Below are 126,417 nucleotides of genomic sequence, written 5' to 3'. Positions count from 1 at the left end.
GCAGTTTTAGACAAATTCACGTGCAATCCTTGCTCTATTTAATTCAATACAACACAAAAGCCTGTGGATTATTTGTTTTCATCTGTTTATTCCCCTTTTATTAATTAATTTAATTTTGAGGTTAATTAATTTAGGGTCACATTTAAAATGAGTGATGGGCTTGGTGTGGAGTTTTTATCTCCACAACTAATATTATATTTTAGGCTTTACTTCTTCTACCCAAATGCATTGGTTGTCTCAACCCAAAGAGGAAACAAAGGACTTCAATTACCCTTTTACTTTCTTCACATTTCAGATTGCTTTTGCTGCTTTTTATTATCAAATTGGAGTACATGTTCTTGTTTCACCAATCATTGTTCCCTACACAATTATATGTTCTAGTTTTTTTGCACTCTGAGTTCTTGGCTTCAAATATTGAATTGTCTGAAATATAATCATAATTTACTTATTTTCTCCATGTCAATTAAATCATTTATTTCATCTTCCTAATGTCCAGTGTCTCCTCCATCCTTATCCTCCTATTTGAAATCTAAATTTTACAAGAATTTAATTTAATTTATTTATTTTTATCAATTCTTTTATATAAAATGAAAAAAAAAATTCAATTTTTTTTAAATTTTAAAATAATTTTATTTTTAAATAAATACAAATTAAGAATAATTGTGTGAGAATTTAATTAAATTTTTTTCTTTCCAATATTTTAATACAAGTGAAGCCAGTAAGATACTTTCTTGCCTTACAAACCTCCTTTTGGCTTGCTGAATGCAAAAGGCCCTAAAAAATTGAGCAATTATATTATAAAGTTGTTATTACATGTAGGCATATTATATGGAATAACAAGTTAATAAGGCTTAACACATATACAAATTCAATTACAATTTAAAAAAAAAAAAAACTGGTTGATGATTGTTTGGTAATTATAATTTTATATGGTCCACTTGTATGTACATGTTTATTTTCTATTAATTTTTCATGTGTAAAATATTCTACATGAAATCATTATTGTACCATATAATTACTTTAAAAAATTGGTCATCTCCTTAAAATGTGAACCAACTTTAACAATTTTATATAAAATATCTTCTTAACACAATAAAAATGGTAACAAATTGAGATTTTATCAGTACTAGATCCCATTAAATTCTAATCGGATAGATTTAATTAATATATAATTGAGTTTATGATTGAAATTTAATATTTTTAATTAGTTCAGATTTTTCATGTTAGTTATTTATTATCTAAATTCATTTATATAAATATTTAATTAAATATAAAAATTATATTTTTACAATAATATTTACAAATTTTTATATATTTTATTTTATATAAAATAAAATTAAAATATTTTATGAAATTATTAAATTCCTAAAATATAACTTATTAATAATAAAAATAATTTTTTATATAAATTTTTAATTAAAATATATAAAATTAAATGAGTTCTAATATTTTCTAGATAATAATAATTAGATTTAAAACGAATTCGAATAATTAAAAATATTTAAGATAAATTTGAATTTTAAAAATATTAATTAAATTTAAATTTAAATTTAAATAAAATAATTTCCGCGATATCCCAACCATTGCTTTTGCTAAGATACAGGATGCCATGCCCTGCTTCCCAAATCCCTGTTCAATAATGGGGTTATCAATCACAGGCATAATTTACTTGTTGGCTGATTTGTTTAATTTACTTGCTAATATTTTTTTTTATTTACAAATTGAAATTTTTAATTAATTGTCACTTGTAATTACCATTCTTTTTCAGGCACGGTTTTCATAAATTCTTAAATATATGAAAAATATATATTTTATATAAAATTTATTAATTTATATGTGAAATATATCTTTATTTATTTAATTTGTATAAAATTATATCTAAATAAGAATAAATTTACGCTCCTCTCTTCTCCTTTTTTTTCTCTCTTTTTTTTGTTTTCAGATTTTTTTTAACAATCACCGGTGAATTTTTTATTAATGGCGGCTCTAGATTGATTTCTTTTTTTCTTTTATTACTTTTTTTTTATTTCTTTTTTTAATAATCTTTCATATCTGTATCCGTTTGGAATAGATTTGAATTTTCTATATTTAAATTTGTATCATTTAGAAATTGATTTGAGATTTTCTCTCAATATTAGAGTCCTATTTTTCTTCATTATTGAAGTTTTGTTTTTTCTCCTCTTTATAAGATTTTATTTTTATCCCTTAGTGGGATTTTGTTCATTTTTTTAATATTTAAATAAGCTATTTGAAAATTCAAAATGTAGCGTAGATCATTAATTTTTTTTTAGCAAAATAATAATTTCTTTTGGTTAGAAACTCAAGTATGAGTAATACTCTTCTATCAATAGAGCTTGGTAGTGCGGTTTGTTCCTCAATTGACAATCGGTGGTTTCATATTTTCTATAGATTATAAATATAATAAATTTTCAAAAAGGCAATATTATAAAAGTTTTATTTGGTCGTCCAAAATAAAAAAGGACCAGTTAGTACTTAGAAAGTTATTTTACTCTATTCAGTCATATATGAACAGAATATTTTAATTATATATATTTATATTTTTTTCTCTTGTGAGAACATTATATTTTATTTATCTTATTATTTTTATTAATGAAATGTCAAATTTTCTCCTTAAAAAAAAAACTTATTTTACTTAAGCATATTATTTATCTAGCGGATTTATGTTCTGGGTCCTCATCCAGCCAACTCCTCTATGAGAACTCTATCATCGTAGGAAACTTATCATTGTCATCGACGTGTGAGGGAGGGGAAAAGGATCAAAACCATCGAGTGGAGTTGAAGAAGGCTTGCTTTTAAATAATCGTGGATAGAGCTGGACGTCAAACTAACATGACTCGCTTAAGATTCATATTTTTAATATATATTTTTTTAATTTACATACAGGAATAATTAAAATTAATATTATTATCAAAGATTTTTTTCAATGAATAAGAATATCGTTTATGGGAGTTTCAATTTTTATTAACATTCTTCTGTCATGATTTAAAATTTTTTATTTAAAATTAAGAAAAAATAGTCTCAATTGAATAGAAATTGCCTATTCTGATATAATCTAAAAGGGATGAAAATAATTCTACTTCGGCTCATACTCATAACTATATTTCAATGTCGTTACCACTGCTAATGATTTTTTTTTTTCTCTCTCTCTTTAAAAAAAAGTGATTTTTAAATTTGAGTAGATTGTTCAACTAACCACTAGTTTCAATTCAATTTAACTCAAATGGAGGGTCAGCCATCACACAAGATGGGTCGAATTCAATTTAGCCTTGTAAAATGTTGACTAATTTTGATTTTAGGTTTGATTGTATCAATTCCGATCCAGCTCCGAAACTAGCTTGCATCATACTCAGGTGTAAAATAATCATGACGCTAATCTAGTTCTAGCTTGGAATCAAGCTGGTCTAACTCAAAATCAAAATCAAAATAAACTGACTTGATATAAACCAACTTTGAACCAAATCAAAATTGGCTAATTTAGTCTAATTTTGGATCAAAATAGGACTGATGGCAAAAACTAATTAATAACATACTTTGTCATCAGAACAATTGTCACTTTTATTACTATCAGAAATAAAATAAATATTAAAAGAAAAGTTATCGTTAATTATACTATTTTATAATTAAATATGATAATTATATTGTATTATATTATAATATTAATTCTATTATACTATGTTATATTATATTATATAGTATCAAATCCAACATAGCCCCAATTATTAATTAGGTAAATAATAGCCTGAAATGCAAGTGCAGCGACCACCTGTAAGGTGACGGTCCCTGATTTTGTGTCATCTCTAGCTGATTGATTCTGAAGAAATGTGTATAATATCTACAAATCAAAATGGAATCCAGATTCTTTAATTTATGTATTTGCTTCAACTACCGTGGCTTGATTTAGACGACATCTCTTTCCATCAGAAGCCAAAACCCGTAAATTTCCTCATCTTTGATGAATTAATTTGATATTAATTAAATCATCTTTAAACCACTTGAGCATCACTTGCTTAGTTTTTATAATCCTAAACAATGCAGAGACAAAAGTAAACAGTAGGAAAGTAGAAACCACATCATTTAATTATTTATCTAATCAAGATTACAACTATAATACTATTCTTGGTTAATAAAAACTATATATTCTTTGCCCATTTAGCAGAGGTTGAATCTAAAACTCGGGCAAAATTTCAAGTCTGCTTTATCATTAGAATGTTTAGGTACTTCAATTTTTAATTATAAAAAGTCCTTTTTTTTTTAATATGAAGATAGATGGGTTTCATTGCCAGAAAAGGGCTTCAAGCCCAGTACATGAGAGGCCTTTAGCCTAAAGCTTAGCTCTAGCAAAACAAGGATCCAACCCAGCCAAACATTAAGGCCCCGGCCCAAACATGGATCTTGTCTCGGAAAGTAGAAACTTGTCCCGCCGCGGATCGAAAAAAGGACATTCTGTTCTGCACGAATCATCCAGCCAGACTAAAACCGGGGAAGACGCATTTATCTGAAGCATAGCTGGGTTTCTAGCATGTCTATGACGTCTGAAAGAGTAGGTCCCCAATAACAACAACTCTGGAATCGGGAATAAAGGAACAGCCACCAGCTAGAACTCAGCAAAACCTAGAGGCCACGGTCTAGGAAGCAACAATATAGAGGGTGAAGAGCTATGGCCATAATGCATCTGCTTGGCTTGAAGGGATCGCGAGGCCGCATAAATGGTGCCGTAGCGTCATCTAGATACCTATCCTTACGTTTGTTTGGATGAGATTAAGGAAGAGTCAGTAAAATGAGGTAAGGAAAAGTAAAGAAAAATATGGATGATAAGATAATAATTTTATTTATATTTAAAAAAAAAATAATATAAATAAAAATTTTATAATTTTATTTTGTTTAATTAGATGAGATTAAAAAATAAATTTAAATATAAAAATAATAATTTTATTATTTTTATAAAATTTATTATTTTATAATAAAAAATAATATTTTAAAATTTTTTTAAAATTAATATAAATAATATAAAAAATTAAAAAATAAAAATTTTTTCAACCCTTTCCAACTTACTAAATTAATGGGTTATAAATTGAAAAGGGCCCCTCAATAAAATTTCTTAAAACCATCCCTTACTTTCACTTATCACTGTCACCCCTCAATCCAAGCAAAGGTTTAGTGAGAAAAACGAAGATCACCACAAAAACTCACCATCAAGATCAAGAAATTCTCAACCATGAAGTTCAAAATCTGCAGGCAAACACACCCAACAAGGCAGATCCACAAATAACCTCTTCCTTGTAGCCTGTGATCTACTAACAAAACCAATAACCAAACCTTATTTATGCACACAACCCACCAGCAAGGTGGAGAGGGCAAAACCCATTACCGAGGCACGGAAGACCACTTACCAACAAGAAAAAGAGGTTGAGTGCCTCAAAGGAAAGAACTGAACGAGAGAAAAATTCTGTCTCTACTATTAGAGAGAGAAGCGTTTAGAATACTAGCTAATAAACGGTATCTGGAAATGATAACTACATTTGACAGAGGATTTGAATAATTGAGATTCATTTTCCAAGCTTTGCAGGCAGCCATTATCTTTTAAAGCAATAATACAGGACCCAAGTTATCCAACTGTTCACAATACCATTTTGTGGTTTTGAAGAGCACCAAATGAAATAAAAACACCTATATCGAATATATAGAACGATGGAGGAGGACGTTACAGTTCAACCAGGCTTTGATTTCGTTTCAGCTTATATTATATATATTCTCCACTTTCTGGCCTGACCTTCTTTTGGATTCTGAAATTGGCCCATAAAGATGGAATTATAAAGACCTGTGTACTGTTTGTATGAATAAAGCCAGAGCAAAAAGGGCCTCAAGGGAAGCCCAATATTGATCAGGTGAGAGTGAGGCATCAATCATCAATCCTCAAACTTCCTTTCTTTTTTCATTTTGTCGGAGCTCACTCAAAATAAACTAAAGCTTGGGTTAGATAGAGTAATCATCTTTATGGAACCCCACCCCAGTCCCCAGTTAGGTTCACGCGTCTATGAGCATAACCTTAATTTCAAATGGGTCTTCAAAATTAAGATATCACACTCTTATATAATTAAATATTACATGGAAATTACATATGCAGAAAAGGGAAAATCATGTATAAATTTTAGTTAATTTTTAAATATGAAAAATAATTGTGAAAAAAAAAGCAGTTTTTTAATAAGAAAATAAATAGATTTTTTGGCTTAAGTTTTTCATTAGTTAACGGGGAAGGAGAATCCAAAACCTCTCCTTTTTTTTTTAATTTTATTTTTTCGAGGTGCTGTTACAATTTTCTATTGTTGATGCAGAACGGGAGGAAAGATTTGACTGTTTCCCAATGTGAGTCAGCCCAATTTTTTCTTACAAAAAACTTGGAGACTTCTCTGAATGCGAGATTCAGGACAACCATTTATAGTTTGGACTTTCTAGCATGCTAATTAATAATATATATACATTGCCAGTTTGCAATATTTTACAAAAATTTGCAACTTGAAATTAACTATATTTCAATCATATAAAATTGTTATTAATTAATTGAGTAATCCTTTGTTGAATTTCTCTTTGTTTATTGAAGTTGTAATTTTCTGTAATAGAGGTTATTACTACAATATGGTTTTTTCCTCAAAATCTTTACTTTAAAACAATCTGGCCTTCATGCATTATTATAGGGTAATAAGGGTATGGATATTATAGATTTAAATATGTTGGCCTAATTGCAAAAAAAAACCCCATGAACTTTGACACTTTTTGTGATTTTAGCGCAAAGTTTTAGTTTTAGTAATTGTTACAGAAACTAGTTAATTTTTATAATTCTATTATTAGGTTTGGTTCCGGTCAACGTGGCTATACATCGAGTAAGTCTTATATACACTCGGTGTGTATATTTAAATCAATCTATTACCATGTTACATAAAAACATGGTAGATCCTATATAAAATCATGAAAAAGTCTATTTAAAATTGTGATTTATTAAATTTGTATTAGTTGGGTGTACATACACCTGAGTGCACATAAGAGTTTTTCATGTTTGAAATGGAGAAAATCATATACTACATCCGATATTTCATATAGGTTAGTTTACCCGAAATGGTAAACCAATAATAAAGAAAGAAATTATGTATAGGTGGGTCTAAAAAAACTATAAAGTGTATGGGTTAATTAGTGAATAATTGGCTTGCTATTCTATGTCTACTCCTTCAATCTTTGTTGATTCAGATTCGCACAATGCCATTTCATGGGTTAAGAATCCAAATTCAACACCATGGAGGTTATCTTCAATAGTTAATGCAATTATTGGTTCTATAGATACACTCCCTCGCATCATCTTCAGCCATTCTCCTCGTGAATCAAATTTTGTTGCTAACACACTTGCAATATAAGGTTTAAATCGTCATTTGATTTTGTAGCTTTGCTTTGATGGCTTCTAAATCTTCACTTTATAGCTTCCTATTAGTGTTGTCTAGCCAGCCCTTAAGGGCGTTATACATCTAGATGTCTTTTTGTATTTGCTTGTTCTTTACTTATTGAATCTTGTACCTTCTTTTGTGTACTTAGCTAAAATTTTTTCACTTAATATGTCGTGCTTAAGGTTGAGTATATTGGGAAAAATCTATTGACTTGAGTTAGTAATCACTATCAACTCTCTCTTCTCCTATTAGGAATTGATCCACGGCCTTCTCCCTCTATTAGTATTGCCCATCCCCATTATCCAAACCTACTTTTCTTTCAAACCCTAGACCCACTCCATGAGAGCCGTGAGTAAGGATTGCAAGCAATAATCGGGGAGTGATAGTGGAGTCACGACCAGAAATATATATATATATATATGGAGCTTTACGGGGAGGTTTTTGAGTTTGTAATGATTTTAAATTTTTAGAATTTTCGAGATGTTCATTTTAACTATTTTTCAAATTAAATTGTTACAATTTCCTTTTTTTTTTTCTTAATAAATAATAAATGACAAAGCCAAAGCACACTATTTAATGAAAAAGAAAATTTTCAAATACATCACTCGATTGTTCAAAAATTAAGAAATTATATTTTATAATAAAATCAACTTTATTTTATAGTAAGGTCAATAATATTTTAGTGATACGTGATATTTTATTTTTTGATATTGATCCAGATTTTTTCTTTTAATACTTTAGGTCTTAGATTTGAGTATATTGAAAAAATCTATTAGTCTGATTTTGTTTAGATATAATCCATTAAGTTTTTTCTGAATTTTATTAATAAAATAATTATTTTTTTAAATAAAATTTATAATTTTTTAAATTAAACCAAATATATTTATATATATATCAGAATATAAGTATTTGAAATTAATAAATTATTAATTCAATATAATTAAGCTTACTCTATCTCATAACAATTAAAAGAAAAAAAAATAAAAAAAAACCTATATTGTAACAAAAATGAATAGATAATCGATGGAATCATACATGTGTAAGGCAATATTATATCTTATTTATGTTTTGTATATTTTTATAATTAATTAAATTTAAATAAGGCTGATCTCTTTCCCCCTACTCATGGAAGGAAGAGAAGATATATTCTACTTCTATGTCCTAAGCGTGCACTGTTTTTCCACGTCGTTCTTTTTTTTTAAATTGCAAAAAAAAAAAAAAACCGTCTAAATATAACGTTCGTTACTCTTTAACCGGTTAAGCGGTTTCCTGATTCAACTCATTCCATAAGAAAATTTATCACTGAGTCATAAGCGTCTCAATGAGTCGTAATCACGAATTATCGCAGGCGATTCATTCATCCCATCTGAAAAAGATAATATTTAGTCTTTTAATATTAAGACGGATAGTTGAACAATTTAAAAAATAAAAAAAAATAAATATTTCATAAAAATTTATTCCATATAATAAATTTATTATTAAAAAATTATAATTATTAATTATTTTTCCCATTCATAAATGACTCGACCGTTACTTACATAATTACACTACACGAATAATTTGTAACCTACGAGAATTACAGTTACGCTATTAATTATTATTTAATAAATTCATTACAAAATTAATTACAAATTTAAAAATTAGTTGATAACAACAATAGATTTTTACATTAATTGTTAATTATATATTTAAATTTTTTATAATCTCAATTGATAATAAATTTTAGCAATAAATAAAAATTTTTATTGTTAACAAAAACGAATTTAATATTAGCCCCCACAATTTTATTTTGAAATTGTAACGAAATCATAAATTAATTGCAAATTTTATTGTTAATTACAACAGAAAAAAATCAGTTACAAATTCACTTTTTTTTAATACATGTGACATTACTTGCTTACCTATATATAAATAAGAGAAATTATTAGTTAAACTCGATTAATTATTGGCTTAAAATATAAATATGTAAGACTCATATGTCTATGTAAATAAGTTTTACTATATATTATATCTTGAATTAACGATTAACCAAGTTTGGACAAAAAAACAAAAAATCTCCAAAATAAAAGAATTAATTCTCCTTTTATAGATTTGCATGGTCGGTGAGATCAATGCATTTTTTTATTATTATTATTTTTATTTGCACTTAATTTAAATTCAATAAATCTTCATTTTCAAATTAAATAAAATTAAATTTAACAATTTATAAAAAAAGCTTTTTGAATATTTTTTTTACACTATTAATGTACATATAAAGGAGTGAAAGCTCTGACTATAATTAGCATTACTAAGACGCATGTAGCTTTATTAAAAATCCAAAAATTACATTTTGGTGGTTGTTATCTAGTTAAACTTGACGGTTAAAAGCACGTTAATTTAAGCTCAATCATATCTAACAATGGCCTTCTCTCTCCTTCACCAACTTAGAGAAGATATATAAATAAATATCTACACATTGAAGCATTAAACAAAGACCTATGAGAACATAAAGATGATTATAATATAAGAAAAACAGTACAAAATCATATGCTAAGAAGATCAATTTCTATATCTTTCTTGGACCGTCAAAAAATTATATATATATATATATTCTCATCCTCTTGCTCCTTGCCCACTGGATTTGAAAGAAACTTAAACAAACAAGGTTTCCTCGTGACTTTGAGCACAGTCCTCGCTGTCCATTGGATCCAAGCTCATGTGCTCCGTGATGCACGCTGATCAACCTCTCCATCTTTAATTAAAATTTGCCATATGATATATATATATATAACCTCTGATCATCAATCAATCCTGAATCTTGCTCCTGCATCATGCATACGTGCACATGGAAAAGCCATTGTTAATTCCTTCCATATTTTGATATTTTCAAGAATTAACTCAAACGAAGAACTGTATGTCTTCTAATTATTGATTCTGCGAAACCCCATGATGGGCTATTTCTATGCCTGCAGTTGTCAAGATTTTGGTAGATGAAAATATTATTCATTTAATTTTCTAGTCTCGCTATAAAGCATCTAATGAATCAAAAGACATCTTAATGTTAATTGCACCCCCAATAACTGAATAATGGTGCCCTTAATAATACTTAATTAAGCTGGCTGCCAAGAAATGGCTGTGGAAATTAACAACGGATCCACCTGAAGTCCTAAACAATAATTTATTTTCTTGATATTAATTAAAAAATAATGTTACTAATTAAATAATAATAGACATTAGATAATTAATTAATTGGAAATAAATAAATTTTGTCCACAAATGGGATAGCTAATGAAGAACCATCAATTGGTGAAAATAAGAGAAATTTGTCCACTTTTATAACCATTAATTATTTTATGCCTAACTGCAATTTTGGAGGCTCAAACTTTTGCAAATTACTGTATGCTTTACGGCAGCCAAAGCCATACATAATCAAATAAAGGTTTATATACGTACAGTTTGCAGGGAAATTAATTATTGAAAATGATCTCTATATGTAAATGATCCCATGCATGCAAAAAAAAAAAAAAATCAATAACAGTGTTTGTTTCCTAGCTAAAAAAAAAAATTAATGAGAACATCTATAAATAGCTAGGAATCTTGGTGGTTGGAATTATAGTAGTTGAAGTTATATAATATAATTATAACACAGCACATGCATGCAATATAAAAAAAAGAGCTTGTTGTCCTTTCTCTTGCATTTTTCATATGAGATGCCAGAGGGTTCTTTCACTGAATTTGATGCCACTTCAAATCTTGTTGGACCTCATTTTATGGCGGCTATTAATGGCATGTCCTGCTCTACCTTCAGTTCTTCAATTCTGTTTTTATTACTAGAAAGTAGGGATAGATGGATCATACAGGGAGGAAATCTAGGTATCATATGAATGATTTGATAATGCATAGCACTGTTAAACATGAAGTTAAGTATTTTTTTTAAGTTTAAAGGAGATTAATTTAATGAACCAGTAAATAATTAGTGAACTATATAATGATATAAGCTTCTCTTAAAAAGCTTTCATTATAAAAGCAATAAATTTCAAAATTGTATAAATAAAAAGATTATATTTAAAATGTAGAAAAATTAATAAAATTATTTGTGGTAGCTATTATATATCATTTTAGATTTAATTCACTTCGTCAATATATTATAAATACGTATTAAATTAAAAATAATTAAATTTATCGAGAAGGGTGAATTAATTAAAATGTATATAAAATTAATCTAAATAAATAAATAAACATAACAACTCTCATAAAAATGGAGAATTTGAATTTTTTTTTTTTTATGTGAAGTTGCATTGAAAGCCCACAAAGCAAGCTTACAATTGAGTTTTAATACACTAAAAGAGGAAAAAAAAGGGCACATACAGATACAACAGCAATCAGTCCATTAAAACAAACCCGCCTCCAGCTAAATTAGACCTAACCACTAACTAAACCCATTCCCATTAAGAGACCCTTAGAGAACTAGATAGAAATAAAGCAGACACGCACGTTGATCCCCAAGATTGCTGTCGCCATAGGCACTGTGCAAAGACCGAAGTTAACTGAATAACACTTGCATCGCAAAGGGCTTAAATGCCCTTCACCCCACAATTCCTTAGCTCAACAAGAATACCCCCATCTTCCTCAACAGAAATGAAGAATCTCAACTCAACAACAATGAGGAGTGTCGTTGTAGAGCTCCCTGGCATGCTAAGCCAATAGGATGACCTTCTAACCGTGGTGTAAAGCAGATCTCGGAGATGTTAGTGAGCCAGAGTAATATAAACCCTCTCACTGTATATAGCCAACCCAACGAACAAGAAAATGACAATGACCCTTAACAGAGAAACTTAACATAGTAAATTAAGGGAAACAGAGAGGAAAGTATATCGCAATATTTTAATTATTTTATTGAGCAAAGCTTTTTTAATTAAAAAAAAAAAATCTCTGCCGTAGAACCGGGTCGGTTTAACGCTTGGGCATCCGAGAAACCACGTGCGGTGGTGTGCATCTGCTTCGCACAAGAACATGGTGTGTTGGTTTCGCTTTCTGCGTTTGACCAGTCAGCCACTAAACCTTTTTCTCAAGTACCCCTGATTTGGCTGTTGCTGGAGAATACATAGCCAATCAGTTTAAAGGTACTAACCTGATAAAAATAAATAAATAAATAAAGGTGCCAAAATTAAGCTTCTCCAAAATTAAAAAGAATAATTCTATCGAAATTAAATAATTATATATATATATATATATATATATATATATATATATATATTAATTATTGTAAAGAAATACATATTATATATCGTGAAGGATTTCTTTTATAGAATTTTGATATATTTAATTAGCACATTAATTTCACATTTTCTGCGTTGTTAACCATGACCCTATTTAATAAGTATCAACATTTTCAAAAAAAAAAATCAAATTTTGGACAAAAAAAGAAATGGATTTTAATTACTATTATTTTCTCAATTCCATTTTAAATATTTTTTAAGATTTTTTAATACAAATTAAAAATAATTTATTTTTACAGAAAAATATTAGTACTTTATTAAAGCACTCTTATTATTAAATTAAGATAAAAAATAATAATAAAAAAATAAATACATCTAAGATTACAATACATAAAAATAAAATTAAAAAATAAAATATTTTCTTAATTTAAAAATAAATAAAATAAAATAAAAATTAAAACAACATTTAAAACGAGACGGGGAGAATATTATTTACGTGGCGACTGCGCTTAGCCGTTAGCAATGGGAAGAGCAGTATTAAAACAACATGGTATTGCGTGTACAGCGAGGACTGGCACACACTTGCTAGCCCAAAACCAAGCTCCTCTTCTCTCTCTCCCTCTCATAAAGAAAGACTAACTTGAGATCAAACTTCTACTTGGGAACACAGCAGAGAGCATGGCCTATCTCTAGAAATCTCTCCCTCAAACACACATTGTCTCTCCAAAAGCCCTATTTAAATACTCTTTGCCCGCCTATTTCTCCCATGCAACTCTTCTCTCCACTACCTCTGATATCTACTTCATCTTCAAACCACCCATCATCACTTCTTCCATAATAACCTGTCTCTTCTTCACTTTCTTTCTCCACCTTTTCCCTCCTTTTATACTTCTTCTGAGCCATCACCTTCTTGATACCTCACCAGCTTCAGTGTCCTGCCGGGTTTCTTTCTCTTTTCTAATTAAGCTATATAACAGCTTATACAGTTTTTGACATATAAATTAAGATGTCTAGCCGAAGATCGAGATCAAGACCATCATCAGGGAGTTCAAGAATCACAGATGATCAGATCCTGGATCTTGTTAGTAAGTTGCAACAGCTTCTTCCTGAGATTGGCAATAGGCGTTCGGACAAGGTATATAGCTTTTGTACTTCTCACTACTCTTCTTCCTTTTAGGTCGGCTTCTCCTTTTTTTAGCCTAACTTAAACTCCCTTTTTATGTAGCCTTTATTAATTAGGTATCTCTAAGTTTACAAATCAAAGGTTTTGGACCTCTAATGATTCATACTTATGCTTTCGGCAGTACTCAATAGAATGACTTGAAATAGCCCTTTTTGTTCCATTAGGAAAAAGAAACTTGAGATTTACTCACGGAGTATGCTTTATTAGTTCAAATTTATTTTCCTTACTCAATCTTCAAAGAATCTTTCTCTATTTATCCATCTAAAAGAACCATAACAGGAAACCTAGAACTAGGAAATGGAAAAGTAAGCCCATACAGAAAGCTGGAGGTGCAATTTTGTTACACTCAAGTTTCTTTTCTTTTTTTTTTTTATAAAAAAAAAATCCATACTTTTGTTCAAGGTAATTAATTATGTAATTTTTGCCTTTGAAAGTGTAATCTAGTTTGTAATTAATTCATTTGACTTAATTAATTCATTTCCAAGAGGCATCAACCAAAGAAGGGCATTAATTAATTGGATGGAAGAAATTAATTAGAGCTTTATTAATATTAAAAAAAAAAATTGATTGTTTAATTGCAGGTTTCAGCTGCCAAGGTTTTGCAGGACACATGCAACTGTATCAGAAGCTTGCACAGAGAGGTTGATGATCTTAGCGAGCGGCTTTCTGAGCTATTGGCAACTACAGACACTGCCCAGGCTGCCATAATTAGGAACTTACTTACCCAATAGAGCTAAGAAAATTGCTCGTTTCGCTTTCATCCTCTTTAATTAATTCCTAATTTGTACTTTTCTATATCTTTCTTTCTAGTTTTTTATCATCACTAGCTAAAGTACCTACTGATCATGAATATGTAGTGCTTGTTTAATAATTAGAAAAATCCTTTTCGCAAGCTTTATCAGGCTGAGGAATATACTAAAGAGGGCCTTCCATTTTGCTGACATATGAACTCGAGCCAATTTCTAACTCATTGATAGGATCCACTGGAAGCCATATATATAAAATAGTTCCAACACATAACACGGGCTCGACTTCCAATGAAAAAAAAAATTCTAGCGGCTTGAAGATTCAACGTATCCTTGAGTTTGCATATGCATCTCATGGTTTGGGTTAGAATGTAACTGAATAGTGTATTACTTCTCATAAAAATATAAATTTTCCTTAGATGAAGATAATAAATTCTATATGAACATGAGTGAAAATACATCTACACTATATCGAAATAAATGGGTCTCTTTCTACTAAATCAACATTTTTGTTGACTTAAATATACAATATAGTAATGGTAATTATTTAAAGGTAGGAATCATATTTAATGCATGTTTTAATACTGAGATAGTATACTGATATTAAGATGAAAAGTTGTTTGACATTAGAACTAATGCGTGGAGTTCATGTGATGCTCTCCAACCCAACTTGTGTTCTTATTTTCAAACAATGCACATGCATATACCACACATTTGCTATTTTGAAATTTATGGGCCGGCTCTCATTAATTAGTTGTATTAGTATCATAATTAGTATGCTTAATTAGTTATAAATTTGAGAGTATTACGCAGATTTTCTTTGAAATAAAATATTTATAAAAAAAAATTTAATTAAATTCTTACACAATCATATGCTTATTTTTATTTCTTTTAAAATAATTTTTTTTAAATTAAAAAAAAAATTCTTTCATTTTAAATATATCAACATATATTTTGCAAAATTAGGAATTATACTAATAATTAAAATGCTTCACATAATAAAGTGCTGAGGAATATGTGTGATAGATTTGTTGGGCAAATCTTGGAGTCTGTTGTGCAGTGTGAGTCCCCATCTGAAGGCCAAACCACCAATAATATTGAACTTAACAGTTCCCAAAAAGAGCATCTAGAAAACCATATAAACAAAGAGAAAAGTACAGGGAGTTACTCTCCATCTTTGCTGGGAGTATGGGGTATATATATGTATAGAGAGTTTTTCTGTATAGGGTATATATATAGAGAGAGTTTTTCTGTATAATCTTCTTCTTTGTTGGGAGTATGGGTACTTCTCCTCCTTGCACTATAAAATAAGCACAAAAGCTGCATCCTGATAACCCTTGATTGACTTGTCCTCCACTATAACTTTATAATGCAAAATATACTGTTATTTATTTATTTTTTTATATAAAAAAACCCATAAATATTTGATTTACATAATCACTAAATCGAGTGATATATACTATTATTTATTCATTCCCTTGCTCATAAAAAGTAGAATACATTAAAGAATCAAGAGAGATATAATAATTTCTCTTAAAAAAACACATAATAATAATAATAATAATAATAATAATGGTAAGAGTTTATATTCAAGCAGCATTTGTGTGCAATTGATTAAAGAAATTAATTGGGCATTTATATTTTTTAGAAGGATAAATAAGAATTAAGAAGTCTTTTATTACCAACTGGATTGGTACGAGCGGTGAAAGACTCTGTATTTTAAGTAAAATAGTGAATGAAAAAAATGTTGGTTGAGAGTACTTTACCCCATAATAGGTTTTTCCAATGCGAACAAATCTAATCTAATGAGTTAAGAGATACTTATAATTTACTTAAAAAAAAATCTTCAATTAATTGATTAGCTTGTGAGTTAACAAGCAGTATTATTAAAATAAGGTTTCTATTAGGCTTAACAAATTAAAGCCCTTAATTTTAAGTATCAAGATTTTCTATTGATTATATATATTTAAGCCCATGCTATGATCGGTCTTCACGAGGCCATTAAAAACTTCAATAACTATTTGTTTGGGCCAACTTGAGTGGCATGGATGTGTTCATATTGTCTATTGAAGTATCTTCTTCTCTTACTATTTTTTTTTTTTAAATTAAGAAGAAAATTCAATTCCATGATTTGTTAAAGGTATGCATTATTCCTGTTTTATATGTCCATATTAAGTTTTTTCCTAATTTTTTAATAAAGTGATTTTATTTTTAAAATGAAAATATTTATTTATTAATTCTATTTGCTAAAATATAAAATTAATAAAAGGCGGAATGTTTTTGACCTTTTGGATTATTAATTGATTTCCAAATAAAAGTCCCCACAAGCTACAAAACCTCCCATATACGTCCTCTTCCTTGTCCTTTTATTCTACTTTTCTTTATTTTTTTTTTCAATTTTAATATATTTCATTTTTTACTTTGTTTATTCCCGGCCTGTTTATTCCATGTATTTAATATGGGTTGAGTGAAGACCTCAATTTGCATGAATTTAATGTCTTCATATCATTTGTTAATAATTTGATGTTTGATTGCTTAGCTTCTATAGGGTAATTAAATTAACATATCATCTGAAATTCTTTTGATTAGTTGAAAATAATAATTTTTGTATTTTAATCCTTCATCAATTTAAATCAAGTTGGCCGTTTGGACTAATTATGTTTAGGACTGTTGACAAAAACATGTTAAAAGGAAATTCAATTAAACCAAATTGAAGGAAATTCTAATAAAAAATGAATTTGATTTGGCTATTACCAGTCAATGGTATATATATGTATATATTTGAGTATTCTAAAATAGCAAACCTCCTGATAATATATATGTGCATTGGACTGTGAAAGTGATGATCCAATGGCAAAGCCCAATGACAAGATAAAAAAATATTTGCATCCAATTTATCCATAATCCCATTATTTTCATCCAATTTATCCATAATCCCATTATTTATTATTATTATTATTTTTTAAATAATCGATTCATAATTCCTTGATTTGAACACCTTTTGTCTTACATGAAACGAAGTGCATAGCAGCATAATTCTGACAGCCGAATTGTCAAAACTACCGCCTTAAACTCTTTGCAATCAAGCTTTGTGGGACAAATCCAAAATTGCCATAAAATTACACTTCCATATTAATAAATCAAAGTCCGCTATGTTTGCAGTAAATGATAGGGGTATTTTGATCATAAGGACAATGCTGATGCTTCCCGCTATACGAGTGATCTACGAAAACTTTGGTTAAATTTGTTTTTATTCAAGTAGGTATCGCTCAAGAGCATTCTCTAAATCCTCAGTTGTATCAAAGAAAATTATTAATTTAAGGAAAACCGCATCCTTTTATGTGTCTTCTTGTTCTTCTCTCGCTTCACTGAAGAAGAGAAGAACAGGGAGCAGATCCCACAAAGATGAACCTAACGCAACTTCTTGATCTTTTCGTTCTATGCACCAATACCCACAAGTAATAACGCATTGGGGTTCTTTCTGTTTCTTTCATTTCTTGGTTCTGCAGAGTGCGAGAAGGACTAGTTTCAATGGGGAATTTCTGTGGCGGCGTGGGTACGAACAAAGTGGAGAATTCCTTGTCATATCAGCAGGAAACTTCTGGTGATATTTCTGTGTCCTTTCTTTTCTTGTTTTCTCGTTTGGTTTCCATGCAATCAGTTTCCTTGTTTTTTTTTTCCCTGTTGAAATGAATTTTTTGCTTTGGGGTTGGAAACTTCTTTTGAATGCTACTGGGTTATTGTTGGGAGGTATCAAATATGTATAGAACTAATTAATGATGCTGGGATTTAATGCTATGTATATGAAGTATGGAGGATGATAACTTCTATGACTGAGGCTGTACTACCAGGATCATTTAAAGTTCATTTTTTATCATTTAAAGTTCTGCTAAATGTTGTTATTAAGAAACTGTTGATTCTCATAGACAATTTATACATTGAAACCATGCTTCATTTTGATTGCCTTCTTTACTCTTTAAATATTAGTGGCTTGTACCCCACGAATTTTTCAATTCTGAGAGTATAATGAGGCCTTTTAATGTTCTTGTCTTTTCATATTGATGAAGAAAGTTTTCCTGCCAGCTTTTACAAATTTCGTTACCACCATTGTTTGTAGTAAGGTCGCAAGGGATCTTATATAGAGTGCTACTAAGCTATATTAACTGAAAGATTGAGGCTTGGTGTTAAACGGAGTTTTTCACTCTATGTGTTCTGTTTGCCATTGACAGAGCATAGCTCCATTCTCAATCTGTTCTGTTTGCCATTGACAGAGCATAGCTCCCTTCTCAATCTGCTTGCGCATTGCCATAACTGATTAATCAATGCATCTAAGAGGCTTCAACATTCTGGTGATCTGATCCGTGAAGTTAGAATGTTGTTCCAGTCTGGCATCTAAAACGCTTCATTATTCAACTCTTTCTATTACAGGAATTGCAAACGTTCACAATAGAAATACCTATTATTCAGCTCTTTCAAGTCCAAAACTTCTGGCTAATTTTGAAGAGAAAGTAATTAGAAGTCCCCCTCCTCCAAGATCTGAAGGGGACATATTGTCTTCTCCAAATTTGAAAGCCTTCACACTTACTGATCTTCAGAATGCAACCAGAAATTTCCGTCCTGATAATCTCATTGGCGAAGGAGGATTTGGTGATGTTTACAAGGGATGGATTGATGAGCAAACCCTTGGTGCTGCAAGCTCTAGTCAAGGGATGGTTGTTGCTGTCAAGAAACTTAACCCAGAAGGTTTTCAGGGTCATCAGGAGTGGTTGGTAGGTTTCTTTTTTTAAGTCTGCAAGCCCTTCTTCTTTCATTTAAATATTTGTTCAGCTGTATTTATTGTTGCCTTTTGGTTGCAGTCGGAGGTTAATTATCTTGGTCAGCTTCATCATCCCAATCTAGTAAAGCTTATTGGATACTGTCTGGATGGTGAAAACCGGCTTTTGGTCTATGAGTATATGCCTAAAGGCAGCCTTGAGAATCATCTGTTTAGAAGTAATAACTTCAGAGAAAGATATATATATATTTTTTTTCACAGTTTTCCAATTTTGATTAACAGTGCTCACTAAAATGAATAAGTTGCCACACAATTAAAAGGACATGTTCTAACCCTTAAAATATTATGCATTTAATTCTTAATTATGAAACTGTGTTATTTGCAGGGGGTGCCCAACCATTGTCCTGGGCATTAAGGATCAAAGTTGCCATAGGTGCTGCTCGAGGGCTCTCTTTCCTGCATGACTCTGAGCAGCAAGTTATATATCGTGATTTCAAGGCATCCAATATCCTATTGGATTCGGTATGTTGGCTAAAAACAATTAATACTTCAGTAGCAATTCTTCACTATAGTATGCACAAGTGAACATTTGAAGTTCTCGCATCTTGCCCTTGCTTTTAGGAGTACATCCAGTTTTTACGTACGATGTGAACTTTCCCTGCATTGTGTAGGAATTCAATGCAAAACTTTCAGACTTCGGCTTGGCAAAAGCAGGCCCAACTGGTGATCGTTCTCATGTTTCCACTCGAGTCCTGGGTACTCAAGGCTATGCTGCCCCTGAATACATCGCTACAGGTTGGCCCTACAATTTTCTTTGCCATCCTTTTTGAGTTGGCATCAAATTTGTGACTACTCTAGCACCCATTTGGAAATCCATTAATGCTCATTTGCTTCCCGCGCTTCCCTTGCTTTTCAAAAGAAAATCACATAATTATCTCTCACTTACGATCGCATGACATGTTTTGGCCGGTAGTACACCAGCCATTTTATTTGCAACAGTGCACTAATTAAAGACTGATGCTGGTGAGCAGGTAGGCTAACTGCTAGATGTGATGTATATAGCTTTGGGGTTGTGTTGCTGGAGTTGCTGACTGGACGCCGTGCTCTTGATAAAACAAGAGTTGGGCTAGAGCAGAGCCTTGTGGATTGGGCAAAACCCTACTTGGGTGATAGGCGCAAGTTGTTCCGAATTATGGATACAAAGTTGCAGGGTGAGTACCCCCAGAGGGGAGCTTTCATGGTTGCTCTTCTTGCTTTACATTGCATCAGTGAGGCTAAACTCCGGCCACCAATGGCTGAGGTTTTAGCTACTTTAGAAGAGCTGCCAGCTACTACTAAACTGGGAAACAGCCCTTCTCAGTCAGAGCAACAAATTACGTCTGATCTTACCTTCGGGTCTCCATTTAGAGACAATGAACGTTCACCTACACATGTGACCCCCGTAGGGTCTCCATTTCCATTACATATGAATTCCCCTGCATATATGGATACCAGAGGATCTCCACTGCCATCACATATGAACTCCCCTCATCTGAAAATCCTGGAAGGATGATGAATTGAAGTTTTCCTTTGTCTACACCAATGTAAATAACTTTCTCTGTTACTTTCTTTAGACTTTTTTGAAATGGCTAGTTTTAAGGGTGCTTTGGTTCTGGGCCAAAGCGGGCTAGGTTCTTTCATTATACAGGAGATATCATCAGCTTCAACATCAATTTTGTTGTATCGTATACAGGCATTTTGTCATTGTTAGAATAGCAACAGCAACACTGTCACACATGATTGTTTCAAATACATGAAACTGGGCTTTAGCTATTGTCATAGAAGTACTTTTGGCTTACTAGTCTGATGATTCTTTCTTTAAAAAAACTTGCATATGGTTCACTTGTGATCATGTTCAGCAGCAGTTTGAAGAGTGTGTTTGTTCTTGAAGGCCTAGTATCATTCTTCTGGAATGACGCTCAGCGTTACTTGAGCAGTGAGCTGCCTCTTCATTCATGGGCTTTTTCTACTAAATTACCAAGTGACTGCCAAAATTTATTTCTTTTCTTTAACGCAATTTTATCTTTTATTTAATTACAAATGGGAAAAAGTTTTATTAGTGAATATTTTATTGTTCTTTTTTTAAAAAAAAATGATATTTTTTATGAACTTTAAATAGCCAAAAATAAAAAAAAAAAAATTTTTTTTATCCATACAAGAACTAGTGCCGAGAATGAATCACCCTCTTATTTGATAATGGCCTAATGGGTCTAAGTAATAATCGATAATAACAGTGATAATTAGTTAAAAAAATAATAATAATTTTAGGCAGTCGAGGCGAATTGAAGCAGTAAAAAAAGGGAAAAGCTTCCCACCAGGCTGTTTTGGGCCCTCGTGGCCTCCTGGGCCGTTAAAATCGACGTCATTACATGCTTCCAGCTACCAATCAAACTTTCTCGGTTCTCATTGACAGAAACGCTCTCAAACGCAGAGGCAAGGGACCTAAAAATTCATTAACGTCCTCTTTGTTTGATTGTTTCTGAGCTTTAATAGCGTCGGTTTATGCAAAACTAATCAAATCCATCAGGTAATATAATCTCTTGTTATCGTTACATTTGCATTGACCTTCACGTTTTAAAGTTTCAAGCTTGATCAAAATTTTAACATCTTTGCATTATTTGATCACTTTTAATCTTTGTTCTTGCTAGATTGTAAGTGGGATTTGCTTTTTGGAGGCTTAGGAAATGGTTTTGGTGTTAGCTTTAGGGGATTTACACATACCCCATAGAGCAGCCGATCTGCCTGCCAAGTTTAAGTCAATGCTTGTTCCTGGCAAGATCCAACACATCATTTGCACTGGCAATCTTTGTATCAAAGTACATCTCTATCTGAGGGTAACTGCTTTAGTAGGTTTTTCTTGTTTTGCAGCGTTAGTTTCTATTGGGGCATAAAAATGAGGGAGAAGGGGAAGAGTTACTATTCGGGCTCTATTTTGTCGAAAACAAGTCTTATTTGGGACCTGATGAAATAGAAGAAACAACTTAGCCTAAACGAGATGTTTGACTCAATGAAGCTGAGAGTTTGATTTGTTCAGAGACTAAAAAAGAAATTTAATTCACCGAGTTAAATTGTAAGTTTATTGATGTTAATACTAGGCATTTAAAATGCAGGGAAATTTCAACATTTGGGTTAGAGGCCCTGATCTTATTGTAATGGATTGAAATGAACGTCCTGAAATCTTCTTAATTTGCAACTCTCGGAAGATACGGATATTAATTTTGAACTTTCTGTTTTGTTTCTTCCCTGATCTTTATACTTTGTAATCTGCAATTAAGGAACCTTAGATCACCTAAGTCCCTCTTCTGAGCTGATTTTTCTTGTGTTGGAGGATACTGAAGCACTTCTGTTATTTCAGCATATTCGACTACAGCTTTTGTGTTTTAAGAGTTGGTGTTGAATTTCAACTTATTCCTTTTTGAATTTCTTAGTTGGTGTCTACTTCATGCATGTTAAAGGCATACAAGGGTTTCTTGATCTACCATTTGATGATGCATCCCAACAAGTATCAATAATCATGACGTTAATCCAAGGTTCAACTTGTTTATGACATTAGTTTTGGAAAATCACATTAGTTTTAACTTGTTTCCTGCATTAGATTCTCTTGGTTGGTGGCTTTTCAAAATCTGTGATTCTGCCTTCACTCTTTTTTTTTTTTTGGTAATGAATATTTTGGTCAATTCTAACCCTAAAATTATCTGGGGTGTAAAGAAAGAAAATGGGAGATGGAATTCTGTAAATTTGCTTGTAACATGTAATAATCGATAGATGTGGGGCTAATGCACTTGTACCGCAGACCTTTGTTTTGTTCTCTTACAAAGTCCCAATGGTCACTAATGGGTCAAGAGCATTATTCTGCCAGTTTCATTTTCCTTAAGTTATCTAAAACTATTGCAGAGGTAATGAGAGGCTGATTTAACTAGTTCATTGGTCATGTCTGGCTTGCTTGATATTACAGCATGGTAATAGGATTCTTTCTGGGTAATTGTTCATATCTATTCCTATCTATATGAGATTAGTAACTCTTTTTGGCGGCCATTTTCAATCAAACAGCAGAAATAGGTTTCCATTCCCCCTTTTGTACAGTTTGACTCTTAGTGATGCCTAGCTGATATTATTAGATTGCTTTTAGAATTGAATTTTTCAGACCTGTAACTTTTATTTAATACTTGCTTGCTTACTTAATATACTATCCGTTTCCATGTTTGATGTTTAAGGCATAGACATTTAAATGGTTACTCAGACAGAACAGCTGGTTTGCTGGCCTCTCTTTGGTTTTGTGCTTGAAAGGTATTGTGGAGTTGAGCTGCATTAGGTGTAAATTTGCTTTAGAATGAGGAAAATGTCCACCAATGCTGATGTTATGTTTTCATTTGTTCAAACTATCCTTTGATATAATGCAAATCCACAAGTGCTTCTTAATACATGACTAAAGTACATTACCCTGACTCAGAATCTTCTAATAAGTCTAGGAAGTTCACGACTATTTGAAGACTCTTTGTCCTGACTTGCATATTACTCGAGGTGAATATGATGAAGAAATGCGATATCCAGAAACCAAAACGCTTACTATTGGTCAATTCAAGTTGGGGCTTTGCCATGGTCATCAGGTCTGATTTTCCTTCTCTCTGTCTCTGTTAAATATGACATCTCTTTGAGCTGTCCATTTATTCTAAAATTGACTGTCTGACATGGATAAAGCAATTTGTTGAGGCTTTAGATTAAAAGTTCAATTCCACTAAACTATTAATGCCTGTGATGATTGAATGCATATTCCAATTGAAAATACATGTGTTTGCTCATTATACTATTTACGACTCACTCCCTCATGACTTAAGTTCTCATTAATTGAAAAGAAAAAAATAAGGGTTATATTCTATGTGGAGCAAGCAGTGAGCAAAGCTGGGGGGATAAGGTAAGGAAGAGAGAGGTTTTAGGACATATGAACGGGAAGCAGACAAATGGATTATGGAGTTTTTGTTACTGTTAAGCATAATTCTTCATTGTGGCCATAACTATGTTTTTAGGGATTTAGCTTGCAGAAAGCCGAATTCTCTTTTAGTTTATGTGTTTAATACTTGGTCTCTTTCCAAGGCTGTAAATTCAATACCCTGTTTTGTTGCTTTTGAAGCCAAACTTGTAGTGGAACATTGTTTATAGCCAAGATATCTACAAGCCATTAGAGAGAGAGAGAGAGAGAGAGAGAGAGAGAGAGATGAAGAAGCCAATGGTTCATTTTCTATTTGAAAGAAAAAGTACATTAAGATTCTCGCCAATGATTTGCTCTTCAAGTGCATTGTTTCCTGAGTTTGTTACATTTCATCTATTCCTAATCAGTTTTAATTTGGCTTGATGTTTTAAAGGTTATTCCATGGGGGAACTTAGACTCACTAGCAATGCTCCAGAGACAACTGGATGTAGACATACTTGTGACGGGTCATACACATCAGTTCACAGCTTACAAACATGAAGGAGGAGTCGTTATAAACCCAGGGTCTGCCACAGGTGCCTACAGCAGCATTACCTATGATGTAAATCCTAGCTTTGTGCTCATGGACGTTGATGGCTTGCGGGTCGTAGTGTATGTGTACGAACTCATTGATGGAGAGGTTAAAGTTGACAAGATTGATTTTAAGAAGACGACTACCACTACTCACTCTGCTCATTGAAGCTAAAGCTCAACAGTATTTAGTTTGAATTTCCTCAAAATCTGATCTCAGCGTGTAATCTATGTGTGATCCGCTATTGTGCATGTTTTGAGTGCTGGAATCTTTTGGTTTGTTTGTGATTATTACTGATTAACCATAGGATTTTTTTTTTTTTTTATTTCGTGGACTCCATAGAATTTGATGGGGTTGAAATATAATTTAGTTTTCCTGCCCGTGTATGTGAATTACATTAAAACTGAATACGCATCATATGATATCTTGCACTAACGTTAACCTTTAATCACAGGGAAGAATCTTTTCAATCCCCTGTGGCATGGGTTAATAAAAATTTTGAAAATGGCATGAGCATAAACAAATGCAGAACGGTCCTTACCGGAAATCAAAACCTAAGAGATATAAGAAAATAATAATATTTTGCCTTAAAAAGAAAGAAAGAAAAATCACGGCAGGGCAATCGTTGGGGTCTATCAATCTTTGATCTATACAGCGGCTTTCATGCAAAGTACAGAAGAAAACATAACTATGTAAACAGCAACCGCGCCCAATCACTGATTGTTGGATTGACTTGTATTGGGGAGTTGATAAACCATTATGTCTTGATTCATGAGTTGCATCGGCCAAATCATCTTCACCGATTAATACAACACTACTTGACTAATTAAAACCTGATGAGACAGGCAGATAGGCTTCAAAAGGAGTGGATAGAGGGTTTTAATGTGAAGTTCAGATAGGCTTCAAAAGGAGTGGGTAGAGGGTTTTAATGTGAAGTTAACAGTTATACTTCTTTCATAGGTAATACTACACATAATTAACTGTATTAATTGTTGCACTAATTACTATTTCACCATTAATTGTTAATTATTAACCCTCACTCCATCCACCCTATTACAAACACACCGGATTAAGAAAGTTTTCTTTACATCTGTATCTAAATGTGACAGTCACATCAAAGGTGGAAGAATACCGATTGGCCTAAAATGGTTGTATATTTGAGTCAAAAACTAAATCCAAATCCAATCACGGGGAAGCTAACGGTCTTGATAGCAACTCCCTTTTTCTTAGCTTTAAAGTCACTTCTTTCCTAATGCCGACGTGACTGCACTCTGAAATCCAAATCCAAATCCAAGATACCCTAATAACCTCTTTCCTTATTAAGTATAAATAACTAAAGCTTACCTTTTATTACCTTGTTCTTGATCTTTAAGCATTAGATAGAAGAAAGATTCTCTCTGTGAGCTCGTCTCTTCCTTACTGTTCTTGTTCAAGATGCCCACAGATACAACCTATCAATGCGATGCATGGCTGAGTGAAGGTGAAGACATGGATCATTCTTTGCCAGAAGCAGAATTCTTGATCCAAATATATTCCCACATTATTCCTTTCGATTCAACAGAAGCAGGTACCAGCAGTGCCGATGTTACAATCTTGAAAGAATTTCGAGTGAAAAGGGAACATCTAATACATGACACCACTTCTTGGTACACCATAATGACCATGCTTTCAGAGATGAACATGCCTTTATATGTTCATCCCATAATGATACAGAAAATAGCAGAATGCGCTCAAGAAAGTCGAGACTTGGACCGAAAGGTTATTCCTATGGTTGTGCATCTAAGGACTATACAATATACAGGTACTGATGAGGCTGGTGCTTTCCTGGAGTCTTTCAACTCGCAGGGCTTGAGGTTCGTTGGCGTTAGCAGGTCAGCGATTGAAGCATTAGAGAAGATAAAAATTAATAAAGATTCTTCGAAGCAATGCGTGATATGCTTGGAAGACATTTCGATTGGGATGGAAGCTACCCGCTTGCCTTGTTCGCACATCTATCATGGAAGTTGCGTAAAAAATTGGCTGGAGAATAGTAATCTTTGCCCACTCTGTAGGTTTCTGGTACCCAGTTGAGTCAATTAATTAGTAGTTTAGTACGAATTTGGTTTTGGATAGAACGTCATGAGTAATGTTATTAGTTTCATTCCTTTTGCTCCTTTTCTCCTACTGATTCTTGAGATAACTTGTACTTGGTGAAGAATTTAAACAAGGAATTACCAAAAAAAAAATTTGAGCGTCTTTCAAGCACCCATTGTTCTTAACTAGTTAATCAGGCGTATCATATATGTGTAGCTTAGGGTTCACATCATCCTTTATCAGAACATGCTACTTATTATTTCAGTTGGTATGATGAAGACTCTTTTTTTCAAGTAAAGCAAAGATCAAAATCAATTCACCAAAATGCAAAGTATCACCTAACTTTTGATTTTAAAGTCAGAGCATAATGATTAAACCAGTGTGTTAGTTAGACCCAAAAAAAAATTGGCCCAAGGAACAAATTTCATTCCAGGCTCGATCATAAAATTAAGATGTGTGATTTGGCAAGGTATCTGTACTTAAATATATATAGCTTATTGAAGGCCATTAGAAAGAATTGACCACAACATAACAATGGAACTAAGCATATGTTATACACAAAGGATATTTCGTCAAGCTAACAACTATCAAACAAATTTTAATTGATAGCTAACAGGTGTGAAAATTTATTTCTAACCATACTAAAATTAGTATTAATAAAAACAGCAATTTTTTTTCCTGAAAAAATAACGAATTATTTATTCATCAACATGAATTGAAAAGACCAGTTAACAACACTATTCTTGAAGAGGAGCTCTAGTAGCTACTTTAACGAGTAAGCTGTGAACCTATAAACAATAATGTGCTTGTCTCTCCTGGATTCACAATCTGGGATTGAAAATTTGGGCGATTCACTGAATCAGGAAACCCTTGAGTCTCCAAGCACATTCCAGCGTGCTTCTTATAAACAAATCCATCTTTGCTCTTGACATTGTCCAACATATTACTGGTATAGAACCGCTACATACCCAGGCTTATTAGTCCACAACTCAAGCTACCAGCCTTCCAGATACACTTTCTTTCACCACTGCAGCCTTCGATCTGGTGACCAGGATTCAGGTCCTCTAGCACATAGTTAATGTCGTATCCATCAGGTAGCTCATTGAATCTGCTTCCAATATCTCACGGGGCTCTATGAAATCATAGGTTGAGCCTTTTACAGGGATAATTTTTCCTGTGGGAAGAAGTTCATTATCAACTGGAATGATCTGAGATCCAAAGAGCTGGATAGTGTGAGAGAGGATACAACGATGTCGTGACCACAGCTAGGTTTACAGAAGTAACTTATTGTGAATTTTTATTTGACACAAACGTGGAAACCACCACAATCAACGGTTTTATTGAGGAGTTCGGCTAACATTTTCACAGCTAAATTGTTTGGGCCAATTAGCATATATGTTATGAAAGATCACCAGGAAAACCAATAGAGAATATCTATCAATTTACAAATAAATACAATATTTATTATAAGAATCATCTATTAAATATATGAATCCCACTTGAATTGATAGATTGAGTTTGCAAGAATTTTTCCTGTACGTGACTACCTTAATATTTATGTTTTTTTTTTCTTTTGAGTTTTAAAATTTGGAAGTATTAGAGGATATTTATTTATTTATTCCTGACGGATCACTAGCTCGGGACAATTGAACCCAACCCAGCCGAGTTAAACGTTAATATATTGGTAAAAATTGAAACAAAATTGCTTAATATATGATGGAGTTATTAGACTTTCCATGCAGCTAGGGATGTTCATGGTTTAATATATATTTGCTGTGTATCAAATTAAACTGCTCGATTCAGCTTTAGTTTATTATATCATAAAATAATATCGATCATTAATTAGGAGTTAAATTTAAAACTATTTAGAAGATTTTTTTCAGTCTTACTTTTCATTCAACTTATATATTGGGCTATAATTTTTAATATATATATATATATATATACACGTACATTTGTACCATTTTTATTTTTTTTTAAATTCTTTTTTCCATTTTAATGAAAATTAAAATATTTTTCGATGAAAAAGTAATGGGTGAGACCTGAAACTGTATATTTTTATGGGATATGTTCAAAAGGTAGATTCTAAATTAGTGCTTGAATTTTTAACTTTTGACCCAATCAGACTATTTAAGTTCATTTATTTATTTTACCAAACTCCTCTCAAAGTAAAATTTATAGTTATTTTATTTTGAATTCACTTTATTTTTATTTTACTTTATTTTTTATTACTAAATTAAAATTTATCAATTCATAATTATTAACAAAATAAAATCTCCAATAAAATATAGTAACATGATGATAATTTATGCCTGATTCAAGTTCATATATGATTTTTTTTTTCCAAATCTAATTCATCCTATTGATAATTTTTTTAATTATAATTTGAATTTTTATTTGATAAAATCAATATACATACAATGATTTTATTATAATCATTGATTACGGTGAAACCATTATACGTCAATTTCATTATTAACTGAGATACATGAATATTTTGTAATGGATGATATTGCAATCCTTGCATATATATTCAGTGAGCAAACATAATGATAGAAAAACTCAACGTATATTATGCTTGAAAAATGATTATTAAATTACATGAAGACGTATGTATAATACAATTTTTAAAACTAAAGTAGATTGATATATGGATGTAGTAGTGAATTCCAAATCCTCCTAGCTAGTCTCCTACAGTCACCAGTTGCTCAAGAAACAAACCACCTTTCAAATGACGATAAAAAAGTAGAGAAAATGATGGCATACTTGGATCAAGGCAGAACCTTGTAGGTTCTTAAGCCTGCCATAAAATGGCAAGTGTTCTTATCCTGTAAAGTTTCCCAGAGCAGACTAAAATTTGTCAAGAAAAACCAACGCATGTATTACAAATGGGATGGCTTTGAAGTGGACAAAAATGTATTCTTTGAAGAAAATAACAAGGATTCAAGGTTACTCACACTGAGGGCATACGCTCATACTGGTATAAATCTAATCCATATGATTTGATATGCCCAAACCATGAACATATGCGCTGTCCCTGTCGTTGGCTTTGTAAGTGAACCCAATCATCCCATCAGCAGAATGAAGGTAAACATGTTGTAGGAAAAAAAAAAAAAAAAAGTATGGAGTTCTCCAATTATATATTGTGGAATACATAGTTTTTCCAGAACAGATCTCCCAATTTACAAAGTTGGCTCAGTTAGGTGGTTATATAAATCATTCTGCTACTTTTCTGATATGATTTCATGCAGTTCTATTTGATCACACATTAAATTACTAATACTGATCATGAATTTCAAGATCACGTCTATCATGATGTGAATTAGAAGCAGCTTATATGCTATTTTTTTTTTTTTCGAAGTTAATATGCTTTTTCACAATCACACAAATTCTTCATTCTTCATGATATCTATGTCTCAAACTTGAATGTCTGTGTTCATATCAAAACAAATCCATCAGTACATGTTCACAGCTGAGCGCGTTCGAGAAGCTAACTAGCGCAGCAGAAGAGTATGCGACGTCAATTGCATCTAAAACACTTTTTAAAGCTCACACATAAATAACACGCACAAACTATCTTAATTTAAGCTCATAATTTAGTTAATATAGATGATCAGACATTCATTATCAAAATGATTTTTTGACTTTTTCCGCTTATCTTTAACAATATAATAAGTTAGATAAACATCATTTATTCTCCCCAAAAAGGTCAGGCTGTTGTTCTGTTACATGAGCATGTCTTCCCATCGAGCGTAGCCACCCAGATATGACCATTAGGAATGATAGCCAGAAGAATATCATTATCTTTACGCGTCTCTGAACACCATGCTCGTATATCAAAATTAATTTCATTAGCTTAGAAGCGGAAACACTCTCAACAATTCAAGATCAGGGCAATCAGATGTCTGAAATTTGGAAAAAAACAAATGCATAGATAACTAACGATATATACGAGTAAGCAAATTCAATGTTCAACGTGAACCCAAGTAAACACAAGTACAGTTTAATTACATCATGATCATGAACAGCCACCTACCAAGATGAAAGAGAAGCAAAGAAAATTACATTATTAACAGCTAAATATAACGTCAAAACCAAACACAGTTTAGAATAAATGTATGATTGTAACACAACGTATAATTCAAAACCTATGATGTACATTCAGTCACAAACATCTACTGCAGGATACTCTAGAAAAGACTCTGGGCCCAACACACCTTCCAACTATAGATCACTTTTTTGTTTCACAACATGATCTTACATCACAGACACAAAAACCACAACTGCAGATAAAATCAGAACTCAGCTCCTCAAGCTAACCCCTTGAAACCCAAGGCTCCAAAAGATCACCTCCTCCACTCAGCCTGGGTTGCCTTTGCTGCAAAATCAATCAATATCCAAGTTATGTTAATGCAAAACACAAGGTCCTTAAGTTTGACAGCTAAATAGTTTTCTATTATCAAAAAATAATAGTAATAAAAATAAAAATAGATATAGCTAAGCTGTATATTCAGCTGCCACTAAGAACTATGACGCATTCAAGGCCAATCCAGATAAAGCGAAAATCAGTAATTCTAATGAGAATTTCAAATTTCATACCATTTCCTTCCCTCGTTGATAATAGAGACTTGTCACTTTTGCTCGCCCCTTTGCCACCAGAATGAATGGTTCTTGTCCTTGGTGATTGTGAGCTGATTTTGCTATTTGTTGAAGATGGAAGAGAATGGCGCCGAGCACTATTATTTTTCTCAGCTCCATCTTGGCTAAACCTTGGGGAACCTTGAGCCCTCAGCTTTGCCTTGGCAGATTCAGTAGCTGCCATATAGCTGGGGAGTACTGGACTGCTCTGTAACCCATTCTCTGCATGTTCTTGCTTTGCCAAACTAGAGGTTTTCCTGCTGAATTTATGATTTTCATTGATTGTTGGATGTTCCTTGTGTTCCTTATGGCTTAACTCCCCATTTGTAACAGGAGTATTCTCATCTTTACCACCATTCTCTACTGAAGGCTTTGATTCATCCAAAGTTTGATCACTAAGAAATTCTGGTGCTTCATTTATTCCTAGTGGTTCTGGAGTTGTTCCGACATCAGGCAATTTGGTTGCTACCAAGGTTGATTCATTCTTCACCACAACAGGTAGTTTGGGTGTTGCCGAGGTCGTTTCTTTCCTAATCTTCTCCCCTGAATTATTCATATTCTGTCCCAAAAGATTATCACCAGAATTGCCTGATGCCTTTTCCAAGCTTTGTTTTGGTTTCTCAATTTCTGCCTCTGACTGAACAGAACTTTCAATTATCGGGTTATGAACCTTTCTCAAATTACGTTTTACCTTTTCAAGCTCATTTTGCGGATTTTCCTGCACCATATCAACTGGATGGCTTGAAGCTTTCCTAAGATTGCGCTTGGGTTTCTCAATTTCAGAGGTTGCTTGCACTGAAGTATTGTCAACATTTGCAGCTGGGACCCTCCGAACACTGCGCTTGGGCCTACCAGTTTCTGCTTCTGGCATATGACCATTATTCTGCTTTCTCTGAGTTTTTGGGTGAGAAATCTTCTTTGGCTGGGGAATTGGTTTCCAAAAGCGAGATGCTGACCAACGTTCTAACCAATTTGGAACTGAATTTGGCTCCACAGAGTCATAATAAATGCGCAAAGGCATCACAGTAGGTGATGAAGCCACAAGCTGAAGAAACAAACCCAGCAGATATTAAATGGATAAGAAATGCAAAAAAGTCAATGCATATTTTATAATTGATAGTAATTAATCAAACTACTAAACATCAATACCCCAAAATTGAAGAAAGCTACCAAAAAATCAAAGGTTCTAGTAGAGAGATCTATGTTCATTTAATGTTGATGTGATGAAAGGCACAGGAAGCTCATAGAACCCAGTTATGTGGCAGATGCAACCTTGTCAAATCATTTAACGAGCAAAGAGTAAAATATTTCCCCAGAAAATCTGCAAAAGGTGCTGCTATCATGATAACCGCAACTATCTTTTCATTACAGAAAAAAGTTTGACTAACTGGATGTTTCCTGCTTTGCAAACTTCAGAAGTTTGCATGGTTAGGTCTTACTTGGGTTATTTTTTATGTACTTGTACTTCCATTTGTACCAAACCTCAATACATGAAATCAGATGCTCGCCTGAAATGAGTTGCTCAATAGATTATGTGCAAACGTTCCTTACACAGTATCATTATTATATCACAATCAGATAGAGAGAAGATGCTGAGGCCTTGCTTACTTTCTCTCACCAAAGGGGCTTACTGTTTACACAAATAACCCAGATGTAATATAGAAGAACATAATAATCAATCCATCTAGCGTTAACTTCGTTAATTTCTTATCCAAAAGAAAGAAATATTATGCCCCTTCCCACAGGCATGACAAGCCACCCGTCATACCTTGTGAACAAAAGCATTTGCTGATAGCCTTGCTCTTTGGATAGAAAGATGAGCTCCATCAAGATCCCCAAGCTTGCCCTCCTGATGGAAAGCAAATATCATACAGAAATTAAACCACGGGCAAAGTGAAACAGGAAGAACCCCAGCTACCGTCACCAAGTGGTCAGGACAAGAAGCATTCAACAACAGAAAAGTGATAGTATAGGTTAAACTCTTCTGGCTTTTTTCAAGATCCATACTGAGTCTAAAATAAAAATTTTAAGTTTGATAATGCAATATTCTCATATTCTGGCATCAGACCAGCTCACTAAGGCATCTTTAGACCAATACAATCTAGCAAGAGGCAAACAACAGAACAAAAGAAACTATTAAAAAAAAAATTTTAAAAAGACCTATGGATCTCCTTCCCTCTCTCTCACATACACATGGAATATGATTCACAATATCACTGTACCTTCCAAATAACAATATATACTAAGATAATAATTCTCAGATATGCAATAAGAAAAAACACAAACTTAAACTCATCTAATTTTTAGGACAACCTTGTGAGAAAATAAACCATATTGAACAACCTGATTCTTCTAACATTGAGAAAGGTTCAAACATTACAAGGACAATCTACAAGTCACAGTAGTTTAACGGGCTTATACAATTAATTTGATAATTGGGCTACTACAGTATAATACATAAAAACATCTAATTTTAAGGTCATAGTCCCATACCATTTAGATGCACCCCAAGTCCAACCATAACATAGGAATACAAGTGAAGCATATATTTCATATATTTAACTCAACTATCAAACTATCATTATATTACAGGATTGAATGAGCCATAATGAGAAGATATGTTCCCAATAACATTCATGATGAAAGATGAGGCATGATTAGTAATTGAAAATAGGAGTGATTAATCAAGAGATTACCAGAGGCATCACCACATTGCATTTTTTAAGAAAATCCTGCCTGCTATCTGAATTCCTAACTTTTATTCCTCGAGCAAGTGCCTGCAGCTTGACAATTCCCAGCACACAGCACAAAGTGGCAACAGCTTGTCTCCTGACCAAGTGCCCACGGATAAGCGCCTGAAGCCTTATTATGCCTTTAAGGGCCCGAAATGCCCGACGAGCCTTCACATAATAAGCTTATATCAGTGATTGCCTCTACTGAACCTAATCTGATATGGATATGGTTTGTCATATGCAAAAGCAAACAATAAAATAACTTCGAATTCAGTTGGCTAGAATATCAACCAGGGAACCATTTTGGCAGTTAGGAGATGCCTCCCTCATGCGTGGAATGTAATTTCAGTGCATGTGTAAAAATTTTTCTTCTGATAGGGTGGGATGTCTCAGGCTGGAATGCCAGGAAAAGATTCCATTACCAAATCTTACGAGTCCATAAGAGCAAATAGTAGGATCAGATGGCAAACAAATTAAAGAACAAATTCTTTCACTGTATGAAGAGCCAAAATTGAAGAGGCAAGGAAGGTGATATTTAACATAGAAATAGTGAACACAAATTTGTGTGGATTGCAAGGATTGGACCCCTTCAAATATAAAAACCCTAGTTAATGAGATGGGTGGAAAACTCCTAATAATTTTTTAGCTTTTCTTGTGCAACTGGCAATACTCCTCTCCTACAGAAATACCCAGTGCTTAAGAAACAGACCGCTATCTCACTATTACTAAAGCTTTCAAAAAGATTTGTCTCACTACCAAAACTAAGAGACAATTTTAACAAGTTTGCTTCAAATTAGTCAACTTTCTAGAATAGTACTACTTCCAAGAAGAGAAGATTACCAAGTAACCCCTAAATGCAGCTTGTGCCAATGTTGCAGCTTCCTCTTGCCTTATTTTCTCAGCATCAGATAATGTGGCTTGGGGTGTGTACCCTTGTAAATCTGCATCCTGATTTCCTGGTAACAATATGGCCCCATCAGGTGGTGAGTCTGCAGTCTCCTGGCTCTCAAGTTCTAACTGCCTTTCAGAGCGAACAGTGATAACAGGGGTTGGATGCGAGATTACAAGATCATCAGTTTCTGATGCCTTTGCAGAAACCAATTCTTCTTTCTCATTTGCAGTTCTCTGTACATAATGAGTAAGTTACAAATACAATCTGCACCTACTAATAATACTGATACACATGGAATAAAGTCAATAGTTAAATCATATGGGTATTTGTTGAAACAGTAGCTCCGAGTTAAATTGATGTAAATCAATAACTCAGCAAATTTCTTGGGGAAGAAAAAAGACAACAAAAAGACAACTAATAATTTTGCAAAGCAACAAATTCATATGAATATTTTGTAAGAGGAAAATATTGTTATAAAATATATAATTTCAACCTTTTAATTACCACCAAAACAATTATAAATTCCCAATTATAATTCCAGAATAAACCAGCTTAAAAACCCATAGCCTAGCCAGGTAGCTTAAGGCGCATTTGTATCATCAGAAGTGCCACACTATTATCCACAAGGTCTTCCCTCAATGGTAAGACTGGCACAGGGTTGAGAGTTCATTTCATCAAGATCAAGACAGGAACAAAAATGGAAAAGGCTAAAATGGGATTTGACTTGCTGTGAAGCTAAAGTTCTAGAGATCCAATGCTCCAAAGTTACATCAAATAGAATAATCAATACTTATTTCACAAGCATTTCAGGCGTATGATGTGATAATAGCAACAACTAGGCAAGTGTCACCGCATAATATTAACTAAGTGAGGATAGGGGGAAAAGGAAACAATACCAGCCTCCCTTTTGCAGAATGAGATTTGGAAGGCTTCTTTCCAAACAGTACAGTCTTGATCCATCTACCTGGTGATTTGCCCATGACTGGATAAATGATAATCAGAGAATTCCAAACCCCAATTCCTGCAAATTTCCATGTGATAACAGTTTCAGCATGCATAAATTGCAAATGTTACAACATGAGAAATGCCTGAACCAAATCAGATCACTTAATTCATTACTTCAGTTTTCTACTTGAACCCAATCAATAAAACAAAATTTTCATAACGTCACAATTCAACAATGCAAATGACAAGGAAAAATAAACTTCTTTAGTTCTTTTCCCTTCTAATTGTAATAATTTGATGGCATTGCCAACCCTTGAAACAGCTAATAAAAAAGATAAACTTCTTTAGTTCTTTTCCCCTCTAATTGTAATAATTTGATGGCATTACCAATCCCAATCCCTAATGAAAAATTGATTTAAAAAATCAGGTGAAATGCCCACCAACGAATGAGCTAAAGGACCAGAATCAGAGAAGAACAAGAAGGGCTCAATAATGCAAGTCCAGAAAAGTCAAGTGAAGATCCCTAGAACAAAGATCTAGTCCAATCACGAAAACTACTAAAAATAGAAGCAAACTATATCAAAGACAGAAACAAGCAATCTATAAAAGAAACAAAAGGATTAAAAAGCAAAAACGAGCTGGATTTGGACCAGATCTGCAGCTTACCTAAAAAATGTGTAACTTAAAAATCCCAAATCTACCATTCCTACATCAAAACATCAGCATATAACAACATTAATCAGCAAAATAAAACTTAAATTAAAAAGAAAAAGGAGTTGGAGGTATGCGAAGAAGATAGACAAGCGATTTATAGAGACAGAGAGAGTACCATGATTGAGTGCGCTTGCAAACGAAGGAAATGAGGTGATCTAAAGCGACATCGATTCCCTTTTGCCTTTGCTTAGCTTTGTTCTCTCTGTTACTGGTAGTACTGGCAGAGCAAAAAATACCCCTCAAATTGAAAATACAACAGTTTGTGATCCTCTGTAGTGGAGCTCATTTTAATGCTGCTACAAACCTACTCTCGGACACCGACAGTTGAATTTTGGGCTAATGATAAATATATTATTTAAACATGAAAACTTACGGTGAGGGCGAGCACAGGAGATCAAAGCCAAAATTAAAAGCTGTGGTGCAGGGGAGCAGCAGGGTGCAGTTACTTCGGAAGCAAGTGTCCAGCTTCTTTATTCCGACGCGTTGCCGAAATTACTAGTGTGCCCTCCCTACAGTTACCCTCGTCCTACTCTACAAGAAGCGCGTGCAAAATCTAAGACGTCAAAGAGTCGCCAATGTTAATCGAGAACGATGTGGTGGTGCGTGAAATTGGAGTTGACGTTGGGATGCCGAATAAGGGAGTTGGGGGATTCATGGGCGCCAAGCTGGAGTGGGAATCGCCAGCCTGCTGCGGCAAGAGGCGAGTGATGAGAGCTCTCCAATACGTTAGCCGGTAGGTAAGGTTGGGTTCGATTCTTGGTAAGAACTGTGATCAAACCGACTTGCTTTTAGTTGCGAGTCGAATCCGTGGCAATTGCATGGCGCCAACTAATGACTTAATGAATAATGTAAATAATTTTTTTTTTTAACTGAATAGTTTAAATAATTTATTTTATTAATATATTAACTTAAATTATTTAATTATAATTTTATTTATTTATTTATTTCACTATAAATCTTTAATATATTAAAACTTGCTAAAAGTTTGGTTGGCAGTGGATTCTTAGATGTCTTTGGCATTGCTCTCTGGTAGTGCTGTGGTTAACCTTCGGTTCTCTAATCTGATCTCTCGAGCCCGTCGCCTTCTAAATCGGGCATCGCAGGTCCGGATGACTCATTGTTATCGAGAGGTTAATGGTGCCGCGATAGCTTGGCTAATTTGGTTGTAAATTCGGAGCTGGGTGTTCATGTTAATTCATTTCCGATGATCTTGTTCCTCTTGGGGTTTCCCCCTCCTTTGCATCCAAAAAAAAATAAAATCTAAAGAAATTTATTAAAAATTATATATAAATGTAATTATATATATATATATTGAATTTAATATAATTTATTTAATTAATTATCGATGAGAATCAAAATTATATGAAAATAATAAAGTAATTTGATATGATTTAGTTATATAGTATAAACTATTTTTATTTTATTGTTATAATTTATTTTTTTAATGCAATTTAAGAGAATTAAGAATTGTGACAACCAATTGTCAAGTGTCAACTGCCCACGGTTATGATTGAATCATATGCTGGTATGCCTCCTTAAATATCCAAGAAAAAAATTTTAATTTTTCTTTTAATTCACTTATTAACAAGTAAAAAATTATGATAAATGAATTATATTTTAATGTTATTAAAATTATCTTTAAGAATTGTGAAATTTTAAATGAAATTTTAATTAAAATTAAATGAAAGAAAAAACAATTACATGTTTAATATAATAAATATTATCGGAATCAAATACAAAGTAATAAAATTGTGTATTTAATATAATAAACATTTTTTTAAGTATGTAAATAACTTTTGATGCACATTATTATTATTATTATTATTATTATTATTATTATTATTATTATGTTTGTGATTAGGTATTTGTGCTTATATATAAAACTTGGTAAATCTTCTCCTCTTGAACTAATTTTTATGACGGAGTTAGACTTAATTTATTTTCTCTGCATAATATTAAAATTTACTCTACTTTAATAGTGGGTTACCTACAAATATATTTATTTACAAATTTCATGTTGTTCACACTTGAAATCCATATTAGTCTGGAATAAATTATTTGTGCTAAATTTTAGTAAATCTTCTCTACTCAAACTAGCTTTTAGGTAAAATTAAATCTATATATTTTTCACTGCAACAATCAAATTAGGATTAAAAATAATTGACATTCCCTAAAAATTTCATGTGTTATTAATTACAATATAATTTGTTATTCATTAATAGTAATATCTAATTTCGGTTGGAAGCAAAATTTTTGGTGACAAAATAATATTTCCCAAAAAAAAAAACAATAAAATCAAAGGAAAACGTATATCGTCAGTATTTAATAATGTGTAATTTATCAAGTTAAATCGTATTTTGAAACCCAATGAAATTAGCATAAAATAATTAAATCGTGAAAAGGAAAAAAAAGAAGATAATCAAGCAATGAGCCATAATTGAGAATGTTGCTGCATGGTGTTTAATCGAGCATTTGCTTCCATATTGAGCAACGATCAATACATTTTCTTTGTTTTTTTCTTTAATTTCAATTATGTCTTAGAGATTCCATTTCTTTCTTTTTTATTTTTTTGGGGAATCATATAAAAAATGGTTATCCACTTTTGTCTTTGCTTTTGACAGCTACTAACTCTCTTTTAAATGATAATAATAATAATTATTATTTTTTTTATTATTATTATTTTATAGAGCATCAATTTCACTGGCATTATCACGTTTTTAAAAGCTTTTAAAGTATAAAGAATAAAGAAGTATTAAGTCTGAGTCTCCCTATCCACATATTTTAAATAATTTACCTTTGTAATGATAATTCGTAATATATATAGTTGGTATTCATATTAAAATCAAAACTTCTATGGCATGATAAAATAATGATAGCAACTAAGAAATGGTTGAAGGGGATGACAGAATGTTAGTTCGATAAGCTAAATCCATCCACCAACTCCAGCTACCATTTTCTGCAGCCACTTTAATATCTTCACCATGGAAAATATTACCTTTTATTTATTTATTTGCTATCATATCATCATTGTTTATATATATATATGATTGCATTACATTTATTTGTACATTTCAAAATCATAGTCTTTCTTTCCCTATAGTTTGTTATCTATTCCCACTCCTCATTTGTTGCCATTTTATTATTTTTCATTTTCTTTTCTGAGTTTCTCTCCAAATATAATTTAGGCCACGATTGGGACAAAAAATAAAGACAGACCCATATAATTATAATAAATTCATGAAATTTAAAACTTAGAATTTTCTTTTATTTTGTTTTTTTTTTTTTACATTAATTTCCCAGATTCGAATGATTGATTTATGCTAAATTTTTTTGAAATTCATAGTCCACACATCCAATCGACACATGGCTTTGGAGATCTTCCACCTCTCTCGTAGAGAAAATATTGCTTTCTTCCTTTCAAGAGCTTTTGTTTAGAAATATATGAGTCTCACAAGGAGCCATGATTTGGTATATCCTCTTGCAAGATATTTAATGCGATTTTCTACCAGTTGTAATCAAACCAGTCTACTAATTTTTATATTGAAGCACCAAGATTCAATCCAATGCAAATTGATACACAAATTTCCATTTTACATGAAGCCTAAAGACACGCAATGAGGAAGTCAGATTAAAGCAGAGACAAAATAACCCTAACATTCAATAATTGGGAGGGAAGCCAAGGGTACAGGATAAAAGTCGATAATATCACAAGAACAGTTTTAAAGGACATGATACTTGTCACATGCCATGCCTCCAAACTTCACATTCACTTGGACTGCCCCGCCAAAGCATCAAGATTAGTCTGCCGTCCAGCTCTGCTCCACAATTTCCCTAACTCTTCGGTTGTACTCACGCTTGTTTTCACTAAACATGCGAGCTGCTTCTGAATTTGCAGGAGAATTGGGGTTGGGGTCACAGAGCAATGACTGCAATAATCACATATATAACCTCAGTCATCATGTAGATTGTGCAGTGATAATCAGTCAAAGAAAAGAAATTAGCTCCGTTGGAAAGGGAAAACTAATTTAAAACATTGCTAAAAATAACTTTTTTACTACTTGAACATTTAATTAAGGTGCAAGCCATCATATCATGCAGAAAAATGGGTGGATCATAGACGTCTAGGGACATCACGAGTACAAATTTTTGGTCAGGAAGTTGATCCCTGATCCCTTATGCATTTATTTAAATCATATGTAAAATGACATCAAATCAATTGAAGTCCAATGCAGCAACAAAGTTCCAACATATTATAATAGTCAAATAAACAGAAGTATTCACCTTTCCTTTTACAATATCTACATGCATTTGTGAAAATTGTGTTACTCAAAACTCAAAAGAGATTATGTTTACCCTTCATGCTATCCTGAAACTAGGTTTGATTCTTATGGTTCTATTATTTTACCAAGAGTTTGATGTTCTTAGGCACAATAGAATGCATCCTTTACTAATATTTCACCATCTGGACTTTTAATCAATTTCTAATCACTCTTAGGCCAAAACTTAAAGGTTTGACAATCCTTTTATTCTTTTTCTCTTTACTAAACAACAGATCATAGTAATCTTAGAAAATCTGTGAAAGTACACAACACATACTAGCATAAAGCTGGGACCTGGGAATGACCAATTCATGCACAATGAGAATCAAATTCTCTCTCATAATTTCAACAATCTTGGTGGAATATGGTAAGATTCCCACAAGTTCATTAGGAAGTTGATTGGATTCATTCAACAAGTTTAGCATGAATATGTGAGAAGGAATCAACCATTGCTAAAGAATCCAGGGCAATAGACAACCTACATATGCAGCAGGGCACTACATGTTGTAAAAAAAACGAAGGCACCATCAATTATTTGTGGGAATTACAAGACCTTTCACTTCTCTCAATGCATACATATACACATTGTGCTCAGGAATGAAAACTTAGTAATACAAGCAAAATTAGTGCTCAAATTACAGGTCTTATTCACAAAAAAATCCTCATATCGACCAATAGGAATAAAACATCATCTGTACCTGTATAGATGTAAGTATAGCAGCCACATCATATATAGGACTCCACTGATTTTGTAAAATATCCAAACAGATACTTCCATCTGCGTAAACTGATGATAATCAAAAGGACAAACTCGGTCAGAAATAACAGCCAAAGTAATAATCAAATGTATTGGTGAACACTAAATAGGATAGTTCCCACTCTGACTTACTATTTGGATGGAACATTCGAGATACAAATCGCACTGTTGGTGGTTTGTTTGGATAATCCTCAGTAAACTGTAAAGTCAACTTGAACGTGCCTGAAGGAACTCAAAAAGAAAGCTTTCTTAGATGTGCATTATATTAGTCATAAAAGATATATACAAATAAAAGATTCCAACGAACACACCCCGACAGACAGGCTAATGTAAAAAGATAAAAAGGAGGAAGCAAAAGAATTAAGTTTTTTTGCACATTGCAGAAACTACCCTATTCATTTCAATTGCGCTGAGGATACTACACAAGTAGACAACTTAAGGATCAGTTTCCTTTGACAAATAGCCCCATTGGTGATGTTAGTAAAGAGGAAAAAAAAGAGAGAGAAAAACAAAAAGTACTTTTAGATAGCCCTGAAACAAATGACAAATAATCCAGAAATAAATGACCGAAATAGCATGTTATTTTTTTTTTTTAAAAAAAACGCATTTTCAGGAAATCCTGAAATGAAGGATTCAAATAGTACTGTTAGTGGTGTTTCAAAAAAAAAAAAAAAAGGCAATTTCAGATAACCTAGAAACAGAAGAGTCCAACATCAAGTGAATATAAGAGAGATAATGTGAGAAGATTGAAAACAAGATATGTGAAGAGGGATCAAAGGAGTGTGAGTGTTAAAAATGGAGATATGGGCGATCAGCGATCCCAAGTGTGGTGGTTCAAAGAGATTCTATCGACTTTTCATTGCTAATGACAACAATTCCAACAACTTTTTGGCATATTGATACCGAATTCCAGTAGATCAACAAATTCTAAGTCTAATGATACTATGATAGACTGTTGCCAATGGAAGTTCTTGCATGTGGTGGAAATTAAGAAGGCGTGCCTTTCTAGGGCACTGCGCTTGGAACTAGGTGCTTGCCTAGGGCCATAAGGCAAGTGCCTTTTAAAGGTCACCTGCCTTTCACCAGTAGAGGTGTTATGGTTAGAGACTTAGAGCCCTATGCTACTTTTGCCTGAGGCGCAACTCTCTAACAACATTGATCATCCAACAAAACATATTTTGTGATGTAGATGGTAGTGTGGACAGCCAATATCCAATTCTCAGCCCAATCGAGTTAATTGAAGGGCAATCCAATGAAGTAAATCCACATCCAGTAGAAGTCCAATCCCAAGCCCATTATGTATTGGAGGCTAACGAAGGCAGCCATACCTTGCATAACAACGCGCCCATCAACTTGCACTGGAATATGGGGTGTAACCGAGCAAAGACACAAGCACAAGCAAACTAGTGTGTTGTTTTCATCAAATAATATTGGTGCACCATGCTTAAGTTAGGTTAGCGCAATAACAATAACATGTAAAAAAGACAGATTTGATTTTTATCAAATCTATCTTTTATCTAGACACAATTATCGTGTCCTACTAGAATTATTGTGTCTCCCATACTTGGAGGGATGTTCCAAGCATAAATGAATTGATGCAATTGATATAGGAGATATATTTTGAGTTTGTGAACAATTGAGAGATGCTAGCTCATCCTGAATTCTAATTCACTTTGGTTGGTTGCCATCATGTTGGAAGAATTCATAGACTCTACCTTCAACATGGTGTTGCTGTATCCTTGGAGTGGTGATATCTAAGTGTATCCTTTACTTTCATTTTCCAAAATGGTGAAATCTGTATTTTCCAACCCTACACACCTTCTTACTCCCCAACTCCAAATTGATCCGGTATCATTTTTCACACACAAACTAGACAAAAAGATATTTAAAAAGTCATATTGAGAACAACTTGCAAAGGTTAAATAAGGTTGATCTAGCTATTTATTTATTTATTTATTTTAAATATCCTCCCACATCAGCTGAAGTTGTAAAAGGAAATTTTATCTTTATTATCATCAAACTAGTAAAATCTAGGAGGCAAGACTTGCATATAAAAGCATGCAAGCACAAGCACCACATACATACATAACACTGATAGAAACATTAAAGCCTGAATTTACATCACTTGACCATCATAAAGCTTAAGATTAATAGGTACAATGGCTTATCTGGCTTTCCATTTTCTAACAGTAAGGGCCATCTAAATTCTGTGGATGGACTAATTTTATACTTATATCGCAGAAAAACAAGTCTACAAGAATAACAAAAGACTTCCATGTCAGAAGTTAACATTGGCAGTACAAAATAGCTGCCCTCTTTCTAAATTTAAGGCCTATCTAACTTCCATGCCCTATGGTCATTTGGAAGAAACCAAAGTCTACGTAAGTATGTAAGCATGCATCTGTACCATTCTCATAAACCCTTAACTTCAAATATATGGGGTATTAACAACAAAAGGATGTTTCTAATGTGTTGGACAGAACAAACTATCAATATGGGGTAAAAAGATGGACCATAATTCCACAAAACTAATGATAAAGCCAATTAACTTCGAGATGTGCTAGCAACAACAACTCCTCTCACACTGGGATTTATGCCTTGAGTGGCTGGCTGATCTCAAATAGTCATGTATAAGAAGCCTATTGTCTTTCAATATTCTATGCAGTTACATCATTTCTTACCAACTTCATATGTAAGACTTATATAGGCAAGAAAACAATCCAACTTCATTAAAGAGGGAATTTTTTGTTTTTTAAGACCAGGAAGCTCAATTGTCACTAATAAAATGATAAATCTAAACATGCATGCAAAGCAATATCTTAATGTAATTGAACTTTTCTAATGCTTACGAAAAAGGAAAAAGAATGTTCAAAGTCCAACAACAAAAATAAATTAGACATGTGAAATCCAACAAAAAGGAGCATGAATACAGTACAAATTACACCTGAAGCACAACATGATACTCTAACAAAGCCCAAAAAAATCCAAAATGCAACAATTAAGAACAAGCATGCTGCAAGTCATATGAGTTCACCCTTTTGGAACATCCCTTCCTCAAGCATAAGCTTTAGAGCAAATATTACTCACCTCCATCCCAAGGAGTATCATCAGGACTGCAACCCAAACAGTAGGGAAAAAAATCATAAGTAGTTTAACCAAAAATGAAAAGAATACAACGTAAACATATAAACAAATTAACTTACCCAAAAATCACAGCATTCCAAAGCATTATGTTGTTGTCTTGCGGTGCTCCACTTATCCCAGCAGGCGGATCTTGCTGCAACCTCTTAAAATCTCTCATCAATCGCTTTCTTGCTGGAGTTGACATTGCCACTACCTACAAATCCCAATCCGTTGAACATCTTGAGTCATATTTGTAAATTATTTGGACTACATAAAGCAAAATTCAACCAAGTTGATATCACTCTTGAACTGTCACTGAACATAACAAAAGCAAAAGTAGGAGATGGCCATCTCGTGGCACTTCTCTACCTGCACACCCACAATTATACCCTGTTTGTAGTCTATAGCTGGGGATCATGGAGCAATCTTAAAAGAAGATAGGAACAAGCAGTGATTTTTGGAATCGCCAGATCAAGCGGGCCTAGTATTTTTTAGAGGGTGACTATTAAGTCACCTCTATAACTAGAACTAGCTAATGAAAATTTTCGCTTACCATGCATTGAATAACGCTTTCTGAATTTTAAATTAATTAGCAAACACGTAAATGGACATCGACCAAGTAATTTAGATTTACTTTTTGTTTCAAATGATCATAAAAAATTTACTGCTCCATGTCTACTTAGCATATGCATACATTTTAAAATCAATCTATCATAAACACACAAGAGACCTTAAAATCCAAACGAAAGAGAAACTTCCAATTAAGCCGAATAAGAGTTCTATTTCCGCATAAGCAAATGCATCAATCAACTAGCTATCACCAGGATTTCCGGTTACACAATCCGGGCATCAGATATCGAAGCAAGTAGCGATCAAACAATCCAGAAAAAAAAAAAAAAAGAAAAAAACTAGGGTTAACAATTTTCAGTTAAACCAAACAAATAATAGAGATCCTTCCAATTTGTATGCAGATCTAAATAACACATGAAAATCAGGTAGGAGAAAAGCAAACTAAAAGAATTGAGGCAGATAAATCACAAACCTGTTAAAGTAGATGCGAGGACAGAGAAAGAGAGGCAGGTGCAGCTAGGGTTTTGAATTGAGATGTGATTGAATTACAATTATGAGAATCGATCAAAAACTAGAGTATGAATGGAGGAGAACAAAAGAAGAGAGAATCTAGAGAGAGAAAGAATCTTCCATTCCAGAAAGAGAAAGGGGAGAAAAAAAAAAACTGTATATCGAAAGAAGAGAAGACGAAAAGAGAGCGTGATGGGGAAAGGAATCGGAAGTCGGTTTTGTTATTGGGATGTTGTTGGCTTACTGTTGTGTGACTCGTCTCGACGTCTTGTCCCCACCTCTCTCTCTCTCTCTCTCTGTTACTTCTTTTCCGTGTCATTACCGTATGTATAATTATACCGCGGCATACGTAGCTCGAATTATTAGTTTTGGCTCTTTTAATTATTATTATTATTATTATTATTAGGATTTAATTTCTGTTGCTCCGTTAGCTTAATAATACGTTCAGCGCTCTTATGATCTTCAAAGTGAATCTCATTCAATTATATTTTTTTATAATTTTTAAGATATTAAATATTATGGAGTCTAATTATACGAGGTATAGACTGGATGTAATATTAATGTGAGGGGGGGACCTGTGGAGATGTACAAACGTAACTTTGTCTTTGTATGCTATTCATCATCATCATCATAGAATAAAGCAAATATTCACAAATCCGGAGATCTATCTTCTACTATATTCATATAGTGTATGGCGATTGCTCCACTGCATGTGTCGTAATCTAAAAAATCTAGATTTCAATCCAAATTCAAGAAATCGAGATCTTGAATTCAAATTCATCACCATTTTCATTAAATATTTTTAATATTTATATAAAAATATTGTTAATTTTCAATGTATAAAAAGTTTATCGCGTTATTTTGTTTTTATTGTATAATTTGATTGTGATCGTTAACATGTTTAAAAAAAATATAGGATATAAGATAGTTTAATAATTTTTTTTATTAGATGGTATATTATGATAAAATAAATATAAAAATTATTAAAATATTATTTATTATTGTTTTAAATATAAAAATAATTTAAAAATATTTATTTAAATAAAATATTAATTTATAAATAATATTATTATAATAATTAAAGACATTTTATTTTTCTAATTAATCACTAAATATGCCTTATAAATATATAACATTCAAGTTATATAATTAAAATTTTATATATTATGTAGGAATAGAATGATAAAACAAAAATTTTAAACTATACCAAACTATCAATTTAAAGATTTGAAAAACTATGGTAAAATGATGGTTACAGTACTGTTATTTTTTAAGAACAATCTTTCTAAACATATAGAGTAACCATACCATATAATGTGAAACCATCTTAAACCATGATTCAAACATAATTTTGGTATTTTCAATTAAAAAAATTTACACTTAGGGTCATGCCATGGTTCGATTATATTTTAGAATAGATTTAGGTTAGTTTAGAAGGCCTTTAAGTCAAATTTCTCGTTTCCAATTCGATTGAAAAGGTTCAAGTTCACTTGAGGTCCAAAGTGAATGGTGATTTAATTATAATTTTAAATATTGGACTGATTTTAAGTTTGATTTGATTCAATTTTAAGCCAACTGAAATTGATTTTGTTCTAACCAATTCCATCATTATCTTCCTCAAATATCCTTCTCATGTTAATTAAAATCCAACCCTACATGTAAAAATAAAATAAAATGAAATAAAATAAAAAAAACCAGTCCTATATTGTGCATCCATATTAAAATCAGGGCTTAAAATTTTAACCTTAATTCTCATGCATGTTGAAACTCACAACATTTAAAAAGTACGGGTGAGCATTCGGTTTAAACCGAACCAAACTGAATTAAATTATGAAAATTGAATAACATATTTTAGAAATCAATTCAAACCGAAATAGATGAAAAATAAAATCAAACCAAACTATTCTATTTCAGTTCGGTTTAGTTCAAACCGATCGATTTTGATTTTTTATTATTTTTTAAATTTAGACTTGATTTTCAAGTTATTTGATATAATTTTGACTTTGTTTTGAACCTACAAACCATTAATCAATGACATTAAACAATTTATATATATATAATTAAATATAATTTATAAATTCCCTATAAAAATAAATCAATTCAAAAATCAATTTAATTCGATTTGGTTTGATTTGAGTATATAAAATTACTATTCGGTTCGTTTCAGTTTAACTTATTTTTTTCTCTTTAAAACCGAACAGAACCGAAATAACTGAAATTTTTATAATATAAAATTAAACTGAACCAATTGAATTTTAAAACCAAATCAATTAAACTGAATGATTCGATTTAATTTGATTTTTTAATTTGAACCAAAATCTGCTCACCAAGCAATATTAATCGGAGAGATCGTAACTAGCTAGAGTGCCCTCTTGGTGAGAAAAATAATCCTTATTCAAAATTCCCTTGCTTGCTGTTACCCACGCAAGAAAAAAAAAATCCTCATATATTATTATTACTGGTTATTAACACAAAACAAAATTCAAACAAATTAAAGTATTAACTAGAGTGGTCTCTTTTGTCCCCAGAAGATGCAGACGCACTCTTAGGGGAAGAGAAAGGTAATGAAGATGGCAGAAACATAGTACCAGGTTGAGAATTTGCTGAAGTCGTTTTGTTCAAGTAGCTTGCTGCACATGCAATATCATTGCCTTTAGGTGTTGGTGACGATGAGTAAGAGCAGCCACTAGCCACAGGAAAGTGCTCTCCCCACTTCAACTTCTGGGCTAAGTAATCCACTCCGCTCACATTTGCACCACCACTTCTGCCGCCACTGCCGTTACCAATGATAGATGTGAGAGCAGCTGCTAAAGCTGATTGGAAACTCGGTTCTGCTGTGATTGCCTTGGTTGCGGCGGCTATAGTATCTGGTAATGGCTGCTGATGAGTAGCTGGGGTTTTCTTCTGCACGTAGGGTTGAAAATGGCTACTTTCCATGGGTGATCTACCACCTAGGTTTAAAGTTCCAAGTTGGTTTCTGTTGTAGGGTTGAGACGTACTACCATGTATGAGGAGCCCATTGCCCCAGGGCACCGCATTAGATTCAGAAGAGCTGAAGTTAAGACTAGTGGGAGCGAATTTTGGAATAGGAGCATAGCTTGAAGAAAATCTATTGAATTGAGATGAAGATGGGTTTGAAATTAGGTCAAGAGTGATTGTTGGGTGCAATGGTGAAGCTGAAAGTGAAGAGTTGTGTAGGTAGAATTGCTTTGAATTTGAGTTATCGGATGGATAAAAGTTTAGTCCATGAAGGTCAGCAGCAGTGGTGCTGGAGGTGGCTGATGGGTTGGGGCCGGCTTGAGAACTCGATGATGATGACCCAGACAACAGCATTGAAGCAGCAGCAGAAGTGGTGGAGGCCATAGCCGTGGCTGAAAGAGGAAGTGGGTGGTTGTGCGTTCCTTCATAGGTGGTGTTTAAAATGGACAAATCCTGGGCACATCTTTGAACCTACAATGTACATCCGATATATAATTAAAAAATTATTCAGTAAGAGATAGAAGTTGCATGTTCATTTGCTAGTATAATGCTTACGGAAACCTGATTTATACATAAGTATGTGATTTTTATCTATTTTTATACATAAATTTCATTATATATATATATATATATATATATATATATATATATATATATATATATTTATTTATTTATTTATTTATTTATTTATGATAAATTCAGTGTTATTAAACCTTGTCAAGAAGTTAATTTGGCAAAGAGATTGGAATAATATATTAGTGGTTTAATTGGTGGGTTAATGATTTAATTAATGAATGAGTGATTAAAAATTAATTAAATATAAAATTAATTAAAATAAATTAATTATAACACTTATTAATATAAATAAATAAATAAATATAATTAATTAAAATTTAATTATTTAAAATCAAACTTTTGACATTTATTAAGTTATATTTACACAAATTTTAATAAGTTTTAAACTTTATATGAAAATTTTCTAATAATAAAACACATAAAAAAATTTTTTATAAAATTTATCATATTATTATGAAATAAGGTATATATATTTTGAAATATTAAAAATACAACTACAAAATTAGCTCAATTGATTTTAATTTTAAAAACTTTTTATAAGATTTTGAGTTCAATTATTTGCCAACGCAGAAAAAAAATATATTATTCATATTGATTGATTAAATTGGACAGGTCAATCGAGTCACACCAGCCTAATCACCAAGTCAATTGGATAACACTAATTTAATTATATATTCAAACTGATTTAGGATTTGATTCATTAATCCGACTAATAGATTCAGTTCGATCAGCTTGGGGTTCAATTCACCAATTCACTAATCAATTCAATCTGAATTTAATAACTCTAAATAAATGAGTTTAAAGGAGAATTTTCCATGGCTTAAAATCAAAAGAATTAAAGAGATAATGAATTGCGAATACCTGTTTCCTTACTGGGCAAGATGATCCAACAGTGCAACGATAGTATGCTCGTGGGCATGGGTTTCCTTTTGCAATTTTCTGTCCATATTTCCTCCATTGGCATCCATCATTCATCTGGTAGTATGAACAAAAATACTTAGCTCATGGATGTAGGATCAAACTTGAGCCTTTTTGGATTGATTATTATACTAACCGTTGGGGTATCACATCTAGCTTTCACACAAACCCTAGCTTTCTTTTGAGGGCTCTGTTGCACAACTTCATCGTCTCCTTCACTTGGTACTGTCTTGAGAACCTTTAGTGGCGGCCAAGTCTCTCCAGCTTCTTCCTTTGGTTGATCTTCACTGTTCACAGGGCTTATTGGTTTTGGCAAAGCTTCATTTGCATTATGAAATTTGGACACTTGAAACTTGCAGTCTAGTCCAAGAGATAGATCACCTTCATTATTAGCTTTCTCATCGTCTTCGTCTTTCCCATGGCTGTTAGTTTTGCTCTTTCCATCCCTTTTAGATTCACTTGAAAATCTCCCTAGGCTAAGGGAAACAAGCTCGGGTTCTTCAACTGCTTGATGATTGTTATCAACTGCAGAGGTAGATTTCTTTGTTTCTTCTTGTTGCATAATGTCATGGAATTTCATTTGAAGGGCCTGGTAATCCTTCATCATTTGACCCAAGCACATTTTCAGCCTTTGATTTTCTTCTCTCACCTCTCCCATTTCAGCTCTGGCTGATTCAAGCCAATTATCCTGCGTATTAATATGCAAATGAGGAAACAAAATTACCCCAGCTATCTTATTATAAGAAAATCATTAACAAAGGAAAAAAAGGTAATTAAATATTTGACAATATTAATTCTAAACTTGATCAATCCTCTATTATTGTTAGATTGGAGAAATTATTTCATTAGTCTGTTGTATGTAATTTTGATTGTTAATTATGATAAGATTTAAATGAAACCTACAATAATTAATAATTATAATAGAATAAAACTATTGTACATATAAAAGTTGTATTCTAAAATTTACCCTTTAGATTAATGATTTCATGATGTTTAAAGAAATAAAACCAAATTGAAGAAAAGAAAAATTCCATCAAGATCCAGGATTATCTGGGCTTGGAATATATAAAAAATAAAAACACAAGAAAATTAGCTAGCTTGTTACCTGTTCCTTTTGGCTGGAAGAAGATGCTTTTGAATCAGATTCCATAGTGGATCTTTCCTTCTTATCATTTGCAAGAAGTACCTGTTTAGGCATCAAAGTTCAGAAAATGTTAAGAAGAGAGAAAAGGAAAATAAACAGAACTACATGTATGGAAGACTTAAACAACTATGGTTTGCCAACCCTTTATCCCCCACTCACCTGTCTGTGTATTAGCCAAAAATGCAAACAGTACTATATAAGATGAAAAAATATTTGGATTTGTGCAAATAAACAAAGGATTAATAAACAAAATAATAACAACTAACCAAATTCAATTTGAAAGTCGTCTTTATGATTAGCTGTGTTTAATTAGCACATGAAAAGAGTTAGAAAAATCCAACTAATCAAAGGTTTGGTCCAAAAATTTAACTGTTAGACAGCTAAGTCAACTAATATGACTTTTAGACCAGATAATTCATGATTGTTGTTTTGGAAGAATCCCAACCAGTTATTTTCTTGGGCAAAGGAGAAGACATTTTTGCACATGTTGATGAGCCATGTCCCATCGCATTTACAGTATAGCTATATATTGGCAAATCATATATATTCATATGTTTTCACTGAAATTTCCATGCATTAATCAGTTTCCACGCCTATACACATTAAATGAAAAGCCCTTTATAAGTACTTCCAAGTTCCAACTACTTGAAGATAAGAAATTCATGGTGGTTATAGATCCAATCAATATTAAAGATGATAATGATCTTTTTATGATTTTAAATAGTGTATTGATATCAAAATTCTGCATAAATGTCCAAACATGGCAGTTAGGAAAGTCAAATACTGTTTTAGAGATTAAAAGATCAAGCAAACAGAATAAAGTACCATGGACTGAAATAAAACCGAAAAAAATACCTTCGTTCGCCCAATAAGCTGAACAAAAGATGTACCGAGCAATAATCATGCCAATAATCAAGCAATAATTACACCAACAATTAAGTAAAGAGCGAATTTTATATAGATAATTTCGGAAATTCAGTTAAGATTATCTCCATATGTGAAGCAATTACTATTTTCCTAAAAAGCCTATAAATACCAACAAAGTAATAAGAAACAGGTATGTATATTTTTATTCTCAAAATCACATTGACTTGAACATCAAAGTGACCTCTCAAAAAGCCATCTACTTCATCATCTTTTTGTATTGTAAGTTTATATAACCAGAACTCCAGGTAGCATAATGCATAATACCCAAAATTGATTAAGAGAGCTGCAAAACTCAACATCTATTACCTGCTTGGTCAAGCTTAAATCTTTATCATGTAAACATGATTTCAGATCTTCACTACTCTCATGGTATGCTCTTTTGCTTTCAACCTGAAACGCATGCATACATATAGAGAAAAGATGGGTGAGCTAATGAATATATCTATGTATATTTGGAATAAATAAAAGAACAAGAAGAAGCAATAATATATGTATTATATTGCAATATTAAAACAAGATCTGCTGCAATAAATCTTGAAAATAAACCAAATGAAATCTATTTATTTTACATCTTTTAAAAACTTCTATTTTCTTTTTTCTTCCTATGCAGTCACCAAAATCTTGGTTACTTGACAATAATTTGGTTCTGGCATAAATTTTACGGATCCAAAAAGAATTTTAATTTCCCTCCTTGCTTCCCTCTCCCTTAAAACTCCACAAAACAAGAAGAAGAAGAAGAAGCTCTTGTTATTGGTGTTGTTGTTATTATTATTATTATTATTATTATTATTATTATTATTATTATTATTATTATTTACCTTAGCAAGAACCTCTTCTTTGCAGGCAGCTTCATGATGATCATCACCAGGTGGTTTCTCTTCCTTGGGCAGAGCTCCATGACCAGATCTTCTGAAGGCATCCTCCATATATGACCCTTTATTCTCTTCTTACTTTTTCTTTCACAGCCATCCAAATAACACCTTATATAAAAAGAGCATGCAGTATTTGACTAGTTTTAAAAAAATTCAACTCACAGCCCAATTGCAGTAAGGAAACAGTAGTCCTCAATCCAATTGCAGTAAAGAACAGTCGTATACTTTCTTTTAATATTAAACTAAGAAAGCTAGAAGAAATCAAATTCAACGATTATTATGACAGACACGATAATAATAATAATAATAATAATAATAATAATAATAATAATAATAAATGGAGGGGTTTAAGCCGCAATGCTCGGACCCCACCTAATTCACTGGTGCTAGCAGGTTTGAAGTTTCGTATTCCAAAGTCACAAAGGCATTGGTTGATGGTCAAAGATGTGGCCAGGTTTCTTGTTACCTCGGATGACTGGAGTTTCTTTTCAAACGGCATATGGTTACTTTGTTTTATAAAATAATATAATTTTGTTATGTTATAAATAAAAAATAAATATATATAATTGTAAATGTAATAAAATATTATTTTCATAATATTATCAATTTAAAATAATGTTTTATTACATTAATTTTATGTAAAAATCATATTTGTATGTATTTTTCTTTTCTTTAAGTTTCACTATCTTTACGTTTATTTAATATTTTTTAATGAAATAATTGCTTTATGAAAAAAATATTACTTTATAAAATATAATAGAGTTTAAATTTTTTTATAAAATAAAATAAAATTTTACTTAATACGGTACCCATAGAATTTATCTAAACAGTGAGATAGAGAATGGGTGTTATTTATTAGTCCATGCGATTAAGATCAACCTTTATTAAAGTACTAGTATCATGCTCATACTATTCATGATAATTTATAATTTTTATTTTTTAATTTAAATTTTAATTTCATTTTAAGATAAATTATTATTATTCAATAAATTTTAAATTAAAATTTTTTTCTTATTTAATTTAATTTGAATAAATTTTTACATATAATAATAATAAAAGTTTAATTAATTTATGATATAATTAATTAAATATATATTTAATTCTTTTTATACATATATTAATAGAAGGTTTCATGATTATTTCATTTAAAATGTAATAAAAATACTTTATTCAAAAAATGATATAAATTTCATAAAATATTTATATTTTATCTCATAATATATATAAATCAATATTTATTTTTTATAAATTAAGAAAATACATTATATTGATGAGAAAATAATATTATTTTAAAAATATAAAGATAGAATTTTTTTGTTATTAATATAATAAAAATATTAAATTACTAATAATAAATTGAATTATTTAATTTTAATAAGAGTGAAAATATATAACATTATTATTAGTTAAAAATAACATTCTATTATATATATTTTTTAAATATACTATATCTAAGTGTAATTTTTTTTATTAATTTAATATATTTTTTATAAAATAATTCTTTGACAAAAATGTTATCAATTTACATAAATTTATAATATAAAATAAATACATTTCATAAATATTAAAATTTTAAAATATCATCATTTTTTATTAATATAATAAATATTAAAAATACATATTATTTTTCAAAATATAAATCCTATAATTTTAATATTGTATTTTTATTTTTTTTTAATCATCTTTATTTGTAGTTAAATTTTTTATGCAATCGTATTTGTAATTTATCTTTGAAATTCTACTTCTACATAAAAATATAGTTGAGAGATAATTTATACATAAAAAATAGATATTAAATTAAAATTTAAAAATAATTCTGTTGTAAATTAATGATAATAAAATATAGATAATTAAAATATTAGTTATAATTGCATTTGATATATAATTATAATGAAATAAAATATTTAAAATTTTAAGAAATATTAAATAAGAAATTTATAAAAAAAATTAATAATTAAATAAATATTAATTAAATATATTTAAATAAATAAATTTTGAGAATGATAATTAATAATTTTTGAAAGAAATAATAAAAAAATAGTGCAAATAAAAAAAAATTTGAGAGTATTTAGGTGAAATTAAAATATTTTGTGAGAGAAGAGTTTTTAATATGTATCAAATATCTCACATGATATACTATATATAGACAAATAAATGAAAACTACTTAAATAAAAAATTAATTATTAATTAAATACTATTTAATTAAAAAAAAGTAACAAAAATATTTAATTTAATTTTTATAATAGTAAAATATTTCATATTTACTTAGTTGTTTCAATTAAATGGCCATAAGTTGACCATATTAATAATAATAATAATAAGCATTGATTAATTTTAGGAAAATGAAATAAAAAGAATATTAAAATATTAACATAAAAAATAATACATACTAATTATAAATAAGTCAAATCTTTATATTTTATTTTTATAACTTTATATAAACTACACTTTTTATCTCTAAAATTTTTTAATAAATATTTCATAATAAAAATAATAAAAAATATAACAATATAATAAAATTATTTATTAAATATATAAAATAATTTAATGTTGATTAAATTATATGATATATAGTTGATTATGAGATCACAAATTAATTATTAATTTTCTTTAAACAAATGGCCATTAATGACCTATTATTATTATTATTATTATTATTATTATTATTATTATTATTATTATTATTATTATTATCTTTTAAATTATTTTTTATTTTAAACTGTTATTATTATTATTACTACTATTATTATTATTATGAATTGTAACATATGGCAAATAATATTTTTTCATAAATGAATTTATAAAAAAATAATATAAATAATTTATAAATACTGTATTTAATTACAAAATATCTTAATTTTTAAAAATTAAATTTTAAATAAAATAATTATTTAAATCATAAATATTAAGGTAGTATTGTGAATAACAGAAATAATTAAAAAAGAAATAAAAAATAAATAAATAATAATTAGTATAAAAGATAGCATTTAAGCTGACAAGTGACAAGTTTTTTAAGGAAAGTGTCACGTGTCATCTCTTTGGGAATACCACTCTATTTTATATACATATAATATATAAATTTGCTTGGATTGATTCGTAAAGTGATATACCTATTCATAGAAAATTCTTTGAAAAAAGGTATTATAAGATTATGTAGGTGATAGACATACTTTTTTATTTAAAAAATTTCTTAAATTATTGATTTTTTTTTATTAACATTATTTTTCTTTATGTCCATTTTATGATCACAAGACATTAATTTTTTGTTGGTTTATGATTGCCCCTTCCAATAATATTTTCTCCAAATATCAAATCTGTGTTCTCTTTAGGAATACAGTGAACCTTACTACTACATTCAATAATTACTAGTTTTTAAATTAGAGTCTTCTTTACAAAGACTTGAATCTCTAACTTTTTTTTATTAATTTTTTTAATTAAAAAGTTCTTTATGATTCTCTCCTCCTTTCCTACCCTATCCTCATTTTCTTATCTCCTTCATATCTCTCTGTTGGGCGGCTAATGGTGAAAATTCACCATTAGTTACCTCTAAATTGATTTTCTTTTTTTTCTTAATAAATACTTAGATCTGTAACCGTTTGAGATATATTTGAGTTTTTTTACTCATATTTGTGTCTGTAAGAAGCAAATACAAGATTCTATCCTAGTTTTTGAGGTTAGGTTCTCCCCTAATCTTTAAGGTCTTGTTCTCCCCATTATTTCTCTATTTAGTAGGGTTTTGTTTATCTTTTTACAGCAATTGAATGAGTTATTTGATAGTTCAAAATATATAATATGAAATATCATTGATTTCTTTTAATAAAAAACTTTGAATTTTAAAGTACGGATAATAATCTTCTATCAATAGAGTCTAGTATTACGGCATTTTCATCTATTAATGTTTAGTAATATAATATATTCTACAAGCATCGGAGATAACAAGTTTCGTAAAAAGCAGTATTGCAAAAGGTTCTTTGATTGCCCAAGATGAAAAATAATAAGTTACTATTTGAAAAATTATTCTATTATACTCATATAAGCTCTCAATAGAATATTTTAATTGTTTGTGTTTATATATTTTTTATTATTAAAAAATATATTATATTTATCTTATGATTCTTATTAATAATTAATTATCAAATTTTATTAAAAAAATGTAAATCTTGCACATTTAAATTTGAGGAAGTGATAATTGAATTGGGAAAAAAAAAACTTACCTAATTTTTCAATGTTTGTGTCATTATATTTAATTCTCAGATTGTATATTAAGTCCTATAATCAATAAGCTTTAATTTAGAGAATATATATTAGTGGAATTAATTAATTTTAAAATTATGAATTTCTAAATTCAAATTTTAATTGTAGTCATGCACATGAAAAGAAAAATCATAAAAGACATTAGAAATTTTTCAAAATCACACGTTTTCCCCCTAGTTTGAATTGAATGATTGAAGATCTGAAAGGGCAAAGAATTCATCTTGAGAGAATGCTTCAATTCGCAACCATATATTGTTTGCATTAGGAAAATATATATTTTCGCTATATATAAAACCTAATTATTAGAAATAAAATATAATATAATATAGTCAAATTATTTAGGTAAAATAAAATATAATTTAGTCAAATTAAAAAAAAAAAATTATTTGCATCTTCCTGGCATTAGAAAAAGCATATCACTTGTTTGAAAGGTAAATGGCCATTGAATTCTTGTTCAATAATATTCAACATATGAAGATTATTTATTACATGGAATTAAAAAGTGTGTGAAATTACACACACAAAAATATGAAATTTTTAATTCTATGAAATTAATTAAATTGTTGACGTAAAGAAACACAAAAATACGATTGAATTTAATCAATACAAATGTTCAAACCCTACTAACCATGAATATTGGATGAAAAATAATCAAAGCGTGTGGAATTATTTTGCAAAACTCCAATTCCAATGTATTATTTTCCTAGATCTATATAAAAATGATAGTGACATTGATATTCATTGATTAAATTCATGGTAAAATTACTAATAAGCAACAATTCTAGAAACCAAGACTGATTAGATTGAGTCTTAATTTAATTATGGAAGAAAACTTAAGGGATCAAGTGAATTCGTATTAAATGTGGAATAACTGGAATAGTAAAGTAATTTTTTGTAAAAAAATTAAGTCATTTTACTAAAATATCCTTTAAACTATTTTTATTGGAGAACGTAGAGATTTAAAATTTAAATTTTAAATTATGTCTGTTGTATTTATTATAGCTACAAATTTCAATACAAATTAAAAGTTTCATTTACTTTCTCTCTCTCTCTCCTCTTTTCTTTAATTAATGATTTTCTTTTTTTTTTAAACTAGGTTTACACATTTAGAAAAAAAAAAGTTACTTATGTAAATTAAAAAAGCTTAAAAACAAAAATAAATAATATATATTTGTTTATTTATTTTTATTTTTATGTGTAAATTAATATTAAAAAAGTACAATATTTATTACTTTATTATAATTAAACAAATGATCGATATGAATTTAAATTGATTAAATTAACTCAATTAAACTAACAATGTAAATCGATTAAATTGATTCGATTAATGTATATATAATAATAAATAATGAATTAATATTATAATTTCAAATGAATTCAATTGAATTAATTAAAAAAATTATGTAAATAAATTATATATTTTTACTTAATTGAATCAATTAAATGATTAATTCACTAAAATATATGATCAATCTAATATGTCATATATTTAATTGATTCAGTTGACTGAAATATATATTCAATTGAATCATTTAAATAATAATTATTATAATTGATCCAAATATATATGAATAATGTGATATTTCGCATACTCAATTGATTTAATTAACTAAAATATATATTCAATTAATCATTTAAATAATAATCGTCACAATTGACTCAAAGTATATATGGTTAGTTGATTCTATTGATTAAATTGACTCAAAATATATATGGTCAATTGACATAATGTGACATATTACGTAATTAATTAGTTCAATTTACTCAATTAAGAGCTAATAATAATCATCAAAATTGACTCAAAATATATATGGTTAGTTGATTCAATTGACTCAAAATATATATGGTGAATTAACATAATGTGACGTGTTACATAATCAATTGATTCAATTTACTCAATTAAGGGTTCAGTTGACAAAAATATATGATCAATGTAATATGTCACATACTCAATTAATTCAATTAATTAAAATATATGATCAATATGACATGTCACATACTCAATTGATTCAATTAACTATAATATATATTTCATTGAATCATTTGAATGATAATTGTCACTGTTAACCTAAAATATATATGATTAATATGACATTGTATATAATCAATTGATTCAATTTACTCAATTAAATGTTCAATTGACTAAAGTATATGATTCATGTGATATGTCATATACTCAAAATGATTCAATTGATTTAAATATATATTATATTGAATCAATTAAATGATAATTGTTATAATTGACTCAAATATATATGATCAATGTGATATTACACATAATCAATTGATTCAATTAACTCAAGTAAAAGCGCAATTGACTAAAATAAATTATTGAAGTGATATGTTACATACTCAAATTGATTTAATTGATTTAGATATATATTTAATTGAATCAGTTAATGGTAATTTTCATAATTGACTCAAATATATATGATCAATGTGATATATCACATACTCAAATTGATTCAATTTACTCAAATATATATTCAATTAAATTATAATTTTTATAATTGACTCGGATATATATAATTAGTGTGACATTACACATAATCAATTTGATTTAATTGACTCAATTAAAAACTCAATTGACTAAAATATATTATTAATGTGATATGCAACATACTCAAATTAATTCAATTGACTTCGATATATACATTTAATTGAATCAATATATACATTCAATCGAATCAACTGAATTATAATTTTGCAATTGACTTAAATATATATGATTAATATGATTCAATTGACTTAATTAAAAGCTTAATTGACTAAAATATATAATCAATATGACATGTCAAATACTTAAATTGATTCAGCTGACTTAAATATATATTAAATTAAATCAATTAAATTATAATTTTTGCAATTGATACAATTAATGTGATATGTCATATGCTTAATTTATTTGATTGATTAAAACATACATTGAATTGAATTCATATAGATTTGCTCAAACCAAACAAGCATATTAATTTTTCTGTCACTATCTAATTCAATTTTGTATCATAGATAAAATTTAAATTAATTTTAAATTGAATAATGATTAATTAATTTAATTTAAATTAAAATCATTTTTTTTAAATCAAATAATTAAATTTAAATTAAAGTCAAAAATTAAAATTAAAAGTGAGATGGATAATTTGATTTAATTAAAATTAATCATAACATTAACCGGTCATTTTTTTTAATTAAACTAGCCAGATTAAATGGTAGAAAATTTGACATGCTGTACCTTACATGTTTTTATGTAATATACATAATTTTTGTCAATTGGTGCAGAGTTGAGGAAAACAATAAAAAAGCCTCCAAACGATAAATATTGGTTAAGAGAAAATTATTTCATCATAAATATTGGTTAAAGGAAAAAGTACACGTGAATTGTACTATTTAAAGCTTTAATAAAGTAAAATTAAACTAAATTTTCAAAATTAAAATTTAAATATTAAGCACATGTTATTAAAATTTAGATAATTATATATATTTTCTTCAACGTGTGTAAAGAAAATAAGTATAGAGAATAAGTTTAATTTTTTTTTTCTTAAAAATGAAAATATAATTTATTATTATTTGTTGAAAAAGATGATGTAGTTGGAGAAAAAGTATTGAAAGAGGAAAGAGTAAAGGATGGAGGGAAATTTTACCTCAAAAAATATAAAGTGTAAAAAAGATATTTTATTATTACTGAAAATCCTTTAATCTATATTAATTATGAATCTACTTGATCCTCAATCATGATCCTTTAATTATTCAATTATATGAGATTAAATGTAACTAATAACAATCACCGATAATGATATCAAGAAAAAACAGTTTTCAAAGTCCAATTTAATTAATTGACATATATGCTTAAGTGCAAATATTTTATTTCTACGAGTTAAATCATACAAAAAATTGAGTATAAATATTTTACACAGTAGAAATATTTTCTAAGAGCAAAAAATTATTTTTTTTAGCGAAAAATAGGAAATGAACAATCACTTATGTTTAAGAATTTCACTGCATTTGCATTATCTAATTAGAATAACTATTTTTTTTTATAAAATTTAGTAATTTATTAATAAGAATATATAAAAAGATGAGTATTCTCGTAAGAGAAAAAAAATATATAAATATAGATAATTAAAATCTTTTATATAGAGATAATTTAGATAGAGTAAAATAATCATTCGATAGTAATTAATCATTTTTTATTATTGACTATAAAAAAATCTTCTAAAATACTATCATTTCAAGAACTTGTTAATTTTGTTGCTCACAGAATATATTAAACCACTAAACATCAATGGAGAAACAGGCCACACTAGCAAGTTCCATTAATAAAAGATCATTATTCATATCTGAGTCTCAAACCAAAAGAAATCAACAATTTATGATATATTTTGAATTGCCAAATTGCTTATTTAAATATTGAAAAAAATAAACAAAACCCCGTTAAGGGGAGAAAAACAAACACCAGTAATATGAAAAAATAAGACTCTAATATTGGGAGTAGAATCTCATATATGTTTCTAAGGGATACAAATATGAGGAGAGAAACTTAAATTTGTTATAAACAAACACAGATCTGAGAGTTTATTAGAAAAATAATTAACAAAAAAAATAAAAAAAAGAAAAATTGATATAAGATAGTCATCAGTGAGAAATTCATCATTGGCTGCAAAAAAAGATATGAAAGAGAAAAGAAAAAAAGGGAGAGGGGAGTTTCCTCTCTGCCTCTTTTGTTTAATTAAATTGAATTAATACCTATTAATCGTATAAAAATAAAATTTGCACGTATTTTTAGAGACATGGAGTTGTAATTAAATTAATAAGACATCATACGAGATTAATTGAAACTTAAATATTTACTATTTATTAATATTATATCTCACATTTATTTATTATTTAAATTTAGAATAAGGTTTAATTTGTCCATGTACTTATTTGGGGATTTAATTTAGTCAATTTTTAATTTTTAGTCTAATTTAATCCATAAATTTTGATTTATACTCAAATTAGCCAAATTAACAAAAATATCATTTTTTAATATTAAAATACAATATAAAAATAATTTATTTAATATTTTAATTATACAAATTATATAATATAAAAATAATATTTTAATATATTTTTAAAAATATTTAATTATTTTGTTTAAATAATATTAAAAAATGACTTTTGTTAATATTAAAATATTATTTTTGTATTGTGCAATTAATTAATTAATATGTTTATATATCAAATAATTTATTTAAATAAATTATTTAATATTTAATTATTTTTTAATATTAAAATATTATTTTTTATATTGTATAATTAATTAATAAAAATAAAAATATTATTTTTATTATTCAATATTATTAATTAAACTGAAAATATATATAAAAAATATTTTTATATTTATATTTTCAGTTTAATTAATAATATTGAATAATAAAAATAATATTTTTATTTTTATTAATTAATATACAATATAAAAATAATATTTTAATATTTAAAAAATAATTAAATAATTACACATTTTTATTAATTAGGCTAATTTGAGTATAAATCAAAATTTATGAGTTAAATTAGATTAAAAATTAAAAATGAGCTAAATTGAACCTTCCCAACAACTACAGAGGGTAAATTGAATCTTATTTCATTTATTTTTTTTTCATGGTGATTAAGAAAATAATTAAATCACTTAATTATAATAAAATTTTCAATTAAATTACTATTAAAGAGGTAATAAGATAAGTTATAAAAAATTATAAAAAATAATTATTATACTTAATAAAGATAAAAGTAAAATTAAAAAAAAAATTAATATACTTTAATTTTCTCAAAATGATAATAAATAATTTTAGATAAAATAATTTTTAAAAAATAATAAATAAAAATAAATAATACTATAAAATATGAAGAATTAAATAAAATATCTAGGCAGCAAGTGGAACTTGGAAGCTCGGTCGACCTTGACATTTACTCATGGGTATTCCAAAATTGAATGAATTAGTCTCCTCTCGTGTATCCACCATTTCAAATGCTTGCTAACCTATCATTTAATATGACTACGAGTGTTGATGTACGACATGTTGACCTCATATGCTACACAAAAAATATTGGCAATATATGATATGAGATTTACATATAAAATAAATAAAATTTATATATTTATATATTAAATTTATAATAAATTATATTTAAATAATTTTTTTTAATAAATATATGTGTTCAAAGATTAAATTTATATATAAATAAATGAAAATTAAATAACATATTCCCTGAAATCATACACCTGATAAGGCACCGGCTTCATGAATCTATGTTCAGAGATGATATAGCAGCCATTTTTATGTTTTTAAGAAAGAAAAATAGAGAGAAGAAAAGGAAATGTCGAGAAAGGGTCAAGTAGGGTTTCTATTTTTATATAATAATAATCATAATAATAATTGTAATTAAATTGATTGCATCACGTCTAGATAAGCTTAATCAAGTTTCAACTATTGTGTCGAGTTCAAAGAGAGGGAGCCACTCGATGAATTCACTTCATCATCATTTCGCCATCACGATGCCTTTTAACTAATGCACTTGCAGCATTGGTAGAGATGAGCTTTCGATTACTCTTTAATTATCTTTTATTAATGAAAATATCGTAATTTTATTTTCAATTATAAATTTCATAAAAAAATTTTACCTTATTATAAAACTCAAGAAACATAAATTAATTTTATTTAAAAAAAGATTAATTTGATCTTTATTAATTAGATTCAAATCATATACTATATAACTTATGCAAATATACCTCGTATGCGGTAGGTTTGTTAGCATAATTACAGTAATTAGTATGATTATGAAAGATTTGTGTAACATAATTATAGCAATTAGTATGATTATAAGATATTTATGTAGCATAATTACAGTAATTATTATTCTTGTCTAAATTAGCTCATATTCTCATGTATAAATAGATGTAATATCTCTGTAATTAAGACACAAATAAATGCATAATCTTTTCCTTCATTATTTATATTATTTCTTCTAACATGGTATCAGAGCTATAAAGCTTTTATTTATAGTTTCTGAGGTCTCTTTTATCTCTCTACAACCTATTCTGGTTCATTCTTTCATTCTTGTTATTATATCATTTTTTTTTTCTCCTCATCTTGTTATCAATGGAGAAATATGATATTTCAAAACCTATTGCAATAATTCTGACTGGTTCCAACTATAATCTTTAGGTTCAAGGAATGAAAAGTTTTTTTATAGGTCGCAAGCTTTGGCGTATTATTACCGGAGATATCACTACGCCGACAAGAGAGAACGATGAAACTGATGCAAAATTTGCTAACCGTCTTGAGGATTGGGATAGTAAAAATCATCATATCATCACTTGGTTTCGCAATACCTCTGTCTCGTCCATCCACATCCAATTTGCTAATTATGACTCTGCAAAAGAAATCTGGGATTTTTTGGCTAATTGATATCAGACCACTGGACTTGCCCACTATTATCAGTTGTGGACTACTCTTCATAATTTGAAACAAGAGGCAGGTCAATCTGTGAATGATTTTCTTGCCCAGGTCCAACCCATTTGGAATCAAATATCTCAGGCCAAAATCAATGAAGATCATCTTTATCTCATTCAAGTTCTAATGGCTCTTTAATCAGAATATGAGGTCGTTCGAGTGTCCCTGCTACATCGAAATCCACTCCCATCATTGTCTCTGCTCTTGCAACTACTCAATCCTCACATCAGAAATCTGGCAATCAACTCTGTAAGAATTATAATCAAATTGGTCATACTTTTGCATATTGTCCTACTATAGAATGCAGATACTGTCATGATTATAGTCATATTCTTGAACATTGTCCCACACACCCTCCAAGACCAAAAGGAGAGCATTCTAAATTCAAGAATGTCTCAAAGCCTGGATCTTCCTTTGTCACTGCTGTTGTTGCTACTAAGGGTTCTACTGCCATCACCATGAGTGATCTTGAGGTACTATTCAAACAGGTTATCTCTTCTAATTCTCCTGCTGCCATGTCTGCCCATCCGGGTAATTCTTATTGGCTTTTTGACTCTACATGTTGTAATCATATGACCACTAATCTTAAATTCTTGTCTTATGCAAAACCTGTATCTTCCTTACCACCAATCCATACTGCAAATGATACTAAAATGAACATCACACATATTGGTCATGTGTCTACCTCAAATCTTCATCTCCCTGATGCCTATTATATCCCTAATTTGACATTCAATCTTATTTCTATTTGTCAATTGTGTGAAAAAGGACTAAATGTTATTTTTTTCTCCCCATGGTGTCTAGTTACAGGATCCACAAACGGGACAGATTCTTGGGGAGGGTCACAGAGTGGGTCGATTATTTGAGCTTGCATCTTTACATCTTCCTCAGAGATTTGTGTCAGCAGCTACAATCCCTAATTCTTCCATTCACCAATGGCATCTTCATCTTGGTCATGCTTCTGCCAGTAAAATTCAACCTTTAATTTCTCGTGGATTATTAGGATCTACTAAGTTTGAGTCATTTAATTGTTTAAATTGTCAGCTTGCAAAACAACCTGCATTATCTTTTTCTCATAATAATACTACTTCAGACACTCCTTTTGGTTTAATTTATTCTGACATTTGGGGTCCTTCTCCTATTTCTTCAATAAATGGTTTTCGTTATTTTGTGATATTTATTGATGATTATTCTCGGTTTACTTGGATATATTTTTTGAAACATCGATCTAAGTTCTCACAAATTTACATCACATTTGCAAAAATGATTAAAACTCAGTTCTCTTGTGACATTAAAATTTTCCGAACAGATAATACCATGGAATATCGGGATTCTTTTTTACTTCAGTTTCTTAGTCAATAAGGCACCGTTGTTCAACGTTCTTGTCCTCACACCTCTCAACAGAATGGGCGAGCCTAACGCAAGCATCGCCATATTCTTGATTCTATACGTTTTCTTCTTCTTTCTGCCTCATGTCCAGAAAAATTTTGGGGAGAAGCAGCTCTTCATGCTGTTTATATTATTAACCGTATTCCTACCTTGGTTATTGATAATTTATCTCATTTTTAAAAGTTGTTTGGACAACCTCTTGACTATTCCATCCTTAAACTTTTTGGATGTTTTTATTTTTGTTCTTTTACAACCTCATGAACATACCAAATTAGAACCCGATGCTCGTCTATGTTGTTTTCTTGGTTATGGCATTGAACACAAAGGGTATCGTTGTTGGGATCCTGTTTCTAATAAGTTACGCATTTCTCATCATGTTACCTTTTGGGACAATACTATGTTCTCTTCTCTTTCCAAATTTCATCACTCTGTCAATACTGACTCTCTATTTTTCATTGACTCCTCCAAAGAGCTGTTTCCAAGTCCTGATCCAGGTGATTATGATGTGCTCAATATTAGCCCAACTACACCTACCCCTATTGAATCTGCACCAGTTGTTGATCTAGTACCTGCGCCTGCATCTCCTCCTAGCATTACTCTTCGTCGTTCTACCCGTGTAAGAGAAACTCCTCATTATCTTTCTGATTTTCACTGTTACTCTACTATTGCAACCCTTCATGAGCCTCGTTCTTATCGTGAGGCAAATCGACCCTCTTTGGCGATGGCTATGGTGATGAACTTGGGCTTTAGAGAAAACTCATACTTGAGATTTAGTTGATCTTCCACCAAACAAGACCCCTATTGGTTGCAAATGGATTTACAAAATCAAGACCCGTTCTGATGGAACTATTGAATGCTACAAAGCTCACTTAGTAGCCAAAGGGTACACTCAAGAGTATGGTATCGACTATGAAGAAACTTTTGCTCCAGTGGCCCGATTAACATCTATTCGCAATCTCTTAGCTATTGCTACAGTTCGAAAATGAAAACTTTTCCAGATGGATGTCAAAAATGCTTTTCTTCACGGTGATTTAACAGAAGAGGTTTATATGCATCCTCCTCCTAGTTATCATTCCCCTCATAAGGTTTGCAAACTTCTGCGAGCCTTATATGGATTAAAACAAGCTCCCAGGGCCTGGTTTGCCAAATTTAGTTCCACTCTTACTCAACTTGGTTTTCTCTCTAGTCCACATGATTCTGCATTATTTACTCACCGAACTGACAGTGATATTGTTCTTTTGTTGCTTTATGTTGATGATATGATAATAACAGGAGATGATTCATCTGGTATTTCAGAGTTACAAAATTATCTCAATCAGCATTTTGAAATGAAAGACCTGGGTTCTCTCAGCTATTTTTTGGGTCTTCAAGTTTCTCAAAATTCTGATGGCTATTATCTATCTCAAGCCAAGTATGCATCCGACTTACTTTCTCGAGCAGGCATCACTGATAGCAAAACAGTATCAACCCCATTGGAGCTTAATTGCAAACTTACACCTCTTGATGGCACTCCTCTTGATGATCCTACTTTATATCGATAGCTTGTCGGGAGTCTTATTTATCTTACAGTTACTTGACCTGATATTTCATATGTTGTTCATTTGGTCAGCCAGTTTATGTCTGCTCCTTGCTCAACTCATTTCTCTGCAGTACTTCAAATCCTTCGTTATATCAAAGGTACTCTTTTTCATGGTTTGCACTTTTCCGCTACCTCCTCCCTAGTATTATCTGGCTACTCTGATGCTGATTGGGCTGGTGATTTGACAGATCATCGCTCTACAACTGGTTATTATTTCTTCTTGAGTAATTCTCTTATCTCTTTGCGTAGCAAAAAGCAAACTGTTATTGCACGTTCTAGCACAGAATCTGAATATCGTGCTATTGCTGATACTACATCTAAATTACTTTGGTTACGGTGGTTATTAACTGATTGGGTGTCACTCATTCTTCTGCCACAATGCTTCATGGCGATAATAGAAGTGCCATACAGATTTCTCATAATGATGTATTTCATGAGCGTACCAAACACATCGAAATTAATTGTCATTTTGTACGTCATTATGTTGCTCATGGCACCATATGTTTGATTCTTGTCTCCTCTGTTAGCCAAACCGCTGATATATTCACCAAAACGCATCCTCCCGCTCGCTTTCAGGATCTCTTAAGCAAACTCAAGTTGGCACCTGTGCTACCACCTTGAGTTTGAGGGGGGGTGTTAGCATAATTACAGCAATTAGCATAATTATAGAAGATTTGTGTAGCATAATTATAGCAATTAGCATGATTATAGGAGATTTGTGTAGCATAATTATAGCAATTAACATGATTATAGGAGATTTGTGTAGCATAATTACAACAATTATTATTTTTGTCTAAATTAGCTCATATTCTCATGTATAAATAAATGTAATATCTCTATAAATAAGACACAGATAAATATATAACCATTTCCTTCATTACTTGTATTTTTTGTTCTAACAAGGTCAATGCTTGATATGAGCTTCATTCTCTTTTACTATTTTATAGCATTATATGTAGCTGGTGTGCATATCATAAACAAAAATTAAAGTGTAAATATAAGTGGTTGGATTGCAATATTAACTTAGCTAATAATTTAGATGTATAAAGCAATCTAATCACTTATATAAATCCGAATTAAAATGAATTAAATTATAATTTGATCAACATTCTCTCCAAATTTAATATGTCGGTATGTTGATTTAGTGTATTCAATAAATTAATGATAATTGCACATATTTATTAATTTTTTGTTTTCAAATTAATTAATGATTGAATTGTCGCTATATTTGCTTAATTACATCTAATTTATTTATCAATATTCATATATCATCAAACGCGATATAAAATGCGAAATTCTATTTGTTTTTAATATCCTCGTCAAGATAGATTTTCTATTTGGTAAGTACAAATTTTAAGGAAAAAGCGGTTGGAAAACAATATTATATTTCATGTAAAAATAAAATTATATTGAAAAATAAGAATGATTAATTATTTTTAAATAAATTATATGATTTATTAATATACTTTTTTTTATATATTACGCACGTGAATTTTTTTATTAATCTGATTTATTTTAATAATAATTGAAGGCACATAACACACCGAATAAATCATTTAGTATCAAGTCTTATCCCTTTAATTTTCTGCTTAAGAAAAACTAAGCTATACAAAGCCAGAATTCGAGATCCTTAGCCATGCCGTCATGGGCCTATGATCTGTCAGCCCAGAACCAGCTGCTTTCTTGGGCTTCTTTTCTTTCCTCTCAAAAACTTGGAAACTCGCTCACTTTACATATTTTTCATAAGCAAAATTTTTTTAATATACAAATTTATAAAAATTTAACACTGCGTGCCACGATTAAAATTTAGCCATCGACTTTGCTAAAATACAGAGAACAGAATCTAACTCTTAATTTTGATAGTCGCTATCACAGTGTCAATTCATGATTTAATGATCGGAAATGATAAAATATTTGGATATGGCATTTCAAAGGGTTTGTCGTATTATTTTTAAAATAAATTTAAATTTTCATTTTTAAATTTGTGTCTTTTTTAAATAGATTTAAGATTTTCTCTTTTAGTATTAGGGTTTTTGTCTCTTTTAGTATTTGAATTTTGTTTTTCTTTAACATTATCCATTTAAAATAAAAGAGTATCAATTACTACTGCTATTCAATTATATCTAAATTATCTATATTTTAATTATTTATTATTATATATTTTTCTCTTATAAAAATATTATAATATATTCATTTTATTATTCTTATCAATAAACTGTGAAATTTTATCTAAAATAAAATTCTCCTTCATTATTTTAAAAAGATTTCATTCTTTTTATACGAACATGTCAGTCATTTTTTTTTTCATTTTCTAAAATTTTTCATTTTTAATTTTTTTAAATCTTCAACACTCAAGTATAATTAATATAATCATTTAAATTATTTTTTTTATTTAATTTTCATTTATATTCATTTAATTGTTTGTTTAGCTTATTAATTTAAATATTATCTATTATATTTTCTTATTTTTAAACAATAACTCAGGCTTTTTTTTTTATTTTGTTCTTCTATTTTTTTTTTCATTTTGCTATTTTTATTTTCTTATTTTATTTATTATAATTATTATTAATTTTATTACAATAATTTGAATGACTTTATTTGTTTATATTACCAATGCCATGCTATGTTTTTAAGCCCTAATATTAGCATCAATTTTTTTTTATAATGGTAATTTATATTACTATGATTTGTTATTTTAGTTTTAATTTTTTTTATTTTAAATTTTCTTTAATTTATTTGATTCTAATTATGATTTAAATTTAAAATCTCACAATTTTAAATATTTCAATACCATTGAAATAAATCTCATTAATTTTTTTTTTATTTTAAGATAGTAAAATATTTTACAATTAAATGTATTCAATATTTACATAAAAAGATAATATTATTTAAATATTATTATATAATTTAAATAATATTTAATTAAATTATAAATAAAATATAAAAGATATTTTTATTTTTTAATAAATAAATAGTTTACCATGTTATAAGAAACTAAAAATAAATATGCATATATATTAACATATTTTACATGTGCGATAAAATAAAGAATTAAATATTCTTTTAATAAATAATAAATAAGTAGCTTGCTTATACTATATTTTACCATGTTACTGTTCACTTTTTCTTCTAACAATATCAGATCCAGCACAATCCACGTGTACAAGCATCAGCAGTCCAATAATTCCACCAATCAAATCGGTAAATTATGCATATTACAGGTCACTGCTGAATCTCCTCATTAATTTTCATTATCTTATCACAGACCCAAATTCAGCTTTTTTTCTTCTCAAAAAACAAAAAAGCTCTCTATTACTATGGATGCAAGGTGTATTGTATTCAATACTCACTAGATAAGCGCTTGATGATTTTGATTGCATGAGTAGCATAGCAGCGTATCATTACTCTGGACTAACAACACGTGTACGGTAAAAGAGTTGTTGAGTGGGCAGCCGAATTTAGGGAACAGATAACATCAGAAACTGTCACCATATATGAAAAGTGACAGAGAGGATAGTTTTCTTAATTTATTTTAAGGTTTAGTGAGTGAGCGAGTGATAGTGGTAGAGAATTGAGTGTACCCTTCAATCACCAGTCACTACCATGTATAGATTTGTGGGCTGCAGAGGAATCAGAGCCAGAGCTGCCCAGAAGGGCTTAGGTTGGCTCAGTTCATTCACTCTTTCAAGGTATTTTGCCCCCATCTTGCCGAAGTTACGGTTGTTTTGATTTGATCTGATAATTAATGGAAGTTTTATGTAATAACCTTGTAATTCTCTTATGGGGATTTCTATAAATGAAATTTCCTGATTCAAATTGTGGGTGATTATCTGTGATCTATGTTGTGTCCTGAAGATGTTTGTGTATTATTTTTCTGGTTGAAAAGATTTCCTCGTATTGAAGAGGGGTCGGAAATTATTGTTATGGTGTTTTTGCTAGTTTTGAGGTATCCTCAAAATTGCTTTCCTGTCTAACGGTCTCATCTGAAAATTAAATTTTTAATAGCTTTTTGTTTCTTTGTGTAGCAGATCTGTTCATTCTTTGCCTTTTGCAACAGTAGAAGCTGAGGAGATATCAGGTTCTCAGCCTGCGGAAGTGCAGAACTTGGGTAGGTGCTACTGTAGCTGCATCTGTCGTTAATAATGATTTTTTGTTCCTTGTTGGGTGGTTATATTTATTAATCTCCAGAAATACTGTACAATGAGTGGCTTTTTGATAAGCGTATTGAGTGAAATGAAGATTAACAATCTTCTTCAATTCAATCTCTTTTTTGTTGGAAATTGACTTGACTTTCAGTTTGTAAAGCATACCAAGATTCTGATCATGAGTTTGAGATTGAATTTTGGGTTTTTAAAAAATTGTCTCAATCAACTGAGACTTGAACGTAGGATGTCCTTTTTTTAGTGCAGGGGAAGTGGACAGGATCTTCAAGTTGGAATACAATTGTGGATCCTTTAAATGGAGAACCATTCATTAAGATTGCTGAAGTAGATGAAACAAGAATTCAGGTATATCCTTTTAAGTATAGGATGACCATGTAGCTTTCTCTGTCAGTATACCATGGGTGATACCGCGATAGTACATAGCATGTTGTGGCTAAAAAAAGAAAGATGTTTTGCTCCTTAAGCACTTTAAGCACTTTCAGTCATTTCCTCTTTCCATTTTCCATATTGCAGAATGTAGTTATTTCATGATTTGAGGTTTTTAATTTCTCATGCCAATGCACGTGTACCTGAACTAAACTGTCTGATTGCTGGGCTAATCATGCAGCCATTTGTGGAGAGCTTGTCCAAGTGCCCCAAGCATGGACTGCACAATCCCTTTAAATCACCAGAGAGGTTTGTATTGCCTTTTTACCTGTCTTGTTAACTTTGCTCCCTCTTTTTGCAGTCCTGGTTTTTCTTTTCTTGCTATATCAATGCCATTGGATACTAACAAGATTTGATTCACATTCTGCAGGTATCTTTTATACGGCGATATATCTGCAAAGGCAGCCCACATGCTTTCTGTGCCAAAGGTAATGTGGTTTGAGTGCAGGAATGATTATTTTCTTGTCACTTAAATTTAAAACGTTCAAATTCCCGTTGTTGGTCTATTTAGATTTTTAATACTGCAATGATTTTTTTACCTTTCACAACTTTCAGGTTTCCAATTTCTTCACTAGGTTAATACAAAGGGTTGCTCCAAAGAGTTATCAGCAAGCTCTTGCTGAAGTTCAAGTTACTCAAAAATTTCTGGAGAATTTCTCTGGTGATCAGGTGATCAGTAATTTTCAATTACTTAAAATAGAAAGCTTATGGTTGGCTTTGTTTCTTATAAATGAGTGGATGTGGTATTGATGAAACATTATGGTAATTTTTTTTTCTGTGTATGTCTGGCTCTTCATTTGTTGGAGGAATATGCCCTTGACCTAAATGCTGCACAAGCTAAATCCATTTTCTGTGGACAATTTATGCATTTATTTTCTGACTGATATATTGGACAGGTTCGTTTCTTGGCAAGGTCTTTTGCAGTACCTGGCAATCATCTTGGACAGCAAAGTCATGGTTTCCGATGGCCATATGGTCCTGTAAGTACTAAATATGTGGTGTTTCAATTAATAATAGACCATGAATAGATCCTTCTTTTTTTTTTTTGTGAAGGTTAGCATCTAAATTATTAAAATGGAGAAAAAAGGTGTCTTAAAATTATTTTGGTGGTGTACTATAGACAGGTTCTGAGCAATTTTGAGTTTTTTGGAGCTCTTTGCCTAGCGGAATAGAAATGCAAGATGATTATTTAATGGCTGATTATGAAGCAAAAAGAGAAGAGGAGAAAAATAGGTCTACTATTTGCTTCAGTATGATGTACTGATATGCTGAGTTCTAGTTGGATCAGTTAATATTAGGCTGTTAGTAGTCCAGATAATACTTACCAGTTTTGTAAACCAGTCATTTTGTCATCTCTTCTCAAGTTTCTTAGTGAGCAATTGGATGTTTCAAAACTCTTCTTTAATATAAAACTATATTAGTCATGCTTTTGATTTCATTATTTATGTAAAAATATTTTTTATGCAGGTAGCTATTATTACTCCCTTCAATTTCCCATTAGAGATTCCGGTACTTCAGATGATGGGTGCACTATACATGGGCAACAAACCTGTTCTTAAAGTTGATAGCAAGGTAAGCTAGCGGAAATTGTTTTGGGCAATTGGTAAAATTTCTAGTTCTTTGGCTCTACATGAGATAGTTCAGCAGTATATTAGTATGGTTTAGTGATAGACAAGTGACTTAGCATATTTGTCTAGTTGTGAATGAACTCATGAATTTCTTGAAAAAGCATTCATTGATGTTCAATAGAAACAGGATTACAAAATATAAAGGAGAATTATATGATATGGTTTCGTAAGAAACACCAATGACCTTATGTGTTCTGTGATGATGATCATGCACAATGTGGTGTTCAGGCCAACATATAGACATTTCGCAGATCTGGTGGTTTCTAAATTATTGGACTAATATTGATATGGCCACCACCTTTCAATTTTACTATGTGACCAACCCTGTTTCTCTCTCTGCCCGTCATTTTGAGTTTTCCTTGGGCAGATTGCAACTATTTGATTAAAATGTCTCACAGGTATGCCTTGTTATGGAGCAAATGATGCGGCTTCTTCACTACTGTGGGCTGCCAGTGGAAGATGCAGACTTCATAAATTCTGATGGAAAGACAATGAACAAACTATTATTGGAGGTTGGTTCTGCAGAATTTTGATCCTTTTCAGGGGTTAATATTACTTTGAATTTTATTTTTCTATGTAATTGACCTTTATTTCATTTTCTTTTACTATGGTATGGTGGGATTAAGGAGAGTAGTACAACATGACCTAAAAGCATTACACATTTCTGAGGATTTAACCCAAAATCGTTTAGAGTGGAGAAAGCGAATCCATATAGCTGACCCCAAATTCTTGGAATAAAGGCTTAGTTGAGTTGAGTTGAGTTGAGTTGAGTATGGTGGAATTGTTGGTTTACCCCTTTCCGGTGAATTTATTCTATTTTTTCAAAAATTTCTCCTTTTCTTCTGCCTTTACCCCCAACCTGACTTGTACCATATATAATTATCTATGGAACTTAAGAGTGTGAAGAAGCATGAGTTATTCCATTTGGTTTTTTATCCATAAGGTTACATGGTAGTGGTAATGGTGATGTGATTGTATGGCCACGGAAGTATGGTGCTGATGACGATGGATATGATGATAGTAGTGGTAAACACACAAATAACAGTAGTGATAACTAGGCTAGTATGCTACTAATTGAATGGGCCTAATGGACGTGAATAATTATTTTGATAGCTATTCTTCTTTGATAGGCAAATCCCCGTATGACCCTCTTTACTGGTAGCTCAAGAGTTGCAGATAAGTTGGCTGTTGACCTTAAGGGTCGTATTAAATTGGAAGATGCAGGGTTTGACTGGAAAGTTCTAGGGCCTGATGTAAATGAGGTATCTGTGTTTTCTTGCTGATTATTTTTATCATTCAATTATATTTCTTGAATCAAGGTGGTTGTTGAATCATCTTTCTTTACTTTCTGAATGGCAGGTGGATTATGTTGCATGGGTTTGTGACCAGGATGCATATGCCTGCAGTGGTCAGAAGTGCTCTGCACAGTCAATATTATTCATGCATGAGGTTAGCAGTTTCAGTTGTAGGTTTCTGTTTTTGGTCTAATTACTCTAGTAAACTATTAGTATGAACATTATCACAAGGGTCAAAGACTTAGAGGGGGGACTACTCTCTCTTCTCCCCTCTTTTTTTAATATTTTTATGTTGATCTAGTTGTCATAATACAGTGCTTGTTGATTTGCTTATTTTCTTTCTTGTCATTAATGTACTTATGTTCTACTGCAGAACTGGTCAGGTACGTCACTTATATCCAAAATGAAGGATCTTGCAGAGAGAAGAAAATTAGAAGATCTAACAGTTGGTCCTGTTCTCACAGTAAGTATTGATAGTACCGCAAGGATGCTGTTCTTAGTTTGACCTGAGGCTTTTTGTTGTATATTCCTTTACCCACACAAGATTATTTGATCATTGAGTAAATCTTATTGCTTGTACTGGAAGTGATACATCTTTTAAATCATAGTCCAAAAATCATGATCTTGGTTTTCTGTCTTGTCACTGCAGTTTACAACTGAAGCAATGGTAGAGCACATGAATAAATTACTTCAGATACCAGGTTCAAAGCTACTCTTTGGTGGCAAACCTCTGGAGAATCATTCCATTCCATCCATATATGGTGCAATAAAACCAACAGCCATTTATGTTCCTCTTGAAGAAATTTTGAAAGAGAGCAATTATGAGCTGGTAACAAGAGAGATATTTGGACCGTTCCAGGTAAAGGAGAAAAAGAAAACTTGCTAACTTTCCTTCTTGTTTATATATTTCCTTTTGGTGGATTTTGTCAAACTTCATACTTCTTTTTACATTTAAGTTCTAGCTTGTTTGCTGAGGTTGTACAGGTATCTTAACTAAACCATGACATAGCCTTCAATTTTGAAAGAAGTTTATTTGATTTTATGCTTTAATATTACTATGCTGTCCAGAACTTGATTGGGCCCTGTTGATATATATATATATATATATATTGCTGAATTTGGTAATAAGATAATTGCAGTCATGATAAGTCCATTAGCAACTTTTTCCAACTGGGGAAGCCACTTGTGGGTTACAGGATAGATTATAGGCTGAAAATCATATTTCAGATATGATAATGTGCATTTCACATGACATTGAAGTATAAAACAAGGTTTGGAAAAACCACTGTTTATTGTTTAATACTTGATCCTCATGAAGGTGAGTTATGAATTTATGATCGACTGAACATATGAAGACTTCTCAAATTTCTAAATAATCACATGAAAATATTTTCTAAAGCTTAGGATGTGATGTGGTAAGGAATACAGTAAGTGATTGAGATTTCGTTTTTTTTTATTCTGATATATACTTCATTTTCTTTTGTTGAGTGTTATAACACACTATAAATATGCATTCAGTTGGAACATATACCAAAATTTGCTCTAGAGTTGTGGCTATATATATAAAGTAACGGATACATATCGGAAGGTATCCACAGAGTTTCATTTTCCACTATAAATACATCATCCTAACAGAAATATCTGTACTCCAGGTTAATGAGATTATGCAATTTGATGATTCTTTCCAAACTTTACAGTATCATGTGAATAAATATTGTTAAGAACTGGAAGCTAAATGCTACTAACATAAGCTAATGTATTTGCTTCTAGATTATTACTGATTACAAGATAGATCAACTTCCACTGGTTTTGGAAGCTCTGGAGAGGATGCATGCTCATTTAACAGCTGCAGTCGTTTCAAATGATCCTCTGTTTCTGCAGGCAAGGCTAGAAAACTTCTAAATCTCTCTCTCTTTCTCTTTGACTCTTTCCATGGAGATCTTTGAAGTATTGACTGTATCATTACCATCATTATATTTGCATTTAACATTGTAATTATATTTGAGACTTTAATATCAGATTACTGGGGTTGACAAAGTGCTACCCTCTTAATTTGACACTTTAACATGTGATCTTTCCACCAAGATTATTTGTGGCAACCTTCAGGAACTTTAACCAATGGAGTATTTCCCCAAATGATAATTCTAAATTGGTTTTAATTTTCAATTTGTTTATAATTGAAAGTGAATTTGCAGGAAGTTATTGGAAAAACGGTAAATGGGACTACATATGCTGGAATAAGAGCAAGAACAACTGGGGCTCCTCAGAATCATTGGTATGTGTCAAATCTGACAGTAATATATGTTGCATTGGAAAGTTATCGAATCCTTATTCATGTCAAACACAATACTATAATGCAGGTTTGGACCAGCAGGAGACCCAAGAGGTGCAGGAATTGGAACACCAGAAGCCATAAAACTAGTCTGGTCTTGCCATAGAGAAATAATATATGATGTTGGTCCCCTGCCAGGGCATTGGGAAATTCCACCATCAACGTGATGAGCCAAAATTGACCACAAAGATAGAGGCTTTTGTTATGCTTGAATCTGCAAACAAGCTACTATAGGTGTCTTTAATGCACCGAGTCTCCCCTCTATGTGAGAGTTTGAGGAAATTTTGAATAAGACAATGTAGCATCGAATCATTCAACCTGCTATTACTCCTTAGCTTTTGAAATAAAATGAAAGAAAGTTTGTGTTATTGACCGATATTCTTCTGCAAGTTGCTCAATCAAAGCTAATGGGTTATGATCCATGATAAATGCATAAATGAACTGCAAACATTTTGCCTTCAGAGAAAAGCAATAATGGACAATTATAGGCAAGACGTACTTTGGAAGTTTATGTGAAACAAAGGCCTCAACTCTACATAAGCACCACAATTTTGGGGTATGAAGACTTCTTCTTGACCTCTTTTTCATTGCCAGATTAATTTTTAAGTTTCTGTGCATGAGGGGAATGCGTTTCTGTTGGGTTCAAGTTCAAAGGTTTAGGGGATTGGAGTTGGACCACATGATCTATTTGGTTTTGGTTTGACTCTGGTTGGATCTGATTTTGAATTAATTTAACAGTTTTCTTTTTAAAATTTTTCTTTCTTTAAAAAGTGTGATGTGTTTGTAGGCAATGAGTGAAAAATGAAAGGGGATGTTTAGGATTTATAAATTTTAGATATTGGGGCATATTTAATATCTAAATGGTAAAAAAGGTTTATGTAGTTAATTTAACTAATTTGGAATTGGTGTGGTTTTTATTTTCCTCATTCCTTAAAAGAAGAAAAAATGGTTTTAACATTAAATAATCGAATCGAATCAATTAAATTAATTTTAGTTTGATTCAAAAGAAAGCAAATGATTCAGTTCAAATCAATTTGGGTCTGATTATAAGTTAAACCGGTTGAGTTACTGAGTCCAAATTGGACCATGGCCTGTCTACACAGCAGGCTATAGGAGTGAGCTCATTTCAATAATCGCCATGTGTTATTTTCTGAACAATGGGTATCCATTAAATGTTTATTGGTTAATTATTTTTACTGATTTGAAAAATTATAAATTTATAAAGTGTGATTGAAATTGAAAAATTTTAGAATAATGATTATTTATCAAAATATTAATATCTAATAAATATATTTTTAAATTCTTTTTTTTTTTTTTAATTTTCTTTGATTCATGAACTCAAAGGACCCAAAAGAAGACAAGAAATAAGTCCACTGTATCATGGAGGCCCATCTAACTACAAGGCCCAAAATGTCCTCAAATCCTATTGAGGGTCAAAACTGAACCCGTAGCCAAACATGGTAATAAACCCCTCAACTTAAACCCTGTACGCAAACAACTGCAGCTTCAAGTCTTCAACTCGTCGCTGCGCTTCGCTTTCCTCTTCTCGTTTGGAGCTGCTCTTACAGTTCAGGTTTGCTTGTCATGTTTAGTCCTTTTGTTTGTTTATTTTTTTCTTTAAATCTATTGCTTTTGTTTAATTGATTTTTTTTTCAATCCAGCAGTAGCCTTTCCCCCTTTTGAAGTTTTCTGTTTACCGTCTTCTCGAGCAATCATAATAATCAATTTTGTGGATCCAATTTTATCATTTTTGTAATTTTCTTGGTGAATTGTTTTATTAGCGGAATGACCCACTCATTTGATATGTGTATTGATGATGTTTCTACAGTTCTTTTGCTGTATTTTGCACTCTTTGCCATGTCTTTGCTCGAGGTGATCACAAATGCTGCAGCCAATCCTGAACAAGTTGCATCACAATCTGAATACCCAATAATTCTAAATGCGGATGATATTTTCCTCAATTTGAAGTCACAGCTTGAAAGTGTAGATTCTACATCACTTGCTAATCCTGTTACCGGGTGGCAACTCTCGCAAACTGATGCTCAGCTCATTGAATCAGGCAAGAAATTCTTTACTAAGCTCAAAAGAAAGCTCAAAGACACTATTAATTTCAATAAAGATGAATTTGTTGAAATTTTGAATCTGTTTCTTGAGAAAATTGGGGAGAAGTTTGGGATTTCTGTTGGAGTTGATTCTTCAGATAATGGCTATACTCAGGTCTTGATTGAAAAGGTGGGGTTTTTGATGGGTAGAGATGTGGCAGGATTGGTTTTGGAAGCATGTGTTAGGTTGGAGATTTGGGATTTGGTGGAGACTTTGATTGTTAAAGGCATTGTTGATCATTCATATTATTCAAATTTGGTAACGAGTCTTGTGGTAAAAAAGAGGTCTGATTTGCTTTGTTTGAGTATTAGACATGCTCCGGATCTTGGATTGACCGAGTTGCTTTGCATTTTGAAATACTTTCTTTGTCCATCAAAAGACGCCTATAGTAGCATGGTGAATGTCAGGAAGGAGTGGGAGAGCCAGGCATTGTTAGCTATTGAGAAGGTGAAAGACAAGAAACTCTCAGACAAGAAATCGCGCATAGCTAAGGAGGCTTCAATTCTGCTTATGCTTGCCCATGATGGGTTCTCAACGTCTGAGCTTTGTTTGCATTATTTGCTGGCATCATCGAATGTTGATGAAGTTATATTATCATCTTCAATAGGTAAATTGAATGGTAAAGATATGATGAGTTTAATTAGGTATCTCGGGAAATGGTTAAAAAAATATGAAATGTTTCCTCAGGCAGGTCCATGCCCTAAGGCATCATCTATGCTGGGCTTGAAAGCTTGTGATTGGGTTCCTAAACTTGAAGATATTGTCAGATGTCTGGGGTTGGTGCTGGATGAAAACTTCTCTTCCCTGGTGTTGCATCCAGAGTTTCATGAAGAGCTGAAATCAATCGAGGGATTGGTTGGTTCTCTAGCTTTAGAAGCTAAATTATGTTGCTCTATGGCAAACGTAATTGAGAATTTGAAAACTGAAGCCGAAGGTGAACAGAGTTAGTAGCAATCACTAATGGTTTTCTGATCCATAATTTATGTTCCAATATTTGGCTTAGTCTATAATCTTAGTTTAATGTCATTTTTATGTAATTTTTATTGTCAGAATTTGCATTAATTAGCATAATTAGTGTATTCAAATGTGTCTACACATGTACAATTTTTTGTTAGCATTGAAGATTTTGATATATTGGTTTCCATAACCTGAGTTTTCTAATTCTGTGTTGGGAAAATTTTCTCCCTCCTCACATTCTGAAATCCCTTCATATGAAATCTAATCGAGTTTTCCAACCCAAACATGTTGGATCTTTAGTGAAAATTTGACTGTTGGTGTTTTCTTTTCGTTACAAAGAGCGACCAAAATGGACCAGTATGCGGTATATGAGAAAATTACTCTGGTTTTGGCACTAAGCTATGAAAAGCTTGGAGAATTGCTATAACAAATACCAGGCAGTTCTGGTTTAAAATGACTTGAAGAAAGAGCAGTTTAAACCAGGATGTTTGAACTGGAGGGCAGAGGCCTCTATGAGTCCGTTGAACGGCCCTTCAACTACAGCCGGCAGAGTACCATGCTCGTAGCCAAGTAGAATCACGGGACTCGATCTATATTATTATTTGTTAAAAGTAAGCCTCAGTGGTGTATTTTTGTTTTATATTCTTTTACTTATGAGAATAATCCGACCAACTAAAAGTCACAAGATAACAAGCATATATACAAAGTTCTCCCAATACTAAAACTGTTGGGGCAAAGCGTACCCTGGCTTTATATCATCAATTTAATAAGAAAATTGCTGGCTGCAAGAAACTCCACAAGTATTATTCAACATCATCAGAGTAAAAGAACAAAAGAAAATCCTTGCTTGCTACATACAATTGAGAATATTTACTTGCTTCCAGGCCATATTTTCTTCAACCTTTGACTATCATCTAAAGTGTATAAGCGCAAGTATAAATGAGTTTGATGTTTCTTAATATTGTTTTGTTTTTTGAAAATCTCTTAATTGTTTTGAGTGACAATAGTTGAATGGTTAGCAAATGAAGAAAAACGCCACAATCGGAAAGGCCATCACTACGGTTGTGTAAAAAAGACAATATATGATAACATATTCTCAAACTCCTCATCAAAATCCTTCGGTCAGTGCAAAAACTCGGCCAACTAAAGATGGTGGCAATCTTGATACAGCTTCTTGTATCTCCTGATAAAACAAAAGGTCCAAATAGTTATCTTAGTTAAGACAAAGAAGTCCCAGAGAAATCACATGCTAAAATTGAAAAAGCTTCATATGACCACATTCTCTTAAACAAAACAAGGCTTGGAATCTCATACACTTGGTATATTCAAATGGAAGGGATTGTTGGAATGTGAAAGGAAAATGGCAAACCCAGAGAAAAAGAATGTAAACGCTTCTATGAAAATATGGCATCATATGACAAGAAGTCAAGGCTAGGCAAATAGATCATAATTTCGGCAGATTATGATCAATTATCAAACAATATTCAACAGAGGCATGCCATAAGCTTTCAAACCAATATTTGACAACATCATCTAATCTTTTTCTTCTTTCTTTTAATTTTTTATTCCTTGATACGCAGATAAAGGTACACCAGAATAAGTGCAGGGAACTGTCAGAAATATACCTCTACTGTATAACGAGCTGAGAAATGAATCAGAAGTATTGCTTTGTTCTCAAATTTGTCTGCGCAGTTAGCTATCTGTAAGATCTCATTCATGCACATAGCAAAGAAAAAGTTAGGAGCTTAAAAACGTAACTGTAGGCATGCAACAAAAGAAAGCCTTGTAAAGATATAAACAGATCATTCCGTACTCTGTATGAAGCAGGCTTTCTCTCTCACATGAATGGGGTCTCACATGTAGAGCACTGACTATAATGATCCTACCAATAATTTCTAATAACGATATAAGGATCTTTACCTCAGATAGATGAGTGTGCCCATAATCTCGCGCATGCTCCACTTTCACTGTGTCTTCAACAAAGGTGCTCTGTGCAAAACAGGGGGATGGTGAGTACTGAGTAACACATGAAACAATCATGATGTTTTTAGTCTTAGTTCAACTGCCTTTTGCTGAATGATAAAATCTGAAACAACTTTAAAGATGCCCCCAAAATGTATGATTTTAACAGTGCTATGCTGTTACTGTTCCAAAGTTGTGGACACCAAGGCAATCATGGCTTATATAACGCCCATCACCCCTCCTCTTCTACATTTCTCTTAAAATTTAGAATAGAAAATGAATTGGCTCCTTGTACATGCCAACTTCCTAGAGGATTTTTTCGATCTCAGAAACAGCATTTTACTTCAAACACCAACCATATGGGACACAAAACAGGGAAAGAAATTATTTTAAATTTGAATCCACCAATTCTAAGAGAGAAATAAAGACAGAAAATAAAAAATTCATCTCAATTTTCCAGTGTCAATGCAAATCCAGATATAAGCAAAAGGATGCACCTCCATGACAAGAATTCTTGCCTTCAAAGCATCGCTGTTGTTTTCATCAATTATGAAGTCGGACATTGTATCACCCGTAAAAGCAATTTCAGGTGAAGTTACAGTGTTAGTAATCTGTCAACCAACAAAATGAACCTTAAGGTGTACAAGAAAAATTATTAATTAGGACACAGAAATGAAAATGTTAAAAATATAGAATGTAATATATCCAAGAGGAATGTAAAAAATCTTGGGTGTACATGCATGCACATATGCACATATAAAGCTTTAAGAATATGATATTTTCAACCCCAGCAAACATTCATCAGCCTGAAGCTTTTAGAATGCTTCAATTTCACTTTAGCAATAACGTGCTCTTTTAAAGATCACCTTGGATCATTAAAACAACAAAATCACTTCCAGACACACTTAAAATGTTTCATAGTGATGTGTGTAACTGTGTATATATTGTTACCACCAATAACTAAATCCAGAGGGCATTGTATAATTCACAAAATTTTGTGAATACTCTCTGCCTCAAAATGCAGTGCAATGAGGTTTCCTATTATGAAATACTTGTGTCTTCAAATGGCCTTGCAAGTTGTCAAACGAAAAGCCTATCTCTTCTGCATATCTGTAATCGTCTCATACAATGCAGAATTAAGATTGCACATCTGGAAATGTGGGTTCTCAAAGAACAGCAATTGTAAGGTTACAAACAATAAAAAAGAAATGAACAAACACACTCTAGAGGAGTGATGTTTATGACTGTCAAGACAAACCTCCACACCTGATGCCTTCAAGTTCTTAATCTCATTCCCAGAAAGGCCAAAGTACTCTTGCTTAAGTTTGTGTTTTATAAAGTAAACCACATAACCCTGCAAAATGTCAAGCAGAATGCCAACCAATAACTTAATGCAGTTCACATAGATGTTAACTAAAAGGAGTATTTCATTAGATTAAAAAGGAAAATTGCTTCAATCAATTGAAGTTTACTTGGCTTTGTATTGCATGGTACGTCCTGAATGCTCTTACTTTAAGGTCCCTTCTCACATAAAACTCTTCTCCTGCAATGACAAGTTGATTGAAACTCAGGTGTAAAAATTGTTACGAGGATATAACAATAGAATCCTAAAATGTCAACTAGAGTCGTAAGAAATTACCTACATCCAGACCAATCAGATTATGATTTAGTTCTGATCCATCCAGTTTTCTATGCACTTCAAAGAGTTCTTCCACAGTTTCTTTAATGGAAGTTGGCACAATGATTGTAGGAGGCTTCATGCGGTATAAGCCACGTGTTGCAACATACATGGGCAGTCCTCCCTGAAAAATTATATAAATTTGAACAATGTAAGTGGTAGCCTCGCAACAATGAGAGTGCTAGAGGATATGCTTGCCCAACCCGTGACAGTGGACAGAAAATGGAAACAAAAAACAAAAGTCGAAACAGAACATAAATGTTCTTCTAAGATGCTGAAGAAATGGCGAAATTTTTTAAACAAAGAAAGCCAAAGAGAAAAACTTCTCTTTCGCCCCATTACCTGTCTATTTTTCGTTTTACCAAGCAAATGCAACAGTGGTCAACATACTCAGTACACAAGTTGCTTCTCCAAGTACTTTGAGGACGAGTAATTCAATTTTTATTTGCATCAATAACATAACATTCGCTTAATCATAACCACTCACTTAATGAATACACTAAACTTGGAATCCATTACCTTAATCAGTTATTCAACCAATCCATACAATTGTACGTAGGCAAGCACTAATAAAAGTTATACATTTCCTATTCCATAGAATGAAGAAGTTTAATTTTCAGTAACAAATAACTCATCTCCTTTTTACAGTACTAATTAGAGAGTAAATCAATCAAATTCTCAATCCAACGGAAACTCGTTCTCCAAAGCCAAAATTGATATCTGGGTGTACAAAATAGACAAAATTTATCCCATAAAAATGCTCAAAAACTGGCACGTCCTCACAAACTATAAAGAAATTCTTATTATTCTGTTAGCAAGCGATGCAAAATATAAACGAAGAAAGTAACTAACGATGTGATCCATGTGGGCGTGGGAAATGAAGAGGAAGTCCTGGGAGATAGCGCGTTGTGGGCAACGGCCAATATCGAAAGCCAAATTGAGAGAAGGGAAAATGATGCAAGTTTCATGGCCTCCTATGGACAGTCCCTCAACTGGGTATCCTTCGATTGTCATTATTTTCTTCTCGTCTCTTTTGTCCTTTGGAGCAGAAACTGGGTCTCCTTTCTGTTGTTTCGAACTCATTGAATTGGAGTTTTCTGGGTCTGGCTACTTTGTTGCTTTCGTCCAAGTAAAACAAAGCCTGGATTAAGAAGAAGAGAATGAATAAAGGAGACTGAAGAAGCTAAATCAGACCTGAGGTTAGAGAAGGGGTTTTGGGCCATTCTCGTCTTCTCTCCGGTTGTGACCGTACAGTTATGTTCGACTGAATAAATCAGTATTATTAAACCTGTGGAATGAATTACTAATATTTTAATTAGTTGATCTTTAAATTGTTGGGTTATTAAAATTTAATTAAATATATGTACATTAATTAAATATGATAACTAATAATATAAGTAAATAAATTTAATTAATAAATTTTAATAATAAAAAAAAATTAAATTTTAAACATTTACTAAATTATATTTATATATTTTAATAATTTTTTAAAATTTATAAAATAATATTTAATTTAAATATTATATTTTTTTAATATTTCTGAGTAATATATAAAAAATTTATCTAAACATATTATTTTATAAAATTTATTATATTGTTATGAAATAAAAGATATGTATTTTGAAATAAAAAATATATTATTATTAAGTTAATTTAATTGATTGTGACTTTAAAAACTTTTTTATTAGTTTTTCAGTTTATTTCTTATGGCTAACACTTAAATAAAGTTTGTTCATTGATATTAGATTATATTAGGTCATTTTATTATATGATTAAATTATAAATTTAGACTATTTTAAAGTGAATTTATTAATTCATCTATCCAGTCGATTAATCCTGTTCGATTTTGTTATCAATGATACTGCACATTAAAAAAGCTTTTCCTTTTTAATTAAAAGTGAATTTCTTTTTTACATATTTTCACAAGAAATTGCATTCCACAAATTTTTTTTTCATTTACAATTTATAATTCAAAATATCACTGATTATAAATGACTTAAATATCATTAAGTTAAAGCTGGTTGAGCACTTGGGTAATTAGACTCTCACAGAGCTTGAGCCAAAACTCTCAATTTTTTTTCCTTTCTCCGGTTTTGAAGTAGCACGTCCAAAATATATGTGCCTGTCCACTTGCCTATCAACAGGCAACAGGCGAGTCATGGAGAAGTGTTCGTTTTCAACTGGCCTTCTACTTATTGTTAAAGATATAACTATCATTGAGATCCTTATTTTATAAGTTTAAATTGAATGGTTTTTTGACAAGCTTCTCATACTAAAAAACTTAGAAGACTATCCCTCATTTATTAATTAAACATTTCTTTGCAAGATGTAAAGTCAGTGAAGTGTTAGGTTGAGTTGTGTCTTGAGTTTGATATGCTTCTGTTGTTACACTTTTAGGCAATGTCACTGTATTTGGTTATGAAACTTTGTCTGTTTCATTTGTTCATAATTTAATTCTTTTCCCTTTGGTAGTTCATGGGGACCTAAGATGATAGGGCTAGGAAGATTATATCTTTCTCTAGAGGTCCCAGGAAACTCAGAAAGCTGTCAATTTTAAACTGAATTTCCTAAAATTATAGAAAGAGAAGAAGATTGAGTTGCTTGGAGTAGAAATCCTGTAGCTGTGTGTTTGATTATACATAAGATAGTGTTTTTAAGGTTCTCTTCTCGGTTCCATTGTCCAGTGTCCACCTGATAATTTTACTGCCTTTTTGCCAAAAAAATATTTATTTATTTACTTATATAGAAACCCTACGCAATTTCCCTAATTAGCTAAATCCTAATTTCTCTCTGCATGAACAGCTCCGGATTTGTTAGGGTTTCTTGAAATTAATCTGTAGCGCAATCATGGACCATCAATGGCGGCCCTTGCTTCCTCCGCAAGGTAATATCTGCCCCGTCTAATTCGCTTCTCACTTCGCATTTTGCCCTTCCCAAGCTCTTCCACCTTATCCTCCATACAATCAAAACCCCAGATTCCCACCGCGTCTAGACTATCCGCCACCCGACCCATACCATGCGGGTATGCCCGGCCCGTACATGGCCAATCCAAACGACTGGTGGCACAGAAACCCGAGTTTCGATTACAGGGAAGGATTTGGGCTGCCCGTGTATGATCATAACAATACTAATGGCAATATTGGTGAAGTAGATGGGAGATATAAACGGCCTAGGGTTGATGAGATTGGATCTACTCTATATGGACGCGAGAATAACCAAATCCGGGGAAAATCTTATCTAACGATGAGCGTATATTGAAGCTGATACGCGATCATGGCGGCGCTTTGAGTGGGGATTTGACGAATGTGAGATATAGTTTGGATTTCAATGCAAGTTATGGTAGGATTGTAGACATGAATAATCATTTTGAGTATTCGCGGAACTGGGAGCCTGGTGGTGGTGTTGGACATAATCGTTTGCAGAATGATGGGAGTAACATGTTCTGTCCTTTCCGGCCAAATGCTGGAAAGCAGCAGGCGCGCGGATCTCTCAGTCTGCCTTATCAAGTCCCTGAAGTTCGTAATGAGCCTTATGGTGATCTTAATTTGCCACAGAATCAGTTTAATGATTCAATGTCAGCGGAAGGATCACAGTATTCTCATATGAGGAACTGGCAGGACAATCGGCCATCGCAATCTTATGGAATGCCTAATTATTTGAGACCTGATTATCAATTCCCTGGCCACGTTGTTTCGACCATGAACGAGCCAGGAGGTTACTTGCCTTGCCCTGAAAATAGGGCAATCGGTGGTCAGCCTCTTCCTCCTCCTCCACCTCGTCCTGCTTCACCACCAACTCCTGTTCCAATCGAGTTTAAAGGCTACACTTCACCACTAAAAACTTCCTTGTTTCCTGTTCCTATTAGTTCCTCAGCAACTAATTCCGTCTTGCAAAATAAGCCTCTTTCACATGTTTCAATTGCGTTTTCTTCAGAGGTATTACCGCTTTGCTGCATCTCTTGGTTTTGTATTTGTTCATGTACTGTTTTTTCACCTACATCTTTCATGGGTAGTGAGCTTTTCTTAAACTTCTTTGCTTGATTTTTTTTAAAGCAATTGCAGACGTCGTCTCTTTCAAAGCAGTTATCTCCAGATAAGCAAACAATTTCTCAATTATTTAAGCAGCCTTATTGAGCTTCCCGTCCTGATCATATTGTGATAATCCTTCGAAGGCTTCCAGGTACCTCCTTTTCTTGGGGTACACTCTGTTTGATTCATGTTATATTTGCTATTTTTTTCTTACTTAGGCTGCTTGTCATGTGTTATGAAGCTTTGAAAAATTCATTTCCATATTGCCATGTTAGGTGGGTGTATATAGGCCTGTGGCCCATGACTCAAAACTAAAAAAGTTCCGTTCTTTTTGTTTGGTAAAACTAAAAAATTCGTAATTGGTTAGAACATGTAAAATTTAGCACTGGTTTGGTATTCATGCCGTTTTTTGGTTGTAGTTGTCCGTTGTCAAGGAATTTATCATTATAACATATTTATTTTTCTTACTTGATGTCTTAAAAGAGAAAAACAAGTTGCTTACAAGTGGAAACCACAAAAAGTGGTTTTTTACTTGTTTCATCAAGCTTTTTCCCGAGATACAATTTTTAACACTAGACAACAATAACCCAATATTGTACCAAACATGTTGGGAGGAACTTGATATCATGATAGGGAATGAAGATCCCAATTTTAGTTAAAGATTAACTATTGTTGGATGTACAATTTGAAAATTAGGAGGTAGATTACATAGCCCATGATAACAATTTTAGCAAGCATTTTATCTGATAATTCTTCTGTTCTTGTTAGGTTAGTGGGTGGCGTTTTGGGACTCATAAGAGGTGTGCTGGAGTTACCATGTGAGGATTTGAGTAGTTTGTGAAAAAGATACGCCAAATTTTTGGTCCGTATTGCAAGTTTTGTGTATTATTTGATGGGAAGATGACCTGTTTAGCTGCAGTGTTAGGACCTTATCTTTGCTTATTGACCAAGATTTTTGCATGGAAATGAGTAATTTTATGTGAGCATTTGCATCTGCAGCAATTAAATTTTTTTACGTGTGTTATTATATGCTGCAAGCTGACCCCAAGATTTTTGGGATAAAGGTTTAGTTGAGTTGAGTTATTACATGCTGCAAACTGAAAATGTGAAGATGCCTTTTGCCGGATATGAGTTCATCAATTAATTTGTTATGCTTGTAGGTAGTGGTAAGAGCTACTTGGCAAAGATGATGCGCGAACTTGAGGTGGCAAATGGTGGTAATGCCCCTTGGATTCATTCAATGGATGATTATTTCATGACTGAAGTTGAAAAGGTTTGCCAGTTGGATGTTCATGTTCATGCTCGTGCTCTTTCGTATAGTTCTCATGAATGCACATGGAATTTTTTTTTCCTCCCTTTTAATGTTTGCATATTGTTATCATTTAACGATTGTTGTTTTCTATATCAAAAGGTTGAGGATAGTAACGCTTCAAAATCTTCCAGCTTGGGCAGAAACAAGACAACAACTGTGAAAAAGGTCATGGAGTATTTTTATGAACCTGAAATGGAGGAGGTAATGCTCTAAATTTTTACATAATGATAGAAAATGGTTCAGTTATGGGCAGGGTATGAATCTGCCTTCTTTTGGCTTTGCATTCAAGTACTATCTCCGTCCATTTTTATCTGTCGCATTTGGGTCTTGCATGATGATTAAGAAAATGATTGAATAATCTCGTTTTTATAAAAAAAATACTAGTAATTGATTAAATTTCCCTTTTTCTCAGCTAGAAAATTGTGTAAATATTTATTGTATTTAATAGAGATAAAGGGTAAAATTGGAAAAAAATAGATGATGCTCCTTGGTTTTCTAAATTCAATAGATAATTTTGGACAAAAACCTAAATGCTATAGATAAAAATGGACGGAGGTAGCATTTATCAAGTAGTAAAATTTTATGGTGGAACTTGCAGCGAAAAATATATTGTCTCATTTACTGCATGGCATGTATAGGACAAGAGTAAGTAGATGGTTTAGCATGCACAGGCAGCAGAGCCCATTTTTATCCAGCATGAGAGTTTAAACTTGAACTTGGCCAGGATTAACCTTGTGCCTTGTGGGTTGGGCTGCTTTAGTAGATAATAGAAAGACTGAATATGAATGACATTGCCTTTGTTTCAGCGAACTTGGGCTGAATAAAATTGTTTTGATGAAGATGTCATCACTTGAACTTGACATTTCTTTCGCTTGTATAACTTGATTTAAAAGGCTAATTGAAAAATAAAATGAAGAAATAAATATGTAACAACTAAGAGGGAAGTAAATGGTGAAATATAAAATAGACGGATACGACAGAGAGAGAAATAAAGTGACAGAAGGGGGTGGGGTGGGGTTGGGCATTGGGATACCGAGGATATGGTGTAGTCCTTTGTTTCTGTGAAGGGAAGGATGAAATGAATAAATTTGGAGCATTGTAATGTTTTGAAAAGAGGATACAAGAAGATTGGAATATTGCAGAATGTCTGGTCTTTGGTTTAAATTTATGGTATCACCTTTTTAGTTAGTGCGTACTTTAGTATTGTTCTATGGGTTTCTTTTTCATATCCTGCAGATCTGCTTTTCAGTTTGATCCTTAGATAGATTTTTTTGTAATTTTGGATCAATATATCTGGCCATCTGGCATGCCAACTTTTCTCATATATTTTAATGATTACTTACGGAATTCATAAAAATTTTAATATTTCTGCTCTACTTCTGGATAGTGTGATAATGATCTTTCAGTACTTGCTCTTGTTTGGTGTGTGTTATTTTCTTGTAATGTTTTCAACCTATGTTTTGTTGTATCCTCAAACTAGGCTTATCGAGACAGCATATTGAAAGCATTCAAGAAGACCGTAGAGGAGGGAATTTTCACACTTGTCATTGGTATGAACTTTTAATCCGGAATTGACCTTTAATTGATGATAAAACTAATTAATATTTTTGCTTAATTGCTTTTTTTTTTTAATTTTTTCTTTTCTTGTCATAGTTCCCTTTAGTTTGATAATGCTGTGGTCTTAAGCTATTTGGTTTGATGATATCAGGTTTCTTGAATCTGATCCTAGCAGTAGCACCATATCAATGATCATCTCCTTTGAAAAGCAGGCTTGAACTATTAGTGGAGCAAAAGAAAATGAAAATCTGTCTTTTTTTTTTTTTTTCTTTATCATCATCATTATTGGCAGCATTTTAATGTCTTAAAAGAAAATTTTCAAAATATAAGCTTAAAGATAAAAGTGATTAAAGATCTGGTTATCCTGGCTTGTTAAGGCATTCAACAACTCAAATGATCTAGTCTGGTTATAGATTTAGTGGTGATGCAGTGCTTGTGCACTGCTTTCATTTTCACTAACCACGGATGCAGTTTTGTTCGGCAATTGACCCTTTTGTACTGGTATGTGTGCCTCGTCTTAGTGGATGACCGCAATCTGCGGGTAGCTGATTTTGCTTGGTTTTGGGCAATTGCAAAGGTATACCCTTACTTCTCTCTTCTTCACCACCTCCGCGAGTGATATGTTGTCATTTTCCAGTTTCCTGGGAATGTGCAAGGGTCTGTAGGTCCTCATTCTCATACATGGATCTCTTCATAGTCGGCTACAAATAATGTCCAATATAGTGTGATTTTTCTTCTATCTTTTTTTCTTCTTTGGGTAGGTGACTTACTGTCATTCGTTCAGTGGTCAATATTCAGCCACTTAATGTGCTGTTAACTTTTCTTTCTTCTCTGTATTTTCTAGCAGCCTTTGTGTTATATTTGATATTTTTGCTCTCACAGATTATGATAATAAAATTCAATGGGTCTTCTAGTGCAAATGTTTTTCTTCAATAGAAATATTTGAGTGTGGCTTAATTTTTTTTCGGCAATAAAAAAGATCTCTTTTGCTGCAAATTTTAGGGCGTAGTTCTTTTATTTTGTAGGTTGTGTTCCAACTTCCTAAGGAGTTAATATTTCAAAAAAAAAAAAAATCTTGTATGAGATGTTAAAGTTGATAGACCACAGTCATCCTTTGGAATGGTCATCATTTGTAAGGACTTCCACTTTTCTGCTTCCTAGTTGAACCATCCTTGCCATGTTAGTAAACTGAAGGCCATTAGAGAATTGATATCAAACAAAGCTAATATTAGTTAGGTGTGATAAGTTGTTGGTGGAAGGAGTGAGAAGGGAAAGAAAGAGACCTAAAATGATGTGGAGGTAAGTAGTATCAAAAGATTTATAATTTTTGGATATTGATACGTAATCGGTTACAAATAGAATTTGGTGAAAAATGATCCATGTAGCTGGCCCCATCCAGTGTGGGATTAAGAGTTAGTGGTTGTTGTTTACCAGTTATTTCTTTGTGGAATCACATTACTATTGGAGTTTGTATTTCTGGATGAGCCATAAATCTGCATATTGAGCTCGAGTAAGGAGCTAGGATGGTTAATTTTTAAGTGTCACATGTCTCATGTATATCATTTTTTAAATTCTAAGTTCTTATGCATGTATTTTTGTAAATACTTAGTTCATCATGAACCATAGAAAAGCCACATGTGGATCCCACAAGTGCTTGTTTCTATGTTTCTTGATGTACTGTGTTCACCTAAGAATTTCAATTAAAAAAGCTTTTACTTTCTTTATCGTTAATTTGTTTATGTTTTCTTAAAAGCATACAAGTGAATGGCTATAAACTTTACATGGATGATCGTGATTTTACAATTCTCTATTTGTTCTGTTAGTATACTTTATCTCTTTAACATCAATTTCCTAATATACCATATGAGGGATGATATCTAACTGTGAAATTCAAATAGTGGACTTTCTGTTTCTGGATTTGTTTGTCCAAAATTGATGCTATATTATGGATCTTGGCACTGAATTTTTTGAATTTATTGGCAAATAATCATCATATCTTTGTTTAGTTCCTTAAAAATTGGTGCATCTTTTAATCTGTATTTCACTAGATCCCTCTACTCACACACCCCTTAAATTTCTGAGTTCTTTAGCCACCCCCCAGGCTTAGAATTTGTCAACAGTGGGCAAGATTCTATGATATCAGCTTCCATGTTAGAAATTTTCATTTAATGTATCCTTCTAGAATCCATTGGCCTTTCTTAATTATCTATTAATTTAAAATTGTATAATATTATCTGTCTATTGCCTCACTTTTCTTTTCTTTTTTTTTTTTTTTCACCTCTCTTTTTCAGGGATCTGGTTATGAAGTTTACATATCAGAAGCTACATATAAAGACCCTGTGGTTAGTTCATCTGTTATATTATATTTCATTCATTATGTGGGGCTTTGATATTTTTTTATTTTCCTAATTGGTGATTGATGACACCATCTAAAAAGCATAGTTATTAAAGGCTCAAGGCGTGCTAAGGCGCCAAGGGGTCCTGGAGCCTAGGCGCAATGTGCAAGGCTAAGGCGTACGCCTGAGCGAGATGAGGCAAAAGAAAAAAAAAAAAAAGAATATTTTACCAAACTTCAATAACATAAAACTAAAATTAATAATAACAAATAAACATTCAAGTACTAAATTATTAAAACTTTAATAGTCTTTTAATCTTTCATAACTAAAGTTAAGAAATTATAAAGTAACTATATCTTTTTCATCTTTTTCTACACCTTCATCCTCTTAATATTCATCTTCAAAATCAATATCTTCATCATTTCCCTCACCTTTAAGAACTAAAGGAGTATTAACTTTATTTTTTTTGAAAAAGATAATGAGTGGTAGTGTTGAAAATGAAAATATGAGAGGTTTGTAATCCTGAGTATGTTAGTTTGATGAGATTTTGGTGACTAGTTATCACCAACAATACTAATTTTGAAAATTTTTAGATCAACAAATTTCGAGTTGGGTGGTAATGCTTTTTGTTAGTGGAAGTACTCGCCGAATGTAGAAATAAAAAAAGCGCGCCTTTCTAGCCTTGTGCCTGGAACAAGGCGCACGCCTAGGCGCATAAGGCGGGGGCTTGGTGAATGTTGCCCGCCTTTCTCCTGTAAAGGTGCAAGGACTGGAGCCTGGTGAACTTGGAGCCTGAGGCGCGACTTTAATAACTATGCTAAAAAGACAACATTCATCTATCATAAATTGGATAGAAGTTCCATAGTCTGATCTGGTGGGTTCATGTTGATTATCTGTGGAATTTCAGGGCTGTGCAGCTAGGAATGTACATGGTTTTACCCTAAATCAAATAAAAAAACATGGCTGGTCAGTGGGAAGAAGCTCCAGCATTATATTTGCAACTGTATATCAAGGTTTGGATCTGGTCTCATTTTTTATTTTGGGTTGGAATTCGAAACAGTCTTGGTGGCCAGTTTAAAAGGAATTTACACTTCTATCTTTAAAGCAAAAGCCCTGCGTGTTTAACAGTTCACAAATTTTTAAGTTTAAGGGAATAAGTTCTTATCTTTCATATCATGAAGTTTAATGAAGTTGGGAACCTTCCTTCTTGACTCATAGTGACTTCCATGTTTGAGTCTTAATGCTGCTGTTATTTTGCTGGCGTGACAGTCATTATTCCACAGGGATGACCTGAAGGAAAGTGGAATTCAAGAGGTAACTAAGTGTTATATCATACTAATGTCCGTTATGTATTCATTATTTTGTTTTCTTTACTATCACTTTCTTATGTAAGAATTTTTAGTTTGATTCTTTGTGAACATCATTATTCACCATGGTAATAGTAATGGATGCTCATATTTGATGCTTATTGTTTTATCATAGTATCATGCCATTGCTATGCTTCCTACTTTAACACCGAAGCTTGTCATTAACATAAGTTTCACTACTTATTACATTAGATTATATTATCTTTTGGATAAGAAGTAATAAGATTGTGGATTAACTCCTCCCTGGGGGTGAGCATAATACTATAATTTACTATAATGAAAAGGGAAGCAGATGCATCTCTAGGAAAGGAAATGTTAAATTTGCTCAAAAAGTGTAAAGCTTTTTTTTTTTTAAATGTAATGAGAAATACTCAACTATGATGTTTTGCATGTGTCTGTTTATGCGTATCCCAAGTACATGAAATTTAGAGGAAAGGAAATAATGTGAGAAGTGTGTGTGCATGTTTCTTAAATATAGGATTACAGAAAAAAAAATTGAATGTAAAAAATTTGTTCTGAACTTATTTATATTATCATCATTGTGGATCTGTAATTTGAGCCAAGCCAAACTACACCAAATAGCCTCACTTTGTTCTTCATGTAAAATAGTTTACGCATTAACTTTTGTGTAAGTTTTTGCAGCCATTTTGGTCTAAATTCATTCGTGTCAATTTTCCAGGTTGATATGGATACTGAAGATGGAAGCTTTGATTATATTCCACCTGGACTGCTGGATAGAAAGACTGAGAAAACCGTACCAGTTCCCTTGGAGGCTGATGCACCTCAGGGTACATTTATGTTTTCTTTTCTCATATAAGTTTGATTACAAATTATATGATTTTTTATATTTGTTGTCATCCTAATGACATACACATTTGTGTTAAAGTTACCGTAACTTTTATTTTCTTTTCCCTGCCTGCTGTTAATCAATAGTCACATTGAAGAGTCTTAAACCCCCTTCCTTTCCCAAAGAAAAGGGTGCCTTTGGCATAAATTTGGACCCGCAAGTCAGTTTTGGTAGTCATCAAACAAAGTGACTTGCTAAAATGAAATTGGTAGTTAGTCTTGTAGCACATGTAGAGAAGCAATGCTAGCTAGCATTAAGCATAGTTATTAAAGACGTAAAGGGGTCTTGTGTCCTAGGCTCAAGGCACAGGTCATGCCTGAATGAGCTGAGGCACAACAAAATAAAATTGAATAAAATTAAAATCAAAATCAAATAATCGTAGATACAGAAAAATTCGTAAAATATTTTTGCAATCCAAATAAAATAAAACTAAAGTATTGCGGCTATTAATGTCTTAAAAGTTAAAACCCATCCTATATTCCAAATTCTGGCTATTGAACTAAACTATTATGGATATTATTGTCTCAACATATTTTTTTACATTAAAATTTTTGTTGTCTTTGTCTACAACAAGAGGCAAGATACTTTTATTATCAGATAATAAATAGTTCACTAGCAGGCAGCAGTGGGAAAGCACCAGTTATTGCTCTTCTTCTTCTTCTTCTTTTTTGAACTGCCAACAGTGAGAGGAAGAATAACCCTTGTTTATGTTGTTCTCCCTATTGGAGATATATGATCGAGTGTGGTTGAGAACACATAGGCGCTCCTTGATTCGCCTTGCGCCTGGTGCACCTGGGCAAGGTCGCCTGCCTGTTGCTATTGGAGGCGCTTGCAAAGATGCACCTATAACAACCCTGGCATTAAGGTATTGAACTTTAAGGTAGAAGTTTTATGAAGAATTGTTTCTTCTGTTATCACTAATGCCTGAACTTCTCTACTATAATTCTCCTGCTGAACGAGATTGGGATATAAAAAAAAATGACTGAAATTCACCAGAGGCGCGCCTGGCTGATGTCACCGCCTCTTGCTATTGGAGGCACTTGCACCTAGTGCGCCTTGACAACACTGGCACCATGGTATTGAACTGGCACCAGGGTATTGAACTTTAAGGTAGAAATTTTATTAAGAATTGTTACTTCTGTTATCACTAATGCCTGGACTTTTCTACTATAATTCCCTGCTGAATCAGAAAAGAAACATCTCTATGAAAGTTGTGATTTGTCAATGTCTAGTGTTGCTTGTACAGTGAGAACACAATACATATTCACTAGCAGCTTGCAAGGAATGAATATTGAATATCTGCTATGTTTATGCATATAAAAACTTATTTTCACATTACTTGGAAAAGATTTATTTGTTGCTTCTAATATGCTCATGGTTATGTACTCGTGTCTCTCTGTCTACTAAGAAAAAATGTTACTACTTCAAAACTGGTTTAATTCTCCTATTTACTTCATAATTTTGAACTCCAGTTCCTCCAGAAGATGGGAAGAGATGGGATGTTGAAGAGGAACATCCTACACAAGGAGTAAAAGCATTAAGTAAAAGTAAATGGTCAGATGATTTAGATGAAAATGATACGGAAGGATGTGAAGGCATTAAGGGCAATTTAAATGTGCTTACTTGGTTAATTCAAGCATATGGAAAGCAAGGAAAATCTGTGCATTGGAGTGACCAGGTAACTATTATGTTTTGGGCTTTTGTTCTGTAGTGTTAATGCTATTCCATTCCTGTGTTAAGGTACTTATTAGATGCCAATAAATATAATTGGACTATAATGTATGTCAAAGAAAGATTACCAACTGGATTGTCTTGTGTTGGTATTCTTGAGCATCTACAAGCAAGTTTTATAGGGCATTTTCAAGCATTTGATGCATAGAAGGATGTGACTCACTGACCTATTGAATGAAAGTAAAGAAGCATGGTGCCTTTGATCCTAAACTGTATTCAGAATCTGGATCTTCTATATTTACTTGTAATGCTCAGATTTCTAGCTGTTGCTGCTTTGGGCCCTTCTGTATTGTGGGTTTAGAGCATTTTTCTCTGCCATAAGAGGGTTGTCTCTCCCATCTTCCTTTCCATCTTCTCTTCTCCTTTCCATATTGCATTCATCCTTGTATTTTCCCATAACCAATCATGTCAATTGTATCACAGCATAATAATTTCAAAAAACATTTTTTTTTCCTCCTTTTCTTCTTACAACTATGTTGCTCGTCCAGGTTGGTAACAATGGGTTTTCTATAGGTGCAGCAAAGAAGGCAATTATGCGGTCTTTAGTGATTGGGCCAGGTGCTGGATACAATTTGGTAAGTTAGTGTAGCTAGTTGGTTGTCTTTTTTGTCCGAATTAAGATGATTAAAAATGAATTTGCTCCATGATTATGTTGGCCCTTGTATCATAACTATTGGTCTGCATATTTGCACTCATATGCAGCATATGGTGGTCTTTTTTAGCCTTAGCTGGAAAAGGTTGCCCGCTTTTTTGGCAGGCTAGCTACATTGAAATTTTGTTTTTAGTTTCAACAATAGAACACAAATTGCACAAGTTCAGCCCTCATAATAAATGAAGCTTTTACTACAAGGCTCTAGCTGCCGAGCTGCACACGTTGTCAACTTTGTGATTTCTATCTAATGCTTTAACACCCGCAGAAGTCCAACCCATTACCCGAAGATGAAAGCCCAACATCAACCCAAAGTATGGGCAAGCCGAGGAGATGTAGTACTTTCCAAGAAGACTCCGTGCAGAGCATGAGTCCTTTAAAGCTGTTTTTGATAAGAGGAGACAACGGATTGGTGGACTTGATTTAGAGGAATAATAATACATGTAATTCTATCTTCAAGCAGTTTTTTATGTACGTAATTTGGTCGTATTCTTTACACGGTTCATGCCGTTGTTGTCTGTAATTGTTAGGTTGAGGAAAAAAACAATGCAGTGCAGGATCCTTCCTGCATGCAATTTAAGCAAAAACGAAACTATTCAATTGTTAGAATTTAAACGTTTTATCTACCACCATGTATCAGCGTCTGTTTATCGCCTAGTTTGACAGAAAGTGATGCCAAACTTGAGAATGTGAAGATACGTCATACATGGCGTGGTGAATGTCAGACACATCTGTTAAATAAAGTAGAAAACATTAATCTAAATAGTAATACTAAGCAGTGCAAGAGAAGGAAAGCATGCTATAAAGTCTACGCATGACAGCCAAGTATTCAGAAATATAAATTTTCAAATACAAGCATATCCCAGACCATATCATTTCCTGCTGAAGTGGAATTCAACTCTCTCTCTCTCTCTCTCTCTCTCTCTCTCTCTCTCTCTCTCTCATGGCAACTGCTATTGTATCCAAGCATTTTCTTGCAGGTTTAAAGGATTTAGAATTAGCCAAATGCAGTATCTCCAGCCAAACAATTTCCAGCAGGCAATCGGTACATATTTTCCACCATGTAAGCCTACTTGATTCTTCACTTTCCTACACATTTTGCTTCTATTCCTACTGTCTTAGGAGCTCTGAAAATCTACCATGTTTGGTTATAATTTAATGATGGAACAGAGATATCAATCGTGTTCACTATCCATGAATGGGTGCCAAGGTGACCCCAGAGTCCCTGTTGGTACCATTGAAACTCGAACATTTCCAGCAGTAGCATCTCCTGCATTTGCCACAGACAGCCTCAATTTGGCTATTTCTAATTTGAAAGCCAATCCACCGCCGTTCACTTCCGGGATTATACGTCTCCAGGTAAGTTGCCTGTTGCTATGGAATTTAATCCGTTTCTTATCTGCACTGCACTGGTAGGTAAGTCATGCATTGGCCGAGAGATGTGTTGGTGCCACGTGGTTGGCTGGCATTGAATGGTTTACGTAACGACATCTCTCCCCTTATCCTGGAGCTCTACTCTTTTGTTCAGACATCGTTCCAAATTCCCAATAATGTAGATGGACACTCTAGGATTGGATTGCTGTATCGAAGTCAACATTTTTTTAACTTTTTTTAGAATATAAATGAATTTCATTAAACACTCATCACATTGGTTTATATTTGAGTTAAATTCTATTACGATTTATATAATTTGCAAATAAATTTAAAGTTAATGATACGCTACAAATTTAAAAGAAATTCTGCCAATTTGGAGTAGCATGCTTGGCTTTTATATTCAATAGATAAGTTATAAAGTATGAAAAATTCACTTATTAATAATTTACTTTATGATTTTAAAAATCGAAGGAATTTTATGTTGATTTGTTAATGTTAATAGACTTTGGAATTGATTTGGTTATAAAAGTAAGAATAATGAACTAGTTTCATGTAAAGTTGAATGAAGAAAAAGATTAATACAGCTTGTCCTAATTAATTTATTTGAGATTAAAATTTAACTATTGTTTTGCCAAAATAGAAAGGAGAGCCTATGTCAGATCTCTTCCCCGCAACTGCGATATTAAATTTAAAAAACCTGATTACCCAATATTTGAACCAATTCTTAAAGCTAATATTTGTGTCTACTGTGATGGAAAGGTGCCCATTCAACAGAGAATTGAGGCAATTGATTGGCTCCATGCTCAGCATCAGCTTCTTCCACGCTGCTTCTTCTCCTGTAGAAGCCGAAGAAAGGACGACGGTCACCTTTTCACAGACTTCACCAACGGAAATGGCCATGCCCATGTCCACAATTTGGTCAGCGTGGCCGGTGTGGGCTCTGCTGTTCTCTTTAGGCATATCCATCAATTCTCTTACAGTGACTGGAAGTCCATCAAGAGGTAAAAAATTAAAAAGTAAAAAAAAAAAAAAGAAACCCACCAATTTGATTGCATTAGATTTTGAATTTCATGAATTTATGATAGCTAGGTTTAATTCTATGTTCAACTTTGAAGGTTCCTATCTGCCAAATGTCCTTTGATTCGTGCTTATGGGGCAATTCGATTTGATGCAATGGCCAACATATCATCCGAATGGGAGTCTTTTGGTTCATTTTACTTCATTGTTCCGCAGGTAAAGCAATTGCTTCTTTCTATTTTGGCGTTATGTCCTAGAGTCATGTTTCTTGTCGCTAGTTATAAGACTTGCTGCTTCATGCTATAAATGACAGGTTGAGTTTGATGAGCTTGAAGGAAGTTCGATCCTTGCTGTAACTATTGCCTGGGACAATGCCCTCTCCTGGACATGGGAACAGGCCATTGATGCACTTCAACTCACGATGAATCAGGTCTCTGCATTAATTTTTAGCAGAGTTGCTTGATTCTTCATTTGTTAGTTAAATGCTGAAATAAAATTTAATCTTTTAAGCCATTTTCATTTTTCTATTAAAAAAATGCAGGTTTCTTCTACTATTGTGAAGTTGGGTAAAGAAGTTGCTAGAACATTAATTTTAAGCAATAATCAAATTCCCAATAAGACCTACTGGGATCTTGCCTTGAAGAGAGCGTTGCAGATAATCAAAAGAAGCAGCTCACCACTCATTAAGGTAATATCAAGCTTGCAGTTTCTTTTCTTGGGATAATAATATATTTAGCCTTATTCTTCTTCCTTAATCCTTATTACCATGCGATTTGTCTTTGGTTTATCAATTTTGACTTGAAAATCTAGGTTGTCCTCGCACGTAGCAGCGAAGTTGTAACTGCTACTGACATTGATCCTATAGCATGGTTGGCTTGTCTACAGGTACTTTTGTAATTAATTGTTAACTGAATCATCACTTTACTCGTGATAAGTAACAATTAGAATGCTCAAGATTTACTTACAGGTTGAAGGAGAAAATGCTTATCAATTTTGTCTTCAGCCACCGAATGCTCCAGCATTTATAGGGAACACGGCAAGTCTGACCACTGATCTAAATAAAATTATGCATTCTCTCTATTGAACCTCTCTGTTTTTAATGAATCCTACTTTTTTCTAATGGTCTACTCTGCAAATTTTATCATGATGCAAGGAACTGCTTTTAGAAGTTAAAAGTCTTTACTTTTTGCTCAATTTTTTGGCCTATACATTTATTTAGTTATTCATAAGATGTAAATTTTCATGATCAATGGAGATTAAGTGGCTTTCTAGTTTTGACTTGTATGAACTTTATGAATAGCCAGAGCAACTATTTCACAGAAAATGGCTAGGAGTTAGTAGCGAGGCGCTGGCTGGAACCCGTGCCAGAGGTCAATCAAAGGCTCTAGATCTCCAAATAGAACGCGATTTACTTTCCAGGTTTATTTTGGCACCTTGCGCTTAATCAAATTGTTGATTCATTGTATTGTGATTGATTTCAAATGCTTCTAAGCCAATTCGTATCTCATTATGCGTTATCATTTTTTTGCAGTCCAAAGGACCATCTTGAGTTTACCATAGTACGAGACAGCATAAGAAGAAAATTAGAGGCATGTTCATTATTTTGTGCCCTTATTAAATATGTCCTGGTCATGACAATGGACTATAGCAATCCATGTACTACATAATTATCATGGTGTGATAATTCTATCTGATCATGCTTACTGGGTGACTCTTCTCCTGCCCTAACTGACCAGAGACCTTTCCATGAACACTTGGAGTACACTGTTAAGAAGTTCTATAATTTTTTTATCCAACATGAAGGGAAAAAAGGAAATAAAATAAAATAAAAAGTTGAACTCTTGCTGTATTCAACTTTGCAGGCTATATGTAACAGGGTAGTAATGGAACCAAAGAAAGCAATACGAAAATTCCCAAGAGTTCAACATCTGTATGCCCAATTGGCAGGAACTTTAAGAAGTGAAGATGATGAGGTGAGGGAACACATCCATGTAAAGAAATTCCCTTCAACCACATATAAGATGAATGTCTGGTTTATATTCCACTTGTATGTTGTTGAGGGTGCAGTGTAGGCATCTGAACTTGATTTTTCATGAATGTGCAGTATGTTTCTATCTGATAATTTTGAAGAGAGTTGTTGTTGAAGAGCAATTAACTATATCTGTTTGTTAATTTAACATAGTTACTTCATTGTTTTCTTTTCCAGTTTGACATTTTGTCTTCTCTTCACCCAACTCCAGCAGTTTGTGGATTTCCAACAGAAGAGGCACGGCTTTTAATTGCAGAAACTGGTATTTCCATGAATCATTGTGTTTGTCGTATTTCAATGAAACTGCTTTTTGAATTTTTGCTTTGATTGATAATCCCAGAATCATTATTATACCTATTGAGGTCAATTCATTTGTGTTGAGTTTCTGTGAAACCAATTTTGTAAAAAAATTCTTAGTTATCAAGTAAAAGAAATCAGGGGTTAGGACATGTTACTATGATCATAAAAGAGAGTTTCTTATGTTCTCGAGTTATTTACTAAAGTCTCATCTTATCTTTCCCAACCTGGCTAAATTGATGCTCAAAAATGGTGTTCAAACAAGCAATAAAGTGGGTTAGGAGTTAACCACTGATGAGTTTGTTTTTTTATGGTTGAGGGGCTTCTGTACCACACATGGGAATATATGTGAATGAAATTTGTACCATGCTTTGTTCTTTCTTGACATTTTAGAAAATATTCTGGAACAGTTGTCTCTGTCAAGATGAGAACTGTCAGTACCTGTGCAGGTCCTGTTAATAAATTTTCTTTTCTTGGAATTGGAATGTAGTTACTGTTCTGCTTCAAGGGGTTGTGGCTGTAGGCTGTAGCAACCTGGCGGGATACCCAAAGAAAATAAACTTCAACATTACTCCTGAATATTGAATGGAACCTAACTTTTATGGGCAACTTTTTTAATCTGAATCAAGCATGCAAGTAATAAATTATAGATCTTTCTATTACTTCTCTTGTATAAATGAAAACTATACTCTTGATACGCGAATAAACATCCTCACTATTTTGTTGGCCAGACATACTTCAACCACCCAAATCCTGGTAGTGTATTCTCTGGGTCTCAGTACATTAGGTTTGCTTACCACTGAAGTGAAAACTATTATAATTTCCAATTGTTTTTTGTAGAAGTATTAGATCGAGGAATGTATGCTGGGCCTGTTGGTTGGTTTGGAGGAGGAGAGAGTGAGTTTGCTGTTGGCATCAGGTCAGCATTGGTAGAAAAGGTGAGCTAGGTTCCTCATTGGTTGCCGTTCTTTTCAAGTACGAATTTGTCATCAGAATCTAAAATATTGTATCTGGATTGAAAAGTCTCTACCCCAAATTATGGTTACACCACATGATACTCACCATTGGAATTCTAGGGCCTTGGCGCATTGATCTATGCTGGGACAGGGATAGTAGAAGGAAGTGATCCATCCTTAGAATGGGATGAACTAGAACTGAAGACATCTCAGGTTTATATGCTTTACTACTGACTTCCATCCATCATGCTACTCACAGTATAATGGATAGTTCACAGTAGAAAGCAAAAACAGGTTCTAAATTTTTTTTTCTTTTCTTAATAAATTTGTGTCACAGTTCACCAAGTTCCTTAAACTTGAGGTCCCATCAAGGGAAAAAATTGAAAATTTGGGAAGAATCAACTGACAAGGTACTGTTCCTGACAATGATTAATTGTATGCAGTATCTTTAGAATATTATATTGGTCTGCGTACTTTTTGTTACTGGTTTATACTAGTAAATATTATACTGATGTGTTGATGGGATTGCTGCATTATGGTTTGTTTTCAGAAGAATAGCTTCAACAGATTTCCAAATCTTCCTGAACTGAACTGAGCATAAATTTAGCAGTCACCAGTTTGGCACCCATCCTCCTTCCACAAATCATTCGGGGTACAAAATAGCAATCACTTTTAGACTCTGATTTTCGGTTGTAGCAGTTCACTGGTTTTTGGGCATTGAACGAAGCTCAAAGGCTGATAGCATAAATGAGGAAGCATATACATCTCAAGCAACATTCATTTTTCACAGAGGAATGTCGGCTGCAGATTGTTACTGTTGGGTTCTGTCATTATAAAATTTACTCACACAACCATAGTCTCATTCAACATTTATGGAACTTCTGGAGTTCTAGTAGCGAAAATTTTTCGTTCTTTCATTTGGTTGACAGTGACAGTTAGATATGTAATCCGTTCTATTACTTGATAAGTGCTTTTCAGACTATTTGTCTATAGTTATCATATATTTGTCTTATGTATGCAAATATCTATACCAAGTCGATTTGCACATGGTAGGATATGTTCGTTGCCTTCCAAAGCTTATGGCTTCAACAGTTCCAGAGAAATTACCTGTTATCCTCGATGAGCACATCTATTTTGTACAATAAGTTGGAGCACCATTGCTGATTAAGGTAAAATTATCAGGAGAGATTAAAATTGCAAAGTAATTGTTGTTAAATTAGCGAATGTGATTATTAGAATACAATTAATACTACAAAATGGCAAAACTTCGCTATGTTATATACAAAACAGGGGTTCAACCTGGACCTCTATATAAACAGCAAATAGATTTTTTTAACAGGGTTTGTTTTTAACGCAATTAAGAGCACAAGAGAAGCGTGTGAGCCTGCTGACTTGAGTCCCTGGCCTCGAATGGACCACATCCTTCTTCCCTATTGTCGTGGTAGCTGGACTTCCTGATTCAACAAAGAAAGCTTCTTTGCATCACTGCATCTCCACGGAAGGTCCCGCTTGCACCAATTAATATTACCGCAAAATGCTTCTATAATATAGCATACAGGAGACAATTTTGACGAAATTTAAGGTTTCAGAGTTCTTTTACATTAGTGGTGAAGTGACGATTATATATGGTAATGGCAGTGGACAACATGATAGCATCAATAAGACCATCATCACTTAGACATGGAGACATGATCGATCCAAATATTAGTAGCTCCATACATGGAGATGGCATCCCAGGCGTTCAAATCCCAAAATGATTATCCGAGTCTCTAATGTTTCCACCGTTGCCTTTCTTGATATCATGGATGTGGAGGCCATGGATGATGATATTACTCGCGAACTGCACGGTAATTTGAGCACCAAAGGCAATGTGCACATTGGCTCCACGCCCATCACGGGTCCTATTATCTTATAATTTGGGTGAAATATCAGGTGATTATCTTACTTATAACTTCCTTGTTAAATGGTCGGCGACTTCCTCAGGATTTGGGTGATAGGCTTCTTGGGCAGCCTGCTTGGCTTCTTTGGCTCGCTGCTGGCAGAACTCGTCAAAATCAGCAATATTAACCCTCTAAGTAGGCATTGTCGCAGCAAGTACAAATAAAAGGATCGGTATATGCCTCCCAGCTTCCATTTGGAACCCTCAATAACTAATTTCTTCTCCCTTCCTTGATTTTTCTCTAGTTTTCTTTGCAAACTTTTGCAAATATTAAAATCTAGAATTGAACTTTGACAATAATTTGTAACCGGTAAGTATGGTTTCCTTGGTCTTTTTTAGGGAAGAAACAAAATATGGGTTTTTTATTTTTCCCTTAAAATTTTCCCATGTAAACAAGTTTGCAAGAAAAATCCGAATGAATGAGTAGTGTTCTTTTAAATATCAGCTACAAAATCTATATGGAGAAAGAAAGGTAGTATATGGTTGCTAGATTATTTTTATTTTCCTTAATTTTGGGGAAAAGGGTTTAATAACTTTTACAAAAAGAATATATGATGGATTGAAATCTATGAACTTTATCATTGCATTATATTATTATTATTATTATTATTATTATTATTATTATTATTATTATTATTTAAGTGTAAACGATGAAATAATTTTAAAATTATGAGATATAAAATTTGACCCTTACTCTTTAATAGCATTATCTTTACTAATAAACAACATAAATTGAAATAAACGTTATATTTTATTATTGATGTATATAACTTTTTTGTAAGCCAATTGCCGTAATACTATTAAAGAATTATTAGCATTGCATCACTTAATCCGACATTTCTCCTCAGAGTTGTTTATATACTATTTTTTTTTTTTTTAAAATATTTTTTAATATAATTGATTTTCGACTTAAGTTCAAATTCAGAATCTTATAGCTATAAAAACAATTCTAATGCAATTAAACTCCTTAAAATTAAAATGATTGATCTTTAAATGTTGAATAGAGTAGAAATTTTTACAAAGCCTGGCAAACTTAAAAATAATATATTTTGAACAAATTCAAGGGTTGTCTTTAAATTTTAAAGATTATAATAAAAATATCCCTAAAATTCTTGAATTTTGAAATTTTACATAACAAAATTCTTGAATTTTGAAATTTTACATAATAAAATTCTTCTAATTTTTAATAACTGATTTATAAATAACACGTTAATGTAAATAATTCAAAGTGGTGATAACGTGAATAATGTATTGTTATTGTTTTTTAAAGACAAAGTCCCTTTGATTAGTTGTTATACATCTATGGTTTCATTATTTTGTACGGCTGAAATTTTTTTATGATTGATCTGTAAATAAAATATAGCAACTATGATATAAAGAATAGAGAATTATCCACGTCACTGTTACTTTAGATTGTATAAATTAACCGTTAAGAGTTAGAAATATTTTACCATATAGTTTTATATTATCTTTTTATATTTAAGATAACTCTATTATAACCCGTAAAATTTTTTACGGTTAGTGAAATTTATCCAATATATTTGTCATGCATGAATTCATGTCTACGTATTCCCCTAAGAGAGGGTTTGGACACGGGAAAAGCAAGGAATAATCTCTTTCCCGGTTAGAAACCAAGTACTCTTATATAAGGCACCACCAAACCTTGAACTCTTCAACAGGGAAAAGTTTGGAATAACATATTTCAATAAAAAATTAAAGCAGTATGAACTTTTCAATGTCTTTTTAAAGGATAAAGTAGCAGAAATGCTTTACCAATAATTAACAGCTCTCTCTATATATATATATATGGACGATTCTGCATGTATTTTTCTTGTCAATTATATAGCAACATCAACCTGCAGATATAGAAAACACGTCTCTTTTGTTCATTCGATCTCATACGCTCATCTATGGCTAATATTACTGGAAAGAGAACACGCTCCCAAGATCATGTAGTTGAAGAGTTCGTACCTTCTGCTGCTTGGACAGAGGACTCTCATAGCCATTATCTCCTTGTCGATCTTCCTGGTATTCCATTTTCATCATTTTATAACTATGCTTGGTATTCCACTTCTTTATCTTGAAAGTTTTTTGAATTGGCATAAATTCATTTTTCATTTTTAGATTTTAGGAAGGAGGAAGTGAAGCTTCAAGTTGATACTAGGTCAGGTCAGATAACAGTGAGTGGAGAAAGGCTAGCCAACAACAACAAATATATATATTTCGAGAAGAAATTTAAAGCACCGGAAAATTCAGATATCGACAAGATCACCGGAAAATTTGACGGAGATATTCTCTATGTAAATCTTCCAAAGCAAGTACAGAGGAAAGAACCAAAGAATGAGAGGGAAAATAATAATATTGAGGGTGGCGTTAAGAAAGATAGTGAGCAAGAAAAGCCTTCAGAAGCCCGTGAGAGGTCAAGCGAAAAAATGAATGAAGAAGAAGAGAGAAAAAAGAAGGAAGAGAGCAAGAAAGGTTCCAGCGTAGATGAATTTGGAAGAGAGACTATAGAAAAATGGGGAGCAGATCAGAGTTCGGATTCGGTAGTAGAGAAGGCAATGGGGATTCTCATGAAGAATAAGAGTATTTTGCTGACTGCAGTGCTTGCATTTTCTCTGGGGATTTTAGTATCTCGTAAATTTGATTCAACTCGAGATTGAGCAAATAATTGCCATATTCTACATAGGTTTTCCATATTTATTTCACAGCATATTAAACAATAAAACTTTGGTTATAATGTATAATTTAATATTTATAATTCGAATTTGTCACTAATTTTAATATAATGTTTCAATTTAAATCATCCATCAGTAAATTTATTTAATTTTATTTTTTTTATTAATAAATTAAGTTGATATGGCAGGCTGCATTTTAAAAAATTTTAATTAAAGATAATATATATAAATAAAAAGTTTTTTTTTTAAATAGATTTCATTAATTAGGAGTTATTATAAAAATGGGCTTGTAACAAAAAAGCTTTAGGCCTAGAAAAATAAGAAAAGACTCAAGGCCCATAAAAAGCAGAAGCCCAACCAAATCCAAACCACCCTAAGCCCAACACAGAGGCTAAGCCCAAAAAGAAGAAACTTTAGGACTTGATGGATTTGACCTGTAGAGACCCTGTAAACTTTATTAAAAATATCAGCATAACATTATAAAATAAAATTAAAAGGGGTCCATTTTGGTCATTTCAATTGAATTAAATATTACGTAATAATTATGAAAAAAAATAAAAAAATAAAAAAAATAAAATGAATAACCTAACAATACATATGCAATCCACTAAACTATACATATTGTAAAGAAGATAAGTTTTGCCGTTAATTGAAGTTATCAGACTCATTAGAATTTGAATTGATAAACTATCAATTTAATTAGTGAATTATTAAAAAATAATTAATATATATTAATTAAATACTATACTTATTAATATAAGTAAATAAATTTAATAAAGTAATTTTCAATTTTAAAATTTATTTGGTTACATTTCCATAAATTTTAATGATATTTTTAAATTTTATATAAAAATATTCAAATTTAAATATTAATATTAAATATTTTATATTTTCAACATTTATAAGTAATTGTGTGAAATAAAAAATATTTTTATGAATAAATAATTTTTTTTAATATCTATGAAATATTAATTATATAATAAAAGAAAAATAAATAAATATATTATTTTATAATATTTATTATATTACTATAAATAAAAAGTAATAATAATAATTAAATAATATAATATTTATTGGTTCAATATGAATTTTAATTATTAAAATTTATATTGATATTTTTATAATTTTTTAATTTAAAAATATAAATTTCCCTTAATCAATGAGTTATCGTATCACACGTATGATTTATCTTTCCCTGACTTCTTTCTAAACAAAGAAGGTTATGTCTTTTACTCCACATCCTTTTCTTACCCTTTATTTCTCCGCCTCATCCAAACATAGCATAAAGCTTTACATACAATTTTTTTGGACACATATGCTTTTTATTTTATTCCATTTTTCATCACCATCAAATACATATTCCCCTATTTAAAAATTAAAATTAAAAAAAAAATTAATTCAATTAAATTTTTTTTATCAAATCTCATATTTAAAATAAAATAACTCAATTCGTTTTATTTAAAGAAAATTATTTTCAAATAAATAAAAATTAAACTAATCATGTGAAAATTTAATTAAATTCTTTTTATATATATTCACATGCATATTCATTAATTCTCTTTTATTATTTTTTTTAGGAGATATAGATTTATCAGATCAGTAATATGCCTTCAGCCATTAAATCAAATCAGATTAGGCTTAATTTATTACTTAATACTACAACACTTTTTCATATTAAGTAATATGCATAAGAATAGATTTTCTTGTATGCATATAAAAAAAATTCAGTACAAAAACAGATTAATCCGTAGTTTCTACTCAACAGAATCACAAAAGAAAAAAAAATGGAAATATGAAAAAAAAGTTAATAGAAAAACCTCACACAAACCTTGGGTATTATAAGTTAATCAGCAACTGCAAATCAAGCTTATGAGATCTGAGTTGTTTGAATGTCAAAACCAATTAAAATTGGTCACACAACACAACATAAAATATAATTGACTGCTCAATATAATTAAATTAACATGGCTCAAATCCCACAATATAACAAAGTTAATCATGTATACTCAAGTTATTCCCGTTTATGGGGGCTAGCTATTCCTGTTATATCTAATATTCTTGGGTGTAGAACAAGCTTTTGATCTCATCTATCCCACTCAAAAAATATGCCATATCCAGAACAGCATTAGCATCTGTTCAAATTCTACTTTACGTTAATATAGGATCAGATTCCACCATTTTTTTTTTTTTTTTTGCTTTTAAAGAAAGGCACACGATACCAGCTAACCACAGACACTTGCAGCAAGTAGCTTCTTTGACATGGGGGCTCAAAAGTTGCTGCCAAATTATATGGTGCTCTGGGTGATTCTACCCTTCTGTATTCAAGATAAAATTGCCAAAAAAAAATGTGAGCTATGGTAGTGTATTGAGGATTATGAGTTGGAAGATTTATCTTGAATTTAAATATTTTTATACAAAGTAAATTTTATTTTATAAAAAGTAAAATTATAATAATAACTGTTTTTAATGATTTATTTTATTTAGAATATTAATCTGATGATTTTTATTTAAATTTAATTAAAACTTGAATTTAAGAATTCATAAAATAAATAAAATTACATTATTTTATTAATTTAAAAAAAAATAGGATTCATAAATCCTTCACTGTTAAATTTCTCTATTTTTTTTGTTTCTTCTCTGTCAACAACCACTAGTTAGATAATTTTATTTATAAATTAATTTAAAAATTTTTAATTTTAAGATATAGTAATTTTTATGAAATTAGATTAAAATTTAATAAATTTTATAAAAAAAATTAAAAATTAATAATTTTATAAAAAAAATTAAAATTTAATAATTTTTATAAAAAATACTTAAAAAATTAAGAGACGGAGTGATTAATTATTCAAAAAGTGTTTAAAGCATAAAGAATTAATGATATTTTTGCAAGTTAAACATATAGGTACGAGGTTTTGATGAGTTCAAATCTTAGATACAGTTAATCAAATGAATAAAGAAGTATCGTAAACATATATAAGAGAATAAGATTTTAAGAAATAATAAAATGGGAATTAAAAAAAAGAAAGAAATAAAAAAAAAAGGGTAAATAGCAGCTGCTTGTTAAACACAATTGTGGTTGGGATTGAGAGGCGTAAATTAAAAAAAGGGAAGCATTTGCTCTTTTGAAAGAGTTTTGACAAGAGAATATAGATAAAAAGAGAATAATAAGAAGAGGCCCCACTTGTAAACAAAAGCTTATGCTTTTGCAGAAAAGAAAAAAAACAAGAAAAGTTTATTCAAAATGTGAGTGCTTTTTTTGACAAAAAGGAAGGAATCATGTGCCTTGCACGAGCAGAAGCATATTAACATCCAACGCTCATTTTAAAAGTATTTCACGTGTATATATATATATATATATATATATATATATACAAACAAAGAATTTTTGAACGAATATAAATATTTTTAATTTTTAAATTATTTTTAGTTTTATAAATAATTTATATAAATTAATTTTAAAATTTATATAAATTTAAAATCCGTAATTTTAATTGTGTCCAACTTTTACTTAATTAATTTTTTTAATTAAAAATTAAAATAAAATTTTATAAATAAAAAATCATTAAAATTTTAAATTTATTTTTTCATAAAAATCGTAATTTTCATTTTTTAAAAAATCAATTTTTATAGAAAAAATAAAAGTCATATGTTGTACTTTTCTAAATTTAATATTATAATAAAAAAATTTTAATTTTTTCCTTATTTTTCATATTAATTTCTTAATTAGTTATTCAAATTTATTGCTTTATCATAATAATTTATGAAAAGATAAATAATAAAGAGCATATTTATACATAATTCTATAATTAATTAATAATATATATAAATGTATAAATGAGTAAATACACTTTTAAATAGATTAAAATACCTCTAAATTTTATATTATTTATAATTATATTATTTTTAATTATTTATATTAATTTTAAAGTTTCTAAAAATTTAAAATTTCTAACCTTAGTTATAATTCTACTTAACAAAAATTTCTATTGCAATAAAATCTTATAAAAAAATAATTTATAATTTCATATTTCCTTTAAAAAAATCATGAATTTATTTTTTTTTAAAAATAATCAATTTCAAATTAAATGGCTTTTAATTATATTAATAATTAATATTCTAAATTTTCATTAATAAAATTCTATTTTTCTCAATTTTATTTCAATTTAGAGATGTAAAATTAGCTAAACTAAAATTAAATTTCAGACAAAAAAAATTAAATATTATTCTTATTAAAAATAAAATTTGTGAAATTATAAAAAGGCTTCAGCGATGAAAAAAAATTTCAAAAATCTTTGTTCGCGTTATGCGTAATATAGTAGTTTAAATATATTTATTAAAATATTATATAAATATAACAAAAGTTTTTATATATAATAAAAATTAAATATTCATATAATTATTTTAATTTATAAAAAATTATAAATTAAACTTTTATCAAACAATAATCATATTTTTTATAAATCATATATTTTACTAATTTTAAATAATAAAAAATTACTTAATAAATAAATATTATAAATCATAATCAACATTCATTATAATATTTTTCAATATATAAACCACACAGTATATTTCTTAAACTCTCTATATATAATTTCTATTTATGTAATCACATTTATGCCTAGAGAGTTTGGCTTGTTCTATTTATTGTTGAGGTTCTAAATTCAATAGGGTTTTTTTAAGTATTATATTTTATTTGTTTAAAAAAAATATTATATATATATATATTATATGTTTTTATGTTGAACATAATTTATTATCATATAATTTTTTTTAGTAACATTTCCATTCTAAGTTGGTTTGTAATTAATTATTTAAATTTTGTTATTATTTAGATCATAAACTTGAATAAATTAAAATAATTTTTAAAATGAGAAATTATAATTTAAAAACATATTGCATACCATAGAGTATATATATATTCTCAAGAGATCGAAAAATAGTAAAAAATTTTCAGTTTGGATATCTATCATCACAAATTTATTTTCATCTTCAAAATCATAAAAATTAGGTACATATAATATGTGTAAAGAATAATCAAACTCATAATAAGCCATAAGCATCTCACTCAACCTGCCAATGCCAAATTGAGAAGATTCAAACCATGACCTTGATTGCTACTTGGATAGAGAGTATAGTTTTTCGCTTTAGATGATACGCGTACAGCAGCACAGCAAAATACAAATTAAACCAACAGAATAAAATATAAAGGAAGATGATCAGATGAATAACTACCTTATAATAGGGTAATTATATTGTACAATAATGATTCTGTATAGGATGTTTTTTATGAAATAGTAATTCAACAAAAATTAAACATATATATATATATAAGTAAGCCTTTAAAATTATAACTATCAAATAATTACTTAATAATTTTTTATTTTTAAAATTTAATAATTATTTTTATTTATTTATAATTTATTTACTTATTTATCATTTTATGGAAATTTCCCTACATAAAATCACGGTGGTGACATATAATTTTTCGTAGAAGAGGAGTGGAGAAGCCGAAAAGCGTGTGACCAACAAAAGGAAGCCAAATTCTTCGCGAGAGAGAATGGAATATCTATTTCCCACTACCCCCAACACCGTGATTCCCTCTCAAAAATACCCTAAATAATTATTTTTTTATTATTATTATTAAAAACAACCAAAATAGCCAAAGCAAACACGAATTCAAAAAAGCACACCTCAAAAAAAAAAAAAAAGCATTCTCTGCTCTTTCTCTCCGCTATCATCGCTTCTTTCTCTTCCTAATTCTTATTCTCTCTCACTCACTTTTCTTCATTTCCCATCACACCTCAATCTCTGTTAAACCGTGTTAACCACAAAAATGAGACCATGACGACGCTGTCTCAACCTCCAAGAACCGTTCGCAAGTTGCTGGTCGAAGTTGTCAATGCTCGTGATCTTCTTCCCAAGGATGGCCAGGGGAGCTCCAGTCCTTATGTCATTGCTGACTTCGATGGCCAGAGGAAGCGAACCTCCACCAAGTATCGCGACCTCAATCCAGAATGGAATGAGACGCTTGAGTTTATTGTCTCTGACCCAGATAACATGGACTTTGAGGAGTTGGAAATCGAGGTCTTTAATGATAAGAAGTATGGCAACGGCAGCGGCCGGAAAAACCACTTTTTGGGCAGGGTAAAGTTGTACGGTTCTCAGTTTGTCAAGAGAGGAGAAGAGGGGCTCGTTTATTTCCCTCTCGAAAAGAAGAGCGTTTTTAGCTGGATTAGAGGCGAGCTCGGGTTGAAGATATGTTACTATGATGAGTTGGTCGTTGAGGACCAACAGCCTCCGCCTCCTTCAGACAAGGATGCACCGCCACCACAGGAACAGCCCAAGTCTCCGGCGGTTGTTGTAGTGGAAGAAGGCAGACCTTTAGACGGGCCTGCACATCCTGAGATTTCTCATAGTCATCGTTTTCCCGATGGATCTCACTTGCCTCCTGTTGTCGTTATCGAGGAATCCCCACCTCCTGTGGTGCATGTTCACTCAGAGCCACCTGCTCCGGAACCAGCGATGCCACCTTCAGAGGGTCTTTACATTCCGGACATGAGGAAGATGCAGACTACTAGAGTTGCTGCTGGTGGTGGCGAGAGAGTGAGAGTATCAAGGCGGCCGGATGAAGAATACTCTCCAAAAGTTATTTCTGGAAAATTTACTAGTGAAACTGAGAGAGTCCATCCATACGATCTTGTTGAACCAATGCAGTATTTGTTCATCAGAATAGTCAAGGCACGTGGTCTGTCACACAACGAGAGTCCATACGTGAAGATCAGGATTTCGAATCATTCTTTAAGAACTAAACCCGCCATTTACAGACCCGGTGAGCCAACCGACTCGCCTGAGTGGAATCAGGTGTTTGCACTGGGTTACAACAGACTTGACTTGACCAGTTCGACTTTAGAAGTCTCGGTTTGGGACTCGCCGGAGCAGTACCTGGGTGGCATTTGCCTCGGACTCTCTGATGTTCTTGTGAGGGACCCACCTGACAGTCCATTGGCTCCTCAATGGTACCATCTCGAGAGCAGCCCCGGTCAGAATAGCTGTAGGGTCTCCGGTGACATCCAACTATCGGTCTGGATCGGAACGCAAAATGATGACGCTTTCCCAGAGGCATGTATATCTGATGCGCCATATGTCTCTCACACGCGCTCAAAGGTTTACCAGTCCCCCAAGCTCTGGTATTTAAGAGTCACAGTTCTTGAAGCACAAGATCTACACATTGCTTCGAATCTACCTCCATTAACGGCTCCAGAGATTCGAGTCAAGGCTCATCTAGGATTTCAATCTGTAAGAAGTAGGCGAGCATCCATGAATAATCACAGTGCATCGTTTCACTGGAACGAGGACATGATATTCATTGCCGGCGAGCCGCTGGACGATTGCCTTATCTTGGTAGTGGAAGACCGTACAAACAAGGAAGCAATATCTCTCGGGCACATAATCATTCCATTGGGCTCGATCGAGCAACGGATAGATGAGCGCCACGTGGCGGCCAAATGGTTCCCATTGGAGGGTGGAGCCAGTGCTGGACCAAATTGTGTAGTTGGGTGCTACTATGGGAGAATATATCTCCGTCTCTGTTTGGAGGGAGGGTATCATGTGCTGGATGAAGCGGCCCACGTATGCAGCGACTTTAGACCCACGGCTAAGCAGCTATGGAAGCCAGCTATAGGGATTTTGGAGTTGGGGATTCTAGGCGCTCGTGGCTTGATGCCAATGAAACACAATCCTTACAAAGGAGGCAAGGGATCCACTGATGCTTACTGTGTAGCTAAATACGGAAAAAAGTGGGTCCGTACAAGAACCATCACGGACAGTTTTGATCCACGCTGGAATGAGCAGTACACGTGGCAGGTTTATGACCCTTGCACTGTCTTGACCATTGGTGTCTTTGACAATAGTCGTATTTTTGCTGATCCCTCTGGCGTAGAAGAAAAGTTCGATACTCGTATAGGCAAACTACGGATACGAGTATCGACACTGGAGAGCAACAAGGTGTATACGAATTCCTATCCTCTGTTGGTTTTACAAAGAACGGGTTTGAAGAAAATGGGCGAGATAGAATTAGCGGTTCGTTTCGCCTGCCCGAATTTATTGCCAGATACTTGCGCCGTATACGGTCAACCATTGCTTCCTCGAATGCACTATCTCCGTCCACTTGGAGTGGCCCAGCAAGAGGCACTGCGTGGAGCTGCCACCAAAATGGTTGCTTCTTGGCTTGGACGCGCCGAACCGCCATTGGGCCATGAGGTGGTTCAGTACATGTTGGATGCGGATTCTCACACGTGGAGCATGAGAAAAAGCAAGGCAAATTGGTTTCGGATCGTAGCTGTTCTTGCGTGGGCCGTTGGGTTGGCAAAATGGTTACATAATATCCGGAGATGGAAAAACCCAGTTACGACAGTACTGGTGCATGTTTTGTATTTGGTGCTTGTTTGGTACCCGGATTTGATTGTTCCTACCGGGTTCTTGTATGTGTTTTTGATTGGTGTGTGGTATTATAGGTTCAGGCCCAAGATACCAGCGGGTATGGATATTCGGTTATCTCAAGCGGAGACAGTTGACGCGGATGAGCTGGATGAGGAATTTGATACAATTCCAAGCTCAAAACCACCAGAAATAATCAGGGCCAGATATGACCGATTGCGAATTTTGGCAGCCCGGGTCCAAACAGTCTTGGGCGATATCGCGACCCAAGGGGAGCGGGTTCAAGCTTTGGTGAGTTGGAGGGATCCACGGGCCACAAAGTTGTTTATAGCAGTGTGTTTGGCTATAACAATAATCCTTTACGTGGTGCCACCAAAAATGGTTGCAGTGGCCTTAGGATTTTACTATCTACGACACCCAATGTTCCGGGACCCTATGCCACCGGCCAGCCTGAATTTCTTCCGGCGGCTTCCAAGCTTATCGGATCGGTTAATGTAGATTTGGTAGAGTGGATATATAGTAACAGATAATAGAAATTAAAATTTTTGGGCACCGAATTGTGAAAGGTGAAAGTTGAAACAGCATAATAAAGGACTACTGTTTTTGGTTGAAAAGAGATGTCCCTCTGATGAACAGTGAGGTGTGAAAAAAAAGTAACTCAAGTTGACATAATGTGCCCTTTTTTCCCCCTTTGAATTGATGGATTACAGGCTGAAAACTTGGAATAAGAGAAAGGAGTGGGGCCTGAGGCAGTTTGAAGCATAAAGAAAAGAAAATTTTAGAGCCAGTTAAGTGGGAGGGAAGGAAAGTTTAAGCTTTGAAATGTTACTTTTCTAACTTATAAAAAACCGCAATTATTTTTTTTAACAGTTTCATATTTCTTGTTTCTCAGCTGCTTTAATTTTTGTATGTGAATGAGTTTAATTATAGTGCATTGAGCTCTGCCAGCACTTCTCGCCTGCAATATAAAAATGAATTTCCCCCTCTTTTCTTAACTTTGGTTGCAGTCAGTCATTGGCTTAATGTCGCAACGACGAGTTGGAAATAAGATGTTAGGGCTCGAGGCGTAAGGTTGGCAATCAGTAGCTTTGAGACATGATTTTCAAAAAAGCTGACTTTTGAGGACAATGGTATTTGCAGACAGCTGCATTCCGCTTAGAGACATGAGGCCACATAATAATTCACCTGCACTGCACCTTTTCAATTGGTGCTTATATACAGATTCAGCAACTTAAAAACGACATAGATCTAGATTGCTCCAGGCCACCCAAATGCTAAGGCTTTCACACCTGATTGGTTTTTCTGGAAATTTTCAATTTATTTTGGCTACCACTACAACATAAGCATGTCAGCTTTTCTTTTTTTTTTTAAAAAAAAAAAAATTCATAATTCTACACACATCTTTATTAGAGATGGTAATAAAACAGTTGCTCCCATCTCAAATCATGATTTTAACTAATTATTCCTAGAGATGGTCAAAATCATTACTGTCTTCTCCCTGTTAACTCCATGAAGGAATAGAATCTTCCATTAAAGGCCCACCCCATCATCAAAGTTAATAGTTCTCAAATATATATACATATACATGGTTGATGCTATGACTCAAAACCACACGAGAAAAAAGAGAAGACTAGGTCATTGGGTTGATGAGAACGCTTTAAAATATGTGGTGGGCATTCTTAATTCTCGCAAAAACAAATGCAGCCCATCCTTTAATTATATATGTGGATTACCGTTACATCACCAAAACAAGGTCAAGACTAGGGTATAAATAAGGGCCTCAGACTAAAACCAAGTCCACATGAAAATTCACAATAACCCAATACTTGTGTTATACTCGGACTAAATGGGAGAGACAGCAGAATCGCAGAAAAATGAAGATAAAGTTGAAAAGAAGGAAGACAAACATGAGAAGAAAGAGAAACACGAGGATGGCGATGAAAAGAAAGAGGAAGGAGAAGAGAAATCTAGAGACAAGAAGAAGCAGAAAGATAAGGACAATAAAGATAAGGAGGACAAAGAAGACGGTGGAAAAGAGAAGAAGAAAAAGAATCCTGAAGATAAGAAGGATCCTGCAAAACTAAGGGCTAAGCTTGAAAAGCTTGACACCAAGATTCAAGCACTCAATCAAAAGAAAGAAGAAATTGTCAAACTCCTCCGAGAAGTTGAAAATAATGCTGCTGCCAAACCAAGTGAATGAGCCAGCTGCTTCAGCACCCTGTCTTTCTTTCTTCAAGTTTCCTGAAGAGAAGAAAGAAAGTTTCAAAATTAGAGATTTAATTAATGCAAAAATAAAACTGTACCTGCTGTATAAATATGGCTGCAGCAAGAGTTATTAATTACTGAAAAATCAAACTGTAAATAAAATTGAGATCAATATTCATCTCAAGAACATGTTAGGAACTTGAATAATGAAGAAAAAAAAAACCAGAATTCCATTGAAAAAGATGTTGTTCAATTGAATATAAAAAAAAATAAAAATGAAAATTTGCAGCAAATTCGATAACTTATGTGGGGAATGAAGCTTGGTCCGGGAGCAATGCAGTTGTAGAAGCACAGAGAAATTGTGCATTGGTCGCGGGCCAAGCCTTATTCCAGACATTGCAGTTTTCTTCACTTCAACAACCTAATCCTTGATTAGCTAGTGGAAAACCACTTCATCCATCCAATACAATACTCTCCTTATATAGCACGAATTTTCTGTACTTAAAGCACTCCCATGACAGAAAATATTTAAGCAAAGGTTCTATGCACCACCTGCCAACCTCAATCCACCATCTTTATAATTGGTTTGATGAGAGGCAATTAATTAATTAAGAGACATTAAATATCTTGAATTCCACTTCCATGGAGAGATAGGGTGCAAGATTCATAGACTCTATCTGTACATGTCATACTAATTTAAACGACAGAACATGCATTGCATAACGCACATAGGACCAATTGATAATGATTCACCATTAATGTCACCTTGATTAGAAAAGAGACATGATTGAGATGATGAAATTTTTGGGTTATTAAAAACCCATGATCTAGTTAGTGATATTGGATTACGTAATTTTCTCTTCTAACTTCTTGTTTTTTGAAAATGTTGCCTCTTGAAATAAATCCGATTAATCCTCGGATAGAAGTTGCATTAGCTCAAAACATAAGTTTTTCCTTAGCATTTCTCCTCTCCTTGGCTTCTTCATGATGCTAGTGGAGTTTCACATGGTCTTAGTTTCCTTTTGTACTGTTGTTTGAGCTTTGCTCTTTCCTTTCAACAAATATATATACATATGCATACGCACACGCACATTATTTAGGATGTAATATTGCAATCATTGTGGCATCATCCCCATGTCATAAAAGTGTTTTCTAAGGTATTCCCCAGAAAGATTGTGAGGAGCAAAATACATCTTTTTGCGCAGATTATAAATGAAAGATCGGGATATACTGAGTTCCTTGTTGTTTCTTGGTAATATAGCATTCGCACGGGAGTTATGAAGGAGAGTTGCTGAAAAGAACTTGACAAAGTTGGGAGTTGCCGCATCAAGAAATCGTAGAGGCATTTACTCTGCCCCAATTCTTTATTGTACTTTACCTATTTCCATAAAGTACAAATGCAATTGTTCTTCTCCATTCTGAAACCATACCTTTTTTTTTTTTTCCTACCCAGTTGCCCACTCCAGAGAAATGCAATTGGCCAAATACTTTATGGTACTTGCTACTTATAGGACTGTCTATATTCCCTGTACTGAAATCTTCCGGAGACAAGACAAGAACGGTGTACTGTTAATGTACTATAGTTCTGATTATCAGTTTTTATTATGACATTTCTGTGTTGTCACCATCTTCAAGTGCCATCTTCAATATTTAGGTGCAATGGATGAAATTCCAGGTGAGAAAGCTTAATTTAGTGTAGCTTCAAGGCGCCAACAATCGAAGTTGAAGGGTTCTTGGAAGTTTCCATTTCCACAAATGTTATTTGTTATTATGTGAGGAAATTTCCTCTTTGGCTCTCTTTATCCTTTTTCAATATATTTTCCTTCCAGCAAACCTATAACAGGTCAAAAGAAAATTTTGACGTAGATTGTTTTGAAGATTTAATAAAAGAAATGAGCAATTGTCCAGGTCTATACCATGATATTGGCAAGAAGGCTAGAGGTTATATATTCTTCTCTGATCTTCACATCCCATGTTTTTCTTTCTTCCACATTATCTTTTAGAACATCACTTATCTTGATAAATTAATCATAGGTTTATTTACATTTTGATTAGATCTTCTCTACAGAGATTATGCTCATCAACCAAGAACTCATTTTCATTACCGGGACATCAAGTGGAATTTTGATCTCTCATGTGAAAGTAATGTCTTTCTACTTCATCTTCTATCATATTTTCCTTTTCTTCTTCTTATATTCAGCTATGGGATTGGATAAGTTACGCATGCATCTTGGTTAATTATTGGTATTTCTTGGGATAAAGATGTTGGAAACTGGTGATGGTCCTGATTGAGAGTTTTTGTAGAACATTAATGACTAATGTAGGAATCAGTTCTTTGAAACTCTCTCCCCCAGTTGATTCCTTCCAATCTTTTTCTTTTTTTCATTTACCTAATGATTATTATTTTGGTTTCCATAACTCTTACAGCACCCGAGATTTTGCCTGGAGTCACAACACTTTTCAGATTCACAGTTCCTGATTCTTGCAAGGCAAGAAAATTGAAATTGTGTCAACTCAAGCATCTTACAATCTCCATGTCAATGTTGTAACAATCATAATTTTTAGAATTGCCTTATGAGACCGACGCTCGTTGATTTATTACACTCAGAAAAATATAAACGTCATATTTTCAAGTCCTCTGAAGGCAATGGTGACTGCAATTCACAGGTGGAACTCAGACTCTTGCGTGACTATTTCGGGATAGCTGCAGGCGTTGGAGTGCAGGCAGATGAACAGGGACCGTTCAGAGGATATGGGTATAACCCGGTTGTAAATTTATCAGGTGTAGCAGGAAACACTCTTTTCTCCCTTGGCACTGACATTTCCTTCAACGTAGCAAAAGGGACTTTTGATGAATTCAGTGCTGGTTTGAGCTTCAACAGCCCCTTCCTTATTTCTGCCTTGAACTTGTGAGCAATCCCATTACCAGCCAAGAAAAAAAAATCTCAGAGGATGAGATTTTGGTCTAGAATTTTTTAATCTGTTGATCTTCCATGTAAATGCAGGGATGACAAACTTGATGCTGTAAAAGCTTCCTGCTACTATACATTCAATCCCCTCACCAGGACTGCCATTGCAGCTGAATTGAAGCATAATTTTTCAGAAAATGGAGCAACCATATTTACAGTTGGTGCACAACATTCCTTGTTTCCATTTACATTGATGAAGGCTCGTGTGAACAATGAGGCCAAAATAGGTGGGCTTATTCGGTTTGAAGTGTGGGAAAAGCTCCTGGTAGCAATCACTGGAGAGGTGGATTTTAGGGCCTCAAACAACAAAATTTCTCAGGTTGGAATGTCTATGGCTTTCAGTCTCTAAAGCAGACTCACGTGAGAATAAATACTGTCATTTTGAGATTATATGGCAGCCTCTGTTCCAACAAGATTTTATATATAGGTTATTATTTTCCGTATTCCTCTATTAATACGACAAATAATGGGGAAAGTGATCAGTGGAATACAACATACAGAATACAAATATGAGAAGGGCACCTTGGCTGGCTCTTTTGATGCATAGAACAGTATGATCTTTGATGAGATGTTGGAAATTTTACTTTCCCAGAGACACTGAGGAGAGTTTGTGTTGGAAACAAGAAAATATGCAAAACGCTGTCGGTTCACGCCAGTGCCAACAGATTCGTCTTGTAGAATTCTTATCTGAGTTAAACCAGAAGCTTTGGACTTGAAAATTGAACTGAGATTGGAGCTTCCTACTTAAAACTAGCGATGAGTATTATTTTCCTTTTTATTTAAATGGAATCAATCAGTTTATTACTATTACTAAAATGTTACATAATTGGAAAATACAAATAAAAATAAATTTTTTGTTTCAATATTTTTTTAAGCGAAATTCCGTCCATTATAATATCTTATTTTATGCTTATTTCATAAAAAAAATTAAAAACAAAGAATTAAAATGTTAAAAAAAAAGCTTGCGACTTGCCTTAAAATACAATTTAATCCCATCTTAAATCCTGACAGCTTGGATTTAGTGCTTCCTTATGTAATGCAACACCCACCTTTCTAACATAAAAATTATATAATGAAATCTATATATGTACAACAGTTCCACTATAACAATTGATTATAGTAAATTCCATATAAATCTCAATCTCACCATAAGATAATAAACATTGATCTCACCATAAGATAATAAACATTGATTTCACCAATGGGCCAGAAGTGAAGAAAAAAGTTGAACAAAAAGAAAGACAAAAGATAATCTTACGAGGCTATTATTTATTTGACGCTATAGTTACGAGCTTCTTGCACTAGGAAACCCCGAAAGTTTTTGAGAAGGAGGGAGTGAGCGATAGAGAACCGCTATTCACGCAACTCTGAGATAAGTGAAATGAAAGTCATCACATGACAAGACCTAACATGTGAAACCTTTGCAATAAAATACTAATAATAATAACAAGCAATGCTTATAAAGCTCCTGTCAACACAAACCCATAAAGCTGGAAGTGTAACTCAGTTACTGGTATGGGTAGAAGCCTGGAGAAGTCCATCGCGAATCTGAGAAGCAACATCACGAACAGCACCAGGTCCATGGGGAATAAACACGGCAGATGATTTAGAGGCAGCACCAATTTCCTTCATTGTGTCAAAATATTGAGTGACAAGAACCATGTCCATTATATCTTTTGCAGTGGTCCCGGGTACACTTTCAGAGAAGTCCAGCACACTGTCCCTTAATCCATCCACAATTGCCTGTCTCTGACGAGCAATACCCAGTCCAGCAAGATACTTTGCTTCAGCCTCACCCTCAGCTCGCTTAATTTGGAGAATCTTCTCAGCCTCTGCCTTCTCATTGGCCGCCACCCTCAGTCTTGCAGCTAAGAAAGCAACAATTAATCAGAAAAACATATCAAGATATGATAAAGAGAGACAGTGTTTTCCAATCCAAGATCCAGTGTTCCAACTGAGATAGTTGGACCACAGGCAATGATTAAAGTAAGAGTTGCAATCTTGATTTATTGTGGACACTGCACGAACAACCAATGTGTGTGGCATCCATAGCGAAAGGAAGCACCTTTGAACAACTCTTGGAGCTTTCAAAACCCAGGCTAATAAATTTAAACTTTGTAACTAAATATTGACTGTAGTGAAGACTAATTACTCAAGTTGAAAAACTATAACACCCTTTGACTGGTATATTTCGGAGACTCCTAATAGATTGCCACAAAACAAGACCTCAAACCTATTAAATACAACTCTGATTAAGCAAGCTTTTAAATCAACTGTTCTAGAAATACAATAATCATCCAAATCTCTACGTCCTTGAATCTAATCTTTCCTGATGTATAATGCACCTACACAAAACCACACTTTTCTGCACTATTTGAATTGGGCTAAACCCTACACATGGAATTTTGGTTTTGATGGAAAAGATATTGAGGTCTGTGATAGCTCCTTTCTAGATCTGTATCCATGGGTTTGAATTTTGTCTAGATTCTAGAGAAACCAAAGTTTGACTCTTTACTACTAAAAAGGGTGGGAGAGATTAACTTTCTTAATTTCAATCCTTCTTCTGCTCACCTAAGGAAGAAGAAGGAAAAGATTAAGCATTTCCGCAGGTAAAAGAAACACTTGAAGAGTTTCAAGTAAAGAAATGCAGGGATAAAGAAAAGATTTAAAAAATAGAGGAAGGGGCTAATCAATTGATATAAATGAGTATTTTTTGGAGCAAAAGAGCACTTTCCACTTGCGTGTGAGGGAGATATGATTTACTTTTTCTTTTATAATAACAGATCTGTAAATGACATCGCAATGATAATATTGACATTAACCAAAGGCAGTTTGAAAATAAAATGACCTAAAAGAAGTTCCACAAAAACTCCAGTATTTTTTTTCCCCTGTAAATAGCATTAAAAAAAGATGAGAATCAGGATCTCCATACAAAAAGGCTAATTACAAAACCCAGTTAAAAAAACTTTGCAAACCAGCAGACCCTTGATAATTTGTGTGCATGGTAATGCTGGCAAAACTGTTGTTCAACAGTCCTGCATTATAAGTAGTGGGAGAGTTTTTTAAGGGTGGAGAAGTAATCAACTTGGGATAGAGATACTAAATGTTATACCTGCATTTATTTCATTCATTGCCCGCTTCACATGTTTATCTGGTTCTATATCAACGATGAGTGTTTGCACAATTTCATATCCATAGGCAGACATAGCCTGCCAGAAATTATTTGACATAACATTGTTAAATATTTATGAGACTTAAATTTCTCAAATGACAATTCATTCATCACTTCTCCAAGTTTTTTTTTTTTTTTTTTTTTTAAATTTAATTTTTTTACCTTTTCAAGTTCATCTTCCACAGCTTTGGCAATTTCATTCTTCTGCTCAAAAGCATCATCCAGATTAAGTTTTGGAACAGTTGCCCTGATTACTGAAATAATGGGCCAGAAACAGCTCAGCTTATTATATATACTATAAAATGAATTGGAAATCGAATATCAAAAGAAAAATACAAATTGAAGTATGTATCCATGCCTATGCAAAACATGCATCTAATCATGCGTTATTGACGCAGAATATCATATACCATCAAAAACGTAGGACTGGATTTGGGTTCTTGTGTTGCTGAGTTTGTAGAAAGCATCTCTTGCTTTATCTGCCAAAGCACAGTATTGAATAGATGCAACAACGTTAACAAATACATTGTCCTGTAAATAAATGGAAATAGCGGTTAGTTGGTCTCAGCTAACAACAAAAGGTTATGTGTAACATCAATCAGCAAATGGCACAATTACAAAACTAAAGGCATTACAGATGTGGTTTTGCAGTTGACTTACTCTCCAACAGTCCAATTCCA

General features: G+C 32.0%; 16 protein-coding genes and 2 pseudogenes across 30 annotated transcripts in view; 12 read left to right on the top strand and 6 right to left on the bottom strand.

Moving 5' to 3' along the window:
- Positions 1–13,180: 13,180 nt before the first annotated feature.
- On the top strand, positions 13,181–14,775 carry LOC110662488 (transcription factor PRE3). The gene is made up of 2 exons (XM_021821453.2): positions 13,181–13,784; positions 14,414–14,775. The coding sequence occupies exons 1-2, from the start codon at positions 13,656–13,658 to the stop codon at positions 14,561–14,563; spliced, it is 279 nt and encodes a 92-aa protein (XP_021677145.2). The 5' UTR covers positions 13,181–13,655; the 3' UTR covers positions 14,564–14,775.
- A 2,951-nt stretch (positions 14,776–17,726) lies between these two features.
- On the top strand, positions 17,727–21,175 carry LOC110662489 (probable serine/threonine-protein kinase PBL3). The gene is made up of 6 exons (XM_021821454.2): positions 17,727–18,182; positions 19,007–19,347; positions 19,435–19,570; positions 19,738–19,874; positions 20,024–20,147; positions 20,384–21,175. The coding sequence occupies exons 1-6, from the start codon at positions 18,110–18,112 to the stop codon at positions 20,902–20,904; spliced, it is 1,332 nt and encodes a 443-aa protein (XP_021677146.1). The 5' UTR covers positions 17,727–18,109; the 3' UTR covers positions 20,905–21,175.
- A 584-nt stretch (positions 21,176–21,759) lies between these two features.
- On the top strand, positions 21,760–25,269 carry LOC110662490 (vacuolar protein sorting-associated protein 29). Of its 2 annotated transcripts, none has more exons than XM_021821456.2 (4): positions 21,760–21,918; positions 22,040–22,207; positions 23,861–23,998; positions 24,752–25,269. In XM_021821456.2, the coding sequence occupies exons 2-4, from the start codon at positions 22,076–22,078 to the stop codon at positions 25,055–25,057; spliced, it is 576 nt and encodes a 191-aa protein (XP_021677148.2). In that variant the 5' UTR covers positions 21,760–21,918; positions 22,040–22,075; the 3' UTR covers positions 25,058–25,269. The 2 variants fall into 2 exon arrangements, with proteins under 2 accessions (XP_021677148.2, XP_021677147.2); XM_021821455.2 differs by having other exon boundaries at positions 22,040–22,225.
- A 959-nt stretch (positions 25,270–26,228) lies between these two features.
- LOC110662469 (uncharacterized) lies at positions 26,229–27,201 on the top strand. Its single transcript, XM_021821437.2, has one exon. It carries the CDS (start codon positions 26,324–26,326, stop codon positions 26,957–26,959), a length of 636 nt encoding a protein of 211 aa, XP_021677129.2. The 5' UTR covers positions 26,229–26,323; the 3' UTR covers positions 26,960–27,201.
- A 436-nt stretch (positions 27,202–27,637) lies between these two features.
- Positions 27,638–28,322, bottom strand: LOC110662470 (uncharacterized; annotated as a pseudogene).
- A 2,723-nt stretch (positions 28,323–31,045) lies between these two features.
- LOC110662491 (protein IQ-DOMAIN 30) lies at positions 31,046–37,637 on the bottom strand. 4 transcript variants are annotated; one of them, XM_021821458.2, is made up of 9 exons: positions 37,257–37,633; positions 36,999–37,100; positions 36,836–36,875; positions 36,121–36,245; positions 35,173–35,457; positions 34,297–34,500; positions 33,369–33,449; positions 31,562–32,645; positions 31,046–31,340 (listed from the first exon to the last, which is right to left on the bottom strand). In XM_021821458.2, exons 4-9 carry the CDS (start codon positions 36,202–36,204, stop codon positions 31,309–31,311), a joined length of 1,770 nt encoding a protein of 589 aa, XP_021677150.2. In that variant the 5' UTR covers positions 36,205–36,245; positions 36,836–36,875; positions 36,999–37,100; positions 37,257–37,633; the 3' UTR covers positions 31,046–31,308. The 4 variants fall into 4 exon arrangements, with proteins under 4 accessions (XP_021677150.2, XP_021677149.2, XP_021677152.2 ...); XM_021821457.2 differs by having other exon boundaries at positions 36,999–37,633; XM_021821460.2 differs by lacking the exon at positions 33,369–33,449 and having other exon boundaries at positions 36,999–37,637.
- A 2,755-nt stretch (positions 37,638–40,392) lies between these two features.
- LOC110662493 (ubiquitin-conjugating enzyme E2 2) lies at positions 40,393–46,453 on the bottom strand. Its single transcript, XM_021821461.2, has 6 exons — positions 46,125–46,453; positions 45,163–45,296; positions 45,047–45,072; positions 42,092–42,181; positions 41,901–41,989; positions 40,393–40,809 (listed from the first exon to the last, which is right to left on the bottom strand). Exons 2-6 carry the CDS (start codon positions 45,285–45,287, stop codon positions 40,681–40,683), a joined length of 459 nt encoding a protein of 152 aa, XP_021677153.1. The 5' UTR covers positions 45,288–45,296; positions 46,125–46,453; the 3' UTR covers positions 40,393–40,680.
- Positions 46,454–48,553: 2,100 nt separating this feature from the next.
- On the bottom strand, positions 48,554–53,769 carry LOC110662494 (WRKY transcription factor 72A-like). Its single transcript, XM_021821462.2, has 6 exons — positions 53,525–53,769; positions 53,013–53,096; positions 51,741–51,821; positions 50,772–51,323; positions 50,579–50,692; positions 48,554–49,612 (listed from the first exon to the last, which is right to left on the bottom strand). Exons 1-6 carry the CDS (start codon positions 53,630–53,632, stop codon positions 48,662–48,664), a joined length of 1,890 nt encoding a protein of 629 aa, XP_021677154.2. The 5' UTR covers positions 53,633–53,769; the 3' UTR covers positions 48,554–48,661.
- An 18,058-nt stretch (positions 53,770–71,827) lies between these two features.
- LOC110662495 (probable aldehyde dehydrogenase) lies at positions 71,828–78,509 on the top strand. 3 transcript variants are annotated; one of them, XM_021821465.2, is made up of 16 exons: positions 71,828–71,980; positions 72,320–72,399; positions 72,696–72,799; positions 73,062–73,129; positions 73,251–73,308; positions 73,436–73,549; positions 73,777–73,860; positions 74,348–74,452; positions 74,907–75,020; positions 75,639–75,770; positions 75,868–75,957; positions 76,177–76,266; positions 76,453–76,662; positions 77,574–77,684; positions 77,999–78,078; positions 78,164–78,509. In XM_021821465.2, the coding sequence occupies exons 1-16, from the start codon at positions 71,895–71,897 to the stop codon at positions 78,300–78,302; spliced, it is 1,665 nt and encodes a 554-aa protein (XP_021677157.2). In that variant the 5' UTR covers positions 71,828–71,894; the 3' UTR covers positions 78,303–78,509. The 3 variants fall into 3 exon arrangements, with proteins under 3 accessions (XP_021677157.2, XP_021677156.2, XP_021677158.1); XM_021821464.2 differs by having other exon boundaries at positions 71,846–71,980; positions 72,317–72,399; XM_021821466.2 differs by lacking the exons at positions 71,828–71,980; positions 72,320–72,399 and having other exon boundaries at positions 72,968–73,129.
- A 1,051-nt stretch (positions 78,510–79,560) lies between these two features.
- On the top strand, positions 79,561–81,385 carry LOC110662497 (uncharacterized). Its single transcript, XM_021821467.2, has 2 exons — positions 79,561–79,708; positions 79,964–81,385. The coding sequence occupies exon 2, from the start codon at positions 79,993–79,995 to the stop codon at positions 81,184–81,186; it is 1,194 nt and encodes a 397-aa protein (XP_021677159.2). The 5' UTR covers positions 79,561–79,708; positions 79,964–79,992; the 3' UTR covers positions 81,187–81,385.
- A 593-nt stretch (positions 81,386–81,978) lies between these two features.
- LOC110662500 (tRNase Z TRZ1) lies at positions 81,979–86,114 on the bottom strand. The gene is made up of 8 exons (XM_021821470.2): positions 85,688–86,114; positions 84,797–84,959; positions 84,630–84,700; positions 84,416–84,511; positions 83,655–83,768; positions 83,116–83,184; positions 82,821–82,895; positions 81,979–82,378 (listed from the first exon to the last, which is right to left on the bottom strand). The coding sequence occupies exons 1-8, from the start codon at positions 85,916–85,918 to the stop codon at positions 82,304–82,306; spliced, it is 894 nt and encodes a 297-aa protein (XP_021677162.2). The 5' UTR covers positions 85,919–86,114; the 3' UTR covers positions 81,979–82,303.
- Positions 86,115–88,188: 2,074 nt separating this feature from the next.
- On the top strand, positions 88,189–99,291 carry LOC110662499 (uncharacterized; annotated as a pseudogene).
- On the top strand, positions 99,162–105,317 carry LOC110662498 (isochorismate synthase 2, chloroplastic). Of its 4 annotated transcripts, none has more exons than XM_058140042.1 (16): positions 99,162–99,725; positions 99,833–100,021; positions 100,796–101,037; positions 101,152–101,269; positions 101,367–101,483; positions 101,595–101,741; positions 101,864–101,938; positions 102,009–102,093; positions 102,358–102,472; positions 102,585–102,642; positions 102,916–103,026; positions 103,260–103,344; positions 104,220–104,317; positions 104,456–104,548; positions 104,673–104,745; positions 104,886–105,317. In XM_058140042.1, the coding sequence occupies exons 1-15, from the start codon at positions 99,606–99,608 to the stop codon at positions 104,739–104,741; spliced, it is 1,722 nt and encodes a 573-aa protein (XP_057996025.1). In that variant the 5' UTR covers positions 99,162–99,605; the 3' UTR covers positions 104,742–104,745; positions 104,886–105,317. The 4 variants fall into 4 exon arrangements, with proteins under 4 accessions (XP_057996025.1, XP_021677161.2, XP_057996026.1 ...); XM_021821469.2 differs by having other exon boundaries at positions 99,438–99,725; positions 102,021–102,089; positions 102,354–102,472; XM_058140043.1 differs by having other exon boundaries at positions 99,438–99,725; positions 102,021–102,093.
- A 2,721-nt stretch (positions 105,318–108,038) lies between these two features.
- LOC110662471 (inactive protein RESTRICTED TEV MOVEMENT 2) lies at positions 108,039–109,071 on the top strand. Its single transcript, XM_021821438.2, has 2 exons — positions 108,039–108,302; positions 108,399–109,071. The coding sequence occupies exons 1-2, from the start codon at positions 108,185–108,187 to the stop codon at positions 108,935–108,937; spliced, it is 657 nt and encodes a 218-aa protein (XP_021677130.2). The 5' UTR covers positions 108,039–108,184; the 3' UTR covers positions 108,938–109,071.
- A 5,560-nt stretch (positions 109,072–114,631) lies between these two features.
- LOC110662502 (protein QUIRKY) lies at positions 114,632–118,258 on the top strand. Its single transcript, XM_021821471.2, has one exon. It carries the CDS (start codon positions 114,797–114,799, stop codon positions 117,887–117,889), a length of 3,093 nt encoding a protein of 1,030 aa, XP_021677163.2. The 5' UTR covers positions 114,632–114,796; the 3' UTR covers positions 117,890–118,258.
- Positions 118,259–119,237: 979 nt separating this feature from the next.
- LOC110662466 (protein PXR1) lies at positions 119,238–119,591 on the top strand. The gene has a single exon (XM_021821433.2). The coding sequence runs from the start codon at positions 119,238–119,240 to the stop codon at positions 119,589–119,591; it is 354 nt and encodes a 117-aa protein (XP_021677125.2).
- Positions 119,592–121,225: 1,634 nt separating this feature from the next.
- LOC110662505 (mitochondrial outer membrane protein porin of 36 kDa) lies at positions 121,226–123,428 on the top strand. 2 transcript variants are annotated; one of them, XM_021821477.2, is made up of 5 exons: positions 121,226–121,537; positions 121,652–121,738; positions 122,024–122,085; positions 122,264–122,505; positions 122,602–123,428. In XM_021821477.2, exons 1-5 carry the CDS (start codon positions 121,489–121,491, stop codon positions 122,912–122,914), a joined length of 753 nt encoding a protein of 250 aa, XP_021677169.1. In that variant the 5' UTR covers positions 121,226–121,488; the 3' UTR covers positions 122,915–123,428. The 2 variants fall into 2 exon arrangements, with proteins under 2 accessions (XP_021677169.1, XP_057996170.1); XM_058140187.1 differs by having other exon boundaries at positions 121,232–121,537; positions 121,665–121,738; positions 122,024–122,505.
- A 300-nt stretch (positions 123,429–123,728) lies between these two features.
- The window catches only part of LOC110662504 (hypersensitive-induced response protein-like protein 1), a 5,613-nt gene continuing 2,924 nt past the window's right edge, over positions 123,729–126,417 (bottom strand). For 4 of the 5 annotated variants that reach the window (XM_021821474.2, XM_058139841.1, XM_058139842.1 and 1 more), the window contains exons 3-6: positions 126,148–126,268; positions 125,900–125,991; positions 125,678–125,774; positions 123,729–124,433 (exon numbers count right to left, since the gene is read on the bottom strand). In XM_021821474.2, the coding sequence (XP_021677166.2) occupies positions 124,069–124,433; positions 125,678–125,774; positions 125,900–125,991; positions 126,148–126,268 (675 nt within the window). In that variant the 3' untranslated portion in view covers positions 123,729–124,068. The remainder of the gene's footprint in view (positions 124,434–125,677; positions 125,775–125,899; positions 125,992–126,147; positions 126,269–126,417) is intronic. The other variant, XM_058139843.1, reaches the window with a different exon arrangement.

Source organism: Hevea brasiliensis, chromosome 17 (genome assembly GCF_030052815.1).
Source record: "Hevea brasiliensis isolate MT/VB/25A 57/8 chromosome 17, ASM3005281v1, whole genome shotgun sequence".
NCBI classification, from domain to species: Eukaryota; Viridiplantae; Streptophyta; class Magnoliopsida; order Malpighiales; family Euphorbiaceae; genus Hevea; species Hevea brasiliensis.
This window is presented reverse-complemented; position numbering and strand designations above follow the sequence as displayed.

Coding starts and splice junctions, on each gene's coding strand:
- LOC110662488 (XM_021821453.2), top strand. CDS start 13,656: ATGTCTAGCCGAAGATCGAGATCAAGACCATCATCAGGGAGTTCAAGA. Junction 13,785..14,413: donor GCAATAGGCGTTCGGACAAG/GTATATAGCTTT, acceptor GTTTAATTGCAG/GTTTCAGCTGCCAAGGTTTT.
- LOC110662489 (XM_021821454.2), top strand. CDS start 18,110: ATGGGGAATTTCTGTGGCGGCGTGGGTACGAACAAAGTGGAGAATTCC. Junction 18,183..19,006: donor ATATCAGCAGGAAACTTCTG/GTGATATTTCTG, acceptor TTTCTATTACAG/GAATTGCAAACGTTCACAAT. Junction 19,875..20,023: donor CCAATATCCTATTGGATTCG/GTATGTTGGCTA, acceptor TGCATTGTGTAG/GAATTCAATGCAAAACTTTC.
- LOC110662490 (XM_021821455.2), top strand. CDS start 22,076: ATGGTTTTGGTGTTAGCTTTAGGGGATTTACACATACCCCATAGAGCA. Junction 22,226..23,860: donor AAGTACATCTCTATCTGAGG/GTAACTGCTTTA, acceptor TAATAAGTCTAG/GAAGTTCACGACTATTTGAA. Junction 23,999..24,751: donor GGCTTTGCCATGGTCATCAG/GTCTGATTTTCC, acceptor GATGTTTTAAAG/GTTATTCCATGGGGGAACTT.
- LOC110662469 (XM_021821437.2), top strand. CDS start 26,324: ATGCCCACAGATACAACCTATCAATGCGATGCATGGCTGAGTGAAGGT.
- LOC110662491 (XM_021821459.2), bottom strand. CDS start 36,204: ATGGGCAAATCACCAGGTAGATGGATCAAGACTGTACTGTTTGGAAAG. Junction 35,458..36,120: donor ATTCTGCAAAAGGGAGGCTG/GTATTGTTTCCT, acceptor CATTATGTACAG/AGAACTGCAAATGAGAAAGA. Junction 34,501..35,172: donor CTGCATTTAGGGGTTACTTG/GTAATCTTCTCT, acceptor TATTATGTGAAG/GCTCGTCGGGCATTTCGGGC.
- LOC110662493 (XM_021821461.2), bottom strand. CDS start 45,287: ATGTCAACTCCAGCAAGAAAGCGATTGATGAGAGATTTTAAGAGGTTG. Junction 42,182..45,046: donor TGATACTCCTTGGGATGGAG/GTGAGTAATATT, acceptor GAGTTCCTTCAG/GCACGTTCAAGTTGACTTTA. Junction 41,990..42,091: donor TCGAATGTTCCATCCAAATA/GTAAGTCAGAGT, acceptor GATTATCATCAG/TTTACGCAGATGGAAGTATC.
- LOC110662494 (XM_021821462.2), bottom strand. CDS start 53,632: ATGGAGGATGCCTTCAGAAGATCTGGTCATGGAGCTCTGCCCAAGGAA. Junction 51,324..51,740: donor CTTCCAGCCAAAAGGAACAG/GTAACAAGCTAG, acceptor ATTAATACGCAG/GATAATTGGCTTGAATCAGC. Junction 49,613..50,578: donor CTTGCCCAGTAAGGAAACAG/GTATTCGCAATT, acceptor TGTACATTGTAG/GTTCAAAGATGTGCCCAGGA.
- LOC110662495 (XM_021821464.2), top strand. CDS start 71,895: ATGTATAGATTTGTGGGCTGCAGAGGAATCAGAGCCAGAGCTGCCCAG. Junction 71,981..72,316: donor AGTTCATTCACTCTTTCAAG/GTATTTTGCCCC, acceptor TTCTTTGTGTAG/CAGATCTGTTCATTCTTTGC. Junction 72,800..73,061: donor TAGATGAAACAAGAATTCAG/GTATATCCTTTT, acceptor CTAATCATGCAG/CCATTTGTGGAGAGCTTGTC.
- LOC110662497 (XM_021821467.2), top strand. CDS start 79,993: ATGTCTTTGCTCGAGGTGATCACAAATGCTGCAGCCAATCCTGAACAA.
- LOC110662500 (XM_021821470.2), bottom strand. CDS start 85,918: ATGAGTTCGAAACAACAGAAAGGAGACCCAGTTTCTGCTCCAAAGGAC. Junction 84,512..84,629: donor ACCATGCAATACAAAGCCAA/GTAAACTTCAAT, acceptor GACATTTTGCAG/GGTTATGTGGTTTACTTTAT. Junction 82,896..83,115: donor GGCACACTCATCTATCTGAG/GTAAAGATCCTT, acceptor GAGATCTTACAG/ATAGCTAACTGCGCAGACAA.
- LOC110662498 (XM_058140042.1), top strand. CDS start 99,606: ATGGCAACTGCTATTGTATCCAAGCATTTTCTTGCAGGTTTAAAGGAT. Junction 101,038..101,151: donor GACTGGAAGTCCATCAAGAG/GTAAAAAATTAA, acceptor TCAACTTTGAAG/GTTCCTATCTGCCAAATGTC. Junction 104,549..104,672: donor TAGAACTGAAGACATCTCAG/GTTTATATGCTT, acceptor TTTGTGTCACAG/TTCACCAAGTTCCTTAAACT.
- LOC110662471 (XM_021821438.2), top strand. CDS start 108,185: ATGGCTAATATTACTGGAAAGAGAACACGCTCCCAAGATCATGTAGTT. Junction 108,303..108,398: donor TCTCCTTGTCGATCTTCCTG/GTATTCCATTTT, acceptor TTTCATTTTTAG/ATTTTAGGAAGGAGGAAGTG.
- LOC110662502 (XM_021821471.2), top strand. CDS start 114,797: ATGACGACGCTGTCTCAACCTCCAAGAACCGTTCGCAAGTTGCTGGTC.
- LOC110662466 (XM_021821433.2), top strand. CDS start 119,238: ATGGGAGAGACAGCAGAATCGCAGAAAAATGAAGATAAAGTTGAAAAG.
- LOC110662505 (XM_021821477.2), top strand. CDS start 121,489: ATGAGCAATTGTCCAGGTCTATACCATGATATTGGCAAGAAGGCTAGA. Junction 121,739..122,023: donor TTTTGATCTCTCATGTGAAA/GTAATGTCTTTC, acceptor TAACTCTTACAG/CACCCGAGATTTTGCCTGGA. Junction 122,506..122,601: donor CTTATTTCTGCCTTGAACTT/GTGAGCAATCCC, acceptor ATGTAAATGCAG/GGATGACAAACTTGATGCTG.